Here is a 117890-nt window from a genome sequence, read left to right on the forward strand (position 1 = left end):
CGTTTTTTATGACATTTTGAGGCCGAAAAAATTTTTGACTTTTTTTGGCGGAAAAAAACGCCATACTATACTATGACGTTTTTTATGACATTTTGAGGTCGAAAAAAATTTTGACTTTTTTTGGCCGAAAAAAACGACATACTATACTATGACGTTTTTTATGACATTTTGAGGTCGAAAAATTTTTTGACTTTTTTTGCCTGAAAAAAAACGCCATACTATACTATGACGTTTTTTATGACATTTTGAGGTCGAAAAAAATTTTGACTTTTTTTGGCCGAAAAAAACGCCATACTATACTATGACGTTTTTTATGACATTTTGAGGTCAATTTTTTTTTTGACTTTTTTTGGCCGAAAAAAACGCCATACTATACTATGACGTTTTTTATGACATTTTGAGGTCAATTTTTTTTTTGACTTTTTTTGGCCGAAAAAAACGCCATACTATACTATGACGTTTTTTATGACATTTTGAGGTCAATTTTTTTTTTTGACTTTTTTTGGCCGAAAAAAACGCCATACTATACTATGACGTTTTTTATGACATTTTGAGGTCGAAAAAAATTTTGACTTTTTTTGGCCGAAAAAAACGCCATACTATACTATGACGTTTTTTATGACATTTTGAGGTCAATTTTTTTTTTGACTTTTTTTGGCCGAAAAAAACGGCATACTATACTATGACGTTTTTTATGACATTTTGAGGTCGAAAAAATTTTTGACTTTTTTTGGCCGAAAAAAACGCCATACTATACTATGACGTTTTTTATGACATTTTGAGGTCGAAAAAAATTTTGACTTTTTTTGGCCGAAAAAAACGGCATACTATACTATGACGTTTTTTATGACATTTTGAGGTCGAAAAAAATGTTGACTTTTTTTGGCCGAAAAAAACGCCATACTATACTATGACGTTTTTTATGACATTTTGAGGTCAAATTTTTTTTTGACTTGTTTTGGCCGAAAAAAAGGCCATACTATACTATGACGTTTTTTATGACATTTTGAGGTCAATTTTTTTTTTGACTTTTTTTGGCCGAAAAAAAAACGCCATACTATACTATGACGTTTTTTATGACATTTTGAGGTCAATTTTTTTTTTGACTTTTTTTGGCCGAAAAAAACGCCATACTATACTATGACGTTTTTTATGACATTTTGAGGCCGAAAAAATTTTTGACTTTTTTTGGCGGAAAAAAACGCCATACTATACTATGACGTTTTTTATGACATTTTGAGGTCGAAAAAAATTTTGACTTTTTTTGGCCGAAAAAAACGACATACTATACTATGACGTTTTTTATGACATTTTGAGGTCGAAAAATTTTTTGACTTTTTTTGCCTGAAAAAAACGCCATACTATACTATGACGTTTTTTATGACATTTTGAGGTCGAAAAAAATTTTGACTTTTTTTGGCCGAAAAAAACGCCATACTATACTATGACGTTTTTTATGACATTTTGAGGTCGAAAAAAATTTTGACTTTTTTTGGCCGAAAAAAACGCCATACTATACTATGACGTTTTTTATGACATTTTGAGGTCAATTTTTTTTTTGACTTTTTTTGGCCGAAAAAAACGCCATACTATACTATGACGTTTTTTATGACATTTTGAGGTCGAAAAAAATTTTGACTTTTTTTGGCCGAAAAAAACGCCATACTATACTATGACGTTTTTTATGACATTTTGAGGTCGAAAAAAATTTTGACTTTTTTTGGCCGAAAAAAACGCCATACTATACTATGACGTTTTTTATGACATTTTGAGGTCAAATTTTTTTTTGACTTTTTTTGGCCGAAAAAAACGCCATACTATACTATGACGTTTTTTATGACATTTTGAGGTCGAAAAATTTTTTTACTTTTTTTGCCTGAAAAAAACGCCATACTATACTATGACGTTTTTTATGACATTTTGAGGTCGAAAAAAATTTTGACTTTTTTTGGCCGAAAAAAACGCCATACTATACTATGACGTTTTTTATGACATTTTGAGGTCAATTTTTTTTTTGACGTTTTTTGGCCGAAAAAAACGCCATACTATACTATTACGTTTTTTATGACATTTTGAGGTCGAAAAAAATTTTGACTTTTTTTGGCCGAAAAAAACGCCATACTATACTATGACGTTTTTTATGACATTTTGAGGTCAATTTTTTTTTTGACTTTTTTTGGCGGAAAAAAACGCCATACTATACTATGACGTTTTTTATGACATTTTGAGGTCGAAAAAAATTTTGACTTTTTTTGGCGGAAAAAAAACGCCATACTATACTATGACGTTTTTTATGACATTTTGAGGTCGAAAAAAATTTTGACTTTTTTTGGCCGAAAAAAACGACATACTATACTATGACGTTTTTTATGACATTTTGAGGTCGAAAAATTTTTTGACTTTTTTTGCCTGAAAAAAACGCCATACTATACTATGACGTTTTTTATGACATTTTGAGGTCGAAAAAAATTTTGACTTTTTTTGGCCGAAAAAAACGCCATACTATACTATGACGTTTTTTATGACATTTTGAGGTCGAAAAAAATTTTGACTTTTTTTGGCCGAAAAAAACGCCATACTATACTATGACGTTTTTTATGACATTTTGAGGTCAATTTTTTTTTTGACTTTTTTTGGCCGAAAAAAACGCCATACTATACTATGACGTTTTTTATGACATTTTGAGGTCGAAAAAAATTTTGACTTTTTTTGGCCGAAAAAAACGCCATACTATACTATGACGTTTTTTATGACATTTTGAGGCCGAAAAAAATTTTGACTTTTTTTGGCCGAAAAAAACGCCATACTATACTATGACGTTTTTTATGACATTTTGAGGTCGAAAAAAATTTTGACTTTTTTTGGCCGAAAAAAACGCCATACTATACTATGACGTTTTTTATGACATTTTGAGGTCAATTTTTTTTTTGACGTTTTTTGGCCGAAAAAAACGCCATACTATACTATGACGTTTTTTATGACATTTTGAGGTCAATTTTTTTTTTGACTTTTTTTGGCCGAAAAAAACGCCATACTATACTATGACGTTTTTTATGACATTTTGAGGTCAATTTTTTTTTTTGACTTTTTTTGGCCGAAAAAAACGCCATACTATACTATTACGTTTTTTATGACATTTTGAGGTCGAAAAAAATTTTGACTTTTTTTGGCCGAAAAAAACGCCATACTATACTATGACGTTTTTTATGACATTTTGAGGTCAATTTTTTTTTTGACTTTTTTTGGCGGAAAAAAACGCCATACTATACTATGACGTTTTTTATGACATTTTGAGGTCGAAAAAAATTTTGACTTTTTTTGGCCGAAAAAAACGCCATACTATACTATGACGTTTTTTATGACATTTTGAGGTCGAAAAAAATTTTGACTTTTTTTGGCCGAAAAAAACGCCATACTATACTATGACGTTTTTTATGACATTTTGAGGTCAATTTTTTTTTTGACTTTTTTTGGCCGAAAAAAACGCCATACTATACTATGACGTTTTTTATGACATTTTGAGGTCGAAAAAAATTTTGACTTTTTTTGGCCGAAAAAAACGCCATACTATACTATGACGTTTTTTATGACATTTTGAGGTCAATTTTTTTTTTGACTTTTTTTGGCCGAAAAAAACGCCATACTATACTATGACGTTTTTTATGACATTTTGAGGTCAATTTTTTTTTTGACTTTTTTTGGCCGAAAAAAACGCCATATGACGTATGACGTTTTTTATGACATTTTGAGGTCAATTTTTTTTTTGACTTTTTTTGGCCGAAAAAAACGCCATACTATACTATTACGTTTTTTATGACATTTTGAGGTCAATTTTTTTTTTGACTTTTTTTGGCCGAAAAAAACGCCATACTATACTATGACGTTTTTTATGACATTTTGAGGTCAATTTTTTTTTTTGACTTTTTTTGGCCGAAAAAAACGCCATACTATACTATGACGTTTTTTATGACATTTTGAGGTCGAAAAAAATTTTGACTTTTTTTGGCCGAAAAAAAACGCCATACTATACTATGACGTTTTTTATGACATTTTGAGGTCAATTTTTTTTTGACTTTTTTTGGCCGAAAAAAACGCCATACTATACTATGACGTTTTTTATGACATTTTGAGGTCGAAAAAAATTTTGACTTTTTTTGGCCGAAAAAAACGCCATACTATACTATGACGTTTTTTATGACATTTTGAGGTCGAAAAAAATTTTGACTTTTTTTGGCCGAAAAAAACGGCATACTATACTATGACGTTTTTTATGACATTTTGAGGTCAATTTTTTTTTTGACTTTTTTTTGGCCGAAAAAAACGCCATACTATACTATGACGTTTTTTATGACATTTTGAGGTCAAAAAAAAATTTTGACTTTTTTTGGCCGAAAAAAACGCCATACTATACTATGACGTTTTTTATGACATTTTGAGGTCAATTTTTTTTTTGACTTTTTTTGGCCGAAAAAAACGCCATACTATACTATGACGTTTTTTATGACATTTTGAGGTCGAAAAAAATTTTGACTTTTTTTGGCGGAAAAAAACGCCATACTATACTATGACGTTTTTTATGACATTTTGAGGTCAATTTTTTTTTTGACTTTTTTTGGCGGAAAAAAACGCAATACTATACTATGACGTTTTTTATGACATTTTGAGGTCGAAAAAAATTTTGACTTTTTTTGGCCGAAAAAAACGCCATACTATACTATGACGTTTTTTATGACATTTTGAGGTCAATTTTTTTTTTGACTTTTTTTGGCCGAAAAAAACGCCATACTATACTATGACGTTTTTTATGACATTTTGAGGTCGAGAAAATTTTTGACTTTTTTTGCCTGAAAAAAACGCCATACTATACTATGACGTTTTTTATGACATTTTGAGGTCGAAAAAAATTTTGACTTTTTTTGGCCGAAAAAAACGCCATACTATACTATGACGTTTTTTATGACATTTTGAGGTCGAAAAAAATTTTGACTTTTTTTGGCCGAAAAAAACGCCATACTATACTATGACGTTTTTTATGACATTTTGAGGTCGAAAAAAATTTTGACTTTTTTTGGCCGAAAAAAACGCCATACTATACTATGACGTTTTTTATGACATTTTGAGGTCGAAAAAAATTTTGACTTTTTTTGGCCGAAAAAAACGGCATACTATACTATGACGTTTTTTATGACATTTTGAGGTCGAAAAAAATTTTGACTTTTTTTGGCCGAAAAAAACGCCATACTATACTATGACGTTTTTTATGACATTTTGAGGTCAATTTTTTTTTTGACTTTTTTTGGCCGAAAAAAACGCCATACTATACTATGACGTTTTTTATGACATTTTGAGGTCGAAAAAAATTTTGACTTTTTTTGGCCGAAAAAAACGCCATACTATACTACGACGTTTTTTATGACATTTTGAGGTCAATTTTTTTTTTTGACTTTTTTTGGCCGAAAAAAACGCCATACTATACTATGACGTTTTTTATGACATTTTGAGGTCGAAAAAAATTTTGACTTTTTTTGGCCGAAAAAAACGCCATACTATACTATGACGTTTTTTATGACATTTTGAGGTCAATTTTTTTTTTGACTTTTTTTGGCCGAAAAAAACGCCATACTATACTATGACGTTTTTTATGACATTTTGAGGTCAATTTTTTTTTTGACTGTTTTTGGCCGAAAAAAACGCCATACTATACTATGACGTTTTTTATGACATTTTGAGGTCGAAAAAAATTTTGACTTTTTTTGGCCGAAAAAAACGCCATACTATACTATGACGTTTTTTATGACATTTTGAGGTCAATTTTTTTTTTGACTTTTTTTGGCCGAAAAAAACGCCATACTATACTATGACGTTTTTTATGACATTTTGAGGTCGAAAAAAATTTTGACTTTTTTTGGCCGAAAAAAACGCCATACTATACTATGACGTTTTTTATGACATTTTGAGGTCAATTTTTTTTTTGACTTTTTTTGGCGGAAAAAAACACCATACTATACTATGACGTTTTTTATGACATTTTGAGGTCAATTTTTTTTTTGACTTTTTTTGGCGGAAAAAAACGCAATACTATACTATGACGTTTTTTATGACATTTTGAGGTCGAAAAAAATTTTGACTTTTTTTGGCCGAAAAAAACGCCATACTATACTATGACGTTTTTTATGACATTTTGAGGTCAATTTTTTTTTTGACTTTTTTTGGCCGAAAAAAACGCCATACTATACTATGACGTTTTTTATGACATTTTGAGGTCGAGAAAATTTTTGACTTTTTTTGCCTGAAAAAAACGCCATACTATACTATGACGTTTTTTATGACATTTTGAGGTCGAAAAAAATTTTGACTTTTTTTGGCCGAAAAAAACGCCATACTATACTATGACGTTTTTTATGACATTTTGAGGTCGAAAAAAATTTTGACTTTTTTTGGCCGAAAAAAACGCCATACTATACTATGACGTTTTTTATGACATTTTGAGGTCGAAAAAAATTTTGACTTTTTTTGGCCGAAAAAAACGCCATACTATACTATGACGTTTTTTATGACATTTTGAGGTCGAAAAAAATTTTGACTTTTTTTGGCCGAAAAAAACGCCATACTATACTATGACGTTTTTTATGACATTTTGAGGTCGAAAAAATTTTTGACTTTTTTTGGCCGAAAAAAAACGGCATACTATACTATGACGTTTTTTATGACATTTTGAGGTCGAAAAAAATGTTGACTTTTTTTGGCCGAAAAAAACGCCATACTATACTATGACGTTTTTTATGACATTTTGAGGTCAAATTTTTTTTTGACTTGTTTTGGCCGAAAAAAAGGCCATACTATACTATGACGTTTTTTATGACATTTTGAGGTCGAAAAAAATTTTGACTTTTTTTGGCCGAAAAAAACGCCATACTATACTATGACGTTTTTTATGACATTTTGAGGTCGAAAAAAATTTTGACTTTTTTTGGCCGAAAAAAACGCCATACTATACTATGACGTTTTTTATGACATTTTGAGGTCGAAAAAAATTTTGACTTTTTTTGGCCGAAAAAAACGCCATACTATACTATGACGTTTTTTATGACATTTTGAGGTCGAAAAAAATTTTGACTTTTTTTGGCCGAAAAAAACGCCATACTATACTATGACGTTTTTTATGACATTTTGAGGTCGATTTTTTTTTTGACTTTTTTTGGCCGAAAAAAAACGCCATACTATACTATGACGTTTTTTATGACATTTTGAGGTCAATTTTTTTTTTGACTTTTTTTGGCCGAAAAAAACGCCATACTATACTATGACGTTTTTTATGACATTTTGAGGCCGAAAAAATTTTTGACTTTTTTTGGCCGAAAAAAACGCCATACTATACTATGACGTTTTTTATGACATTTTGAGGTCGAAAAAAATTTTGACTTTTTTTGGCCGAAAAAAACGGCATACTATACTATGACGTTTTTTATGACATTTTGAGGTCAATTTTTTTTTTGACTTGTTTTGGCCGAAAAAAACGCCATACTATATTATGACGTTTTTTATGACATTTTGAGGTCCAAAAAAATTTTGACTTTTTTTGGCCGAAAAAAACGCCATACTATACTATGACGTTTTTTATGACATTTTGAGGTCAATTTTTTTTTTGACTTTTTTTGGCCGAAAAAAACGGCATACTATACTATGACGTTTTTTTATGACATTTTGAGGTCGAAAAAAATTTTGACTTTTTTTGGCCGAAAAAAACGCCATACTATACTATGACGTTTTTTTATGACATTTTGAGGTCGAAAAAATTTTTGACTTTTTTTGGCCGAAAAAAACGCCATACTATACTATGACGTTTTTTATGACATTTTGAGGTCGAAAAAAATTTTGACTTTTTTTGGCCGAAAAAAACGCCATACTATACTATGACGTTTTTTATGACATTTTGAGGTCAATTTTTTTTTGACTTTTTTTGGCCGAAAAAAACGCCATACTATACTATGACGTTTTTTATGACATTTTGAGGTCGAAAAAAATTTTGACTTTTTTTGGCCGAAAAAAACGCCATACTATACTATGACGTTTTTTATGACATTTTGAGGTCAATTTTTTTTTTGACTTTTTTTGGCCGAAAAAAACGCCATACTATACTATGACGTTTTTTATGACATTTTGAGGTCGAAAAAAATTTTGACTTTTTTTGGCCGAAAAAAACGCCATACTATACTATGACGTTTTTTATGACATTTTGAGGTCAATTTTTTTTTTGACTTTTTTTGGCCGAAAAAAACGCCATACTATACTATGACGTTTTTTATGACATTTTGAGGTCGAAAAATTTTTTGACTTTTTTTGGCCGAAAAAAACGCCATACTATACTATGACGTTTTTTATGACATTTTGAGGTCAATTTTTTTTTTGACTTTTTTTGGCCGAAAAAAACGCCATACTATACTATGACGTTTTTTATGACATTTTGAGGTCGAAAAAATTTTTGACTTTTTTTGGCCGAAAAAAACGCCATACTATACTATGACCTTTTTTATGACATTTTGAGGTCAATTTTTTTTTTTTACTTTTTTTGGCCGAAAAAAACGCCATACTATACTATGACGTTTTTTATGAAATTTTGAGGCCGAAAAAAATTTTGACTTTTTTTGGCCGAAAAAAACGCCATACTATACTATGACGTTTTTTATGACATTTTGAGGTCGAAAAAAATTTTGACTTTTTTTGGCCGAAAAAAACGGCATACTATACTATGACGTTTTTTATGACATTTTGAGGTCAATTTTTTTTTTACTTTTTTTGGCCGAAAAAAACGCCATACTATACTATGACGTTTTTTATGACATTTTGAGGTCGAAAAAATTTTTGACTTTTTTTGGCCGAAAAAAACGCCATACTATACTATGACGTTTTTTATGACATTTTGAGGTCGAAAAAAATTTTGACTTTTTTTGGCCGAAAAAAACGCCATACTATACTATGACGTTTTTTATGACATTTTGAGGTCGAAAAAATTTTTGACTTTTTTTGCCTGAAAAAAACGCCATACTATACTATGACGTTTTTTATGACATTTTGAGGTCAATTTTTTTTTTGACTTTTTTTGGCCGAAAAAAACGCCATACTATACTATGACGTTTTTTTATGACATTTTGAGGTCGAAAAATTTTTTGACTTTTTTTGGCCGAAAAAAACTCCATACTATACAATGACGTTTTTTATGACATTTTGAGGTCAATTTTTTTTTTTACTTTTTTTGGCCGAAAAAAACGCCATACTATACTATGACGTTTTTTAAGATATCTTGAGGTCAATTTTTTTTTTGACTTTTTTTGGCCGAAAAAAACGCCATACTATACTATGACGTTTTTTATGACATTTTGAGGTCGAAAAAATTTTTGACTTTTTTTGGCCGAAAAAAACTCCATACTATACAATGACGTTTTTTATGACATTTTGAGGTCAATTTTTTTTTTGACTTTTTTTGGCCGAAAAAAACGCCATACTATACTATGACGTTTTTTATGACATTTTGAGGTCGAAAAAATTTTTGACTTTTTTTGCCTGAAAAAAACGCCATACTATACTATGACGTTTTTTATGACATTTTGAGGTCAATTTTTTTTTTGACTTTTTTTGGCCGAAAAAAACGCCATACTATACTATGACGTTTTTTATGACATTTTGAGGTCGAAAAAATTTTTGACTTTTTTTGGCCGAAAAAAACGCCATACTACACTATGACGTTTTTTATGACATTTTGAGGTCGAAAAAAATTTTGACTTTTTTTGGCCGAAAAAAAACGCCATACTATACTATGACGTTTTTTATGACATTTATAGGTCGAAAAAAATTTTGACTTTTTTTGGCCGAAAAAAACGCCATACTATACTATGACGTTTTTAATGATATTTTTAGGTCAATTTTTTTTTGACTTTTTTTGGCGGAAAAAAACGCCATACTATACTATGACGTTTTTATGACATTTTGAGGTCAATTTTTTTTTTGACTTTTCTTGGCCGAAAAAAACGCCATACTATACTATGACGTTTTTTATGACATTTTGAGGTCAATTTTTTTTTTGACTTTTTTTGGCCGAAAAAAACGCCATACTATACTATGACGTTTTTTATGACATTTTGAGGTCAATTTTTTTTTTGACTTTTTTTGGCCGAAAAAAACGCCATACTATACTATGACGTTTTTTATGACTTTTTTTGGCCGAAAAAAAACGCCATACTATACTACGACGTTTTTTATGACATTTTGAGGTCGAAAAAAATTTTGACTTTTTTTGGCCGAAAAAAACGCCATACTATACTATGACGTTTTTTATGACATTTTGAGGTCGAAAAAAATTTTTGACTTTTTTTGGCCGAAAAAAACGCCATACTATACTATGACGTTTTTAATGATATTTTTAGGTCAATTTTTTTTTGACTTTTTTTGGCGGAAAAAAACGCCATACTATACTATGACGTTTTTTATGACATTTTGAGGTCAATTTTTTTTTTGACTTTTCTTGGCCGAAAAAAACGCCATACTATACTATGACGTTTTTTAAGATATTTTGAGGTCAATTTTTTTTTTGACTTTTTTTGGCCGAAAAAAACGCCATACTATACTATGACGTTTTTTATGACATTTTGAGGTCAATTTTTTTTTTGACTTTTTTTGGCCGAAAAAAACGCCATACTATACTATGACGTTTTTTATGACATTTTGAGGTCGAAAAAAATTTTTGACTTTTTTTGCCCGAAAAAAACAGCATACTATACTATTACCGTTTTTATGACATTTTGAGGCAGTTCTAAAGTATGAATTTTTTAAGAGGATTTTTTTGCATACATTCGTACATATACTTGCCTGTAGAAAAGATTTATTACAGCATTATGTAAAGTGATGATAGTGATAGTAATAATATTAACGCAAACATTGCTCTGGTATCGGAATAGCATCGGTATGGTCTGACTTTTCCTTCGACTTGGATTCTCGCCGCAACAAACCACAGCGCATCAAAGAGGAGAGAGATCGCCCGGTGGTTTTACCACTGAGAACAATGTTTGTGTTCGTGCAGAGGAGTGCACACAGTGTGTGTATCCTATATTTGGCCATAGTCCATTGTCACCTGTGTTTCAAGTAGTCAGCATTGTTAGAGAGCAGGAACGTTTTCATATTTTTGTACAATGTATTCTAAATATATTGCAATATACCGAGGGTATTTTGATACAAATCTGAAATAAATATCCACACTTGCTGTATTGCATGTTAATGCTCCTCAGTGTGTATTTATTTTAAGTCTGGCTTCACTGAAATAACTCAAGGTCAAACAGGTGAAACAGCCTCAGACAACACTGCATTTTTCATTAGAGATTAGAGGGAAACAGTTTGATGACAGATGAACTCACATTGTCAGAGTTTAACTAGTGGTGATCATGAAAGTGAACAAACAGGTAGGCATTTTTTATTTGCTTGTCCTTCACACTGACACTAGGGGGAGTTAATGAGTCCACAGCCACGATGACTGGGGTGTCACAAGCTTCCTACAGTGGCGTCTCACAGCTCCTCTGACTGTAGACGAGATTTAATACATTTAGCCAAAGCACATGTTGTGTCTTAACTTCTACCTTTATTTCTGCTGAGTGCCAAATTATATAGACTTGTTACTCATCAACTAATCTTGTTACTGTATATCTAAGCTATTTACACACAACATAGAAATGTGAATGCTTACACAAACACAGCTCGTCAAACAGACAGTAAAAACTCCACTCATGGTTCACTTACATTTTGTACATCTTCAGAAAAATAAGCATCTTTTTACATTCTGTTACATTTTATACAGACTGTGAGAAACAGTGACGAGTCTCTGAGGGAGAATCCTGGTCTCTGGCACTAAGTTACTCCACTTCAGCCACATGAGCCACCTCCACCTCCATGGTCTGAATCACCTCGGGTGCTTCCTCGAGTTTGGCCCCTGTGAGGGCCTGCTGGGCCAGGACGTAGTTCACGACCTGCATGATGCCCTGATCTGAGAGCGTGGACATGGAGCCGTCGCTCACGGCCTGAACAGCCTGCACGGCCTCCATGGCCTCCACTGTCTCCTCTGTGATCAGCACCGTCTCGATCTCCTCTGAGGGCGGCTGCTGGGCAGGGCGGAGCTCAGGAGGCAGGTCGGACGCCAGGATGCTGACGGCATGCTCCACCTGAGTGCCCTGGTTGTGGAACTGGAGGGTGTCTTTCTCCAGCATGATCTTGCCGGGCAGGTTGTCACTGTGGTACTTGGCCATGTGTTTACGTAGAGTGCGTGCATCAATGTGGGCCTCTTGGCACATGGGGCACACGTACGGCCGTTCTCCTGTGTGCGTGCGGACGTGACGCTTTAGAGAGCGAGCGTCGGCCCAGGCAACACCACAAGTCAGGCACTCAAACGGCTTCACTCCTAAAGAGACAGGGCGAATAAATAATCAGCTCTGAAACAGACCACAGAAATGATCCAACACACATTACACGAGGTCGGAGTCTCACCCTGGTGGTTGTTGATGTGACGTCTGTACTCTCGGAGCTGAGTGAACTTTCTTCCACACTGCTCACACTCCCTCTCCAGGTTCTGCTTCACTCTGCCCTTCTTCCCATGCGTGGCCTTTTTAACATGTCTCCTGAACAGGGCCTTCTCAAAGAACTCCTTCCCACACACATTACACCTAAGGAGACAAATAAATACGGATGGGGCCGATCCGATCCAGTATCGCGTTCCGATACCAACATAATTCACGGAACGGAAATTTCCAACCCAACCTGCGGAGATTTCCGATCCATGAACCATGTCTGTGCATTAATGTTGTCTGCTGAAATGACTCCACAGGTCCTGCCGGCTGCTCTGCTAACTGGCTGCAAAATGTGGAATGGATTTCCTGAACAGAGGCGTGTCTCAAAAGCTTTCATCACCATGTGGCCGTGGCGCCACCACTAAATTGACCCTTCACCAACACACAGGAAATGGATGCATTTGTGCCTGTATCACCCACATACTTCATCCAATGTTGAACAAACTTTACAGTCAGGATGACCTTCAAACTCTCAACTAATTTATATGCTCATTTGACGATACACTTTGTTTTAACATATCGGAAGTGAAAAAATGTGGATCCGTGCACCCCTACAAATAAACATGTTCAATATGCGGTAATGTTCTCTGCACCACGTTTACAAAAGCAGACTGTGAGCTTCGGTTTTGTCAGACTTACTTAAAGGGCTCAGCCACACTGTGGGACTTGACGTGGGAGTACCAGTCCTTCTTCCAGCTGTAGCACTTCCCACACACCTGGCACTGGAAGGGCTTCAGGCCCATGTGCTTATTCATGTGTTGCTGGAGATCTTTAGCTTCGTAGAACCTCTTATCACAGCTGCAGGAGGGACAGAGAGGAATGAGTAAAATATATTTAAACCTCATCTCAATTCAGGCGCCGGCGAATGGATGTGAAGACGAGGAGCTACTCACTGAGCACAAGGAAAAGGACGGACATCAGGTTTGGGCTGGTGCTTCTTCATGTGTTTGCTCAGAGCTGAGGCTCGATGGAAAGTTGCTCCACACGTGTTGCAGAGATACTTTGACTCACCTGTGGATGGATTTTATGGTAAACAGTGAAAACAGCTTCATATGTGGACCATTCACAGAGAGTTAAAGACTCATTTCACTTAACATTAGAAAAAGCATGACACAAAAAAAGAGCAAAGCACGAGATCAAGTAAACGTATGTTTAGTGATCTGAGTGAACCAACCCTTTACAGAAAACAGCCTCAGCATGTACGGACCTGTATGAAGGCTGGTGTGCTCCTCCATGCTCCTCTTGCTCACAAAAGACTTCTTACAGAACTCACACTGGAACTGTTTGGTCACGTCGTGCAGCGCTCGGTGCATCTTCAGACTGTGTTTGTGGGCGAACGTTTTGCCGCAGACCTTACAGGAATGAGGCCGCACGCCTGTGTGATTCAGCATGTGGATCCGCAGAGAGTACAGCTTTGGTAAGGTCTTCCCGCAGATATCGCACACAAATTCTCTTTTGGTGTGTGGCGATGATGTGTTGACATCCAAATTGCTGTCCACCTTCCCTTCAGTGCTCGGTTCCACCGAGGGTTTGGTGATGGGCGCTCGCTGGCTGCTCTGCTGCTTATGACGGGCCAGGTGGGCGCGGAGCGAGGCGGCGTACTGGAACTCCTTACTACACAGCTACAAGGACACAGAGACATCACAGTGAGAGTCTGCTGACGTTGCTAATTAAATGTGGCATGCTGCCCAACACCAGTACTTACGCTGCACTTGTATCCACGAGCTTTCTCGTGTTTTAACGTGTGCATGATGAGAGAGTAGCGTCTTTGGAAGGACATGCCGCACTCAGAGCAGGTGTGCTCTCCATCTACGGCGCTCTCTGCTGGGGGTTTATCCTGGCTGCTTCCAGTGTCCGGCTCTGCCACCTTCGTCACAGCTTCCTCTGCGCTGACCTCTCCTGCTGCCACATTCTCCACAGCGCTGACCTCTGGTTCTGCCCCGGATTCAGACACTGACACTCCTTCAGCTTGATTCTCCACTGGATGCTTCGGTGGTCTTCCCCTCTTCCCCGGCCTCTGACTCACCTAAAAAGACGTTTGTCTACATGAACAACTTTTCACTCTCAATAAAAAATGATGGAAAATTTTTCAATTACAACATAACAGCGTACCTTAGGGGTGGCCGCACGTGGTGGCGTTGAACTTTTCTTCCCCTCCTCTTCGTCCTCAAGCCCCATATGCAGACGAGCATAGCCCCCCTCAGCGATGGAGCGCTGCCGGAGCCGTCTTTTGTTGGGGTCATCTGAAGCATTCTCCTGCTTGTCTGCGTGGCCTTCATCAGCAGAAGGTTCCTCCTCCTCCAGTGGCATGAACTCCTCTACCTCCACCTCCTTCTTCACCTTAGCTGGACGCCCTCGTTTGCGTTTCTTGGGTGTAGGTGCAGATTCCACCCTCTCCTGAGGCGACGCCGCTGCTTCAGTGGCGGTTGCAGGTGCCAGTTCGACGACCTCTGGGGGGCTCACTTTGTCTGGGTCCACATTTATAACAAAGGCTCCCGCTTCAGCGACCTGTGGCTGCTCCATCGCCAGGCAGGCTGACACCACAGCCAAAGACTCGCTGGCTCCGGCCTGTCCGCTGTGGGTGACCACAGTCATCGTCTCCTCCTCCATTCCATCTGCAGTGCGTGAGATAAGAGTGACAGTCTCTCCTGGCTCGGCCTGTCCGCTGTGAGTGATCAGAGTCACGGTTTCATTCTGACCAGCCTCCCCACCGTGCACTTTGTCTCCCTCTACAGCTTCAGTAACAACTGTCACTGGCTGCTGGATGTAGGCCTCTTTGGAAGGTGCAACAAAAGCCAAAGGCTCGCCTGTTACATCAACACCGCTGTGGGTGACCAGCGTCTGGCCGTCGCCCTGTATGGTCACCATGTAAGCACCAGACTCATCCTTTAAGCTCTCCCGAGAAGCCGGTTGGCTCGACACCATAGTGTGCACGTCTCCTCTTTGATACACCGTCAGCTTCTGTTCCTCCACCTGCTTATGCACAGACTCACATATCTGCAACACCTCCGTCATCAGCAAATGGCGGGCGAGGTTGGCGATATCTGCCATGATGCAGAAATTAAACGTAAGCATGGACGTGTACGCAAAGTCCAGCAGCGGGAGGAAGCTGGCTTTGGTGAAACCTGGAGAGAGAAGACTGAAAGTTAAAACTGAGCCACTGTGCAGCGCATTGAGCAGAGAAATGAAGAAAGTGAAACTCACCAGAGAGGTCCACCACGGCCTCGTGAGTGGACACAGCCCCCTTCTCAAAAAAGAGCTCGTTGAAGTATTCGCTGCACGCCGCCAACACCGCTTTGTGTGCTCGGTACTCCTCTCCTTCAATCAGCAGCGTGATGTCACAGAACTGATTGCTGAGACGCTGCTGGTTGAGTTTGTCCAACATGGTTTGACTGTGTTTGGGCAGGAACTGATTCACCTCGCCCTTACTGTCCACCTGGAAACAACATGCACACACGAGACACAGTAACAAAGACGCCATTAATAAAAAAAAAAAATTTAACTGTAAGACAATTAATAATCACACTGAAACATTCAGTCAACAGTTCTGAGACTCACAAAGACAAGTTCATGCTTGACCATCGTCTTGGCCAACTTGGATCTCAGAAGAGAAGATGAGTCAGTGAAGAATAAACTATCATCTCCCTCTCCTTCTTCTTCTTCTTCCTCCTCTTCCTCATCATTCGCGTTGGCAGCCGCCCTGCGTCTCCCTGGCCGGTCAAACAGTCTGGGTCCAGAGCTGTCATCAGCACTCCGCTTGCTCTGGCACTGAGCACACTCTCTGATGTGGTCTTTCACGTGCTTCAGGATACCTGAGGACGTCACAACACGGACAAGTCACGCACCGAGGACAACCAGCTACGGCGTTTTCCTGATTTTAAAGACTTCTGTGGTGCTGCTGAACTGTATCACACTTTGTCCTCCATATTCTTTGTCCTCCATATTAAAACTAACCTATTTTAATTATGAAAAACATTTAGCAAATATTTTGCAATTAATTGCTTGGTCAGAACACAACAAAAAAACTGCCCATCAAAGCTGCCCAGAAATGATACACTGCTTGTTTAGCCTGATTAACAGCCCGAACTCCAAAGGTGTACACAACATGAAGACACTGACACCAATGAATCTGTTGTCTTAAACAGATAATTTAATGATCCCTGGCGTTCAAATGTAGAATATGTTCAGTCTGACTGGTGCATTCAAGTGTAACCATGCAGAGTTTCCATGTTATTTAAGTAGCAAAGTCTCATACGCACTTATCAATACAGCTGCGACTGCAAAGAACCAACTAACCACCAGATGGAGACAGATAGCTCCGTACACGGTGGAGGAAGGTGGCGTACGTGTGTTTTTGTTGCGGGTTCATCTTAACACCGGTTCTCTGACTGGTTTCATCGCCTCACGTTAAGTTCACCTAACCACAGAACCTGAGTCTCAGGGCCTCACCTCTCCACCAGTACTTCTGAGAGATGACGTCCCAGGTGAGCTGCTGGTTCAGGTGCTCCCCTCCCTCCATAACGTGCGCCTCGTTGATAAGTTCCTTCCTCCGGCTGTCCTGCAGCACCACCTCCAGCTCTGTGAAATCATTCTGGCCCTTCAGTCGACGCTGATAATACAGAGTCCCGTTTCTCACCACGTAGCAGGCGGCCGCTTTGCGGATTTTTCTCTTCGTATTACCAGGCGTCCCCGGCGCATATGGCTCCCGTTCATCGGTCAGATAGCGAATGATAGCCAAGTAGCTTTCCTCACACGACATGTCTCAGCTGAGCCGCGTTTTCTTCCACAGTTCTGGGTTTCTCTCGAAGAGGAGGGCCCTCTCCGGACATATAAACCGAGATATAAATTTTGTACGGCGTTCAGAGAGGGGATAGCGCGAATTAGAAACGCCACAACAACATTTCAAATTGTTTCCAAAGGTGGAACTGCAGTTCGCAACCGTCAGGGTAGACTTGCCCGAACAGACAAAATGGCTGCTGCACAACCGGATGTTGCGTAAGCAAGGGCGGATGTACAGCGTGACCGTTATCCACCGCGAGAGGGCGCAGTGTCCAAGCGTATAACTCCACAGCAGGGCAATAATTTTTTTCATTGCTTATTTTTTCGATGTCTTCTTTTATTTTCATTTATTAGTGAATTTAATTTAAGTTAATTTAATTTTCCTTATAACTTGCAGTCATGTTTGTCTGTTTTATTCTGACAAACTGAGGTAATGAAGTATGCTGTGTCTGGTTTTTTTTGTTTTTTTTTAAAACTATACAGTACAGTATATCCCAATGCTTCACTCTGTTACCAGTGTGTAGGATTCCTTTAACTCACCCTGGAGCTGTTGGTTTCAGAGTTTAATAGACCATGTGGCAGCCACATGTATGAGTTAAATAAATAAATGCTGCAAAGTCTAAAAGTTAGATCAACTTTGGAGGCATCTGCAGTGGTTAAGTAAAAGTGTATCTACTCTTCCAGTAACATCAAAGCTGTGTTATGTAGTTACTTTTCACTTACACTGAACTGTGCAGACATTTTACTCCAAAGCTGTCTCATTTCAGGCCTCTGAGTCATTTCAGTCCCAGCCTACAGCAGCTGTGGTTACTGTTCGCTTTTTCTTTCTCATGCTGTAACAGTGTACACATGCGCACATACTGACTGCGCACAGAACCATACGGTGCAAGTTATGATTCTGATGAGATTTAATTTGCCTTACCGTCCTACCAATAGAAAGAAAAGTGTTTTGCTTTGGGTGTCTCTATAGGCTGCTCACTAAATGTTAAATCAAAATTATTCACTCTGAATTCTCGCAGTCAACATGGAGGCAAGCAGAACAGGATAGCCATAATTTAGCTCCTGGGTAACCTTTGAGCCAGAGTCGTGTTCATCAGCAAAGTTTTAAGGCAGCAGTTTATATTTCTGACCTCCTCAGCCTGTAATCCACAACATGAGCCCTCAAATCCTTTGCTCAGACTCTCCTCTTTGTTGTCCAAGTTAAAAATCCAAGCATGAGGGAACATTTTCCATTGTTGCCCCCCAGCTGTGGAACAGTTTACCTTACACTGTCAGGTTTTCCCTCACTGTTAGCAGTCTAAATCCTGTCTCAAGACCTTTTTCTACACAAGATTTTCAGTCAACACAAAAATTTACTTTGAAAATGTGTACTATCGACAAAATAAGCTCTACTTCATGACCAGCACTCTAGTTTCTCTAGGTGAGTAAAGTGTGATTGTGTTATTTGTCGGTATGAAAGCAGGTTACTTGAAAAATACCCCTCAAACTGTATAGACAGATAAACCATATTAAATGCCTGTGGCTAATCTCATGGACCACATGCTCCAGAGCAACAGCTAAAATCAGCTTTTCAGCATAAACGTTTGGTATTCAGGACATCAGGCCTAGTTTTACATAATCTATTTGACATAAGTGCAGATATGCTAACTTTCTCAATGGTGGAGATAAGTCATGCATCTGTACACAACACATTCCACAGTAGCTTCAGTTACAGGGACAATCATCCTGAGGGTCACTTATCATCTCATGTCTTGAGATAAAAGTCTTTCCAGCAGGTCAGAGATTTGTAAGAAACTATTTAAAGTTTTCAGGAGCAAATCATAGTTGACTGTGTTCGAACCTACATCTGATGCAGTGATGATGATACTTGTCTTTACCGACACCTGAGGGGAAATTCACTTCTTGTTTTCACCCACAGCAAAGTCAGAGAGCAGGGACACGCAGAGAGCGATACCTCTGTAGCTGATGGGGATTTTCCACCACAAAGACATGAAACCAAGGTCTTTAAACTATGCTCCATCCATCACCTGTGTAGGCTGAGTATAGCAACAAAGCAGCTTGTCTTATATGTTAGACAAAATCTAGTCATTGTGACCAAGTTCCTCCCATCACCAGTGTCTTGTGTATTAGTCCCCCATAAAGCTGCAGCAGCTAATTCTATCCTGGGTCCCTGGGCTGTAACAAATGAGAGTTTTCATTATTGATTAATTTGTTGATTAATCACTTAATTGAAAAAAAAAATAACAACAAGACAGTCTACAGGCATGCTGGCAGCTCAATGAGGCTATTAGTCACGCACAGATGCCACAGATAAGCTGCTGTTTTTGCTGAAACTTAAAAGAATAATGTGTCTGTAGGAGGGGACTACAGAGTTTGTTCACATGTTGGCTTTTTGCAAGGAGGAGTTATTCATTTCACCATTTCACCACAGTGTCACATTTTCACACGATTACTCAGATCTGCAGGGGGAGAGCTGATACATCATTTCTTGCTCATCCATGTGTCACATACCAAACTTGCCATCAAATACTGGCCACTAATGTGTTTTACCACTGCAATTCCAGCTTTCAGAGTTACACTAACTGCACCAGTTAAAGCTCAAAATAATATATGAAACAACACATTTGTCACTGTTGGCTCCATTAAGAACTTCAGTCACTTTTGGAGAGGATGTGTTTATTTACTGTTGCCGGGGAATGAAAAAACCCTCTCAGAGCTCTGGAGTGTGTGGAAGTATCCACTCTCATGCGATCACTCCTCCGTCTACTGTCTGAGTATCTGACAAAGTTCCACCTGTTGTCATGTTTTGTCAGCCAAAGACTAGCTGCTCTTTTCAGCCACTTCAGAATCTGCCTCTGTGGCCTGAGCTAAACACTAACCACAAATATCTGACTCACTGAGCAAACCGATGGCACAACACAGCACTCAATCCTCCCAGAGTCGGCCTTTAACTCTGGCTTTACAGCTTTTCTTTCACCCTCACTTACCACAAAAGTGAGTTTCATATACTCTTATTTGTATATACAAACACAAAAACAACAACAAGAACAAAAAAGTGTTGGACTGTGACTATTTCTTTTATTCCTGTCTTGTTTAACTTCCCATACAGAGCTGATTTGATGTATTTGGTTCCTCCTCCTATGAGGCAGAGATTTAATATGTTTGTTCTCAGTTGCAGTTGGCAGACACCTCAACACATGTCACCGAGTGTTTATATGAACACTAGAAAAGAGGTTATTTGCATTCTGTCAGGGTGTTTCTGAGTCAGAGGACATTTGTTTTCTCTATTCATCCATCACTTTAAGTTTAAAAGCACATCATGAGTTTCTTGAAAGTTGGATGTACTCTGTGATTCGTTCACATTCAAACTCCCAATAAAGCTGCTTTTGTTTAGTCCCACTGTCACCCTGCAGCTTGAAAGCTGCTCTGCACGTGCTGTCACTTCCCCCTGCTGAGGTATTTGCCCCAGCGTTCATTTCCTCCTCTCTTGAGCTATTGTTTGGTTCTGTGCAGGTTTGTTGGTACAAAGACAAAAGAGTTCATGACTCAGAACAGTCGGGTTGGTGTTTGTCTCTCTCTCTCTCTCTCTCTCTCTCTCTCTCTCTCTCTCTCTCTCTCTCTCTCTCTCTCTCTCTCTCTCATATCGTCTCTAAGTGCCTTGGATTTCCCTCCTCCTTCATAACTCTGTCACACTTGACCTAGATCAGGTCTATGTTTAAGACTTTATTGTGATGAAGTGATTATCTGCTTTGGTGCTGTGTCCAGTTACTACATGACACCATGTTTATGTCAGAATAAAATGTTTCTGTTTCTCTAATCTCTCTATGTTCATTACATGTTCCTCTTAAATTGTCAGTGGCAACAAACAGCAGGGAATGACCTGACCTGTATTCTCCACAGATTTAGGTAACATATAAAAGTCCTTTCCTGTTCTATACTAATCTCTTATCTGCTTTTTATCTATGAGGTTTGTGTTCTACCATCTGTGTAAGGTTCTGACAGGCGTCGCTGATAGCTGGAACTGGCTCTCTGTCACTGTTTTGTCTGAAAGTGTCCCCTTGTCAAGATAGATGATTCACACGTGTTTGATTTCCCATCAAACTTATTTTCAACTCATCATTTTTTTTATCCTGTGTGTATTCGTGGTTACAGCTACCATCTAATCTGTAGATACCTTTATGGACTTCCTCTCTGTGCATTACCCACTTCGATACCCTCATCACTGACTTCATATTCCTTTTCTTTCATATTAAATGATAGAGATGAACCTTTTCCACAAAAGCATCCCATAATTGCAGTTTATATGCAATCTGACCACAGCTGCCCAGCCTGTTGGTCTCTTGGCACAAATGGAATAATTTTCACCACAGTGCCGTTCAATCTATTACTCAAGACAGCTAACACAACTGCAAATGTCGTGAAGTCTCCGTCGGTTGCCTGGCAACTGCTGAGAGCCAATAAACAGCGGGGTACGCCACATCCCCCAGTCGAAGGGCAAATTGTCACTATTTGCTTTTTTCACTAGCTGCTTTGCGCTAAGCTAAGCTAAGCTAACCGGCTGCTAAGTTTTACAGACAATAACATGAATGGTATCAATCTTCTCATCGAACTCTCTGCCAAAACATGAGTAAGCACATTTCCCAAGAAGTCCTCCCTATCTGCTTATGGACTGCCAAATAAACTCCTGCCCACCACATAAATACACAATGGAAGAGTGGGGGAAGCAATTTATAGCATATTATGGGTCTGAGGTTCACAGTAACTTTGTAATCTTGATTTGCTGCCGATTTGTAATCTACTGTCCTGTTACACTAATGGTTCTGAACTTGAGCTTAAAGGCAGCCAGAACGATCTTGTGTCTGACTGAGACTCTTGAGAAAGATAAAGGTGTCTATCTGTCTAAGGACAAACCCAGCTGGGGAACCAAGCAAAAGGAGACTGCCTTATCTTTCATTGTCTTGCTCTTTCCTTGCCCAAGGCCAAACATAGTGACAGAAAGCTTGCTATGGCTCTTCTTGCACTGGAGTACTTTTCCATTACACACTGCCTGAAGACAATCTTTGTGCCAGAGACAGGCAGCGAAGACACAGACACACCTGTAGACTTAAATTTGGCCCAATGATGTAAGTGAGAGAAGTTTTTGTATCATAATTCAATGTTTGCTCAAATCCTGTTTTAGTGCCGCTCAACACAGAGGGGTAAAGTCAAACATGGAGGAAGGACACTGGCAATCACCACAGTTCGTCAAGGAAACCGAGCTCTGCAGCGCAGAGGCCATGAATGGATGACCATGACGCAAGAGCTCACAGTCACAGCTCTGCCTCTGTCACCACCTTTGTTTATCCCTCAGAGCTTTGTTGTCTGGCTGGGTGAGAGTGGCTGACATTTTACAGGTCTTCACAGCAAACTGGCTGCAATACAGCCAGAGAGCGTGTTTCTTGACAAGACAGTTCAGTGCTATTTTACTCTCATATCTAAAAAAAAAAAGCCCTCGAAACAAGAATAATCGCTGTTGAGGTTTTGAACTTATGGGCTTTGAGACAAAGAACAAGAGGAAGCCAATAAGAGAATCACAGACTTTCAAACTAATTTTCAAGGCCTGGTTTCTCTCGGTGCATTTCTGTTTCTCTAGTTTGTAGCTAGTGACCAAACTGATGTGACAGCTGTGACAGTGAATAGATCTTAATTTAATTATATATGATTTTAGGCAGTACAGTGGAAATAGGGAAATAGGCTGTTGGTTTCATAATGATGTAATAGCATATGCTTTAAAGGAATACTTTGGTATTTTCACATTCAGCTTAGTTTAACATAAAGCAAGAGGAAACAGCCAGCACAGCTTTCCAAGGTGAGAAAATCTACCAAAAAGCACCTGTAAAGCTCGGTTATTCACACACTGTGTCTTGTTTGTTTAATCTGGCACAAACAATAATGTAACGATGATAACCTGGTTCTCATTTTGATTCACAGAGTCAACTCTATTAGTTTGGATTTACATACAGCTGATGGAAAAATATGAGAAAAATTATCACGTCAAGAATCTCAGCGTGTGTCCTGTGAGCATTGTTCTGTACCTTGTGATGTATTTTCTATATCCTGAGAAACTGCGGGAGTGTTTCTAAACTCCGGGTCACCGTTGGGTTCCACACAACTAAGACACAGGCACAAGGTCGATGGTGTGAGAAGAGCCTGTTTTGTGTAACACAATACTGTTAGAGTCCTGCTCTTCTCTCTGCCTGGGCCTCTGGCCAGCAGACAGATTAACACGCTGACAAGCCTCAGTACATCTTTTACACACACTGCCTTGACCTTTCACCTGCAGAGACATCCAGTAAAAATGAGAATAATGTCTGCCACCCTTTAAAAACAAAGGCTTTGTTCTCTGTGGCACAATTTGTTTCATTCTCAGGCCTCCAGGAAATGCAGCCACAAGCTCATCGCAGCTAATAAGAGAAACTAAACAGCTATTGGAAATATTGCGGTGTAACATTTCCAGTTAAGAGTCTGAGTGAGTGGAAACACCAGATGCTGCCTTACTGGTCGGGGATCCATTCAGCTCTCTCCATCACAGGACATTAAGCGTCTAATTTATTCTGTGCTGTTTCACTACCAAGAATTCACCAGTGAAGAATCCAACAGCAATAATGATGCTTTTGTCTGGAGGTGCACTGCAAGCACAGAAAGTGAGAAAGCCAAAGGGAAGGCTGGGAACCAGTAGGTCACTGAGCTCACCTTACACCTCTTGTTCCCACAATGCTTGGGCTGCCTTCCCAAATCACAAACTTTTTGCTCCATATACCCAGAGGGGAAAAAGTGAGTAAGCTGTTATTCTTAACTTTAAATCTCAACCAGCTTCTATTATCTGACACCATAATTTTGTGAACACAGGACGAACACGAGTTGACTGTGTAAACACAAGTGCGGAGCTCCCTCCCGAGTCCTCAATGCAAAGAATCTTTCCCAAGAGTCAGTGACTGGGGAAGCAGAGGATTCCCATCAGCCTTTTGTTCATGTTTATTCCTGCAGAATTATTGTTTACAGATTCATCTAAGAATCTGCTTTGCAGGAGCAATCATTCTGTTGTAGATTGCAGTATATAAACGGCAGTAAATTGTTCATAGAGTGACATTAAATGTGACTGAACCCTTGCCGTGCCCAACAGGCCACAGGTTTGCACATGCCCCTCTTTGTCTCCAACCCTCCCATGGACAAAAGCCTCTGTATTTGTTGATCTCACACCACCAAATAAGAGGTCTATACTGTACAGCCTGTACTACACATGTTACCACACGTCATATTAAGGTAGGGTGTGAGCTGTTTCATGAAGTGCTGAATGAAAGCCCACGTCCTGAGGCAGCCATTAAAGGGTCACGGTGTAACTTTTGATAGAAGGAATGATACAACCATTCTTTTACAAATGAAAAGTTGAATTAATGAGCATTAAAAAGAATTCTTGCTCAGTTCACTACACTCAGGGGTTTTACTGCTACAGCCTGACAGGGTCTGGTATGACCACTTACTGTGGCTAAAATGTTAAACTGACATTACTGAGTAAGTAAATAGACACACCGTACATCACCAGGTAACATGTTTGTCGTTTCTTTTTTGTGGTCTCATTCCACTCACTCTCTGTCCGGTCCCTTAATGATGATGTCTTTAAAGCAGCTGGCTCAGGAAAATCATGGGAAATGAAAGGAAACCCACTGTGGTATCATCCTGTGGCCGTTTTAAACTACACATTCATAGTTTTGCTTTAATGTGAACAAAAACAATTAAATCTTCAGAGAAACTCAAACCCAAGATCGACTGGTTAACCAAAAAATACAAAAAAAAAAGTAAAAAACAACATATGTTCTTACTTACCCACAGTGGTGTCTAGTCATGCAGACATGGTAGTTATGGTCCAAAGTTTTCGCTTTGAGTACATTCCACTGAAGAAATAGTCCCTGTTAAAATTCCTGAGAATGGGGTCTGAGGATTATTCAGAGTAACAAGGAAAATGTTTCTGGAAAGAAATGTTGCTGCTGAAGTTCTCAAATGTTTTTTTTTTTGTATTAGGATGGAGGCAGAAATCAAAGCAACAAATATTTTGAATGAATTTAGGCTTTAACTTTCTCACATACAGTTTGATGTACTCCACTGTGTACATACACCATGAATTCACATCACTATCGCGTATTTCTTCTTAGAAAAATGGTACTTATACATGTTCCAGTATATATTGGAACATACATAAGAAAGACTAAGTCAAACTGATTTCTGGTGGGCCTGCTCTGCTCTGCACCCCTTGTTGTCAGACATGAAAAGAGGCAGCTGTTTTTGTCCTCAAGTGAGAGCAGGCAGAGGCTCCCTAAAATAAACAGGCTATCTGTGCAGCCCCGGGGCTGGGTCAGGGTCACACTCCATGGTGCTCCCTCACTTGGGTTGTCCCTGCCTGCGTCCAAACACAGCCCCTCACTTCTTCACTGGCTGAAAACAAGTTGTTTCTCTTGAATTAAAACAGTATGTTAGGAAAACAATCAGTCACAAAGTCTGAAAAGTTACTGTACCTGGTTCGATGTCTCTGAAGGAGTCACAGTGTGATGGAAATAACTTCTAATTAGGTACTCTTCCTCTTCTGGGGGGTAAATAACTTTTGTGTAAACATTGCAGTGGGTGTAACTGTCTAGGATAATTAGAAAACCTTTACAGTGAACCTATACAGCTTAAGCTGTAGTGCTGGTTTTCCAGTCAGTGCAGAGTACTTATTAACAAAGTTTTTAGTATCCAAGACACTGTGAGTTGATCATAAAAACAAGTTGTGTGTTTTTTCTGGAACAGAACCCAGATATTTCATCCTGGTCCAAAAGAGGTGGAGTGACAACCATCCAACACTGCCACTGCACTGGGGTACGATAATAACTTGATTGACATTGTGATACCAGTGAAATCTCATATACGACTGCTAATGATGCTAATGCATTTATATCCACCAGTGTAAGATACTGTACTATAATAATTGTATTGTACAGAATGATAAGTATTGTTTTGACAGCCCTGGCAGTTCAGAAACAGTGTTTGATTATATTCTTGCTCAGCACTGAGCTCTGAGCACCAACCAAACTTGTTTGGGAGCTTTAAAATTAATTTTAGAGAGGATTTTCCAAAGGATTTTTGCAGTAGCCTCTCATTTGAGAAGCTGTTATTTGTCTCATTCTTAACTCTGGCTGCACAGAAGCCTCACTGGATCACAACTAATGAAGTCAGGCATTTACTGCACCAGCTGGCTTCAAGTTCTGAGTGGATGGAAGGACGTGCTCTGGGATTGGCTGTGAGTACAAAAACATCACACGCTCCCTTTTTTATTCAGTGATGATTTGTGTTTGATTTAAGAGGAATTATGATAAGTACAAGTGTTCTTGTGCTTAATTATTTTCAAGTTCTATAATTTTTTTGTCTCATTAGTTTTAGTGGGCTTTGTGAGGCGTATTCTCTCAACCAACATATACCAAATAACATTTTGCAACGTAGACATTGTTAGTAGAAACAGACATATTTTACATTCATTAGACACGTTTAAAGTTCATTTAACCCGTAATAAATCATGTCGATAAAAACCTTCCATTTTGTGCTGTTATATTTTATATTCTATTAGTTTATTTTGATTCAGTGATGTATTTTTATTAGCATGACTCTAGGGATGGTTGGTCAGACCACTTTGGTCCAGACTGAAATACCTCAACTATTTTAACATTCAAGGTGCCAAGAGGATGAATCCTAATGACATTTGTGATCCTCAGACTTTTCCTCTAGCACTACCACAAGGTTGATGTATGTGGTTTTGAGCTTCTGTGATTCCTTAACCTCTTAAACGAAGATTCTTAGGCTTGTTATTTTAGACGAGTTGCCTTCCAACATGCATCAAACATATTGGAAGACATGTTTGATGCATGTTGGACCAGTTTACAAAATTCTATATACGGTAAACTGCGCACCAACATCTGAAGTTTAGTCAAATGGTATCTGTCTGCAGGTTCTTAGCGAGCTGCCTGAAAGGTGATTTTCTTTTTTTTTTTTCCTGATGGGGATCTTTAAGGAATACATCACAATATCCTAACTCATAATCCATTACATGTCTACTGTGAATGTGGAGTAGATTCACAACAATGAAATGAGTATGCATTAGGATCTATTTAAATGTTGAGAGCTGAGGCGTAGTTCAGTGCATTCTGTTAAAAACAGGAGCAGGTTTTCATCAGAACTTAAATCCCTTTTTTCTATCGGGCTTTGTTGCCATAAATGTATACTTAGCTCTTGATTATACAGTGGCTAACTACAGATTCCAAAAGTGATTGCAGTAAGGAGACTTTAATAGCTTTGTGGCTCCTCCTATAAACTCTAATTACAGCCGGTGTGAATATTGTTTTGAAAGGATCATTTTTCATCCTGCTGTAATGAAAACGTGTTGGAGGGTAGAGAGGATAGAGTGGGACAATATATGCCCCTTCTTTTCCAGTTCAGGAAGGAGGCTTCCACCACAGGGACAGTGGATCTCTGCGGGCAGGAGGCCTCCACAGGCGTGTGGCTCGCCACTGGCCACTGGCTCAGGGGACAGCTGTGTCACGCGGCGGTGTTTGGCCCTGTGCCCTGAGACAGCAGTTGCCATAAACAAACAGTGCTGAAAGCTACTGGCCCAGTCCCCAGCTCTTTTCAAGATGGTGCATCGAGCCCGCTGACCTTCAACCAGTTCACTCCATTAAGTTTGAATAGATTTTAACAGCACTTTGGAGAGTTGAGCTGGTAAAGAAATGCTGCTTATCCTGTCCAAGATAAGTGGAATTAAAATGAGGACAAAGTGGCTGCTAGACACTTTAGTTTTCCATATTTTCTCTGTTACTGCTGACTTTGAATTCACATTCTGTTAGCTGTATAAAAGTGGAAAAAAACATGTTTCATGTTTGGATAGTTCACACAAACACTATGTTGCCGTTCATCAAGTTGGTTGATGAAGACAGAAAGTTGGAGAATATTTTTCTGCACATGCTCACAGCTAAACGAGGTAGTTTTATGTCAGTCAATGGCAAGAAAACAGTGTAAACAATGTTTTAAATATGTTTTACAAAACAATACCAATTCAAGGTCCACATACTTTTTCTGGAGCTTTCAACACATGGTCTTCATCACTTCAACACTTATTTGCTGTCTTACTGAGAGTTAGATGAGAAGTTTGAAACCACTTTTGTAGCTATTTGATGATTAGCTTAGCTTAACATAAAGCCTGATAGCAGTGGGAAACAGCTAGCCTGGCTCTGTCTTAAGGTTCTTACACTTCGGGCTATTTACAGACTAAACAAGCAAGATATAACTTGGAAGGTAAATGTTGTTACCTTTGATGTGAGCCAGTTTTTATAGTAAGCAGCATAAAAACTGCTAACCAGCCAAGGCTAAAGCCATGTCTGGTTAGCTTTAGCCTTACATTAGCCTTACATTTAACAGATATTAGAGTAAATCTTCTCTTCAAACTCTTGGCAAAAAAGTATTTTGCCTTAAATATTGACTGTAAATATTGACTAGTTACTCTAAACTGCTTTAGATACATTTGCTTACATATTTTCCTCCATGTTTCATATTTGGACACATATCACATCACAAAACTGATTAGCTGTTGATATGGTAATCCCTGATGTCGGGCCCTTCCAGCAGTATGTTGGCACACAAACACACTCTTTCCCCACAAGCTTGGTGTTATGGCAATATGAAGTGTTGGGTTCACTTCCAACCAAGCTCTCAGCCCAAAGGAGCTGTTGAAATCACATCATGTCTGAGTCCATCCTCTCTGTGCTCTTTATACTCTCATATCGCTTCATTATCCCACAACATTTTCCTTTGGCAGTTTTACTGTTTTATTTTCAGTTACTTAAATGCTGTTTCAATTAATTTGCTTATTTTGTTGAACTAACATATTATACCTTTACATTAAATAAATGATCTTACAAAGTAATCTAAAGAGCACAGCCACGAGTTTCAGTACAGTATATAGATGTAATTGCCAAACTGAACAAGAGAAGACACTTAAATAAAGGAGCAATGTAAAGTCAATTAAAAGCAGGTGGGACACATTTCATTGCATGCAAAGCTCACACTGGTAGTGATTCTCAAAGAGCCTCTCATTACTTCCAACACATACACAATTGTTCCAAGTGCTGCGTCCCAGACAATATCACAATTGGTCATGCCCTGCAGCTCACTGAAACTATGTGCATGAAAATGATGTGAACTTTTATTTTTGGCCATCAAAGTCACCTGACCCCAGCTGAGAGGTCGAGGAGCAGAGCCTGACGTAGTGTTTTCCACCATCAGCATGAACACAGCATCAAATAACTGAGCTTGTTTTATAAAAGCACTTTTGGGTGTTACCATAGGACTTCCTGGTCCTCCTGCAACTAAATGAAAACACCTGAGCTGTCTAATGTGTCTAAAGTTTGCTGCAGACCTCCTGTGTTCATATTTATCTTAACAGTTACCTTTACATGAGCAGTCATTGTGCATGCTAGACTAAGAAAATTGTGATTATACAGACATATGTCACATGCCTGTGGTCGATCCATTTATTACAAGTTAATACATGACTGAAAACATGAATCATATGAGTGCTGTATATTGTCAGTGTCGTGTTTAAATGTAAGAGTAAATATGTATTTTAGTTAGAACTGTTTATAGTTTGGTAACATGCTGCTTACAAATCTATAAATTCTCAAATTCACAGTCAAAGTCTGTCATTCTGCACAGGATGTACTTCCACTGCCGATCTCTGAAACAAAGTGAAAGACAAAGTCCTGTCAGTTCAGCTATCATAAATTACCAAATTTTATTGGTTCTTTGGGTTTTTTTTGTCTGGTCTGCCTATAAATTCTTTTCCCGTAGGCCTCACAACAGAGAGCTTTTCTTCCAACTTAGCAATGAGAGAATTTTAACATTTTTGGTTAGATTCTTGATCCAAACCACTGCCACATGGGATCAGGAGTTATTATGGAGAAAATGCAGATGCTTTGAACAAACCTTAGCACTCCACTGAAGGTGGTCTGGGCACCTCGGATGAAGTAGCCATAACTAGGAACCACCAGCTCTCCCTCTTCTCTGTAGTATTCAGGAATGTCAGTGGTCTTCCTGTGGAAAGCAACAAAGGTTTGAGAAAAACAGTGTTTTCTGAGTTGAAAAGAATAGTTTGACACTTTTTGAAAAGCACTTATTCACTTGTTGCACTTACTAAAAGTTAGATGAAATGATCAATACCACTCTTAGCACAAAAAATGAACACAGGGGAAACAGCTTTGTACAAAGGTAAAAAAGATAAAAATCCGCCTACCAGTACCCCCAAAGCTCACTAATGAAAATTTTATGTAAAATCTTTTTTTGTTTGTTTAATATGCACTGAAAGTCAAACATAAATTTTGCAGGTGGTTATGTGGGTGACTATTTCTCAGCCAGGAGCAGTGACTCCAACAGTCTCACGACTAAGAAAAAGTCTGGTACGTAACCTTTGTGAAATCAGGAGGTGGTCATTTTTACACCTCTGTGTACGGACAAAACAGGCGGATCCTGATAACTTCAGACAGAGCCAGACTAGCTGCTTCTGGTCTTTTTGATGAATGAAGCTCACTGTCTCCTGGCTCTTGCTTCATATTTCTTGAATAGATATGAGAGTGGTATTAATCTTTTCATCTAACAAGTAAGTGAATCTCTTGCTATATTAGACACTTTAACATGTTTATATTTCTGTACGTACATGCAGGAGTAGGGACAACGGCGTTTGTAATAGCAGCAGTAGAACTGCCATTCCCGGTCAAGAACAGATTCAAAGTACTTGCTTTGTACACCTGCTACCAGACCATTGCGGGTACAAGTTGAAGTCCTGAAAAGACACACAAGAGTCATGAAGTTAAAAAAAAAATCATAGTTAATTTATCACAGTGAAAAATATGTAAAAATGACAGCCCACATGCTTCCATCAATTCCAATGCTCTCATGTCTCTGTATTTAAATATAAAGTTTGAAGGATTTTGTTGAGAGGTCAAACACTGAAAAACCTGGGACTATATCATCTGAACTAAATACTGGTTGGTTGACAGTGCAGGTTGTTTATAGCCCATACACTTTGCTGTCTCCACAACACAATCAAGCAGCAGGAGCTGCAGCATGTGTAGACATCTGTCATGGCAACATGGGCACAGCCTTCAGCCTTTCAACCAATGGGGGCAGTTACCCCTGCAGGGTAATGTCCTAGCCAGTGTAATTCAAACAGACAGCAGGTGTGGCAGTGATAGAGAGTGTTCATGTTCGATGTTTGTCTTTGAATCAGTAAGCTGGGTGCAGTCGAGCTGAACGTAGAATAAATCTAAAGAGCACAAATGTGTTCTGCTTTCAAACTGGAAAAAAAGAAACCTGAAGCAGATATAGCTGAGTCAGCAATCTGTGTTAGTTGTATGATTCAAGCTGCTGTTTACAAAAAGAAGTTAGACTGCAATTTTCCCTCTAAGCAGGATGTCAAAAGGTTGATCCACATCCTTTAATTAGATCAACCTTTCAGTGCAGCTGATGGTTAGTCAAACACATTTAAGTGAGGATGTGGCGTTTGGGGTGGGGTAAAATTAGAAGATTACTTGACAACATGTAAAGGAAGAAAAAGCAGGGCAAGATTTTGTTTTTTTAATTCTTGCATCGTCTGTTTTAATGGTCTAGTTTTTTTCTGAATGGCACTGCAAAAGGTCGGGAAAATGCAGCATGTATGGAGCCTATAAAATGCAGCGTGACAACTCTGAAGGACCATTGACATAGTGCGTTGGCTGATTCTTGTCGAAATTCACTAGACGTAGACGTGTTCCAGGGAACTGTCTGTTGAAGACACATTTGGCTGTTCTGGCGTGAGACGGTGATTCATACAGACCCAGGAGGACCTGGCTTTGTTCCTCTGAATGAGAAAACAGTGGACAGAATTCAGTTTTTTTTTAATGAAAGTAACAGACGATACACATGTGGAAAGTCTGAGGTCTTTGTTTAAGTGTTCTTTATGTGTTGATCCCAACAGACCCCCTCCCCCCTTGAGAACCCTGATTAAACAGATGTGTGATTATTAGTATAGTATTGGTAACAATGAATCAGTGCATAAGAACAGTGTGCGTTGTCAGTTACTGTTCCAACCAACACTGGAAAGTACAGATTAAAGATAAAAAACACCTATAGCTCATTAATAAGTTATGCCCTCCATCACTGAGTTTGTGTACATAAGAACAGTGTGTGTATTGTCAGTTACTTTTCCAGCCAACATAGGGAAGTACAGATTAAAGGTAAAATACCTAGAACTCATTAATAAGTTATGCCCTCCATCACTGAGTTTGCGTGTGGAGTATGTCCACACGCAAACTCAGTGATGGAGGGCAAAATTAAAAACTAGCTAGTAAAATAAAACAAATAAGCCTCTCAGAATTAGCACTATTCATGAAGTTTAGTATGAGTGGGAAATATCCAGTCATACTAGCCTAGCTTACGGTTTGTTATTTGAGGTGTATTATGTTATTTTTGTGAAATGTAATTGAACATTTTCTCAGTTTACTCCACTATTAAACAGAATTTTATCACGGGGTGAATGTGTGGAGCGTTTTCCATGTTACCTCTGTCCTCACTGACAGAGGTGAGTGGGTCGTATGTGCAAGCTAACACTGGTTTTGTCAGTTAAGCTAACAAGGCCAGTAAGCTACACAGCAGTTACACAAGGCAGTTTCTGTGTGTGAATATTTAGTAACAATTAATCTGTGTGTGGTAATAACTTATGTGTAAATTTCCACTTTGTAAAAACCCTTTACACAATATACAGCTCATGTAGTGAAAGCAGCACGTTAGCAGAGCAACGGCAGCAACTTCCATCCCAGCTTCAGTTTTATTTTCTTCTGTGTCATGTGTGTAATTGCAGTGATAATGTGTTGGTCTTTGAGCGCAGCCAAAACATGGGTAATCTGGTCTTTAAATGACCAAAACCAACCTCTGGTTGCAGCTGCATTTGTCTTTATGTTCAAAATGTGGTCTGGAGGACTTCCGTCTCTGTGTATGTCAGCCAGTCACCTGCAGCATGGCTGGTTTTGTTCATACAGCAGCAACGCCACACAGGACTTGTATGGGCCTGTGCTGTCTGCCAATGGGCCTTTGAGAGCCAGTTGTTGGTCAAAGTATGTGCCAGAGTGAAGGGACATAACTTATCGATGAGCTATAGGTATTTTTGCCGCCTACGTGGCTTTCACATATACATTGTTGCCCATGAAGCTGGAATAAAATATACTTTACTTCTTCTCTTTACTTCACATCTTCAAAATGATTGTGACACTGTGATTTATTCTTGATAAGGAATAAAAAGAGGAATGTGTCTGAAAACAAAGTTATTTCAACTTTATGGGCAACAGTGTATTTGTCTGTAATAAATGTCCCTCTGAGATGTTTATCTGGGCCTAAATGCACTTCTTGCATATTTTAATATAAGAGAGGAACAAATCCCCCCAAAAATCACAGCTGCTGTGCAGAGTAAAAGAGAATCTGTGCAGAATAATGTTGCGTGATACTTTATGGTGTCGACCGTACACGTGTAGTCTGACTCAGATGTTCCTAAATGACTAATTTGCTGACCTCCTTTGAGATCATTTCTGAATTACTGTACTCGTATATCATTCAGTATCATGTATCCCTGTTGGCCACGTCAGTTAGCATAATGCTGTTTGTAGAAAGATTATAAACAGGAGAAAAACCTACAGCAACAGTTCATCAAAGTGAATTCTGTGCATCTCTGTGCGTCAGGCTAGACCTCCTGCTGAAATTAGGTTTGTTTGGATTAGAAAAATCTAATCAATTCAACTTACAGGTTGTTTAAACTTCTAGTATGTTCTAGTTTCTATAAACGCAGGCTACACACTCCCTGGTTTCACTCTAAACCCTGAACAGATGTGACTGTCTTTCAGCATGCCTCAGCTCACAGCTGCAAGTCAGAAAGAGTCAACAACAGGTGGTAACAAATGAGTAAGACACTGATATATGACATTGGACCCACCACTCCATCCCAGCACGACTGATGTCGTCCCACCAGCAGTCACTGGGCTCCCCAAGACCCTCAGGTGTGGGCTGGCACTCAAATGTCCACAAGCGGTCCGAGCCATCGTTCTGACTGTAGTAGCTCCTGATGGCCACAAGGACCTCTCCGTGGGGACACTGGAAATTGAAGCTCTGGCGGTAGCCGTTAACCCATGCCATGTCATGATGATCATGAGACTGAGCTGCCGCTGTGGCCAGCAATGACAGTACCAACACCACCAGAGCAGGATTCATGTTGAGGAAAATCAGTCCGTCTGCTTCGCTCCCTCACAGCTGTCTCAGTTTAAACTCCTCTGTGCCTTTTGCTGTCCAGATGTTTTGTATCCAGGAGTGATGTGTAATTTTCTGCTCATGGGACAAATCCAAAATCACTTGACATTTTAAGGTAGACTCTGAGACAGAGCATTAAAAAGTCTCACCGAAGAGAAGGGTGTACCTTAAAAGACAGGACTTACAGGCTACATGCAAATCAGATATTTATTTCATGCTTTATTCAGCTCTGGAGAATGGATTCATGTGTTAACCATCTGATTGCGCAGCTTGTTAACTTTGCAGAGTGATCATCTGTTTTTGTGGCTTTTTCAATATAAATGGTCGTTTTGGACCATAAAGTATTTTGTCCTGAATCATCACATTATATGGCCTTCAAGACGTTCACCAGACAGAAAAAAACTAAACAAAACAAAAAATATCTGTTTTTTAACATGTTAGAAAGAAATGCAAAGCAGTCTGATCTTAAATTTTCCTTAAATACAACACTGGGATGGACAACTGAACACTACAATACAAAAACAGTGCAGTTTCTTTTTATCTGACTCTTAATTTTCTCAGATGTAAACATAAAAAATCAGCTGGTAAACACTATTTATTCCTGTTTGTGCAACATTAGCCAAAAACTACAATGTTCAGCTGTTTTAAGAAAATACTGTTTTTTAAAGGCATTCTGTCTTCAGTAAAGGAACTGGTGTTCTGGGGGCTGACAGACAGGGTAGAGAAGTCAGAAGGAAGAAAAACATAAAATAACACCAGCCACATCCTCAGAAAGGTCCATCCATTACAAACCATAATTCACACAGCTTGCACGTAATGCATAGATACAGATCACAGATCACTAAGTGCTAACATTAGCCTGACTTTCAGTAGAGACTACACACAGATGGATCAGTGCAGAATCACTGATCCATTTTCTTCTCTGTATAACAGGATAACAGCTGTGTGGTTTTCCACAGCTTCTCCTGTCCCTGTGAAGCAGTGTACTTGTAAAAGCTGACTAGCAGACAAATTGGGCTCTGGCAGATGAGCTCATATTATTTATGGGGTGTGGTGTTAAAATAATTTGTGCAGGTGTTTCTTTTGGTCATTCTTACATATTTTATGCCGTAATAAAATATTCCATTTGACCACATTTTAGAAGGGCACAGTGGAACATATTAATAATGAAATTTATAATTTAATTTATAATTTGTTCATGAAGCGTGTGTCTCGGTGTCTCGGGTCACTACATTAGCAGTGGTAGTAACATGTTAGGTTCAGATATTTCCGTGGAAAGTGACCATGGCCAACACAGCTGCTGGCAACAGATTTCAAAACTGATGGCTTGATGTTTTTTTAATGTGAGGTGAAAAATGGTGCAGGTGGTCGGGCAGGTGGTGAAGTTTTTCAGAATAAAAGATAATGAAAAAGTTACACATATCTGTCATATGTTCTTATATACCATATATACCAAATATTATGAAGCAGAAAATGTACAAATTCTCTTTTGGGAGTAGTTAGATTCACAGAGATGGATTATAATCTTCTGATCTCTTAATGTAGTTAAACAATACAGACATATTAATTATATTATATATTGTGTTACACACCCTCCCCACATTTATATTATCCACCTTAATTGCATTAAAATGTTGTCTGGCCTTTAAGACGACCTTGTAGGTTCTTCTATGTGGCTTTGTTTAGTGAGGAGAAAAATCCATTTGATCACTGTGCGCCTGAGAATCTGATCCCATGCGAGAGATTATCCTCAAAGCATCTAAAAATAAATAACAGCACATGTTCAGAAATAGTGTGCGAGTCGCTGCATGAGGAGTTCCACAAAAGTCAAAATGGAGCAGAACTTAGAGGTATTTATAGACACTATTGTCTATTTAAAAATCTCTATTTAGAGCAGTGCTGTTGGCACTCAGAGAATGTAGGGCTTCATTCACAATACTTTTATCTGACTGTGACATACAAACTGCACTGTGCCAAAGATCACACAGTGGAGGCAGCCGGGCCTCTGACTGAAGCCTGGTTCACGGTATTTCTGTTCAAACCACGGCCTGAGCTGCTCATACATCATCTGCATTCAGATGTTGCTGATTTTGGAAAAAAAACATCCTTTGAATCGTGTATCAATGCGAATCCCACATAAACTGAAAAGTTAATTTACTTAATTTTAAAGTCCTCTTTTAAAGGCCACTACATGCTTCTGGCAAATGTTGCTGTGTGCTTTTATCCTGCCAGCTCCATTTTCTATAAAACCTGGTGAGGAAGAGAAACCACACCAGACTGTCAGAATGGCAAATGTTTTGCAAAAGTCATAAATGTTTTTCATACTTTGATGCAGCTACCTCCATAAAAGGGCAAGAGAGCAGCAAGCATCCCACTCACCAAAACTGAGTGAACATTCCTACATTATCACTTCATGGTAAAACTACTTGGTTAAGTTTAGGGGAGGATTGTGATCACGGTTTGAACTGGACTTCAGTTCACTGCCATACTAGCAGCTCTGTTAGGCTGCACCTAGGCACAGCAGTGTTTTGAGCTAAATGCTAATGTCAGCATGCTAACATACTCACGCTGGCAATATTTTAACATACTGATGTTTATCATGTTCACCGTTTTAATTTAGCATGTGCATGTTTTCCAGTAAGCAGAGAAGTCTGGCCAAATGTTTTTGATCCGATGATGGCACTCAATGAAAAATCAGGGGATCATCAAAGTGATTTCAATTCATTTCACTTCAAGCCATTAGGATTCATCCTCAGGGGAACATGAGTGTAAAATTTGAATGGCAATCTATCCAGTAGCTGTTTAGATATTTCACAGTGATAGAGTGAGATGCCCTGTGGCTGTGGTGTAGTGGTGGAAGTAGGATTAGTGTAGAAAGTAAAGCTGAAGTTACGTTTATGGAAAGTTCGGGCATCTCGAGTTAGTATGAAGTTATTATTAACACAACTTAACAGTGACAAGTTAAAGTCCCCTAACTATATTGACAGTCAAAAGCCCCTTATTATGGGATGTCTGACTGTCACATCGAAACCTCTGTATATGATAAGAAATAATAAAGACTTGATAGAAACATCCACATTATTACAGAGCAGCAAACACCAGCAGAGACACTGATGATAAGTCATCCCCTTCCTACAGAGCTTGTCAGAGCAGCCCTGGTCTCTCAGCACCACGACAGACTTTCATTGTCCCAGTGGCCAGAATGAGATCTGTATTCAAATCAGGCTGCATGAGCAGCTGCCAGGTAGACTGTGTCCCATTCAGAAATGTTTCAACAAAGATGACATGTTGAGACTGTCTGTACAGGAGCAGAACAACCCATCATCTTTCCCACTGTGTACAGGGTTCAACCAAATAAAAGGAATAAGTTGGAAAATGATACTGCTGCTCTCCCTGGCACTCATTCTCAGTTTGGTGCGCTTCATCATCGAGCATGAAACTGTTATCTCTCGTTAATATCGCCACATAGAGGGCATGGTTTAAAATGGAGTGAAACGTTTTCTGGTAACAAACAGAGAAATGTGAGACGGCTTGAGAGAGGGCAGAGCTTTGAAGAACCTGTCCCAGAACAAAGACATCAGTCCAACGCCTGCAAGACAAACCTAAAATATACTGTACATATTATTCCACATGTAACATGTTTGAATATGATCACACGTGATGATGGTATGCTTGTGGTGAGCAGTGGTGAGAAAGTGTCAACAGGAAGTCCTGGTCTTACACAGTACATAACACTCTATCAGGTTTACGTATGAAGGTCAGCGTCTACATAGCCTATAAAAATAGCTGTATGACTGTGGAAGCAATGTTTCAGAGTTTGAAATGTGGCCATAGAATTTATGACGTTTGCCCATTGGGAGCAAAGGTTTATTTTAAACATGACAGCCAATGCTGATTGTGCCCCAACCTTAACCAAGTAATTACTATTTTAAGCATGATAACAAACGCAGGAGTTACTTTAAACCAAACCACAAAGTTTCCACCGTTATGGAAGGCGTTGACAAATAAAGTTTTCCTGCTGGTAGGGGCATGAGATCAGAAAACACTGACGCGTTGTTCTGGAGTGCACTGACAAACAAAGTGTTTGTTGTTTAGTTTTAAGAACTCAGCTTGGGCTTTAATTCATAAAGGAAATTCTGTAATAGAAACTGCGGGTGTGGTTTTTGAAAGACATGGGCATTCACCAAGCAGGGAGCGGCCCATAAAAGATGTTATCAGGTGCCTTAGTAGCCTGGGGGACTTAAGGTGCCAACTATGAACCTCAACATCCCTGCTTTAGGTTCGGCGAGGGATCTTTCTTGCATGTTGTTCCCCTGCTCTCTTCGATCATTTACTGTCATCTCTCTACTACTGACTTCTGATTAAGACATAAAATACTCATGGTTGCATTACGGAAAATGTAGGATCAAGCATTTTTGGAGATTGAGCTGAACTGGAAACTGAAACATTTTTTTTAACTGTATCTCTTGCAAGGCACAGAAAAGTGCAATACTAAGTCAGTGGTGTAACTCTTTAAAGTTTAATCCAAACAAAAATCTGTTTTCAAGCCAGATGTCAGCAAAGAGTATTAATAAGCAAAGCATTAAACTTGACTGAGTTTAAAAACGTGTCCTGTGGTTCACTACCCACATTTAACACTGAAAATGTGCATTGAAACTTTATCATATTGAAAAAAGGCCTTGTAGTTTGGCTTCTTGCTGTCACTGTGGTGTGTTTTTGCTTCATAAGTTCTTTGTACAACTTGTAGCTCTGTGTACACTTTTCTAAGCCTGAAGAATCATCAACATAATTATCTTTGAAAATATGAATGAAAAACACCTTTTTTTTATCAAAACAAACCATCAAAACGAATTCAGCCTCAACATCTGAGGCTCTAATTATGAATGAATAGCGCGATACTCCACTTCTAAAAACACAACCATCTCTGGTATGCAGGGTTATGCAACTGCCACTGTGAGGATGTCAAAAGGTCCCTCAGCATGGTCCATTTTCCTATAAGACCTTCACTGATGAAATTAAGGGGCCAGCCAAAATGCCACCATAATAATGTCTACAAAACAAATCACTTTGCTTCAGGCTGTAACCTCATTAGAACAATGCGTCGTAGTTGCTTGGAGGATGTGTCTGAGCCATGACTGGTGAGGCAGGCAGGCAGAGATAAGCCTCACTGACAGTCGTGATAATGGGAGAGCAGGAATGATTGCCTGGAAAATAATCACACCCAAAGTATTTCAAGCGCATGATACCCTGTTCTCATTTATTTGGTTATATCGTTGCCTCAGCTTCCCCCGTAGGCTTCAAGGCTATCTGGGATATGATAATATGCAAGGGTCAAAATATTTGACTGATCATAAAACTGACCAAAGCAAGGCACACTTATATATTCCAGTTTCATTAAATGAACATAAATGTCGCACAAACACCACACACTGACCTTGTCTTGCTATCATTTTGTTACGTGTCTAACTGCACATATCTGAATTTCATATTTTGACGTTGTTAACAAATTGAGTGAATGAATTAGTTCTGCTTGGAAAACCAGTACAGTTCAATAGCTCTCACATCATATCTCATCTCCTCTGACGGATCCTGGAAAGTCGGGCTACCAGACCGAGAACAAACTCATTTCCAGTGGCTCAACGCTGCTGGAGTGATCTCAGTTATTATTATTATTACAGTCAAACTGAATTTGGATTTTCTTGACTTGTTGTATAAGGAAATCTAAACTATAATGATCCGACAGCCACTGTACACATTTTCCAGATTTCAACAATGGATATCTTTTGGGCATATTAGTGGAAACTGCAGCTTAGCTTTAAGTCTCTGGGTTCTTGTGTCCTATAAAAGTTGCAGGAGTGCTACTGACATAGCCCTGTAGGCTATATCCTGTGAATAATGATACATGACAAGATGTCATGTTGTTTAAGTGATGTCTGTCTCTTTGCAACTCAGCATTTGGGAGGACCAATCATTCTTTAAGTTGGCTTTTTGGCTGGACCGCAATAGCGGGCCAAGCCCAAAACACGAATGTGTGTCGCTGACTAAGTGATAAAGTTACGCCATTGGTCAGCTGGCCGAGAGTTTGTCAGAATGCAAATACGAGACAATGTTCACTCAGAAAGCTGAAGTTTGCAAGCTAGGCTAACTACCCCTCACTCAAACAGTGAAATTCCTTTCCAAAGTTAGCACTGACTCACACTCAAGGTTACCTTTAGTGTAGTTATTCATGCTCAAAGCTCTGTTTGTCCTACATTTTGGATGGAAGTGGGGGTTTAGCTATCATTAGTGCTAGCTAATGGGGGGGGGGGGGGGGGGGGGGGTAACATGGCTACAAATGTTAGCCCCCCCCCAGCTAGCTGACCTCCCACAGGCTTGGTCCCACACATATGGCAGCAATCAAGTTATGATACCGATATTATCAGTTGAAACACTAATTTTTACAAGTACAATTGAACCAAATAAGTGACCATCAGAGCAGACACCAAGATACTGGTTTCTTAGCAAAAATGAATTTTATTTTGACTCTGCTGAGATGTTTTTAATATGTTCTCTAAAATAAGAGATTTTTAATGAACATGTTTGTTGAGTATTCTGTTTCCTACATCTTACAATTAACTCTTATCTCTGTGTCATTTAATGGAATATCTCTACAAACAGGCATGGCATCTGTAATCCAATCTGCAGCAGAGAGCGGTGGGCTGGTAGTGATCATAACTCACACAGTGGAGTGGAAAATGTGAAAAGTGATACTGGCTCTGCTAATGCTGTATTGTTTTTCAGCTTCTGATATTATTCAAATGACTCTGAGGAAATCAGAGGACAGAAGCTATTTTACTAATCACTGTGTTTATTTTCTTCCTAAGGCTGAGCTCTGGTTTTGCAGCATATTTGAAATTCAAAGCAAAACTCTGTGATGTTAGCTTCAAAGGTGAACCATGCCCAAGGTCAATTTGCATGTTATCTACGTGCTGAAAACTCTTCATATGGGCTCCAGCATGCTGATGGTAGCTGGTAAAAACTGGTGAAACAAACTGATCCACCATCTTGCTTCACCATTAAAAGTGGAGCGTCTTTGCTACACAATTTTTTTAGAACTACCATGCAATGTATGCATCATCAAATCCAGCTGATTTCTAGTTCCATTACAAGACTTGGATTCATTCATGTGGGGTTTTTTTTTCTATTTCCACATTACACACCTTCTGCACATTAATATTTTCACAGGGTTTGGAGAACTGGGTCAGTCAGAACTGACAGAGACTGGGTTATGGTGCTGCATGTCAACACAGCTACTATACTCCACAGCTGAAGGTGATTCTTTACACAGCTACAAGATACAACATGTGCCCACATGCATAGTAAACAGTTAGCGATTAATCTTTGAATTAACTAATGTGAATTATTTGTGATTTTTCAAGAGATGACTATAAACACAATGAGGGAGTATTTGAATTATGCGCAAAGAGCATATAATCAGTTGGAAACATGATTGTAAAAGGTGGTAACGGTCAACATCTATGATTCTAAAAGGCTGTTGTCATCTTTTACAACTGCAATAGGACTGCTGCACTTGATCCATAACAAGCATTACAGAAAATAAGTATACTGGAGCTGTAGTGACGCAGAATTGTACCCTACTGCTAATACTTATGATAAAAAACAGACTGGAAAAAAGAGATTGTCTTTTGAGAGGATCAGCGCTTGCTGTGGTCACTGCATGGAAAATAATGTGACGTGCTACTTATTGATTTAGCCATGTAACTCAGACAACTGCTTCTCCATTTACCCTGCAGGGCACACTCTCCATCACCATACTCTACAGCCAACATCCCCTACTTCCTACTCTGCCTCTGTGTAATTGAATAGTGATTCCCAGAGTCCCAGTAACAAATCCTCAGGTCGAGACTGGTCAAATGACAAATGCTTTGTATAAAGCAGTCACACATTTTAAGATTTAACTGCCCTGTAAAATGCAGAATATCCCAGATCAAACTGTTCATGCTGTATCTCTGTGCCTTGTGTTTGATACCCAGTGACGGATTAGGTTGCACTGGGCTGTTAAATCCATTATGTGCAGTCCTGCCCCAGAGCCCTATAGATGAGAGAGTTAGGACAATGAGGGGTCAAAAACACTCATGGGTTCTCATAGATTCAAGCGGGTGACTCAGATCCCTTCTTTTCCATAGGGAGCAGCATGACTTACCAGCAAACAAGTACTTGTAACGACTTGTACAGCTTTGCAAACTAATTCTGTGTATTGTAAATCAAAGACTGATGTTTGAAATGTTAAATATTGATAGAATTGCATTATTAATTATTGAAGAAATTGATTTGAGTGAAACATTACTGTAGGATACTGTCTTCTGTGATTGCTGATATTACATCCTGTTGTAATCTGTCTGATTTTCAATTAATAATATTAACTCATCCTTTATTCCATTTAATTATATATATATATATATATATATATATATTTTTTTTTTTTTTTTTTTTTTTTTTTTTTTTTTTCACAGAAGCTGTCCCATGCCATCCATTTTACAGCTGGACAGGATATGGGCAGGCAAATTACCACAAAATATTATATCTAAAGGACATGATTCTTCAGTGTTTTGTGGATCACTTTGTGCACAGTGTGATTGCGTGGTAAGGCCTGCTTATTCACCTGTGACCCAGTGTAACAGGCAGGGCAGCGCACAGGGAGAGGGCTGCACCATAAATGTAAAGGTCAAGCCATGTGGCCTCAGAGGATCTCAGAGGATCCATGTGCTGTGCAAGCAAGCAAAGAAGGAACGAGTGTGTAGGCCCCACCTGGAATAATGATTGAAATTAGACATCACATCAACTTTTCCAAGCAGTTACACAACCACAAGCTATTTTATTTAAAGCCCTGTGACAAAAACACGTTTGTATGTGAATGCAGCACAGGAGAAGAACATAGTCAACCTAAATTAAGGGGTACAAAATGAGCAGTAAGTGTGTGAGCAAGAAGACAATAATTGCAAACCTGTGCCCAGTCTGAACACCAGAGGAACAGTGTGAAGTACAGTCAGTGAAGGGCAGAGACCCCTCACACTGACACCGGCTTCTCAAACTTTTCATGCTCGTCATCTTGTGCACCTGCCGTACATGCTTACTGCTCTTTGAACAGGAAAGCTATCATTTTCAGTCAGGTTTCTTTCAAAGTGTAATGAATATAATGAATAGCACTGCCACTGCTCAAATTGACTGATATTCCACCTTAAAGAAAATCATAGCTCAGTTCCTTCCAGTTTCCTTCCTTCAAACTAATGTAGCAAATGTAAGAAACTGCAGAGGGGGCAGAGTGGGAAAGAATAATGTAAATCTGTTTTGTAAGTGGATGACCGATTTAGGATTTCTTGACTTTGTAAATGTGAATTGAGGAAGTAGTAAATGGACACGGTGCAAGGTGTGTGATGTTTCACAGGGAAATCTGCAGACTAAGGCCTTAAAGGCCACTAAAGATCCAGGTATTTTCCTTGGGAGTTAACAAAGATCAAAACAAAGCTAAAAGAAGAGTGACTATTAGACCGACATTTATTGGGTGGCCAGAAAAAACAACTCCAAACGAACGTTAATGTTGCTCTTTGTCTGCTGGTGTAAGCTGGTACTGCTCGCTAACAAGTTTGTCATATCACCAGGTGATGATGTGCCAGAAAAGTGGGTTAACAACATATAACTGCCACATCCTCTGTTTCATTCCAGCCATGGAGCTTTGTGAAAAGTAACTCACATTTCTCTGCCCACATTTCCTGTCGCTTGTTACTATCTAATACAAGCAGAAATGATGAGATCATGTGGATGTCAAGCCACAAACTAGAGCAGGTCTCTGCAGGAAAACAGTCATTTCAATTACTTGAAGAGTTCGGTATTTAAAGTCCATTCACTGCCTCTCTTTCTCAGATGACCGTAAAAGATTGTTTTGAACTGAGGTGTTTGGCTCTCCGTTGGTATGTATCTACTGAACTGTCAAAGAGCCAGTCCAGGAGGCCACCGTCCCGCCAGCCTGCCGCATAGACACGCTATTGTTGATGAGCTCAAGTCCAGCTCACACGCTGCATACCAGATCCAATCCACAACCTATCTCAGAATGCTGCACCTCCTGGTAATCTTGGCAAACCCTTGATCTATGTAAACAGTGGGCTGCTATATTATCACTGCAGAATCAATAGTCTTACAAAGGAGTGTATTACATTGTTTACTTTTCCTGGTGTGAAAACAGAGCAGCACATAACACTGGCTGTTTTGCTCATACAAACGGAATTACTGGTTACTCAGATGAAGGGAACACGTTGTGGTTTACAGCACTTTGACTGGCATGCCACTTGAAAATGACAGGTATTTAGAGGCGTCTTCTTTTTTTTTTTTACAAAATAGACAGAAATCTGGTTTGTGTCAGTTTATTTAAACTTTCATTTAATGTCTTAATCTTCTCGCTTCCTAAGAAAATTTTTATGACACTTTCTGTCTTTTATTGCAAGCTCTCTTTAGCTGTTGTTGAAAGGGCTATGATAGTAAATTCTGTGGTGTCTGCTTCCCAGAGTCAACTTGGCAGTTTAACAGATTCATCGGTATTGTATCACCTTTTTGATGACTTTCTACTTCTGGAATTGATATTTTTGTAAGTGTTGTTTCTGTCTCACAGCGGCCATGGGTGATCATGAAGACAGCTGGTACTTTTATATACTTTAGCAAACAAAATACTGTGGCTGTTGTTTCTGTAACCTACAGGAGCATAAAGCATTTCCTGTGAGCCAGAGGGTTCATAGGTACCCATTACATTTATGTACAACAAGATATATTTTCAGTGCTTGATGTGTTTTAACAACTGGCACCAGAGTGTAACAAAGCATAAATACATTTCTGTGTAAATGTACAGACCAGTACTTTTAGGGCCTCTGTTTACAAGCTTGACTTCCTTCATAGGGAGGAAAGACAGAAGGCTTGACTAGAGATGCAGCGTGAGTACATTTGAAAACAGAGCAAAAGAAAAAAAAAAATCAACCATAATGTATATAAATGTGTTCTTTATAACTTATACCTGTAAGTTCAGGGATTAAAACTGTGAGCTGCCAAAGTACTAACACTTACTAAGCATTAATTTAACTTATCAACCATCAGTTTAATAAGAAGCACAGTTAGCATAGCTGCATATTTAATTCTTGATCTGTACTGCAATTGAAGCAACACTCCGGAAATCCTCCCTCTACTCCTCCAATATGGATAAAGTTACAGCATAGATTTGTTGTTTACTGTCTATTGTGCAGCGACTCATGTGTTTGTTCAGGACAATAAAAAAATCCAATAGCTATGACTGAAATTAATATTGTGCAGTAATATTTAATCTTATACAAGTATTTACTAATGAAAACAGCCAGCAGTGGTTAAGAACCACACAATAACACAGCCACCCTCTGATTCTCAGCACACACTGTCCTCATTTTATGACTCATGACCAAGTGACACTGAGTCTGAGCACTGGTGTGGACGCCAAAACATCAAATGTTGGATTCAGCTGATTTCGAACAACTAATAACAACACGTTCAATCTTTCCTAGTTTTCAGAACAAGAGGTGTTCAGGTTAAAAGGCAGGTTGTGTGCCACTCCACTCTCTTTGTCAGTTTCTTCAAATGGCCACCTCCCTTCCTGTTTAGCTTCTTTCCCACTAATCATCAGTTCTCTGTATGCCATGAATGTTTGTTTCATTAGTTCTCCTGAAAAGCTGGAATATGATACCAGGCTTTTCTCTGTGTGTACATACATACTCTCAAACATTTACTGGACAGTATTATCTGACCTCCTGATTTTATCCAAGATTAAATTACTCTTCTGTTAGCATTTAGCAACCATGGATCCCATTAGCCTTTGAGGCAGGATAAAAACTTTAGAAGTTTAATGCTAACAAAATAATTGTTGTTTTTTTTTTTTTAAATAGCCAGGTTCTTCTTTCTTTCACTGTAGACAGTATACTGTTGTCATAAATAATTATAATTAATCAGTAATGTGTAATATTTTAATGTTTATCTTTAAAACAAAAGTTCTAACTGCCAGCCCACAATACACATCCATCCTAACACTGTGACCCGCTCAGTCACAGTGTTTGAAATAAGCAGAATAAAGATTTGACTTAGTTTAGTCCTGCCGTTGTCACTTCACTGACAGCGCCGTTTTAACTTCACTTGCCACCATGTTAGAGTCTGGGGACACTTGAGGTATGTGGAGGACACGCTGGTTGCTATGGCACCGGCATCATTTAAAACCACCGTGTCAACTGTTGGACATTTCGTGTGAACCCTACAGTCTCTGTACGTTCATTAATTAGTCTGCTTGGCTCTATCAGCCTGTGACACACACACACACACACACACACACACACACACACACACACACACACACTTCCACCGCTCTCCTCCTCTTCTTCTCTTGCCTCTTACGCAAAAAGCAGTGGAAGATTGTGATTTGCTGGAGTCGCCCCCTCCTCCTCGGTGGGGGTAACTTATTACGGGAGTTTGCAGGCGGGGCCGGTTTCCAGGAGAGATAAATTGTGTGTGGTACAATTGGCGAAGTCGCGCACGAAACTGTCTCTTGTCGCTTCCTGTGAGGGACGGTCGACAGTCTGAGCTGAAAGTCCTCGAGCACAGCCGTTAAATCACATCCACCGACAGCAGAACGGGGGAATAAACACCGGGGAGTTAACATGTCTGGAAATAAAGACAGTGACGGCGGATGGAGGAAATTTCTGTGGAATTCAGAGAAGAGGGAGTTTCTAGGACGAACAGGGGGCAGTTGGTGTAAGTACTCGTTTCCCTTAATTTGACCTAAACTCATAAGCTAGCGACGGTTAAATGTGAAATAAAGGCAGATGTCGGAGGTCGTGTCTGACAGGGAGAGGGAAGTGTCGGTGTTCGGTGGGGATTTTTGGTCTGTGCTCTCCAGACTGCACAGACAGGCAGCACCTGTTAGAGCTCACTGGCTCTGACATGCTGTGTCGTGACTTCAGTTTTCAATGGAGGCTGTGGGCACAAGTTGGGCTGTTAAATCGGAATAAACTCCTTCATGAAACACGAAACCGTCCTGTCTCACAGTGTTAGCCTACTGGACACGCTACAGGTCGAGTGTAGTCAAAATCAAGACTAATTATATATGGTTAAAAAAAAAAATTACCACGCATTGTAAATTAATGGTTTGCTTCCTTTATACGTTTGCATTGACTGGTAAACGTTAGCTCACGTGATTTTGACACGATTCAAAATAGACAGTTGGTTTTCTGGTTAATACGCTGTAATAGAAAATGGTTACCCGAGGCGTAGCCCACATCGGGCCATTCATTAATAAGCGTCCTTTATGAAAAGGTCATGTTGAAGGACGGACTGTGGTGGGCCAGGACTTCTCCCCACGCCAAACGGTGAAAGTTGGGGGTTATACCGTGGAGTGCCCCACCGGACCACCTCTTTAAATTTAACCTTCCAGTGAGAGCAGAAGAGAAGCAGAGGACATTTTATTTTTTTTTCCAGTAATAAGATGAACAGCTAATCTCAGGCTCCTGTATACAGGCCCTGTTATTCTTCCACCCCCCTTTCACTCAAAGCAAAGATTAATGGATCCAGCTCTAATCGTTTTACCGCTGTTTTCAGTACTTTTAAGACGAGGGAATGCTCTCCTAATACGGTGATTTGGGATAGGATAACTACACACCATTATATAGGGCCCATTAAGCTCATTAAACCGTTTTATTAATTAAAAATGGCATTTTTTTTCCTCCTGTGTGAAACACACCCGGGCTCGGCCAGACACCTCTGATGGTAACATGGTGCTGAGGAGCCGATCACGACTCACATGTCTCAGAGGCCGCCCCTCTCCTTCTCCCAGCCACTTCTTTATTTATTTTCCTCAGAGGAAGGAGACGTTTGTCGGCACGTTTCTGGCAGTTTAAAGCTCTCATTCCTTAAAGATTATTGAAAGCTCCAAAGAACAGTTTATTTCCGAGAAAGGCTAATTCTCTGACCGAGAGAAAAAAAAAAAAAACACCCAACACATTCTGGTAATGCTGCTGTAGTATCGCTCTCGTAGCTGGTGTGTGGTGGTTTCATATCGAACTTACTGGGGCTAATTCAAGGTGAAATTATAAATAAGTACAGGTTAATACCGTAGTAATATTACCAGTCCTGTAGTTATACTGTTAGAGAGCATCTGTTACCGGTTTACTGTGGGTCTTAATCGTGAGGGACGGTGATGTCGCACTATTTAAAAGTGAGCGATGTTGCTCGAAAAGCAACAGGTATATCTGTGGCCTCGAGTTGCCGAAACCATCACGGTTTTGTCAAAACAGCATTATTGTATTATTATAAGCTTTCATTGATTAGGTTAGACGACGTCTGAGGTCAGCTGTTGCTGTTTCTGTTGTTTCCAGTACAGGAAATAAAGGAAACGAGCAGGGCCGGTGTCAGTCAGGGCGCTCATTTCTTCGCCGTGAGTGTTTTCATGCTTTCATTTCGACCCTTTAATCGACTGAATCTGTTGTAAAGTAATCAGCAGAGCTGGTAAAGCTTTGGAAAGGCTCCAGCCTGTTGAGTAAAAGTGTGGAGCCGTCAGTGTGGTGAGAATGTGGTGATGGTCCCCCTCACAAGGCGCTGCAGCAGTCTGGTGGGGGAGGTGCTCTCCATTCAAACTCAGCCTTTCACCACTGGCTGACCAGTTTCTGTGTTAATTACATTTGTGGGCAGCTGTGTTGATATCTGGCCTTTCTGGCTACAAAACGGTACTGTGTACCTATATCACCCATGTGTGGCGACACAAAATGGATCTCCTGTCCTTACAAATCTCAAGAAATTGGCTTTAAATGTAATCATGCTGCTTAGATGCCTACAGAGGCCCTGTTCTGATTTCAACCAGCCAAGAAATGTGGATAGTCACTGGGGCTGAAAAAAGGGAAACAGTTGCTTTAACTTCCAGTTGTCTGACACGCTTGTTAGTCCTATTTTCACCTACATCCATGAGAAAAAAAAAAAAAGAAGTCGTTTTGGAAATACTGATTATTTACACAACAGGTGCTGATCGCAACAGTTTTATTTCTCACATGGCCTATTCTTAACAAATCACCTGTAATTCTACACAACTCGTCAGCGTTGTGTCACTGCCAGACAAACCAGTCCAGGGTTTCCTTCTCAACATGCATCGCACAGAAATCCTGCCATGGCTGCAGACATGCTTATTAGAAAGTCGCTCATAACACATTTACTGTGGTAGCACGTGTTGTGGCGAGGGTATCTGTCTTTAACATTTCCTATGATGTTTTACTCAAGTTTTCAGAGAAGGTTAACATTTCCCTGCTTCTGCCGGGAGCTTTTGTAGTTGTGGTATGAGTCAAATTGCCTCGTGCACATTGTTCAGTATCTGAACATCAAATAATATGATGTAGCTCCTCATACCATGTGCTGGAAACACTGTTCACATGATCTAAGTGCAAAAACTGGCAGTCTCAGAGGAGCATGGATAGGGCAGGCCCAGCCAAATTAATCTGCTCTCTACAGTCTACAGTCCGTGGCAAGAGATAAGGCAGTGGAGCTGAAGCTGTGATCAACCTGCCAAACTGGTTTCACAGTGGCTGATTTGGAAATGTAACAGGCAGCGGAAAGACATTTGGAGGAGGTGCCACAACAACAGCAAACACATCAGGAATGGGAACAGTGACAGTGAACTAGCAGAGCGCTCTCTGTTGGTGCTCAGGAACCTGAAATTTGACACAGTATGATGCTAGAAGACGCCTGTTACTGTATGTGAGTGATGGAAATCTGTAATCAGTAATAAAGTAAGACTGTTTCTTACTGAAAGATTTCCAGGCCCAGTGCCCTGAACACTCACATTACTTTAACAGAAACACAAATATGCAGAATTGGATGCATCAATTCAAAATGTATGTTCTACATATGTTAATACTGTACTTTGAATATTCATATTAGTCAAAGAGGTACATGTAAAATTAGATAAACCTACTGCAGAAAGAGGAAAGTGAAGTTAACTGTGGGCTGATTTAAGTGATGCAGCAGGGCCAGACTGTGCACAGTACATCCTGGGTTTCATTGGAGCCTGAGTCGTATGCTGTTTCTGGTGATACTCTGATCACTGACATGATCTGAAATAGCACCACAGTATTACATCTCAGAGTAGTACTACAGATACAGTATTGTATAGCCGGAGGACAAGAACAATTGGGCTAATCTAAAGGTGATAAAAACTTGATTACTGGCATATAACACACTGAGAGTACACATCATGTGCTTTTAAGTATTTCTTCCTTACTGAAATTGACTGAAAGTAGGTGAATAAGAAATGCTGATCACACATTTCTCTCTACAGCAATGCTATGAACAAAGCCAGAGACAGAAAAAGTGAGGCTGCTTTGTTCGTTGAAGTGAGGGAAGTGTTTTTGTGCGTAACCTGTTGGATGTAGCGACGCAGCGGGGGAAGGGTCTGCTGTGACAGGAATGACTAGTGACTCATCCTGTTGTACTGGAACCACAGCCCTCCTGCTGTTGCATAATTGGGGTAAATTTTAAATTGGGTGAAAAAAACCTGTCATTGTTCTATAATGGTTTCGATGATGATAAAAGAAAAGGCTCACCCTGCGTGCTGGCAGTTTGTGGGGGATCTATTAAATGCAATTCTCAAGGTTTTGCTTTTCTGGAGGTTTTGTTCAAATTTTGCTCTTGATTTGCTCAAAGATTTAGAACAAGTTAAGTTGCTTTCTGGGAAAATAAACTCTTTACTCATTAAATCTCACACCATCTGGTATTTGCACTTCTTTTCGAATAAGAGGCTGATCTTATTCTATGTATAATCAAAAGATCTCACAAAAATAACTTTTTGTTCTTTTGTGCTCATTGTTCATATAAGCAAAACTTGTTTCTCTACTCTAGTAATGAAAAAAGTTCATAACTTTTAGTCCAAAACCCAAAGATACTCAGTTTACGAGTTAAAATCTCACTTTTGAGAAGCTAAAATCAGAAAATGTTGTCATTTTGCTTCATAAAGAATTCATTGATTATCAGAATCGATGTTGATAAATCTGTTTATCTACCTCTTTTTCTGTTCCAGTCATTTTACATTAATGGCATTTACTTTTCCCCCAACAGTTAAAATCTTCCTGTTCTATGTGATATTCTATGGATGCTTGGCTGGGATTTTCATCGGGACCATTCAGGCGTTGTTGCTTACGCTAAGTAACTACAAACCCACCTATCAGGACAGAGTCGCTCCCCCAGGTAAATATAACCTAAATCTTTTTTCTTTTCTTTTTTTAAAAATCTTTTGCCTTTTCAAGCGGTGGACTGCTGGATGTTTCATCAGCTCGAAAGTTAAAGCAAACAGATGTAGGATTGGACAGTGATCAGAAATGTTCTTGGCTGAGTCTCTGTGATGGTGTGGCTGCTTGTGGTTCATGTAGCTGAGAAAGACTGTTGATTTGTGCCTGTAAGCAGCTACTCTATCAGAAGTCTCTGTCTGACCTTAGATATGTTCAGCCATTTTGTCCTTCACTCCTCTCAGCCAGTCGATATTCCCCCCCCCAGGCTACAGGGGAACTGTTGAAGCTTACACTCTGTGTGACTAAAACAATTCATGTGTGCTAAGCTTACGCGTCACAGTCTACATGTTTACATATTCATGCGTGGCAGCCAGAGTTTGTAGTTTGTTCTTTGAAAAGAGAAAAAAGATTTTGGTTTATCACAGCTAAGAGGCCTCTAAGCTTGTTTTGCTGGAGAAAAATTCTAATCTGTAATCATGTGAGAACACAATTAAACACTGCTGCAATCACGTTACGAGCGTTTCGAAATTTCCTGCAAGCTTGGAAACAGTGCACATTTTTTTAAAGTGCCCACCCTTTTCTTGTTTGCACAGCACATGCTCGAGCTTTGGCGGTATTTTTAGCCACAAGTGTAAATGACTGGCTGCATGCACACGGGTTAGTTCGCCTGCTGTTTTGTCAGCCAGCCGTCCACAACTTTTGACAGTCAAAGAGTAGCCCGGCAAAGCAACAAAGCAAGTGTGGAGATCTTTGAGCTGAAGTGAGTTTCCAGTTGTGGCGTAATAAAAGAAACAGAGAGTAGTTCGTTTTTTTTTTTTTTTTTTTTTTTTAGAGCACAAGCCCGCCTCTCACTCTGGGGCTAAAAGTTTCCATTGTGAGAGACACACACGTGAGAGAGGATGGGTGGAGACAGGACTGGTGAACTTTCACAAGCCTCCACTGAAATTCTAATGACTAAATGTTAGTTCTCTCTCTCTGCTGCACACACAACACCAATTTCACTCATAACTACAGCAACAAATAAACGGATCGAACAGTGAAGCTGGAAAAAGCTTCATAAATGTCATGTTTCCTTTAACTCCTCTTACCCATCTCATCTCTCACTCCTCATGCCACGCCTCACTGAGGCCTAGTGCACAAGGTCTGTGGAAAATTACTGCTATAAAGAGCTGACAGAGACCATCTGAGGAAATCCCCAAGACCCTATAGTGTGTTGTCCTAAGATAATAGAGCAGGGGGCTCTCTCTGGGCCCTACAAAGAATAGCTCACACGTTATACAGTGTGGACTCTGCCAGGAAATTCACTTCTTTCATTTAACAAAAAAAAAACAAACAAAAAAACCCAAAAAACCAAAACAGCTTTATATTGTTTCTCAAGCTGCTGCATTGAATTCTCTTTTAATCCACACATTTTATCAAAACCACTTTCTTTTTTTCAGGTCTATCACACACCCCACGCTCAGACAAATCTGAAATTTCTTTCAATAAGTCTGACGAGGCTTCGTTTAAGAAGTACATCGACAGTGTCCATGAATTCCTTCAACTTTATGATGATGATCGTCAGATTGATCAGAACAAATATGAAAACTGTGGAGGCAAGTATAAGCCAATCATCAATCAGGGATTGTCATACTCTCTTGGCTGATCCCTGATGGGTATGTAACAATCGTCAATAAAGATTTGTTACTCATATGTATCTAGAGCGAATAACTAATAAATTTGATAAGTCATACTTACAAATATTCTACATTAATTTCATGTAAATACAAGTAAGAATGTGCCTTTCTTTCACCATGTGCAGACACTCCTCAGCCTTACAAGGACCGTGGGGATACTTCTGGAGGACAGAAGACTGCCTGCCGTTTCCTCAGGTCTTGGCTTGGCAGCTGCTCTGGGGTGAATGATCCCTCCTTTGGCTTTAAGGAGGGAAAGCCCTGCATTGTTGTCAAGCTCAACAGGATTGTCAACTTCAAACCAAGGGTAAGTTTATTGTGCTGTTCCAACAATATAGCTTATGTTATTATAGGTGCGTTCACACTGATAAAGAGGGGGGTACGGTTTGGAATTAAATGAATGAACATGTTTAAAGGCACAACAAAGTGAAACAGTAAAGTTTCAATGTGCAACAAAAATGATTTGGGTCTAACTTCCTAAGGAATGAATTTCTTTGAAATGCTGCTTCACTAGATCCCTATGAAAACCTCAGTATGAAGTATAAGAGATGGAAGATGCTTATTGTAATTTTAGAGCACATTGATTCTGAATATCATGTAGATATTGAATAGATGTCCACTGATTGTACACGTACAGGTGTGTGTCCAGGTGTTGGAGTACTACTGTTTATGTGAATAAAGTTATAAAGCCTGTTGTGGCTGCAGAGGGAGCTAAACTGTCTCGAGTCAGTGTCAGCTGGGTCTGAACACTACAAGTTTGAAAAGTAAAAAGAAAAAATATCTGCGAGTTAGAGAGAAGTGACCTTACAGGCCTCTGTAGCCCACGCCTCATCTCCGTCTGAGGCTGGTAGCACAGCTCCACACTAGCCGCTGCTAGCATAATAACATTCACATCGGCCTCCGACTTGTTATTCAGATTGAGATTTCACGACTTTGTGACTCCAAGGATACCTCAGACATGTCAACAAACTGTACCGAAAAAAAATACACCATTACCCTAACACACAATTCAGCCAACTTTATAGGAGCTGTTAGTATTTAAACCTGTTCAGGCTGTTTACCTGAGCACTGGGTCTAGCCTCGTTCGAATAATGCAGGAACACTCCCAAATCTGAGAGTCTGACACTGTTGTGGGAGTGCAGAGCTAAATCAGTGGGCTATTCTTTTTTTTTTTTTTTGAGGATTATTAACTAATTAATTATTAATTAGAATTTGCCAGTGCATGTTGTTTTAAACGTTTGGAAACTTGCTGCAAGGTGGCAACATACTTCAATATTGCTCTGAACAGACTCAAATCACACTAAGTTGCAAAATTTAAAACCACTTTAGCAGCAGCCTGGTTCTGCTATCAAACCTAACGTAATCACCTGCTCAGGACGTTGTTCATCAACGGCTCTCTCTCTTTTTTTAGGCTCCTCTTAATCAGTCACTCCCAGAAGCTCTGAAGGGCAAAGACGTGTCCAACCTGATCCCCATCCACTGCAAGAACAAGGTACGTTTGATAGGACAGCATCCTGCCATGATGTATTACTACATATACTCCGTAGAATATTTATCTATAGTATTAATGCTGTAAAAAGGTTTTTAAATCAAATTCTACCATCATCTGCACAGAGAGAGGAGGACGAGGGCAAGATTGGAGACATCAAGTACCATGGACTGGACAGAGGCTTTCCCCTGCAGTACTACCCATACTACGGCAAACTGCTGCAGCCCCAGTACCTGCAGCCTCTGGTGGCCATTCAGTTTACCAACATCACTCTGAATCAGGAGGTCCGCATCGAGTGCAGAGTGTTCGGAGAAAACATTGACTACAGCGAGAAAGACCGCTACCAAGGACGTTTCGATGTTAAGCTCACAATCAAGTCATGACCTCAGCCATGACGAGCACTCTCATTTTAAATACAAATAAAATGTAGAGAGAATTAAAGAGTTCAGATAAACACCACTAGTCTTTGAACATTCATAATATACAGGACCTACACTTAATCTGTGTGCTTTACACTAGCTTTTCTGTGTGTTTGTCGAGGGTTAGAATGTAAAATACAAGAGTAGCAATAGCAAATATTTATTCTACTGTAAATGAAAATATTCCTTGAGCCATGGGATGTGTTCATCTATTACTGTAAAACCGCAATTCCACTACTGACGTGTAGCGAGCTGTGTTTCTGTCCCCAAAGTGTTTCATCCTAATGTGGTTTCTATATATTTTTGGAGTGTCCAGTGCTGTAGTCTAGTCCTGTTGTAATCTCTTTTGTCTTATGTCAGCTTTAGTGGTCCAAGGTGTGTGTGTGTGTATGCGCTAGTGTCTGTTTGCAGGTGTGTTAGTTTATGTGTGTGTGTGGAGTGTGCGTTAATGTTCTCTGATTAACGGAATTACTAGCATGGTACTCTGAACCTTTAAGGCCCATGTGTGAGTAAATGACTGCGCTCCATGGAATCTGTTTTTTTTGTGTGTTTCTTTATCCAAGTTGTTGAAGTTCACTTTGGAAGGAAACATTTGTACACCTTTTCTTTGTTGTTCACCTTAGCTGTAGGATATAGTTTGATGACATTTCTGTTTGATACTCTTACATCTGTTCATTCTTAATTCATAGTGTAGAGCTTTGTGGGTCCAGCCTAGAAGACTGTCACCTCCATGAAAACAGTGGCAACTCAGTGCTTTGAAATCTGTTTTGCTGGAGACATCACACGACGTGATGCAACTTACTATTGAATGTTTTAGCCATTTTCATGGTGGAAGAATTTTATATTTATGCAGTTGTACATTTTTTTCAAAGTGTAATGTATGAATCCAAAACCAAAGTCGCTGGTCAAAGAGTTAGAAAATATCAGAGGCAATGCAGTATCCCGTGTAATACGATGTTTAGTTGGTGTGAAAATACTTAATTCAGTGTTGAAGATCAAAACACTTGTCAGGAGTCTGCTCTTGTCACTTTATTTAATCTGCATAAGGCTGAAACAATAAACAGAAAAATGAGACAACTGTGAAGTCTCTGAGTGTGGAGTGAGTTTTCATGAGTACATTCATCCCTCCAAAATCTTGAAGAAATACTGCACCTGGAAAAGGAACTGGAAATTAATCACAGCACCTACTGAATTAAAACGTAAGATCAAAGTGTGAGCCAGTCCTCCCCCTCTGATCTCAGAGGAGTAAACGCTCAGAGTTACTGCTCTGTTCGAGACCTTTCTTGGCCACTATGTCCCAGCCTTGGGAAAATGGCAGCTCAGTCAGTCACAGGCTGTTTAACAAGGAGGCATTTGTCAAGGCCATAGATCAGGAGTTTTCCTGAACAATGACGCCTGATGGGTCAGACCCACTCGCTGCTAAACAATGGTTTTGTTTCAAATTCCTCTGCCATTCTTGTTCTCCTCAAAACCAGTGTGATCTAAGGTTGCTCCAGCCCACAGAGCAGAGTCATGAGACTCGGCTTCACAGAGTCGAGGGGGTTTTGTTCTTTGGCTAAACGCAAGGTAGTTATTTATGCATGGGCTCAGAGACAATGAGGAAACGTATTTGTAGGATCAGAGGCACTACACAGATGAAATAATGTGGGTGTACTCCACAGTACATGGAGAGTAAAATGTGTGTGTGTCAGTGAGATGCCACCCACCTCCAGAACACCGTCCTCGGGGAGGTCTGTACAGTGGACTGCGTTTTTCACTTTGTCTTTGCCATAAAGAGCACGCAATGTGGTCGGACGAAGATGCCGTGCGATTTCCTGTTGAATGAAAACATCTGGTTCGTGAATCGTTCACTAATAAAACACTGAGAAAATCAAATCATCTTGTTAGCATTTGACTTTAAACAAAATGGAACTGGAGACAGTGAAACACATTTTCAGTTTATACAATCGGGAGTTTTGAAACAGAACATCCTGTACTGTTGCATGTTACCACGACAGTGTGATTACTCAGCAACTGAACATGTGATGCTGCAGAGGAAATGACAAAACACTGAAGCCTCCTGCCTACATCTCGCACAGTGTCAGTGTCTCGCTCTCATACTGCAACAGGTATTGATCCATCTCCTTCAGCTGTAGTTAGATTGGCTCATGATGTTTTAATTCATTTAACCATGTTTAATTACATATTCCAGAGCAGTGTCATTAGTATATTTAAAGATTTTCTGGAGTTGCAGCTCTTACAATTACACGTGCCACCATCTTCCATACATTTCCATATTATTCCAAAATGTTCAGTTCAATTCTAAAACAAACACAATTTCCACACCTTTTAAGATGTCGTCATCGCTACACACTCAAAAATATTCTACGGAGGCCTTTCAGTTTACAACTCGAGTTCTCCTTTCTATTGCTCACAAATGGTGAGCACTTCTTTTCCAGGCAGCAGCTTTATCTTGAGGACCTGTCTATTTCCATTCAACATCAGACACTCCCAAGGTCAAAGCCGGGCTCTCGTGTCCTCTGCTACTCTGTGCCTCCGGGAAATGCAACCCTCCCACAGGCTCCACCATCAGGGGACGGACAGTATGTGAATAATTAATTCACTCAGATGACTATTAGCTCTAAACGAATGCAAACTTTATGAAACACATCTTGTGTAATGTTTAACACATTGGGAAAAGCAGACCGTGATATTTTACACACACACATTCAAAAGGAAAAGCCTCGCACAGACAGATGATCTTTTTATGAGCACTAAGGCTGGCATCAAAGAAATAATACACTTAAAGCTGATGAAAACTAACCACTGTAACAGTCAAGTGTCCACTTTCTGTTTATCAGAGATTAAATAACACAGAAGATAAAAAATACACTTAACATCACCAATGGTTCATTTTGTCTTAGTTTTGTAAAGTGAAAATCTGGCTGTGGTTTGCGGCAGTGGAACATTTCCTATGACAAGTTCTTTATCCTCCGGTGGTTTATGAGCGCGCACACAAAAGGCAGGAATAAGTTTCACAGTCATAAATCTGCCTGGAATTCGCCTCAAAGCCAATTCATTGTCTTTTAAAACAAAAAGCTTGTGGAGAACAGTTCTCCCGGTGTAAATGACTGTACTTCACAACATGGAACTGACTATGAAAGAAAAAAAATGTTGCAAGGTTAAAGGATCCTGGGAAACGTAGATCACTGAGGAACTATGGGTAAATTGAGTGTGACGCATTTTGTCGTCACACATTTGCTTAGGATATGAAATTAGGAAAATTATTATGGAACATTTGATTATTATAGTTCCATGTACACACAAAGGCTGAGCTCAGGTTAATGATGTTTGTCCAATATGTACCACTGTGAAAATGGCTCCTCACCCACTGAGCCTCACTGACTAAGAAAGGCAAAAACCCTCAGATAAATTCCAGTAATGGCTGCTGCCGACTGGAGGCCAAATCTGGGAGACTTAATAGTGTATTTTCATATACACATATAGTTCACACCTCACAGAGCCGACAGCACAACTGTTTTCCAATTCAGTATCATTATCAGGGATGAGACATGAGGTGCAGAGGCCAAACAATGTGGAGCACCAAACATATGAACTGATTAACACTACACCAGGAGTCCACAAAAATCGGTTTTAGTACATTCACAATGAGTTATTATACGGTTTGTGCCTCAGGAGACGACACACAGCACCCTGTGCATAACTATCTGCAAAATGGATCCATGCCACATGTGACTAAAACCAAAATGACAAGGAGGAAATTAGGGGGAGATCTACCTAGGGATAAAAGAATTCTTTGCAAAGCACTGTTCTCTGTAATTGCATTAGTTACCCATGAGTGACCTGCTGTCAGAGTTTAATTTGATTCTACCGAGTCCCATAGTGCGCTAGACTGATGCTCACGTAACAACTGCTGGCCGTTGTGGACAGTCATGGCCGGGGCAGAGTGACCCAGTGGTTACATGAAAGTCCAGAAATCAAAAAGTCTCACGTCTGATCCTTCACGCGCCGCTGATTGTCCACTCCTGCTGAAGTGAGACGCGATACATGAGTCTGTCACTGAGCACGGCGGCAACTGTAGTTTGTTCTACAGACAAACACGCGCTCTGCAAAGCCACATTTCACTCCACTCACTACTTTATCAAATGAGCTGCTGCTGCTGGTCGAGGCACATACGCACATACATACGCACAGACAAGTAAAACTGCTGGGGACATTAAAAAACTACTTGTAACTTTCACAGTATGGACACTTGAAGGCTTTTGGGTGTAACTAACTCTCCCAAAATGAGTTTTCTCTCTATACAAACAAACAAAGACATTACAAGGATTTCTGCAAGTAATTTTTACAATTAAATAGCAGAATAAAACTGCCATCTACACTTCGGACAGAGTTCTTATCTATAAAAGTACAACTTTCAACCTGTTAGAATTTGGAGTGATAGCCTGTCATAAGACTGAAAGAATAGCCTGTTATAAAAAACATGTTTATCTTGAAAGTGTGCCTGTTGTACTGATGTTTCATAGAGAATTGTTATTGATAGCTCTTATCTTCTTTTTATTTGATCATAAAACACATACTGCAGCTTTGTTGGGATCTTATTCTTTGTGCTTTTATACTGTTTTATTCTTTTATTACTATGACTACAACTGCTGCTACTACCTGTTAGCACACTGTCTCTTTTATTTTTATTCTACATAATGACAAACCAAATAAAGAGAAAAGCAAGAGTGTGTTTATCTTACCCTCCTATAACAGGAAGTTTAGGCCTATTTGATCATCTCATACACTCATCATCTACTGTAAAACAAAGTGAAGCAACACAGCATGCTGTGACCACAGTGCACTCCTAATGAGTAACCGGTGACACTGATGTTTTCTTAACTGGCTGATTTAAAGGAGAAGTGTATACTCACAGACTCAGAGAAAATAAAACACTATGGAAGAGGGTAGAGAGCATAGGCTGGGTCAGGACTGGCTAACAGAGGACCGCTGTGTCTGTCCACTCTGATATCAGGACACATCACAAGACAGAGCACAATCTCATGACTGAGTACAATGCAAGGCAGCTAAGGGTGTGGAGGTGTGAATGCATAAGGATCCTTAAATAAATGGAGCGTAGGTAAAGACCTTATATATCTTGTCTCATATATTTTGATGTTTCTGCTTCGTCCTGTAGAATAAACAACACAATTGAAATAGTCTACCATCAACTCTGCCATGATGAAGTGTGTCTGAGGTCCATTAATCCAGCCATCCAGCTGTACAGTCATGTGTTTATTCACACAAGACCTGTGTTGTTTATAGATTAGTCCTCAGCCAACTGGAATTAATCAATAGCCTATTCTTATCACAAACAACTAACCTTTAACTATTAATAGTCATTGTGACCTCTTCATACAGTCTGGGGTTACTGTGACAGTCCGGTCCAATCTGTCGGCCTGATAATGACATCTGGAATGTCTTTACTCACTGCATCTGAAGAGGACACGCACTGCACTTTGGTACTTGCCAGAGCAAAGTTACATGACATGACCGCATCAGCTCAGGTCTAACACGCTGATCTAGTCCACAACTTTTCTTCTTCTCTGAGATCTCACAGCTGCTGTGACTTTCCACTTATCTCATGTATCAAATGGCCGAGCTCCACTGAAGAGTAGGAGTGCTAATGTTTAGGTTATTTGTCAGATAATACTGAGGTGAGTCTGAGGTCGTGGAGTGATGAAACTGCTTGACCTCCCAGTTAGTCGGTAAAGTCTGAAGCAATCAAAGAGGTGACAGAGGGTGGAGAGAGAAGGCTGAAAACAAATTACAGCAACTGAAGGAGAGAACTAATGTTCAAACATAAAAAATAGTAATTTACAGCAATAATAATAACAATGATCTAAAAAAAACTGCCCCAGTGGGACTTGGATATAATTTGTGGCTGCTTCATTTTGATTTTTTAAAATTTTCTACAAACAAATGTGTGCAGTCAGAGACATTTGAAAGATGCAATGATTAGAAAAAAACTACATACACACAAGGGGCTTTACATTAAGAGTTAACCAGCAAGAAACAAAACCAGAGCCAGGTCTGGGGAGGGTTAACTAATAAAATAACAGAGGGCGGTAGCAAAAGCTTAATTATTTTGGCATCAATGAGCAGTGGTGTAGTGTCATGTGACCTGGAAATCATTAGCTAATTAACAAAGCCTCTTCCTGCTCTGTGGCTGCAATGTCAGAAATATTTTGACTGTGGCCTGGAGGACTGACGGTTAAGCACAGAAATGTACAACAAACAATGTACGTAAATAAAATAAAAAGCCAAAATCAGGAACAGAGGAAAAGCTGAGTCACAGACAAAGGCTGAACTTGCAGAGGAATTGTGCAGGTGTGTGTAGTCTCTCGTTTTTATGGTAACCACACAGTGATTGGAGGAAAAGCCTCTTATCATTAGATTTCCCATCACGCACTAGCACAGCCCTGCAGCACTGGTTCCACAATACTCAGGAACATGCACACACGTGTTCACACGCACTCTCACGAACACACAAATACACAGGCAAATTTATTTCATGAGTCAACTCTTTTATCTAATCACACAAGCTACAAAATCTTTACAACGTCCATTAAACAAGGGCTAAAAAAAAACCTTTCTGGAGTTTATGCTGTCTGATCCAGGATTCATGTTACTTTTCATGTCATCCGTTTTGAACAAATCAGAGCTTGAGATCAAATGTCAAATTAAAAATAGGGAGCTCCTCATCCACCTATGGGTCTGGCCGGGTTTAATGACTCCTCAGCAGATGTATCCCAGACCACACAGTGCAAACTGAACTCTGAAGGAGAAGGAGAGCCACAAGGCCGGCTGCATGGGCTCCATTCATATTCACCAATTTAAAAAACTGATCTCTGAAAACCTTCAAACAGCACAAAAAAAGAAAGCTGCTGTTGCTTTTATGCTGCTTCATGAACAGCAGCTCTGTTACAGGCTATTACATGTAGATGTGACTGAATGTATGTTATGTATGAAAGTGGCATTTATTGTGAACATGTTCTCTGATCTTTGACAACAAGGGCATGTGAAAAACTCAGTTCACAGGGGTGATGGATGGATAATCATTGGCAGAATATATATATTGATCTTCACCACATTTAACTCATCTTTTGACATTTTATTTGACAGACAGGCTTGTGGTATAGAATATAATGAGTAAATAGGAGACAGTTTGACTCACTGGATCAGCAGGTCCACAGAATTCCCTGAATGTCTGCGGTGTGTCGGTGCCATGGATCTCCAGGACCATGCAAGGTCCAGAACACAGCTCGGTGACCATACTCTGCAGAGAGTGAGTGGAAACACAGTCAAAGGCAAAACTGTGCTAATGAATTTGACTTTTTTTGTTGACTATTCTAGATCCTGACAAAAGATGAGGAAATGTTTGTATTTTTATTATTATCAAAAGTGGCAATGTTCACAATTATGATGCGGGTACTTGGTATGATGGCACAACAAGGTAGTGTTTATACTTACAGGATACTCTGCTACAACACCTTTGTAAACTTCATAGAATTCTTCTGCATTTGCCCGGTCCACATTGAACTGTGAAAAGGAAAAGAAATGTGAAAAAAAACAACAGGCGGCGCAATGAAGGAACTTTTCTTAATCAAATGAAAATACTTCATTTAGCGCATGTGCTTTTTACTTCCCATAAAAGAAACTTTCCATTTCTAACGAATGTATTAAGGATTGGGATGTGAGATCATATCCCCAGAACAAAGGCACGGCATAAATTAGAGCACTTATGTTCCCATTAATGCACAACATGCCCTGCATGTGGTCACGGGGATAAAACCCTGACTGATTGATTTTTGTCCTACGGCCCAGAATGCACATCACATCTGATGTGGCAAAATGAATGGACTGTGAGAGGTCACTGTTTCCAGCAGTGACGCTGACTTCAATTATGAGGTCAGGCTGGATCAGAGTAAATCAATACGGTGCACATACTGGTTACGTGAGTATAGCTGGGATATATGGGCATATGAGCAAACTAATTCACTTTAAAAGTGATTTACATGACCACAGTGAAATGATATTGAGCTCAGCAAATGTATGACAGACTCTACAAGACCAAAGCACAAGGACATGAGAATTAATCGTTAAACTTTTACCATCTGAAGAGCTGAGATTTCAAATCCAGCTGCAGATATGGAGTTCAGGATCTTCCCGGTCAGGCCTGTGGACACATCGAAGCTGTTAGTATCTATAAGCTTTTATGAGCCTTTTCTGTCTGTTTACACAGACTGAAGTAAGGTGTTTAGTGCTACAATAAAATCTTGTCAGCATGATCCTAAACAAACAATCTCTGGCGCAGCAGTATCAAATGGCTTAAGTTATTATTATTGAATGTGCTATTTTGTATTAAAGAAAATGATAATGTTCAGGCATAAATGTTATCTAATGCTGCAGCGACCTCAGATTATAGTGTCTCCTTTGGACAAAGCACAGTGAGATTGTCTTACAGATGTCCTGTCTATTAGAGGAGAGGAGACCTTATTTCTGTCCAGACAGTCAACACTTTACAGGTACTTGTTGTACCTCTTGTCACTGTGGCCGTGCATTAATGTAAAATTGGTACGGCCGCAGGGTCAAAGGTACCACGGTGACAGAGAAGGTCAGACTGCTGCAGACACATGATTTAAAGAGGGCTCCAGTCTCACAACCTCCGTCAGACATCCTGATGAAAAGTAGCCTGTGTGCTTGTCAGGCAGGACACTAGGTGTTCTAGATTTTCCATTTATTCTAAAAGCTGAAACTGTTGATGAATTCCTCTTATTTTGGCTCGTTCAGTCACAGTCTGGTCGTGTGTGTATTAGGTAAGTAACCACCTCCTGAGTCCTCTGTGCCCTCCCCAGCCAGCAGCCTGCCGTGGATAGGCACACACTCAACGCGGCTCCCAAAAGCAGCTGGTGCTGTTGCTAGGAGATCCTATTCTGGGTGCCTGGCAACAGAAGCTTCTCTATTCCAGTCATGTCTGATTGCATTTTCAGTCACAACTTCCTTTGTCACCCTGTACACGTAGCTGCAGCGTCTATTAGTCTCTTAAGGGGGAAATCAGAGCAAAGCTTTTTCACTCTGTTTGTCTTTGAACTGACTTAGATCCCCAGTTTGGGCTCAGCCTGCCAAACCCCTCAGACTAAGTCACTATTTTTAGATCAGATCACAGGTGTCAGTTCACATCTGAAGGTAAACACTGCGTGGTCACACTGAAAATACTGTAATCCAAGAAATTTATGACCTTTCAATGTGAATCATAATTAAATTATTACTTATGAGCTTAGCTTTTGCTTTTTGCTTTTACACCTGTAGACTTTGTGAAAGACTATTCTGACAGAAATCAATTAGAAATGAACTGAGTCTGGCAGACAGAAGCCAGACCAGTCAACAGATAATGGGGAGTCCTTCTGGTGATGACAGTACTTACTGCCTCTCTAAACTAAACTGTTTTTGTTTGTTTGTTTTTTTGTTTGCTGGGTGGTTCAAGGACTTTTACAACATTTTTAGATAAGCCATGATCTCTTAACAATATGCACATCAGGAGACATTATGGCAATCCGGTAAGTGTGTGTTAAGTTGGTGTTATAAGCATGTCTTAGTAACCACAGCACAGCCTATTTGAAATGGTGCAATGAAAATTAAGTTGGCAGATCACAACAGGAATTTGTAAGGACAACGTAAGAGAGACAAATAAGAGAGAGAGCTTTTGACATACTCGATAAAGTGACATAAATCTTAATTAGACGACTATCACTGCATACTGTTAGCAATAAATGTGAATTATTATCAGTAACCTCTAGTATTAATTAATTAAAACATGCATATAAATGTGTACCTTATGATTTGGAGAAATTTAATCTTACATCTGATTTTGAGTTCAACCGTTGCTCAACTATGTCCTGCAGCAGAACAAAGCATGCCCATACTTGTGCAGGTTTTCTTTAACAGGTCTTCTCTCGTACACCTTTCTCACAGGAGACATTTTAACCTGCCGTTGCAGGAAAAGCACAGGTGTAACTGTAGTAATAACATTAATTATGGCACCGTTCCATTTAGGTGTGGCAGAAAGTCACGCCAGTGAGCAGCATGCACAGTGTCAAGGCCTGGCACACTCTAAATATCATGCAGACACGCTGAGGATTAACGATTAAAATGATAAAAACTGGACATCATTAAGTGCTCTAAACACATAACATTTCAAGCTAGGACAAGCATCTCCTAATCAAAATGGTTGGTCTTATATGTCCTGAAGCAGTTTTTGTGTGCACACTGCAGCTCTGTTCCAGAGAATTTCACATTTCACAGGTCAGAGCTCTAGAGGCATGCTCCATGAACAGGGACCAGGGCGGGGATTTGGAAAAACCCACAGCCAAATTTGACCATGTCGTGCTTTTGTGTGGCAGAAAGACAACAATAGCAATAGGTGGAAGGGCTTTTACAGGTCAGTGGAATTCTGCAACTGCAACTGGATAAACCACATTTTAAATAACAGAGTTTTATATGTCTATCATAAAAGTGGTAGACATATGAATAAATAAAGTTGACATGTAGTATTATGGGTAATAAACATAATCTTTAGCTGCAGATACTGTCAGTAGATATGTCCTCCTTACCTTCTGATATGACATGAGGTTTGATGATGCAGCATGTGCAGTCTGTATAGGTAGCGGTATTAGAGGGACCATGGCCAATTGTGGATGGGAAAAAAAATTCAAGCTCCTGGTAAAAGAAAGAAACACACTCTCCAATATAGGCAACAATATCTGGCATTGTGGAGCATGGGCTACATGGTCATGTGTGAATATGGACAGGGCTTAACATCCTTACTCTTGCTGCTGCGGCAAGTGAGTCAGAGCCATGTCCAACATTTTTGATGCCATCTGTTCCAAACTGGGCACGGACACTCTGCGGTGCCTCCCTCCGAGCCACAGCAGAGTCTGCAGGTCCCAGGAGCCTCCTCCAGATAGACACGGCCTCATCACCCATCAGCTCCATGGCAACCACAGGCCCCGAGGACACAAACTGCACCAGGTTACTGCAAAATGGAGCATTCATTTAAATGGAATAGCTACCCACAGTAGGTCAGCTGCATTAAATGAGTCCAGATGTCACTACAATGTCATCAGGAGCATTGTCACATGTTCTGTTAATGACAGTGGCTGGCTACTGCAAACCTTCCATTGCTGTCCATACCTGCTCAGAACTGGAAAATCATTTACAAAGGGACTCACTTGAAGAAAGGCTTCGACTGATGTTCCACATAAAAGTCTGTTGCTTGGCTCCTGTAAAGTAAGAAAACCATAAACCATGGAGTTAATAAGTGACCAAATGATCTTATTTATTCAATGCAAACTCTGTGCACCAATCTAATGACGATGACATTTACAAAGGCCACTAACATTTCTGTCACCTCAGAACACAACAGTTCTGAGGTGACAGTGCTGCAATAACATTTTTCCACCACCACTGAGGACTTTGAGGTCATGTCCTCTAGAGTCATGGGGTAAATTGTTGGATTTTAGAAATCTGGGGGGAGTTCACATGTTATAGATAAAAATGTACACATGTAGGATAATTCTGGTGATTTTCCAACAGAGTTTTATTCCGAGCAGTGAGGAGAGGGCTTTATAAACATCTTTGTGTTGGTAAAAAATTACAACTGAACAGTTACCTGGATAAATGAAAAAGAAAAAGAAAGATTTTTGAAACTTTGGTTTTGATTTCTGGTCAACATTTGAGTGTGATGAGTGTGCCTTGGCAGGACTTGTGACTTATTTCAAAAACCCTGGCTATGGCCCTGAATTCAAATCTTTTAAAATACCACAATGTAAACTAAGAGCTTTTGTTTATAGTAAACAAAAGCTCTTAGTTTCTAAGTACTATCTGCAATACACATATAGAGATCAAAAGTAAGCCTTGTTTGATAATATGATTACACCATGAATGAGCACCTGATAAAACAGTTAGCAGTTGATTAAAAGCCAACCTCGTCTGCCCCTTGGAATGCCATATGTTCCTAATGGAAAGCGGAGCCGTCCATCTGTTTATGCAAAGGAACTGGCACCACACAGCTTGTGTCTGCTTCTTTAACAAGAGTTTGTCTCATACATTACCAGAGTATGACTTGTAGTATTATTAGACAGTCACCAGTGAGGCTTTGACTTACCATGTAAGATTTGTCATTTTGGCTTTGGTCACAATCAAGTTGGAGGAGTATATCAATTCAAGGACATCTCCAATCTTGGTAAATACATCTGGCTTTATCAAAGCGAGAGTTCTAGAGAAACAGAGAAAAGAAGAAAGAGAAAAGGAGAAGAAATGCATGAGGATGTGAATGGATCATATCTGATGTTACAGACAAAAGAAGACAACTTACCAAGACCAGACACCAAGACAGAAACACTTCTACATTACAGTAATGTAAATGGACTCAGAATTTATGTTTTTACATGTAGAGTTCAGTACTGTAACTCAATTTGTAATGAGTCAAAGACAAATTGTAGCACAAAGGAAGACGAAAGCTGACAAGTGCTTGGTTAGTCTGGTAGCCTTGGGTTTATTGTTTTATAACTTAATACTGTATATTGTCCAAGCAGTGTTTGAGGTTGTGATGAAACGAACAAACAAAAAAAAGTTGCTTTGGTATTGTCGTCAAAAGTGAAGTATTGCATTGGCACCAGTTTTGAAAATTTTTGAAGGATACCCAGGCAAAAAATAATTTTTACAAAATTAGTCAAACACATACAACTGAAATCATATTGTTTGCTTTGCAGCTGATCACAACAGAAATCTATTTTATATGCTGCTTCATAAGCATGCATCACTAACAATACTCTATCTAAAGGGCATTCCATCAAAATATGACAGTAAATGTAGATAACAAATGTAGATAAATGTAGATAAACAGCAGTTTAACAAAACATGTTACTACAAATCAAGAAATACAATCAGTTTCCGTCACAATGTTTACCATAATGAGGACTGAGTACTGAGTGGCATAGAATACTGTCTGTGAAAAATAATGTTCAAATAAAGATTATGAGCCACACATGAATGGTTTCATTACAAAGTGCTGCAAACCTGTGAGGTATGTAACTGGTAAGGATAATGCGGACTTATCGCACAACCAATCATACCTTTCTTTTTTGCTGCCAAGTTTGTTTGCTGTGTACTGATCCCCATATTCAATCAGATTCAGCTGCCGTGAGAACACATTCACTCGATTCCCAACAAACAGGTCCTCTTGATGGATGTCGTCATATTTGGTCCTTCTCAAAAATATTCGCTGGTTCTTTACATCAAACTGCAAATAAGAACAAACATGTTGAAAGTTTTTCTAAAATAAATCTGATATTGGCATAAATTTTTTTTAAATTACAATACTCGAGTGCTTATAAATGTAATAAGTGTGTAAAAACTCAGCAATAAAAATGGCATGTTCTAAAATCTAAATTATATCCACATTCTCACAGTATCAAGCACAACTATCTGACATAAAAATACATTTACATCTTCCACTACCAGTCGATTTATTACTGACTGCATTAGTAAATGTCTACCATTTCCACAGAGCCATCTTTGGGGTAGTAGAACAGTTGGTAGCGCCGCAGGAGAGCTGCAGTTGGGTCATACCACTCAGCAAGAAAGGCGTAGCGATCCTCCTGATAAAGACAAAGACCAGATCTAATCAGAGTAATGTGGAGGCACAAAGGAACTCATACTGATATCATAATGTCAACTGAAAAGATGAGGCTCTGATTCTGTAAAGACCAAGAATTAAGATGTTTATGTGAAGTTTATTTGTAGAGGCCTCAGTCACAGAAACACACCCAGAAAGTTTCACCATAACCCTCTAATGAGAACCGGGAAAACACTGATTAGTATGGTACAAATTTGATATTATTTATCTTTTCTACCAAAAACAATCAAGAATCCAAAAGACAATGGACACTAATAAATACAAATGATTGCTTCAAATCAATTTGTCAGTTTAGCTTAAACATGGTAAAGTTTACTGAGGTGGCATCTCATTTGTTAGCACTATCACCTCACAGAAACAGAAGCCTGTGTTTGGCCTCCAGCACCTTCTGTGCACAGTCACCATGGGAGCTCTAGTTTCCTCCCACAGCCCTGTCTTTATGCAAATCACGTGAAGACTTTATCTTGACCCCCGAACACAGATTCACAACACACTGGAGACATTTTTACACGTTTTATCCTGTTTAGCTTACCCACTACCACAGTACAGTCAAAGTTCATAAAAACTGAGACCAGCTCCCCAAATCCAGTGTCTTGCTGGAGTGCACGAACAGGTGCTTACTGTCACTGTACCGCCTCTTTCACTACAGCAGTCAGCTGTTCTTTACTGAACTAATGTTAGAGTAACTCTAACTGCTGACCAGTAAGCTAGCGCGCTGAGACAGTTTGGTCCCCTTTACAGTGAAAACCAAAATGTTCACCCAACTACGATTAACCTAATACACAAAACATGGACATTCTAACTGAATTAAAAACTCGTTATCATATGTTTTGTGGTGGTAACTAACATAGTAGCACTAAATTACCGTTAGTCGGAGCTAGCTACACGTAAACGTGCGTTTACTGTGTGTGTGTACCGGTTAACATCAGGTCGTTTGTTGTTATTTACCACCATTTGTTGCTGTTGTAGAGCTTCATACAAATAACACGATACTTCGTTAGCTTACTCTAAAACGCTGACATTGATAAAACGCCTAGCTATCGTATATCCTAAAGTTGTTAGCAAGCTAACTAGTTAGCGTAATAGCGTAACTGCTGTTATCCTGCGGTTGCTATGCTAACGTTAGCAAACAAATGTCCGTTAGGTCCGTTCAAGCGTCCCAAAGTTTGTACTGGTATCGTACAGCGTATCCAACTATAACAACTGAACTGGACATATGTTACTCACCATTTTTGTAACCTAACAGCATCTGCATGACCCACTACTGTTGTCGGCTTGGAAACATTAACTTCCCGGGGTTTTGCTTTGTATCTATAGCAACTGTAGCCAAGGTGCGTTCACGAAGCGTCGTAACAGTAGACCTATTGAAGTCGTGGAAGGACAACTCAACTAATGATAGTTTTACTGTTCACGAGCCACAGTTGTTACTGTACAGAGCCACAAAAGTAGTATATACGCGAATTATAGCATTCATAGATGTTAGGTGTAGTTAATTAAATTTACAAAAGTGATTATAAATGGGCTAGACGCGTGCGAAAACTGTCACATCTGAAAAAAAAAACCTGACTGGACGGAGCTGTAGGCCTGTTCAAGCGGCGATTCTACATTTCAGTGACAAAAGTCACAAGAATTAAATTATTCATGAGCTGGGCTATATTATGGTACAACACTGCACATCTTCTGGTTCTGACTCATATCAGTTATTGTCAAATGCGCCATCTAGTGGCTGCATAGTGGAATAGTAGATGTCGGACTCACCTCATTTATAAAAAATTCGAGCGGCTGTAAACGCAACCTTCGAACCTTTTCTGTTACCCGGAACAACAACAACAGTCTGAAAAGTAACCTGGAGTATGTACTTTGCTTGTACTTTATTATACTTCATGTCGTAGGCGTTTTAAGCAGTCTGAGCTCATAGTTATATCCTGTGGACTGTGTGTGAACAAAAGTCTTGGGCAGAACGTCAGTGCCTCTCAAATAAAGCTTCTCTCCATGGGTTCTCGTCTAAGACCTTACATGACTGATTATGGACCTTTGATTCTCGACGGTGGCCTAGCAACCGAGCTGGAAGCGCAAGGAACTAATTTACAGGTGAACAAAACCTAAAAAAAAAAAATATATATATAGTCATCTGCACCATTAACATGGCTCTCTGTTCTACCAGTAAGCATTATTTACACAGCAAAGGCTGCACTTACACAGCTTCATGTTTATAACGAGCTGTTTTTTTCGCATCATGTCAATTAAATAAATGTTGAGGAGACAAAGTATAAAACAATATAAATTAAAACACTCAGGTACAATTCTGAGCTGTTTGTTCTTTACTTAACTACAGTAGTTTAGTACATGTACTTCACTCTCCGCCTCTGGGAAAGGGAAAGAGCTTCATGCTGTTGCTGTTGGTGCAGTTTGAATGCACTAGGTGGAGACACTGGTCCTGTGTCCACAGTCTATCTGGGTTGAAATGCCTCATTCACCACTCTTACCTTTTGCTGAATGACCTGTAGCAAATATACCTTTACGCTTGTGATCTTAATGCAAAGGTTTGTATTTTTATATCAGTCAAACCATTCACATTTTAAAAGGTAGACTGAAATGTATGGGCCTGTGTGTCACACATGTAGGGAGATCCGTTGTGGAGCGCCAGGCTTTTGCAAACTAATCCTCAGGCCATAAGAGATGCTCATTACAGGTAGGTCCTTGTATAATATCGATTCTTGATGTGAATAAATGATCATCAGCTGTACAAACCTTTTTTTGTTTCTTTTTGACCACAGGTTCCTCCTCAGTGGTGCTGATGTGATCACCACAGCTACATACCAGGCAAGCATTGAAGGATTCATCGCTCATCTGGATGTGAGCTCTGAATGTGCCAGAGAGCTGCTGATGTCTGGAGTTCAACTGGCCAAAGAGTCAGTAAACAGATTTGTCTCTGACAGCCGTCCAACAGGTACAGATCTATACACTCTTTGATATTTTCTAAGCTGAGTGGACACAGTGTCTCTGCAGACTGTGGTGCTGTTTCAGTGTTTTGTTTTGTTATTTTACCTCTTAAGAGCAGAGACGTCCTCTGGTGGCAGGCTCTGTTGGACCATACGGGGCTTTTCTGCACAACGGCTCAGAGTACACTGGGGCCTATGCAGAGGAGATGAGTGTTGAGGTGAGCGGCTCTCAGCACGCTTATACTGGTTACATTAAAGACATTATGCATACTGTGTGAAGGTGACAGATAGAGAATGAAAATATCACTACTCATCTGACCGTCGGCCTGTTTTTGACTTCTTGATTATCAGGGTCTCGTATCTTTTTTCTTACTTTTCCAAGGAGCTTAAAGTTTGGCATCGGCAGCAGGTTGATTGCTTAGCAGCAGCAGGAGCTGATCTCGTCGCTTTTGAGACCATTCCAAGTCTCAAAGAGGCGGAGGCTCTGGTGGAACTGCTGAGAGAGTTCCCAAACTCTAAAGCCTGGCTCTCCTTCTCCTGTAAGGTAACCATTAAACATGAGGACTACAATTAGTGTCAATAAACCATTAATGCATGAAAACGACTCACGTTTTGCACATAAAATCTGTCAGGATGGGAGGTGTATATCAGACGGCAGCCTGTTCACAGATGCAGTGCAGATTGCTAACAGATCCATGCAGCTGGTCGCTGTAGGGGTGAACTGCTGTCCTCCAGCCCTGGTGGAACCGCTGCTGGACTCTGCCAGGTCCCTGCTGAGCCCAGACTTGAGCTGGGTGGTGTACCCTAACAGTGGAGAGGAGTGGGACACCGAGCAGGGGTGAGTCTGTAGTCAAGGAGTTTTATTAATAAAGTCACAGCTTTAATAGCGACTGTGTTTTTACCAACAGATGTCAAACTCTAAATACTGTACATCTTTTACTCACTTATTCTAAATTACCATGCAGAGGACGGCCAAAAACGCCCTAATGTACTTCACAACAGCCATCTCGTGTTTAGATGTGTTTTGTAAATCATTGTAAATCATTTAAAATTTCTGTTGTTGGTTGAAAACAGATCCTGAACTTTGTATTTTGTTCACTCTGGTGCTGATGGTCAGATACCACAGAAAATAACACAGCACACTGGAACAGGATAGTGTAGAAACTCATTCTATTTTCTCACAGCAGAGTTAAACTTCTGTCTGTTTACATCTCATTTGAACTCATTTTAGCTCAGCTATGCACTTTACTGCTTCATTAAGTAGGAAAAACTGATTAAACATGAAATTAAATATTAGAAAAGACTCACTATCAGAGGTGAAAATTAAGGGATCAGGAGACATCCTTACATTTGACCGAGCCCTGTGACTTTCTAATGAGAAATGCTAATAACATTCAAACGCTTCAGTCCATAGTGTAAATAAATGACAGGACTGCCGCTTTCAGATCACAGCACCTGCTCAAAATCTAAATTTACGTTACAATCCATGAGGACATAACAGTAGCAAGCAAAAACACTGAGGGAAAAATGAGCTTGACACATTAACAGTACATTTTCTAAATGTGAAAGAAGCAGGGCTAAACAATCCTCTAGAGTTAATGTCTGTTTTCAAAAACTGTGATAATTTGTTGGAACATTGGAACATTTCCTTCTAAAATAACATTTGTTTGCCACATAAATAAACAATAATTCGTATTGCACAGCATTTTTTAAAAGGCAAACCTCAAGATCAGTAATTCAGTTATGCCTTTTCCAGTACGGTCAGAGACACACAGCTGACTGGTGGTGTTTTTGTATTAAGGTGGCTGACATCAGGGAAGACATCAGCATCCATACCTGAACTCTGTCATACGTGGATGAAGCAAGGCGCTGCTTTGATCGGTAAGATGAACTGTTTTTCTTCCTCTGGCTCCAGTTCTTTGTCCTGTTTTTTTCTCCAGTATTTTATCTGATGGGTCTTTGTTCGTTAGGAGGCTGCTGCCGTATCGGTCCTGCTCACATTACAGAGTTACGACAACAGTTAAAAGGACGTTGCTCTCCTGCCTCTGCAGTGTGACTGGACTGAAAGTGTAATGGTGATTGTTCTCAGGAAAGACTTCGTCTTCCAGGAGTTTATAAAAATCTTAATTTATTGTAAAATAAATAAACCACTACATCAAATCCACACGAGTATACAATGATATCTGTGATATCCCCACAAATGTGCAAACAAAAGTGTAAGAACAAACTATGCCTGTACATCGACATGAAAATAAACCATGCAGTCTTCACTTCCTGTGGTTCACATTTTGTTTTCGGGTGAATGAGGGATTCCACTATCACTCCTGTACAGCTCCTGTCTTTTAAATCTGGGATCATCTACACAACAGTCTCACTGTAGGTTTCACAAAGCACAACAGAATGTCAGCTGCTTTCACGACACTTTGACTGGACGGCGTTTCTAACCACTGAACATCAGGCGCAAAACAAGCCCACTGACTGTACCTGTACAATGAAGTGTGGAGGCGGAGCGTCTTCGAACAGAATTTACAGCAAATGTGTCACTGTCGTGTTTCCTAGACGACACTACTTCAATATAACTTACACTCTTACAGTATCAGGGCCGTGAGTAAAACATGATGTGATCTAAACATAAATAAATTCAGAGAAATGTGTTATTAGTATGAAATAAAAATAATCATGTAGTGTGACTGTATCATGTGCGAACACCTTATTAAATACATGGGTGGACAAAATAAAAGAAACACTGGACAGTGCGGTGGCCCTTTAAGGCCCATGTTGCCGTTCAGCTTTTAAAGTGTCGCTTCACTCAACTTCATTTTTGAAGCTATAGCTTGATGTCTTGTTGAGAAAACGTCCTGTAAAGACGCTGTCCCTCTTCATCAGTGAAGTATTCCTCTGTTTGTAATATCGTCACGACTTTTAAGACTTAAATGTTTGAAACTGATGCTCAAGCAACCCAGGGAGTGACCGACTGTCCTCCGTGTGCCTGCCAGATGTCGTATGATGCTGTAATGGTCAGATCACTAATAAAGCTGTCACTCACTGCTGAATAATAATCCATTTGATATGGCTCACTTGTGTAGCTGCCTGTGGAACTCTGATTTGTAGTAGTTGCTGGTGCATCAGCCGCAGTCATTGCTAAATGACGTAAATGTGGCAAAAGAAAATGTTTCAGAAACCATGAGGACAAAGAGGAACAGCAGACAGACCCTCGCCAAAACTATCTTCAAGAGAATAACTGATTGAAAGCACTGCAAACTACGTTACAGCCTCAAAATGACAGTTGAGTTGAATCTAAATCCGACATATCCGCTGATATTAAAGGAGAAGTCTGGTGATTTTCTGTATTTTTCCTGCTATTAACAAACCCCATGAAAAGACTACGACCAACAATGAATGTATCCTAACAAGTATTGCATGTGTATCTAGAGCCTGATACATCTTATCCCTCTGTGCCACAGAGCTGTATTACTGTCCAAATATATTAAAAATGCATCACGTTCCTTCATTATAATGAAGATGTACACTATAGTTTATACACATACACACACACACACACACACACACACACACACACACACACACACACACACACACACACACACACACACACCACAACAGAAAGTACAGACAGGCTAACACATTGTTTGTTTTGATCTTTGGTGACGGTAAAATACAGAACAACACCAGACTTATTTACATGTATCTTAAGGCTACAGTACTGTGTTATAATGTCTGTTATTTTGTCCTCCCCCTGTGTGTCCCAATGAACCTTTTCAGTCTGTGATGTCCTCTTCGAGATCGCTGTCAGGGGAGCTCTTCTGTCTGTACTCTGTAGTGTTGGACAGCCGTTTCCAGGTGGCGTCTTTCTGACTTCCCATACTGTGTGAGCGTCCCAGGTGGGCCAGGCGCTTGGACGACGTCCTCTCCTCCGTTTCCTCGGAGGCACGTCCGTGGGCCCGCTCTGTGCTGGAGTGGTGGAAGTCGTGGCGCAGGTTCTCCAAATTCAGAGCCCAGGGGCCGAGCTTCTGCCAGTTCACCCTCTGGAAGGCCATGATGCAGTGCAGGTTGCCACCGACCTGTGAGCCAGGCCATATCTTTTAGTATCATCCCATGACGTGTTTACGTAAAGAGAAACATTTGTGTTGAGATGTGCGAAGAGGAACCTTTTTGGTTTTGCGGCGTTGAATCCCCCTCTCTGTGTGACGAATGTCCAGGTATTCTGGATTTTGAGTGTTGAGGTCGGTCACAATGTCCAGCCATCTGAAAAAAAGAGGTTTCACGTTATTCAACTCAACAACAGTGCTGATAAAACCTGTCAGAGCCTGAACAGAAGCAGAGCTCACCTTTTACAGTGGATAGCTGGGTGTTTCCTACTGGGTTCCCCTATTAGGATCCAGTGTTCCATTTCATTTGTGGGTAGAGGGCCCCTTCACCCAGCACAGAACAACAACCATCAGTTTACAAACTCTTCAGAACTGAAATCATTGGTTCATTAATCAATTAGTTGATCAACAGAAAAATTTTTAGCGACTATTTTGGTAATTGATGAATTGCTTTTAATACATTTTAAATACAGAGAAAAATGGAAAACACTCTCTCACTCCAACACAGCCTGTGCCCCCTGGACTAACACAAATATTCTAACACAAATTCACACAAATATTCAGCTGTTTCATCTATAATGAAAACGATCGACTTAAACTGCAGTGATGTGGCCTACCTGTAAGCCTTGGCTGCTTTGAGTGGTGTGGCTTCAAAGCCCACTGGGCAGAAGTAGTGGTTCTGGCAGTGGTAAATGTAGGCCATAGACTCATCCTTTAGCCCTTGTGTCAGTTTCATCAATGCTCCTTCAGCTGAGAAGATCAGCGTGGTTATCACCTTTGTTTCAGCTCTTCATTAGCAGGCATGCAGCTGAGTCTGGCAGCTGAGGGACTCACCTGTTTCTCCAGCTGTCTTGTGTTTTCCATGTGGTTTGTACAGAATGTAGGAGCAACCTCGCACTCGGAAATGATCATTGATTTGTCTGAACCACCTATAAGAAAAACGCAATGATGAAGGAGCTGCATACATAAAGTGGTTATTTAAACAGGCTGAAGGAGCAGTGTGTGTACCGCATTAGAGTAGCGTTTCCAGTGAAAGGGCCGAACTTGATTTCTTCAAACGGCGGCTGAAACCCCAGAATATGCAGAGCCTCCTCCTGAGAGATGGGTGGGAGACTAGCAACACAAAGAAATATACACTTATCAGGAAGTGATTGCAATTTTAGTGGAATGGAAAATATCCCATGTGGTACCAGTTCTGAAAGTACTTCAGGATGCTGCCTTCAGGATGTCAAACCGACTTGAACTGATTGATCTGAATTGAGTGTCCATCTTACTGTCTCATGAGCTGTACTTTTACATGAAGCCTGACAGAATACAGAATGTGCTGCTCACCTTCCTGCACCCAGAGTGCTGTATAAGAAGTTCCAGCAGGACACCAAAGAAGAGATTCCACATGAAGTCTTGTACTGAGGCCGACTGATGCAATACCTGAGGGACAAATCATCCATGTAATATACAAAGCTGCCAAATAAATTATCATATCACATTCATTCTGTGATGCAGTATTGTCATTTCCAGTATTTTATACCAGGTGTAAACAAACAGTTTTTACTATTTCTGTCCTGATGAAGACCCAGTGAGGTTTAACCAGTACCCCTGACCAAACAAAGGTTTTAATATAACTCCACCTCCGTTTAAAATAACCGCAACATTATTTTTACTGTATTTTCATTTACGCCTTAAGGTTTTCCTCCAACCACTGCAGGTGTAACACAGTGAGCACTGGAAATAACAGCACTGCTCCAAACAGATGCAAAGCTCACTTCACTGCTGAGGCACTAAATGTAACATTACCATCTTCTGAGGTCGAACACTTTTCTCTGTTTGATCTCCTCCAGCGAGGCATGAGGAGGGACATCTTGCAGATTTCGGCTGGGCCTGTCCGATGGCTTCATCTTCTTGGTGCTGCATTTCTTCACATTGCCTGAAATACAGTGTTAGTCATTATAAGATACACCAGGATTGAAACTGTCCAGCAAGTAAAGAACAGATGAATGATCAAATCTTTTCATCATATTTAAAGCAGGAATGGAAGCTTTGATTGAACACAACTCAACAGTCTGTTTAACTTCCTGACAAAGTGTATAAATTCATATTACATATGTCAATAATGATATTTTTCTTACTTGTTTTTATTTTTCTAGTAAGCACAGCATCAAAGTCTGCTGTATCAATCTCCCATGCCAAAATAGGCTTAGTGTTGCCAGAGGACATTTCCTCCATGTCACAATCCCCGTCTGATCCCACATGGGCCCCTCCAGTTTGACCAGCGCTGAAGTCAGCTGAGGGTTTGGGCTTCACCAGCGGGGGCCCATCATCCTGCTTGTTCTGGACCACATCCCTGGCTGTGTTTGGGGGACAGTACACCGAAGCAGCCTGGTTGAGAAGAGCATAGTCAGAGCAGACTGTGTAGAACTTCTCTCGGGAGTGTGTGACCGGGCAGGTCCACGGCAGGTGGAGCTCGGCGCTTGAAGCCCTCCTCAGTCTGGCAGCGTCCCGCGTGAGGGAGCTGATCAGACCGTGTTCCTCCTCCCCATCAGTGGTCCTTTGCAGCCCTGATGGTTCTGCAGGCCCAGACAGGTTCGCTGCCTGACCTTCTGATGTATTAGGCATTGAACAGCCACTTATGTGTGATGGGTGAGAGAACTAGCGGAAGCTGATAGTAGTGTCGAAGTGATGGCTGTCTCCTCTGGGGATGAAAGGACAGGCATTTTTAGAAACAGAGATATACAAGGGAAAATGCAGGGGAGGCGCAGTGAGTCCCAACACAGTGGCTTCATCTGAACACATAAACAATCTTTGTACAAGGGTTTTCAAAGTCACAACCCTGAATGTCATTGTTTTAACTTACAGCGACATTAAGACGCATCATACAACATTACCTTTAACCTACAAAAAGCTACCCACTATAAAAACAGCCGGCAGTGGCTCTTATTATCGAACATTAACTAACGTTTCACCTGTGATGCCGCTGAGGTACAGACGAACACACAGCTACATCGGGGCTGTGTTGTAGTTAGCCGATGTAAACACGCCCCGCTGTCAGGTTAATTTTCCATCATACTGTGGGAGGTGTCTTACAACAAAACAGGGCTGGGAGCTAGCAAAACGTCAAACTAACCACACATCGCTAAACCTTGATACACATTAGCCGTAAACATGTCAAAAATTAACCATAATATTTCCGAGACGTTGTCCTCCTGACCCGTATCCTCTTCCTGTGCAGGTTTAACGGACTGTACCATTCTGTGCAGAAAGCGGGGTGTCCAAAAATTAATAATAACTAAAACTGGATAATTACATAATAACACTCAAGTGAACAATAATCGCCAATACAGACCGTATTTCTCTTGTTCAAACATTTATTTTCTTGCATCCTGTTAAATGTACTAATGTTAAATGCATGTCAATTTCTTAGCTTCTTCGCGCCCACGTAGCCGTCTTGAACTGCTCCTACAAGTCAAACCGATCACAGGAGGGTCTGCTCTACCGCCTTAAACTTTACTTCACAGACTGAAGGTAAGGCATAGACTGGATAAGACATGGACGTAGCACCTGTGACGTCACCCACTGGTTTCGGGGAGTCAGTTTTGTGACCAAATCATGGGCATTTGAGCTGCGCCATCTTGGATTTTAGTGGGCGTGTACTTTCCATATTTGGCGGAGAGGCGGTTACTCTACGGGTCAGCCGGGGTCAGCCGGCCGAGAACACGCCCACTTAGCTCGGAGCAATATTTAATATCTACCGGCTTTTACCGCTATTTTCACCCACTATCCACTTACAGTTACAGCAGCACACAAACAACAGCAGCCGCTTACTGACGGAGCTGCTCTGTCCATGCAATGTCGGACTTTTTAAACAGAAAAATGAGACGAAGTAAAATTGTAGCCTAGTATTCCCGCAATAAACGGACTCTGAGAGCACGGAACACACCGCAACAGCGTTCCTAACATTAGCTGCTCTGGTCCTCTATCTGTATCAGCAGCGACCATAAATCTGCAATTACGTCATAAGCCAGCGGCAAAATATGTTAATACATGCTAATTAGTGCAAACATCCAGGTAAAATAGTGAGAAATTTACTTACGGAAAAAAACTGCTGGAGGTAGCTGGAGGCCTCTGGATGTAGCTGCCTAGCCCAGCCGATGCTTTAGCAAAGAGCTAACTGCCAGTGCCAGTCTATGGAGCTGTCACTCAACCTAACCACGCCCTAATTTATGTAAGCCTAAAGAACACTAACCCCCCCCCCCCCCACACACACACACACACACACTATCAATAGAGACCAAAAACGAAAAATGTATCAGGCTGTAAATATGTTTTTTTAGGCTGTAAAGTTGGCTATTTTAACATGGGGGTCAATGGAGAATTGCTCACTTCTGGAGCCAGCCCCCAGCGGCAGCCGAGGAACTGCAGCTTTTTGAACGCGGAAGTGATCCTCACTGCTGAAACCTTCAACTCCCGCCTTGAGGTAAGGATTTTCACTTTAAACCTTTGAAAGCTCAAACAGTAACTGCACCATGTGCTGACGACCTAAAATAAAGATACTAAACGACTGACACAGACTTTGTTAAAGTAACGTTTGTGAATATTGTGTAACTTTTTCGTTGAGTACGCTGACTACACATTAAAAAGTACCGAAGATGCTGTCATCGGCTTCCGGAAGCGAAATGCTTTGTCAAACGCGCCAAACTCCATTTATAGTTCTTGATTTTAAGTGTGCTCGCTGAATAACGGAGATGAAGGCTGGTTGTTGGTTGGTTGTATACTAGATGAGCAAGAATTTCTGAGTATGTACATACTCAACTGAATCAGGGGGTCGGAGATTTTCCACATCATCGAAAACATCGCAGCAGATTTACTGACAGGCGTTACTAAGATAAACCGACCACACACAATCTCCATGGTCTGACAGGACCTGGACGCGCAGCACTGGAGGGATCCGTGCTGGGCTAAAGTCCGGCAGAGTTAGACCTGCTCACTCATCCATCCTGTTGGCCAGTCTATGCTCACTGGACTATAATTTGGACTTATTTATTATTTTTATTTGCTGTTTATTTAAAAAATCTTTGAACTGCGGAGGGAGCAAATTGAGAAAATTGAGAGAAATTGAGTGGTTCTTCCTGCCCATCAACCGAACAGCACTTGAAAGACTTGGATTAAATTATTTTGACAGTGATTTTGGAACTTTGAATTTTACAGAAGACCATGGCAAAGAAGCTGGTGATCATCGACACAGACTGCGGCATAGACGACGCGCAGGCGATCATGATGGCCCTGGCAGCACCTAACGTCCAGATCCTGGGAATTACCTGCGTGTTCGGGAACACCTTAGTGGACAACGTGTGTCAGAACGTTTTGAGGGTTCTCTCGATCTGTGAGCGCGCGGGGGTACGTTTACTGAAGCCAGATTCAAATGACCATTTAAACAATCACACACCTGAACCCACTGTCTCAGGTGTCCAACACCTGACGTGAAGTCCGTCTAAATGGATAGAAGAAAATCACACACACGGAGGGTAATTAAAGTGTGTGACAGACCATTTCTATATGCAACATGGACGACATTATATATTGTACTGATAATATATATATCAGAACTCTGAAGAGTCTATCTACCAAAAATTTAATTTAACCATTTAAATTGAACAAATTATGTTCTGGATCTTTGATGACTTCATGTTCACTTCAGTGCATCCAGGAAGTTCAGAGCTGTGATTGTTTAGCAGGTTGTTAACTTATTGACATAAAATTAAAAAATGCATTTATTAACTTGTAGAAAGTAAATTTATAACCTGGGTTGATTAAAGAAATGTAATAAGGAAACATGAACAGTAGGGTTTTCCACTAGAGCCTGTCGAATAATTATACTTTCCTGTCAACAAAACCCGCTGAAAACTGAACTGAGGTCTGAGTTTTTTTCTTCAGATTCCAGTGTTTCGAGGTTCTGCTCGTCCTCTGCTTGGAGACAGTAGTTTCCAGCTAGAGGACCACTTTGGAAGTGATGGACTTGGAAATGTGATTGAAGACAAAGATCCACACTGGGAGGAGAAAATCCAGAGAGAGCATGCAGTCAATGCCATGATTAGACTAGCGTCTGAGAACCAGAAGCAGGTGAGGACCCCCTCTGTGGTCTGTCTGTAATCTGTGGTTGCCGTCTGCTGTTGTTATGCTACTAAACCGTGCTTCCCACAGGTCTCTTTGGTGGCCCTCGGCCCGCTCACTAATCTGGCGCTGGCTGTCAGACTGGATCCAGGTTTTCCCCAAAAGCTCAAAGATCTGTACATTATGGGTGGCAACATGGAAGGTAGTACCACGACATGATCACAGTGTTTGTATTTGAGACATGTAGGTTTGTGTAACTTGTTTTTGTCTTTGTAGGAATAGGGAATGTGACACCATGTGCAGAGTTCAACTTTGCAATGGATCCAGAGTCTGCCTATGTCGTTCTTGAAGAATTTCTCTGCCCTACGTACGTCGCGACGTGGGAGTACGCGTGCAGAAATGCACTGACATGGGTAAGATGTGTACAACCACTTAAGCCTGCACAACGACTGCATCACTTTATACTGATTTCATTTCACTTGTACAGGAGTTCTTTGACGAACTGATCAATCAGGATTCACCTGCTGCACGCCTTATGAAGATGATAGTGTCTAAATGCTGGGCCTACTCCAAAGAAGCTATGATGGCTAGGAGAGACGTGTACTTTGGACCTGGCTTTGTGTCTTATGATGCCTATGCAGTGGCAGCCTGCATTGACAGCAGTGTGGTAACAGAGAGCATTGAGTGTCCTGTTCGTGTGGAGCTGAAGGGCTCCATCTCTCGTGGCATGATGGTGCTGGATCGCACAAATAAGCTGAAGAAGAGCCATAATGTTTTTGTTCTGTCAAAATGTGATGTTGCCAAGTTTGGTCGGTTACTAATGGAGTCTGTTAGACAACCACGTAGTAAGTAAACTTTAGTGCCTCGATGGAAAATGAGTTTAAATATGTAATTGTAAATGTAATTAAGATGTATTACTCATACAGATGTGAAATAAAATAAATAAGACGTGAGGCACTTAGATGCTTTCACACAGTGCACTGAAGCTTTTTCACCAATCTGTAAATGACAGATGAAACTCAGGAAAAATGAAGAGCTAATTTAATTCCCTGAATCAGAATGTTTTCAGTGTTTCACCTGAAAGGGACTCGTGTAGGACGAGTGCTGGACGCTCTGCCTGTTTTCAAGAAGGAACGTCTGCTCTAACAACTTGGCCAACAGAGATTAAGGTCCATTAGAGAACCATTTCATTGCAAGTAAAACTCTGAAGATTTAAGAGGCTTAAATTAAAACATTTCAAAGAAATTAAGTTTTCCATCTGTGTTTACAGTGACAATTAAATGATGATGATGATGTTTCAGGAAGAAGTGGAAGGAGATTTAAAAAACAACCAATCACAGCTTAACAGGCGAGATCATGGACAGAGCTGATGACTGAAATATTTTTACTAACTAGAGCAAATTCTTTAAGTTTTGCATAAATTAAAAATGCTCTGTCAGCTTCAGAAGACCAGAGGAACAGGAATTTGTGGCTAAAGAAAAAATCCATTGTATGTTTAAATGAAATAAAATAAAAGATTAAAACAAAAACAAGATGTTTTGCTGAAATCTTTTATTTAAATTTGCTGACACAAAGTGATGTATACCATACAAACCTCAAACTTAAGTATCCTTTGATTATTTGACCAATTTACTCTCACAGAAGGCTTTGATAGTTTCAGTTTAAAATGGGGAACATGAACATTCATGAAGCTTTGTGTGCTGTTGGTGTTCTGAAGAATCACGTCAGCTTATGAACCATCTCTGCCGCCAAATAAAAGCCCAGTGCAGCGACTTAAATTCAAACGTATCCAAATTTGACTTTTCAAACCAAATTCTACAAGAAACCAATGAGACGCAAAACGATTTTGAAAACATGACATGGCTTAGATGTGTGTCAACATTAATACTGACCTTCAGATTCTGCGCCATGACTCAGTCTTAAAGGAGGAATGCAGCGTTACCAGCCTTTATATCAGCAAAATGTCCGCACTGGCATTAGCATACCATGCTATCAACATTTTTACTTTAGGGGCTCCTGTTAAAACAAATCCAAATAAAAGTTAGCACTTCCGCCCCCATGAATAAAAAGCAGCAGAGAACTAAATTGCAGGGTTGGTAACCTACAGCACTGGGCTACCATTCTTTTAGGCACCATTGCTTTCTGATGGGATTCTCTGATTTAAAAAAAAAAAAAAAAAAAATTCACTTAGCGTACAGAGCCCATCAAATACATGATATGCTTCTGTTAAGTGCCATCATGTGCTGTTTAATTGCCGTTGTCAGAGGAGCTAGGCCAGGGTTCTGAGCTACGCCTGCTCAGGGTGGGGCGCCACATGCTCCATGGGTTGTAGGTCCGACTCATCTCGGTAGAAGCTGGTGGCGACGGGGCGGAACTGTGGACCAAGTCAGTCAGAGTCGTTGTGTTGGCAGATGGAGCAAAAGAGGGTAAGGCTGATTCTGCGCTTGTAGACCAAATGGAGCTGCCGAAGGGTGTGGCTGTAGACCAGGGATTACGGGTGTTTCCCAGGAGTGACTACGAAAAAAACAAAAAGGGGGAGTTTGACAATAATATCATGAACAGGAAGTGGATCTACAAGCTACATCAGCACCAAATAAGGGATCTTACTGCAGTTGGGGCAGTGGGTGAGCTGGAGCTGCTGGGCCAGGAGTGCAGGGAGTCACTGCTTGCTATGTCCCAGATGGAGGAGGAGGGTACAGGGCTGTACTCAGGCCAGCTCTGCTGAGGCTCAGACGATTTTGGCAGATTCATTCCACTGAAAACTAAAAACAACACATACAAACACACTTCAGTCTGAATGCAGCCAGTCAACCGTACACGGTTACACCAGTTACTCTACATTCTTCTGTTTGTTTGTGACCTGTGAGCCACACAGGTTACCTCCTGTCAGGTTGAAGGAATTGTTGGGCCCAAAAGCAGAGAACGAGTTGGCAGAGTGGTAGTTTGGACTGCTGGCTGTGTCAATGGGACTCCACAATCCAGAGCTACGGGAGAAAAACATATATCTTCAGCTGGGATTGTACGACGTCATGTCTGGATGTGCGTTTTGTCTTTTGCTCATGTTACCTGTCAGAGCTGTCACTTTCCACTGATGTCATGTGTGCCAGACTCTTTCCTTGGCTGTCAGTTTTACCTGGGCCAGAGCCGCCTGATGAGACGAGTAAAACATTAGCCTCGTCTCGTACATGAACCCTCGTAAGGACAATGTAGACACTTTGATCACATGTTTATTGTTACACATTTACCTGGGCTTTTGTCATAACCAGCAGCGACAGCAGCAAACGTGGGGTTCCCATTCTTGCCTGGGAGTGGAGTGGCTGCAGACAGTTTATTTCCGGGGGCCTTCTTCTGGAATCCCTCACTGCAAACATGTCACAAAACAGATAAGTTGTTCAAAATATTATGCTTTCTTAAAATAATAAATCATATTTCATTTCAAGGAGTTACCATGTTCTCTACCAGGGAAAATCAACACACAACAACTTAAAAAACAACAGATGGTTTGTCCCAGAGGTCCCTGTTGAAAACTGCACTCGCTGACAGGCTCTCTGTGCAGGGACGTACGTTTGAGGACAAAATACTAACATTTCTAATGCATATTGTTTGTTAGTACTGAGACCTAGACAAGACACTATGTTGTCCACTAGGTTGACTTCATCACAGCTTTTTGGTAAGTGGACATAAGAAAAAAAAATCTTATTTTATTAGTGACATTAAGTTGTGCATTTGACAAGTGGAGACCTGTTACTGTTGAGTACACTGCTGTAGGTGCCTCGGGACGGTAAGGTGGGGGACGTCGGAGGAGGGGAGCAGGTCCCAGCTGTGGCCGATCTCTTCAGAAAGGCGTCTGCGTTTATTGTCTGGAGGGAGATCTGCTGAAGACTGTCTGCTTCTGCTGGATGAGAACAGGACGGCGCTCAGTGAGTATGTGAAATAAGAGCGAGTAGGACAGGTGCTGGACATGACGGGATGGTTTCAGGTCTCGACTTACGGATGCTGTTTTTCGAAAGAGGCACATCCCACTCTGGAGAAGCAAACTCCTTCTCGCCTTCAGAGCTGCTGCTGTGGCCCGGTTCAGCACTGGACAACAGTTTAGCCAGGAGAGAGGGACGCCCGTCCTCCAGCTTCCCATCTACTGCAGAAACAAACGTGTCACAAAACACACTGAATATTGAAGCAAAGGGAAGAGTGAAGGTTTAAGTAAAACAAAACTCACATCTCTGTTTCTGCAGGGGTTTGGTCTTTGGGAGGTTGGTGAGCGGGTGGAGAGCTTTGGATGCGAAGGTCTTACGCTGTTTGTTCTCCAGTGGTGTTACATATGGCAGCTCCAGAGAACTGGGAAGACAGACACGTGTAAAGAACAGCACAGTAAAGGACAGGACAAAAAAGTGATAGGTGTCACTTTTAATTAAAAGCTAACCTGGATTTCTCTGCTTGGGTCTCTTTCTTTGTGGTTGGTTGTTTCTTGGTTTTGGGCTTGATTAAGAAATTTGAAGTTTCTTCTTTCACTTTTCCAGTGGGCACTGTCCTTCCTTTCTTTTTCACTGGTTCCTGGAAGAAATGAAGGGAAACATTCTAATACAAGGCATATTTTTGATGCAACGTTGTGAGCTGAACTACAACATTGTCATTTACCTCTCTGATGTTTGTCTCCACATCTGGATTGGAGGTCTCTGTGGTGGTGGAGGAGCTGTCGTCGTTGTCAGCCAGGTTATCTTTAAGCTCGTCTCCCTGAGTCTTTCCTGTGGATTTTTTCTCTTTCTCTTCCTTCTTCCTCTGGGCTTTTGTTTTACCCCTCTGCTTCCCTTTGGATTCCAACACTGTAAACAATATGAACACACACACATTCAAACCTGTGAATGATTACAGAGACCTGCTGGCCTTCTCCTCTGTGCTGGTAAAATAAATGTGTGCACCTTTGTTTTGTATGGACTGAGAGCTCTGCTCCTGCAGAGTCTCGGCACTGAGTGACTCTGGACGATCGAGGTCGTTGTCCATGGCTCCTATCAGGTTGGCGTATTCTGCATCCTCAGGGCAGAGGCCTCTGTGAGGCAGCGACGACCCGGCTAAAGTTTGACTCTGGAGGTCCAGTTGTTTGGTGCCCCGAGCCTTGCGGTTGGTCAGCTGGCAGGCAGCAGGAGGACCTTCTTGGCCTGAGGTTGTACTTCCTTTGGTCAGCTGGGAGGAAGTAGCTTGCATAGGTGGGCGGCTGAAGCCGATTCTGGACCTCTTATCTTGGCTGTCTGAGTCTGATAGCGTGCGGCTGTTGCCCGGTCGGCCTCCAACCCGAGCTGCTCCATTGCTGGATGCATATAATCCTCTGGAGCTCTGGGGTGAGTCGCTGTAATCGTTCAACCTGAATAACGACAGAAAAGTCTGTTAAGTTCCACTGTACATGCTGCAGATGCACCAACTTTATTTAAACCCCTTCAGTACTCTAATACATGGTATTCACTGCTTTTTGTCATCAATTTCCTCTTAACTGGTAAAAAGGCAGTAAAAGGCCGACACTCTGAGCTGACTTCACAGAAGGAGTGCCAACAACAGCTGACTGATCGAATGCCTTGTGTGGATTACACTGTCTCATGTCCTGTTAAAAGTTGGGCTTTAAACAGAGGACTAAGCTTGAACTAAGCTTGTGGCTTCTGTCTTTGTATTCATAATCCAGAATAAAAATACTAGAGCTGCATCAATACGGTGATTCACTGGTTCAGTCAGTCAATAGAAAAACGATCAGCTACTTTGATCACTGATAGACCGAGGATTAAGTGCCAAACATCTGATGTTTCCAGCTTCTTCAGGGTTTGCTGCTTTCTCTGGTCTTACATTATAAATGAATGAAACATCTTTGGGTTTTCGACTGTTACTCAGACAAAAAACACCTTTGGGAACATCACCTTGGGCTCTGAGAGCTCATCACGGACATTCTTTGTAGTTTTGTGTTTTATAGACCAAACGATTCATTAATTAATAAAGACGAGCAAAAATTTAAAGATTGTTTGTTTCAGCTCTAAAGACAACAAATGAACTTTATCATTTCATTGTGAAACTGCTGAAATACTCTCTATTAAACCAGAACACAAACGGATTGTGTCTGTGAAAAACTGGCACGATGAAGTGCTGCTGTTATCAGTCTGTAAGGAGAAGCTGCACTTCATGGCTGAAATAACTGAGCTGCCTTCACAGCCTGAGATTAAACATGCAAAGCAGTGAACAGCCAGTGATAAGGACCAACTGCTGGTTACAGTTCCAGACATGGCAAAAACTGTGGGCAGTGGTTAGCCACAGACACTTCACCATAGTGGACTATCTTCTCTGTGTGTCAGACCGCTGACCACTACACAAGTTGTTTTTAAAGTCGGTCATTTTATGCATTAGATTAAAAATATATCATTGTGAGCAGTAATGATATTCTATGTCTTGATAAGCATGTTGATAGATCAGCGTTTACCCAGGATGCCCCTCTCTCTTTTCCACGTCACACTTACTTTGAATCACTGTGAATCTGAACAATGTCCCTGAGATTAAAAGGTCTCCCGGTCTCCAAGGTGGAGTTGGATTCCACAGACACTCGTCTCTTGAAAGGCTCCCAGATGCTCTGAGCCTCCAGGTAGGCTGTGGCAATCACCAACAGAAACATGGAACTGCAGACACACACACACACACACACACACACACACACACACACACACACACACACACACAAAACAAATGCCAACACTCAGTTAGGCTGAAATAAAGTTTCACAAAATCTAACAGGACTGTGTCGTAGTGCTTTTAGTGCTGTCCTAATGTCGCAGTGCTGTGCAGAGCAACGCTCACCTCATAATGAGAGACACTATGATGTAGAGCTCCAGCTCCCAGGTCGGTCTGGGCAGGGTTTCTGCACACGCAGCTAACATGTGGTAGGGCAGGGACGCGTTCAGGACAAACACGAACTCAGAGCCTCCACATGTCACCAATTTCAGCTCCCGGATCACTCGAGATGAAGTGAAGTCGGGTGTAAACCTGCGAGGAAAAGAGGGAAATCTTTGTTTAAACGTGTTCTAAACTCAGTAATCACCAGCTGAAATCCACCTGTGGTCTATTAATGTGGCAACAAAGCACACCTGAATACCACCAGAGACCAGAGGAAGACCTGGGAGGAACAGTTAGCCCCAGAAATATTTGGACAGTGACACAAGTTTTGTTATTCTAGCTGTTCACAATAACATATTCATGATACAGTTATATAATCGATATGGGCTTAAAGTGCAGACTCTCAGCTGTAATTTGAGAGTATTCACATCCAAATTGGAGGAAGGGTTTAGGAATTACAGCTCTTTAATATGTAGTCTTTAATATGTCTCAACCCGATCGAGCAGTCAAGGCCTGCGTCTGGTGATGTCCATGGGCTCCAGGCTTCAGGCACTCATTGCCTGCAAAGGATTCTCAATAAAGTATTAAAAATGGACATTTTACTTATGGTAATGTTAATTTGTCAAATTAAACCTGAAAGTCTGCACTTCAGTTGCATCTTAGTTGTTTCATTTGAAATCCAATGTGGTGGCATGCAGAGCCCAAATCATGAAGACTGTGTCACTGTCCAAATATTTCTGGGTCTAACTGTACCTTAGTGATTCAGAAATCTGTGTCACCCGTCTGCATCAGGACATGGTTGTCTTCTAAAATGACCATAAAGGACTAGCTCAGGGTGTAATCTGACTTTCTGTGCGTGTATTTGAAGGTTTCAAACGTACTTTACCTCGACAAAACCCGTGAACGTCCTTTACCGACTGACTAACAAGCCACGGTTAAAATGGAAATGTCTGAGGTGAGCTGTGCAGCAAACCTGTCTGAGAAAGCTGCACCGCTCTCATTTCTCAGACCATGCACAGTGTTTGACCTTTGTGTGAGTAGAGTCACAAACGGAGGCAGTTTACCTATAAAAGGAAGGATGTTCACTCTGATAAGCACAAACACAGTGTACTGTTAGACTGTACACTGTAAAACGTGTGTATTTTCTAACCAGTCGAGCAGCAGATGCAAAGTAGGTTTAAGTCGAAGCAGGTGCGTTATTTGATTTGCTGTAAGCTGGAATATATTTAATAACAGGCAGAAATCAAAGCAGGAAGTTTGTGACAGTGACAGCAGTGAAAAGCACAGGTGCCACTGATAACATTAGTAATGGCCACATTCCATTTTGCTGCGTCAGTACCAGACTAACTGGCATGCTTTAATGTCTGGGACACTTAAATAGAACAAAGCCATCAAAAGCACTTGTTGTTATTGGCTCCAATTGTGCTTTTCCTGCTATGATGAGTCAAAATGTCTCTGCTCTGAGAAAAAACTCTACGGCGCCATGAAGCCAAACGGAAAAGGTGAGAGTGGCGTTTGCTCTTAAAAGTTAACAAACATGAAGAGCTTCATGTGAACAAGCTTGATTTTTTATTATCATTCAGCCCATTGCTGCCTTTGTTTGCTGTTATCAGTGATCGTTGATCACTGATATCTGGCGCTGAGCCGCTGTCAGACCAAACTCCATCTGGCAAAATTTACTTGAGTGGTGTGATCAAAAGTAGGCGGGACAGGAAATTGAAGGCTGTAAACATAAACTGTGAGCAACAGCAGCCCACAGAGTTGTAAACCATACAACATTTTATTTTACTCATGTTATTACACTTACTACATCTAAACAGCACCCAGCCTCCTCTGCTCACTGCAGTTATAAAACAGGGATGTAGACCAATATTATTTCCTGAATAAGGGGTCAGTCCCGCCCCCTCTCTCTGATTGGCCGGACACTGAACACCCTCAAAACTTTGCATGTTAAAGTTCAATCAGACTGAACTCAGCTAAGTGAAGGAGGCGGGTCCATACGCCATAAGAAGGGAGTGTGTTAGTCATAAGCCACATCTATGACCCCAGCTTAAATTAGCCGTCACCTCCCAAAGTAACTGGATTACTTTTGGTCGTATGCAAATACTGCTCATTGTCAGTGTAGATAAAGCTTTGCTATCTAACTGTGAACTGCTTCATAACCAGTCAAACAGTCCACTGTGGACAACTCTCGTTCAAAGTGCTTGTATGATAAATCTGCAGCTTGTCACTGCTTGCTGCTGCAAAATACGTGGGTAAGCTGCCAACATTTTACAGCAGGTTAGATAATCCATAAACTATCAGTGCATTTGGCGTGGCTTTATTTTGACACTGGCCAGTGTACAAATGAAATGCCTTTTGCATCCACACCTATTTTCAGTTATACTGGCTGTTTAAACCTCTGTTCCGTTGGGAGCAGACTTTATCACGGCAGACATTTTTAAATATTGGTGATTTAAAAGGTAAAACACAGGTCGGCGTCCTGGTAAGCCACGCCAGAGTGATAGCATTCACAACGCCGGGACCCTGAAAATGAAGCAGCTAAATGGAAGTCAGCCATAATTAGATTATTTACACCTGTGCTTGTCTGTTATGTACTAATAAGAATGATGAAGGTGTAAACTGTCCTGTCCAAACAGGTGAATGTTAACAGACTGTTCACACCCACACCACTCTGAGAAGAACCAGCCAAAATATGTGAAAACACCTGTGGGAGTGTACAATGGGTGTGTCTTTTAGTTCCATTGAACTTTTTTTTTTTAATTTCTCTGTTTTTTTTGTATTTTACAGTAGTTTACCAGCTTAACATTAATATCACAGCAAAGCAAAACTGAGCTTCAATCTAGTGGCATATTTAATATTTGTGGCAAACATCTGAGTATTATTATTTTTTTTTTAACTTGCAAAGGGATAACAAGCGTATAACAAATGTATGTGTGTCCATCCATGTTACAGGGGGAGCTGAACTTTAAGAGGTGATGGAAAACGAGACCTGAGGGGAGCAAACAGAGGCTGAGAGGCAGAGAGACAGAGAGCCAATTCATCCTCTTACTGAAGGCTTACACAGAGACGCTGAGGACAAGTATTAATAGAGCTTGTGGGAGATAGGGAGAGAAGGCACGCACACACACACGCACACACACACACACACACACACACACACACACACACACACACACGCACCACAGTTTGTTCACTTACAGTATGATGAGGTCTTTTGAAGCATTTGGCTTAAGTGCAAATTCTTGACAGTTGAGAACTTTGAATCCATATCCTTCACAGGGTTGTCCGTTGATTTCTGCTGATCTGATGGTGATCGGGAGCAAACCTGTATTCTCCACTCTGAAGGTTCTTTTGAGAGTGAAGTTTGGCTCTTTGACCTTTGCCTCTGAAATAAATGAAGAGATAATAATTAATGGAATAATAGTTGCGAACGAGAGAACAAGTTGTACTAAGATGTAAAATGTAAAGGGATATAATCACAATATAGTCAGTTAAATCACGTTAATACACAGGACGACCAACACTGTGAGTCAAAAAGTAAATGAGTCTGTTCCAGACTTTTAACAGCAGCAATTATCCTTTAAATTTAGCATCAGTGAGGTTTATTTGTGTGTATGTTGTTGCGCGTGTCATTATAACTTTCTACAAAGGCCTATGTGGATTTAGACTGAGCTTTTAGTGTACCTTTATTTTGAAGGGAAGACGATGACACTTTGTATTTCCTAATTTTGTTTTGGATGAAATATTTTTATGCGAGTAAATATGCACTAATGCAGGGAAACTTTCTATAAGAGGAAATGATCTGTGTTTTAGCAGGAAGTAAAACCAGGAAACAGTGTTTGAACACTGTAGTATCTGTTAAAATTATCAAAAAAACTTTTATCTGATTGGCAAAAAGTAATAATAAACATAATATACTGAGAATGTACTGATGTTCTTGTAATCATACTGTATCTACAGCCAATACATTTTGGTGCTCGTAGACTTTGTCTCAAATGAAACAGACTCCATGTTCACAGTGATCTGGGCCTCAGCAACACAAACTCACTCTCTGTGCAGTCTTTCAGAAGGGCCTCAGTCATCTTAAACCTCAGAGAGCTGCCTTGTCCCGGAGGCTTCCCTGCAACTCTCAGGCTCTCCGTCGTACCCCGCCCGTGAAGCACGATTGTGTCAATCACAGTCAGATTATTCCTAAACGGTTTCCCAGTGAAGCACAGATTTTAGAAGACACACATATTTACTAAAGGGACCGTTTGGTTTGTCGCATTGAGAACAGACTTTACCTGACTATGAGGAGGGAGGAGACGCTGTGGTTGCTGATGGGAGTGAACCTCACGCTAAATGACTTAACTTCGCCGGGCAGCAGGAGGAGGTTGTACACAAAGGGTCTGGTTGAGCCCTCTACAAACCCAGCACTGGTCTTCATTAATGATGTCTGCCAAACAAACAGACGGCCTGTTAGAGTCAAACAGCTTCCACATGCTGCCTCAGCTATGGATTCTCTAAATTCCTTAACAATGAAGTCAGCTGTCACTCACTTGATTTCTGTGAACCTGGAACTCTAAGGTGTTTGTGTCAATGTTGATGTTGGACAAATTTCCTAATGGAAACCTGGGAAATAAGGTTTGAGAAGATTACTGTCAGAGTAAGACAAAGAGATAAAAAACAACAATCTGCATAGTTTTCTGGAGTTTTTTCACCTGTCAGCCAGTTTTCCAGAAAACACTGAGGGGTTGGGTAACAGGGCCAAAGGGAGAACTTGGACGTAGACGGGGACATCAGCGGGATTCTGCAGAATCACCTCCCCATCCTGCAGAGAAACAAAAAGATTTCCCACCGCAATTTTAAAAACAGAAGTTTAACAAGACCATGACAAATTCCTGTGTGTGTTTTCGGACATGGAGTAACAAGAGGTGGCTTGTTTCTACTCACAGAGGAGCTGTTTGTGTTGGTCAGAGGGAACGTAATTCGTTGTGAAGAGTTGACCAGTGAGGGCCAGGTCAAGTGTGCTGTTATTTTAGCTTGCACGTTTTTCTGGAGGTCTGTGTTGACTTCAAAGACGGCTTCAATCCTTTTGGTAAGAAAAGAATCACCTTGTGGCATTCTTTAAATAGTTCACAAATGTGGACCCAGTAACTGAACGGTAAAATCTGATAACCGAAGCCCCAATGTGCTTACTTGTGTCCTACACGCTCTTTCAGCTCCTTCCATCGTCTGAGAAGTTTCTGATGAAGATCCACATCAGCATCCCAGATATCCTCCTGTAACGCCAGCCCATGAGGCTTGGACTCAGCTGTAGAGGAAAAAAACATATTACCAATTTTATTTGGACTTATTAGTACTTCTCTGTGGCACAACGGAATCAAACCTGAACACAGACATGAGGCACATATTAATATTATTCATTATGACTCAAATGTGCTTAAGGTATCGTTATCTCTGATGTCCATTACAAATAAAAGTCCAGAAATCCTCTAGAAAAAAAGAGATTCCTTATAAGTGCAGAACTTGCCTGAGAATCAACATATTTTTTCTTCAGCATGAATGTAAACCAGTGATACAAATAACGGGTAAGTAAAAAAAAACAGAACAGAACCATTGATCATATTATCAAAAGCATTTTTGTCTTCCTTCAATTTCACACAATTTTCTTCCTGCAGAAAAAACTCAGAGGTCCCCTATGAAAAACACGAATAGAAAGATAAACCACGTGCCCCGGGCGGGATTAAAAATCACTGACAACGGCAGGTGATGTTAAAAATCACTGCACCTCGCCTGGAGAAATAAAAGCAGTCTGAATGGGGATTTCATTTGTGACATTTTAACATTACACACATTCAAAAACAACTTACTTTTAAGCACGAATGGCAGGCCCACATAACAGTGATCACCACACTGTAAGCTCGCGTCAAAATAAATATTTGCCACCTGAAAAACACGGAGAAATTAAAGTTAAGTTTATGTCTCTAAGAGCAAATACGGCTCACTGAGGTGATTCTCTACCTTTGATTTACGTCTGGGCTCCAGCTCGTCTTTGTTGTTGCGGAGCCGCTTGTAATAAAAACGTATATCTTCTGTCAGGGAGCGGATCTGCTGCAGCCTCACTTTCTGTGTGAAAGAGCTCTGTATGCTGAAGCTCTGATGAACAACTTTCCCCTAAAGAAAAAAAAAAACATATAGACATGTCGAGAGCTGTAACACCTTGGGCTTTTAACAGGAAGGAGTGCTCACACTTCATTTCATCTCCTGCCTGTTACCAGGGCAGGAACGGTTTGAAATCTTCTCACTTATGAAAACATCTTAATGTTACTTACAGGAAATGAAGGTGGTAAAATGATGTGTTTGGGAGAGCTGTTTAACGTGCCCACTGCGATGAGAGCTTTCACCGGGATGGTTAGTATCTAAGGAAAAAGAAGAAATCATGTCAGCATTACACTGAATGCTGGTTGTGTATTCCTTTAAAAGAACATCATTACAACCACAAACAGCTGGTGTCCTACCTCATAGTCTGTGGTTATGTGTATGGCTCCATCGTACACGCCCTCCAGTGCCTTAGCCACCAGCGTCACTCTGAAAGCTGCGTAGTAGCCAGATGCTAATATCACCTTTGCAAAGAGAAAACAGTTGAGAATAGTCAGTTTTCATCTTAAGCAGCTCATGGTGCTCAGGATGGAGATTCTCTACATCAGGAAGCTGCTGTTCATCATCAGTTTTGTTCTGTCAGCAATCTGAATGTGAGAATCGGAGTTTTGAAATCCTGTGGTTTTAAGATTTCATATCGGAAAAAACAAAACAAAACTGACATGCAGTAAAAAAAAAAACTTACCCTTAACACACTTTAAAGAAGTAAAATCAAAATTACATTTAGATTTTTTTTTTTAAGTAGACCATTCAGTTTTTTGTGTCTGATAGAAGATATCCAGCCATAAACAACAGTTCAGCAACATGTTTGAAATGAAATGAAATATTCTTAAAGAATTAATCTGAACTGACAAAACAGTTCATAAGCTTTTACTAACCACTAACTGTCAGCACTGTACCAGGCACATTCACATCTTCTCTGATAAGATCATCAATTATGAGGTTTCAAAATTTCGGCTTGCACAGCATTTCAGGATTTTTTTTTCTAGCTCAGCAAAATGAAGAAGAGGAACTAGAGAGAGATTTTAGGTTTAACAATTAAATTAAAAACAAACTTACACAAAGTGTTAACTTGTCCAATAATTTTGACACGTCATGTGCATTCTGCTGGTGACACTACTCCCTACTGACTCACATAGCTTCTCCAGTGACAGACTTCTACCATATTCAGTGTCATCATGATCACAGAATAAAGCCAAAAGCAGCTCTGGAGTGACACTGTGCAGGTCTTACTGTTTTATGATGGGAGGCTGAAGTGTTCTGCAGTTCTCTCAGGCGACTCAGGGTCACTGTTGTGTTTCCTTTCTCTGTCTTCAGCAGCTCCATGGAAAGACTGTCGCCTGTGACCAGCCAGGACTTGATCTCCAACTGGAGGACAGAAAGGAGAGTGGAAAGACAAGCACAAAACACTGTATAATACTCTTTGCACGGGGATATTTTGTCCGTTTGAACAATGTATGACTACGCACAAAGAACACGGCATCAAATGCCATTGTGGAAATGAATATATTAGTATAAAGGATGTTGCAACATGTTCCAGAAGTCAGCATACTGCCGAACTGTGGCCCATGCCAAGGAAGTTTCTCCCTTCTTCCACGACAAAACATCTGGAAAACCAGACAATCGTTTCATAATCGGCTCCTTAATCTTCTTACCTCTATAGGATTACTGTTGACCACAACAAAAGTGATGCTACTGGTGTCCGTTGCACTGCGGACACCGAAGTCCAGGACGTTCTCCTTCAGACTGGGAGGCAGGACCAGGGGCTGTACACGAACAAACACCACATTATTTCACACACATCGTCACCAAGAACTATGTTATTGAATCTGTTCTAAAAAGGCAAAACACAGGCTACACACTTCAAAACTGACTTAAGACCTGAATCTGACTTCTTGACCGTTAACACTTTATAGGAAACTACTGTGCCATAAAAATGTATAATTTCTGTAAAACCTGCTTTTTAAATTCATAGTAACTTCACACAGAGCAAAGAACTGAGCTAAAATACAGTAAATACATTCTGTTTCTGTAGTCACTGCACTGCTGCCCAGGCTGCATTAACTACACTGTGGATATACGTCATGTACCTCCAAGAAGCCTGTGTAGGCCCGGACAGGCAGGTGAAACTTTGATGCGTTTGTGATGAGTAGGATGTTGCTGTCTATGTGAATGGATGGTCGAACTGGCCGGAAGAGGAGGGAGAAGATGTACCGTGACTCATGTGGGGGGATGAGGATAGGTGCGCTGAAGTTCTGCACCTAAAACAGGAAAAAGAAAAAGTGATGTCATTTTCCTTTAAGTGTGTATCTATAACTTTACATTCAGAACGACCTCTGTTCACCCTGTCCGGTGGCACTCACATTAAACATGGTTTTGGCCTCTTCGGGCAGGGACACGTTGTGTATTCGGATTGCAAAGTTAAAGGCATTTGTGAGGAAGATGGGTCTGTCCACTGGGTCTACAGGACTGTCCCTGATGTGGAACAGTGTAGCTGTGTGGTCAAAGCCCAGGTAGCTGCAAGAGGAAATGACATACCAGCATAAATACACACACACACACATATATATATATGAAGCCGCCTCTCTCCACATATAATCACAAAATAACTCACCCTTCTAAAACTTCTGCCTGGTATGGGATTTCAAGCTTGGAGTAGCTCTTTTCTTTTGCTTTAACAGTTATTTTACCAGAGAACTGATACGGTCGTCTCGCTTTTGAGGCTGCAATGAAAAAAAAAACCAATATCGAGAGAGCGGATAAGTGCGATGTGAAAGGATGCCAGGCCCTGCAAGAGGAAGTTGTGCAACACTAAAACAGAAAGTGTAAGAAACTGCCAGAGTGAGGACAGGACATAAAACTATTAGGACAAAAGACCAGTCTATTACCAATGACCAGCCATGTACATTACTGGTCACACACACACACACTGGGGATGTGTATACTATATATGAATAAACCTAAAACTGAGTTTCTATGTTTCTGCTGACCTCATGTTCAGAGGTTCTTTGTAAAGTGCACATCCTTCAGATGTTTTCATTCATGTGGGTGTACATCATATTCCACAGTGAGAAGGGGGCGGTAATGGAACGAGCGTATGCTAGCACCATAGCACCAGTGGGACTTTTTTTTTCTATTTTCAACCTTCACTGTGAAAACCTAACAATAGTTTGCAAATGAAATTTCCACTAACATTAATTATAATATGCTGGGTGCCAAAACTTGTTGTTGTTTAAAAGTTTATATAAGAAAACAAATAAGATGTGCATTTCAAAAGAGCAAGTGTCCATTATTACAACATAAAAAAAAAAAAACAACAACAACAACAAACTTACCATCAAAACTAATACTTGCAACTTTGGTATATCTGCTCTCTCCAGCTTTTAGCGTGACTGCTTTGAAATCTACTGTGACCGCTTCATTGGATGGTGTTGTGCGCACACTCTATAAAACATAAATAAAAGAGCAGGTTACATAAGAGGTCAGATACCAGTTCACATATATGTATGTATGTATGTATATATACTGAGGATACCTACTGTAATTGGAACATCTTTTGTTCCTGAATTTAAAAGGTGTAGATTCAGCAGTTTTGGACGATCTGTTACACAAAGCAGTCGACAAACAGAGTGAAACAGTAATGAGCAAAGGACCAGGAAAACACGACATGATTAAAAACTGCAAGATGTCGCTTTGTATGTCGGTAGAACTTTGTACCTTGTGAACGCAGTGTACCAAAGTCAAGCATCTCTGTGGAGGAGTATATACCAGGAGCTGCAGAGCGTGAAAAAAGAAAGTATAAAGGCTGAAAACACATTTGTACATATAACTTGTCACTGAGAGTCACAGACAATGTCCTGTAGGTAATAAAACTTCACAAAGATTTGTGAAACACACCTGATGTGACCTCCACTTCTACAGGCAGGATGATGAACTGGTCCTCGTTGGGGGCATTGGTTTTGATTCTGATGAAAGCCGTGTGGTTGTCTACATCTCTCGACGAGAAACTGGCTCTCATCACCCCCTTTGTCTCAAACGGAGGAATCTCCTGGAGGGAGAAGGTCGGCATGTGTGACTAGGACTCAACTCTGACTGCCATCATCATTCATCGTCAAATCAAATTAAGACTCGATGCAAACACCAGAAGCTGCGACATGAAACTAACCCATAGTTTCCCAGTGCCTCCTTGTTGACCTGTGGGAAGCTCCAGATGCAGATCCCCACCACTGGAGTACATCTCGACAACCTGGATGCAGGACAGGGAAAAGCAACACGATGAATCAATCCACCAGCATATGAAAATAAATCAAACTCATCGCAGAGTCTCATTCTCTAAATCACCTGCAGTGGTTCACTGTACGGGTTGTGGATGTTTATTAGAGGTGAGAAGCTGCTGTTTACTGGGACGCGAGCCCCAATGAAGGGCCGCAGTCGGTAGGGGTTTGGGATGCCAACCCCAAAAACCTTCAAGACAGAGAAGGAAAGAAAAAGAAATGTCAGGGACACTTCTCCTGAAAGTAAAAAGTTTACAGTAAGTACAGTGTATTCAAGTCTGTACCTGGTATGTAAACACTCCATGATGTGATGTATTAATAAATAAAGTGTTTTCTACATTCCCAACTACTCGAGCGAGAAACACCACATCGAATGATGTGTTCCCTCCTGGTGGAATTATCTGTTGAAAGAACAGATGACAGTAAACACACAGTGTGTAAAACCTTTTCACAGCTGCAGAAGACGACGGCCTCGGAGTTACTCACAGTACTGACCCCAGAACGGCTCGGCTAATATCCGCAAAGATATTAACACTCATGTCCACAACGCCTGATCTTAAAGGTCCACTGCTACAAAAACATTACAGCTACACTCTAACTTTAGCGTTTCAGTGCCGTTAGTTCAGTGGTTTTTGCTGCATATTCCCCTGATTTCCTTCCTGCCAGTTTATAGTAACATGAACAATCTACCAAAACAGCCGGATAAATACCTTGTTGGTTTATACAGACTAAAACAACCATCAGTCCTCTGTCACATCTAAAGGCTGAAGACTGATGTAACAGCACAGAACAGATCTTCTGCCATTTCTGCTGCTGCAGAAAGTTCAAAGGCTCTAAAATATGCAGATAATGGAAGGAGTGAACGGCCGGTGGAATTTAGAAAACATCCCTCAGCAGACAAAGGTTTGATGGTGGTGAAAAAAAACAGAATAAAGTTTAAGAAAAAGGTAAAGTATGATGGGAAACACGCTCTAAACTCTGCATAATTCATTTATTACAGGAAGGTTTTTCAGTCAGGAACCTTCTTCAAGCAAGAAACAACAAACAAGATGCGTCATTTTTGTACTTCACACCAAGGATGTAGGTTTGGTCTCAGAGATGTGTGTGTGTTAGCTGCCTTGATTCCTTGCTTGGAAGGTAATCCTGTATTTCACTCTTTATTACAAAGAGCTTTACTGTCTGTTCTTTACATCTGATGTTCTCTAATGTTCAATTCAAGTAACTGAAAATACTGATTAAATTATATTTTTTAAATCCAAAAAACCCACAGATACTCTACAAATTTAGAAGTAAAAAAAAAAAACACTCACTCCATCCTTTCCCACTGCTCCTTAAGCTTATTGCTGTGATTGCAGGGTAATAACTGAAGGCAAACTGGATAAGCAACATTTCAGCTTTATCAAACAGCAAAAGCTACATCGTGTATATGAACCACTGAATAATATGTGCTGGATTTGGCTGCAAACCACCTGTAACACTGTTCTGAAAGTTGCAAAAATAAATAGAAATCTGGTGGGAGCTATAGGGACATAAAATTATATTTTAAAAAACTCTCCAATGTCATCAATAAAAAATCTCTACAAAAGAATTTCCCTGGAGATGTGAGATTTGTCTGCCCTAACGTACAAAGCCTTTATACAAACACATCCCATGACAGAAGAATAGAGGCCTTCGGTTGTTTTCTTCAAAACTGCGCTGACTTCCTTCTCACTGAATTTCTTTGTGAACTAGACTCTTATGTCCTACAGTTGAATTTATTTTTACATTCACCACTGAAAACCACATTAATGACCAGGACTTTTCTTCTGAACTGAATTTTGGCTTCAGTCTTGACAAAGAGAAACTTCTGTTTATGTCAATGAAAAAAAGAACTGAAAACATTTCTTTAGAGCCACGTCTGATTTAAGATTTTCCCTTAGATATGATTTATGCTCTCTTAATGTGTGGATCAGTCTACATTTTGTTATGTTGCGGACTTATGCTAAAATCCTTTAAATTCATTTTCCCTCATCAGTCTACACTCAGTCACCCATAATGACAAAGCAAAAATTATATATTTATAATATTTAAAAGGAAAAACTGTATGTAAGTATTCAGATCCTTCACTCCGTACTTAGCTGAAGCTCCTCTAGCAGCAATAACAGCTCCTTCCTCATCACTCTGCACACCTGGATTTCAGGATTTTCTATTCTTCTCTGCTGATCCTCTCAGGCTCTGCCAGGCTGGACGGGGACTGTTGGTGGACAGACGCTTTCTGGTCTCTCCACAGATGTTTGACTGGGTCAGGACTCTGGCTGGGCCACTGAAGGATATTCACAGAGTTGACCCTAAGCCACTCCTGTGTGGTCTTGGCTGTGGTCTGAGGGCTATGGTCCTGTTTGAAGGTGAACCTTCAGCCCAGTCTGAGGTCCTGACTGCTCTGGACCAGGTTCTCATTAAGTATATCTCGGTACTTAGCTCCATTCAGTTTTCCCTCAACCCTGACCAGTCTCCCTGTCCCTGTCGCTCACAGAAATCTTTTTTCAGGAGTGCGTCTTTCCAAATCATGTCCAGTCAATTGACTTTTCCACAGGTGGACTCCAATCAAGGTATAAACATCTCAAAGATGATGAAGAGAAACAGGTGGCCCCTGAGATCACAGCATGCTTATCCCAGTGTGATATTTCAATTTTTCCTTTTTAAAATATTTATGAACATTTCTAAAATTCTGTTTTTGCTTTGTCTTTACAGGGTGTTGAGCGTAGACTGACGAGGGAAAAATGAATTTAAAGAATGAGGCTGCAGCATAATAAAAAGTGAATATTCTCTGAATGTACAGTATAATGGAACAGCATCACATTACTGTAAACAACCGTTCTATGTGCTACAGACCTTCACCTCAGGCAGGTTGCTGTTACATGCTGCACGGCACAGAACGGGTGTATCTTTCTAGTAGAGTTATTTTGGACCGCTCCTCTTGGGACACTGCATCCTGTGTGCTTACAATCTTTTTAGTGCTTTTCTTTATTAAATACCACTAACAGGATGTGTTATGTTTACACTGTGTACACCACAGGCTCTGCATCACTTGATATTAGTGCTGTTTACTTTTCCTAGTCTTATTTACTGTGGGATCGTGTTTTGGACTGTCTCTTTATACCCTGCAACTCATCTATGTCTCTAAACAGTTGAAGACATCAGTCCCCAGGGTACTCTGGCGTGGTCACATGTTCCAGTGGCACATGTGATTTGCATCACGACTTCCCACGTTATTATAAGTGTCTGAATGCTGCTGTTTACTTGTTTGCTGTTGATGCTTGAAGAAGGTCACTGACTACAAAAAAAAAAAATAAAAAAAAAAAAGGAAAGCAAATGGCACCTGAGAGACAGGATGCAACTTGTGTGTTGATCAGTGAGTCGTTTAAAATAACTATGCCAAGTTACCTCACTGATTAATTCACGTTTAGAAATGCCTAACGAAGTGTGTTGATTAAATAACACTGTGTGATAAAAATACAGCCAAGTGGCTTAAAAGCAAGGGGGCGAAAAAGTGTCTTTTATAACAAGATAATTCGAATTTTCCAAAAGACAAAGATCAGGCTTGTTGTGACGATGTGGCTTCAAATTACAAAATAAATTAAAGGGATTTTAAGCACTTACCCTATTCTGGAAAAAGGATGCGTGAAAATGTGCTGTTGTTGCTGATATTGATATCAAACTAATTTCTTCTGAGCTAGGATTATGTAAATAAACTTTCTCCATTTTTGGCATTCCAACAGGCCTGTAAAGGAAGAGAAAAAACATTCGTGAGAGCAAGTAAACAACAATATATTTAGATACACTAGAAACTAATTTGTAGAAGAACTTTGGATATAAGATATGAGCAGAAACTCTAATAAAGTTGTCACAATAATGTGAACATTGACAGATTTTAACAGTGGATGAATGACTTGGAAACTTAAAGAGCAGTTGACAAATAGACCAATAATGTCAAAGATTTTTAAAGACAGTAAAAGAGAAGAATAAAGAAAGGAAACATGGAGACAGTTTGGAGTGTCATCAAAGTTCCTTTACTGAACTTTTCAGAGTAAAATGTCAAACATAACCTCCCTGTGGAGCCACTCAACAAGGTGACTCACGATGGACTCGATACCATCTTCACATTGTTCATTTGATTTAAAGGACCACGCCAGTGGTTTTGCATAAACCATTAACTGCATATACTGTACTTTGCATTGCTGCCAATCAACATCCAAAGCGTAGCTTACATCTTTGATTTCCTACGTGTGGTTTCTTTCATTTCAATGTGGTATGAAAATCAAACTGTATCTTGAGACTTGAAACTTGCCAAGTTTTTATGACTCTCCCTGCCTCAAATGCACAATCATGCATGATGAGGTAAATCTGGCTACAAGATAAAAGCCAATAAATTTCCACTGTTACAGATTCCTCCGCAGTTAATTGTGCAAACCTGAAAAATTACCTGTATGTATGTGTGGTTCCCCCAGCACATCATCATCTTAATGTTACTCAGTGCATCTAAAGTTGAGCTCCTATATATAGGCTGAAACACTGTGGCTGCTAATTCAAATCATGCCGTCATGTTTATTAGAGACAGGGTAAGAATTTCTCAAGGTTTCATTTTCATGCCCTCAAAACATTCACAGCTGATAAGTGGAGTGTTTACTGTTGTAGTAAGATGGGTGGGGGTGGGGGTGGGGGCGGGGGCGGGGGCAGGCTGAGGTCCTGGGGTCCAAGCGTCTCTGAGTGCTACTGAACCATTTGTACTCTGTACCCTGTTAGTGTACTATAGGCTACACTTGAAGCGGGGTCACACTACATGGGCGTGCGCCTACTGTCAAAGTGGAATGTGATCTAATAAGCTGGGCCAAGGTGAAGCTAGGTGCTGCGGCTGGAGTTAAAATAAAATATGTGGTTTTGTTAAGTGCATTCCACAGATGGCTAAAATGCTTCCTCAGCAAACCATTTATTGAGGAAAGGCTGATGTTGTAAACTCTGCACAAGGCATGGAAAGTGTTGTTTAATAATATGTTATGCTTTTGATTATATTTCAGAAAAATAATATTTCCAGCAAATGAGTTTTAACGATAATATGTGTCTTCATCTCAAAAGAAAAAAAAAAAAGACCCACACAGTGAGAAATGTGATGAAAACATGGATGACAGTAACAAAACAGTCAAATCATGTAAGAATATATAAGACACTCACTGCTCGTGAAAGTCCAACATTGGAGGTTCGAATCGTATAGGTCTGCAGTTCCCACGGTGCGGGGACGTGCTGTGAGAGACAGGAACACGTGACAGCAGCAACAGCAAGCTAGGAAAAATAGTATCCATGTTTGTGTGCATTTCAAACAACCGAGAGGCTAAACGCACACGCGCACAGACACCACAGTCTGTGTCCAGGCCTTTTTAACAATGCATTAGGCCGGCTGTGGGACCACTCCCATCTGCAGTGCATTATTTCCATATGTAAAATCTCCATGAAAATCCATACAAGGAAAAGAACAAAGAAAAAAAAAAAAAAAAAAAAAGACGTATCTGGTCTTGTCACCTTCAGAGAGTGGTGTTCTCTCACATGAAGGTAATGACTTCTGAGGCTCAGCTGCACCCGCCTGGTTGTGGAACACAGGCATAACTCACCAAACCTGCTCAACAACAGGTGTATCTCAACAATAGACAAGGCCGCCCCCAAAGGAGAAGCAACTCTTTTTCAGTGCAAGAGAACTGTGTAATGAGAGCCTTTATGAAAATCTCATGAACAGAGAAGTTCATCAGTGATGCAGGTGTGGTGCATAACTGAGCACCTAGGTCACTTAATGGCTGAAATGCAAACACCTAAATATCACATGCTCTTTTTACACAGAATAAATATACAGAACCGTTCATGAAAAACATGTTACACACAACATGTGTGTAATATGTTATATATGTTTTATTCTCCTGTTTTGTTTTTGCACCAGAACTGATGCAGTGGTACCTAACACCATCCCCTCATACTTCACTCAAATGTAATTACGCTAACACCACCCCGGAGACAGACAATTTACCAGAGATCAATTTCACCTATTTACTACCAAGCCTACGTGTACAGGGGCAGACAATAGCCGAGCTCGCTAGAGACGGGATGGATTTCCATCCTCTGAGGCGCACAGCGATCCACACAGATTCCATGACCATGCAGTGTTCCTCCGGGATAATCTGTCACCCACAGCCTGTCCTCACTTCTCTCATTAATATAACAACTACTGACAAAATTCTTGTGGGATTTAGGATTAATATGGATCCTGGCTGTGAATTCTATGCAGCCTTTCGCTCACTGCTTCAGAGCTAATGTGTTGAATGTCAGTGTGTAATTGGAGTAGCCGGGGAGATCATGGGGAGGGCTGTGCCTCTTGGCCTCAACATCTGAATATGTCCAGTGTCAGGCTAACCTTAAGTTGAGAGTACATAAAAAAAGAGAGGAGAAGATAATAATTAACAACAGAGAGGTTCCTGAACACCACACACACCATGTGGAAAAAGGGGAAGTTCAATATTTAAAAAGCCTGAAACAACACAGTCAAACAGCAAAATGCCTCCCCCCACCAACATGAGGGAGTGGTCGTGCTATGTCTGAGCAAGATAACCCTTCTATGGATTCGAACATACTGTACAAACAGTAAAGGCTGCACGCTCAGACAAAACACACGTGAAAAGGGGACAGATGTTATGTGGAGCCTATGATACAAAAACATGATGTTTAAAATCAACTTTTCTGTTTTTAAAAATAGTTTTTACTGGTTCAAGCACTTCTACCCACTGGACACAGCCCATTCAGCCAGTCACACGCTTAAAATGCAAATAATAGTAGTATCAAGGCATGTAGAGGACTCACTATACAGCTCTTAGACAGTCATTATAGGTCTCACAGTGCTAGGATTTAAGAGTCTGATGTTCACCTGAGATGCACACAAGAAAGCGGTAACTTCCCCAAAGCACTCTCCTGTCAGCCATGTTTGTGTCTGCACTTAAGCTAAGGTGAGGCAGTACTCCAAAAAAAAAAAAAAAACCCCAACCATCTGCCTGTGTGCTCCTCGCAGCCTCGTTGGTCTGAGTACAAACTCCCAAACCCACGTTAGCCTGCCCTGTTTGACTCAGCTCCAAGTAGCTGTGGCAGCACAGAGGCGGGTCTGGCCCCAACAACAGGTGACACAGACTGAGCCATTTCCCTGATCACCGATGTCACAGACAGCATGTTTCAGAGAGCTGAGGAGGATGGATGCATATGGACGTGGCCTCAGGGAAAAAAACAAAAGCATGCCTTCTTTCTCCACAGGACGAAGTGTGTTAGTTAGAATGGCTTCAAGCTGCGGTCGTGCCTTGTCGTGTGGGCTCTGGCAGCCTGTGATTACGATGCTCAGGCTTTTTATTTTTGGGTGTTAACTGATACTCTGTAACCAGCCAGATGTAATAAAATTCCTGCCCATGTTTGTTAGCCTTCACAAAACAAGCTTTTTTTGTATGTGCTTGTTCTCATGATCATGGCAACCGATAGCACATCTGCCAGTTTGGTACTGAACAATTTCAGCAGCACTTTTGCTGTTTGCTTTGAAGCTGGGACAATAATGAAGTGAGCTACTGCCGTTTTGCCCTGTCAGCTCGGTTCAACAACTCCCCAGGCTATACTTAAACTTTCCAATGTATATTTACATTACAGCAACACTTCACAATAGAATGCTATCCAGGTATACATATGCAACGACAACAACAACAGCACCTTCATACCAGACTACACTCTCACTAATATAGTGGCATTTAAACATATGAACATCTATCTTGCTGCAAAAGAGGAGAGGATATTACTAAAGAGAAAAATATAAACTTACCTTTGTTGATGATATAAACTAAAATCAATGTCAGATTCTGCCTGTAAAAAAAAAAAGGAAGGGAGTCAAACTGCAATTTGTAAAATAAGTAATGACCCTATTTCATCATTTATTGCTCTGCAAATGATGTAAAACTTAGTCACCGTGGTGAGAAGTCGTACAAATTTTAATGAAAACAGTAATGACTTACCTGTAAAAGGCTTCCTTCGCCAAAATGTAGAACTTCTAGAATTGTGTCTGACTGAATGAATGCTGTAAAAATAACAGGAAGACCTTGTCAGTTTTATATCAACCACTATCATCATCGAAAAAGGAGAACAATCTGTATCTGATTTCAGTCGTGAAGATTTTACAGAACAAGCTCATTAAGCCTAAAAGGTTAAACGAGTAAATAAAACGACACAAAATGCAAAGTGTTTTGCATGGCAAAACACCTTTCAAAACCCCGGAAAAGGCAGACGACGGTTTTAGATGACACAATGTCAGAATTCAGGCTGGCTTGTAGCAACCAATAATACTCATTTCAGAAAAAAGTGTGGTGAAATCATGGGAAAAACTACAGCCAGGAATATTTTTTTAAAAAAAAGCTCTCTGCTCGTAACTCCTCCTCCCAAATCTCCAAAGCAAAAGTCATCTGTTAGCAGTCATCACATATTCCTGAGCTACAAAGTAATATAATGGTAAAGATAACTCACTATTTGAACTTTACACTCTTGTACATTCAGAGCAGACTAGAGACAAGAGAAAGCTGCTCCACTTGGTGTGGACGTTCAGTGTCTAACCCTCGGCAGACTAAGAACAAACATTGCATCTACCACTGTGAACACATAACATACACATCTATTTCTGGATGTCACAAGGTGTCAGTCCACCAGATCCTTTTGTGTAAAAGGTTCATAGCTGGAAAAGGAGGAACCCACCCTAATATTCTTGAGCTGTGTGATTACAAAGGCAATAAAGTGTTTGTAATCACACTATTATCAACAGGATTTCAATAGATTTCTCCTATTGACTGTCACATGACTCACTCTGAGTATGAATCTACAAGCATGAAGAGTCTAAAACTGAACTCACTCCACAGAATTTAGAACACTTTCACTCTACTGATAAGCTTTTCATCTGACACCACCGACATCCCACTGCTTGTGTTGCAAGATCAGCTTTTCCAGATCATGTTCACAGCACACTTTTTTTGTTTTAGATTAAAATGCATGAACAGTTCCAGGTGATCCAATCCCTTGATGCAACAAGTCACAGTTTTATTTCCTTTTTAAGTTTCACTTCTCTCATTATACAAATACTAACCTAGCATCCCCAAACCTGATTGATCTGGTTTCCAGGCTATGAAAGTACACACAGCAAACGTTCGACCTATTCTGCCATGGATGAGCATCTGCTCAGTTCTTTGTGCATTTGCAGAGTTCAAGTCACCTTTGAGTCACCAACTTTTCCTGCTGCACTGTGGTGAAAAATACCAGACAAAACAGGACTAGATGTAGAGAAAGCCAGACAGGACTAGACTGCTGAAGGCAAGTCTACACTAAGTGAAACATAGTTTTTCCCATCACTATTCAGTATATGACTTAATATTTGTTCAATACTCCCATTTAAAAAAATAAAAATCAGCAGAGACAGCAATAAGGGAGACATGAAAACCAAAAGTGAGGCAGTCATGCTACTTGCCAATTCATCAGACTCCTGCACAGATAAAATAAACTGCAATTCACTAAAACCACAAGTTCTGTAAAATTCTGTAAAACCACTACTCACAAATATTACCAAATTCAAAATGCCTTTAACAAATACAGTCTTTGGTTCTCAGTCTGTCTTTAAAACGCATTAACGCTGGGCCTGTTGGCCACGGGCAACTGTGGTTTTTCTGCAGTTGCCAAGCTGAAAGTAAGCATGAGGTTTTATCATCTCTCTACATTAAACCACGTATCATAGCTCCTGGCATGGGCCCCTGTAAATCTGTTCACACAGCCTGACTAGTGAAACCTGTCTATCAGTGATCTAGTTAGCTCTGACTCTACGACCTGCAGCGTAGAAGCTGGTGGAAGCATGGCAAAGTGTCTGCACTGCGTTTGCCAAACAACCCCTGTAACGGACTGTGTTGCAAGTGTCAAGAACCAATATAAACGATTTCTAAGCACCAGACATGTTTCAAAGTTGGCACAGCTTATCTTGGACGTGGACCGCAGCTGTCCACTCACGACCGGTGGACTTATCACCGTGACCTGACAGCTGGACACTTCAGTCCGCTGTCATTTAGCCCTGGACTAATCAGTGCCAAGCTGGAGCCAAGCAAGGGTCAAATCAAAACGCTCAGCCACGTTTACAGATAACTGACCGATTCAAACATTTCCTTCACTGAGCCCAGTATGAGGAAGTACTGTTGGGTAGCCTGCCTGCGACTGAGTTCAGTAATGTTGCCAGTCTGACATCTCTTCATTCCAATGCATTAAGATCACAGTAGCTGATGTAAGCTAACATTTGTGCTAGCCTGGATGCTAATGAGCTTCTCTCCGCGTCTCTGCCTTATACTTTTTTTTCTCCGTTTGCCTGGTTGACTGTTAGCCCAACTTAGCCTTATAAGGAAGGGATGACAACATGACAACAAACTACAAACGAAGCTAGCGTTTACTGAAACGTTAAAGGCCACATACAGCTAACAATAGCACTTTCATTGAGAACTATGCTTAGCAATTCACATGTTAGCCCACTCCAGTCTTTAATGAAAACTGCATTAAAGGCAAAGACACATGAGAACAATTTAGCAGTGCTGGGGCGGTGTTAATGTTAGCGAGGTAGCGGGCTAGCTGTGATAAAGTTGGCCGATAGAGGTAACCCCAACCGACACTTGGTAGAAATGCCTACGGAAGTTAGCGCTAGCTAACGCGGACGTCGCCAGCTAAGTTACAAACCTTGTTTATTCGCCCGCGTCGTATGAATAAAAGCAATAAATAACATCCTCAATAATCCGATACATGGTGCTCTTGTTCGTGTGTGCGAGTGGCGACAACTCTCGGCTCTTTCTTGACTCGCCATGCTGCAAATCTGTCCGTTACGATAACAACCGAGCGAGTGCGCGGACATGCCCGTGTAAACCTCTGCTGACTCTGTCAATCATAGCCGTTAAAAAAAACTGGAACTCCGCGGAGCAACGGCAGCTAACTACTGATCAGGAGGCTGGCCTGCTTCTTCTTCTTCTTCTTCTCTTCCTCTTCCGCTCCGACTGTGACGCGGCGCAGCGGTGTGTGCTGCTGCCTGCAGCAGCGGAGTGACCGGGGAAGGGGAGGGAAGGAGCGGGGGGAGGTGGTCCTCACCGGGCTGCTGACTCTGCTGACCGGGCTCACAGCTGGTCAGCACGGCTAAAGATGAACGATTCGCCCGTTCGTCCTTTTCAAAACAGTTCTCCAGTTTCATATTGGATTTCATTACAAAGTCTCTGAAAGAAGTCTCTCCATACGCCCCACTGCCCCGGTGTGTCCGACAGTCCCGCTACTGACAAAAGTTGTATTATTAAGGTTATTAAAAAAAAAAACTTATGAGTAAAAAATATAACCAAATACATATATAATGTCGTTACACAGTTAAAAATGAAACCTTCCTCAGACCTTCAATAACTTGAAATAAAAGAGAAGAGCTTTTAAAGTTATTTCTTCGCCAGCAATCAGGTGATAAATAAACTAAAGCTTGCCTTCATTTAATTTTATTTTATCGTTTTATATACTTTTTTTTTTTTACAAGCCAGTTAACAATATTATTATTCTGTGATGAATTCTGTGATGCTCCATATACCAGACCTTTCTGGTTGTAATTAGCAACTCAACAATTCCAAAATAACTTATATAGATAAAATAATGACTTTGATTAATCGGGTCTTGTTTGCTGCTAAAATATTATCTTTTTAAAGTTGAACACATTTTAGGACATCGACAAGAATCTTCCATCCGTTGTGAACGGTAACTGCTGTGAGTACATTTAAGAGAAAGACATACTATTCAAGAGAAATGACACAGCATGTAGTTGCTGTGGGGAAAATGAAAGCTACAGTAATGGTTAAAGGTTGACAATGATAAAAACCAGATGGCTGCTGACAAGTGAAGGTTAGAGACAAAACTGAGGATAAACCAAGATAACAGGAGATCAGGGAGCCTATAGAACATGATAAGCCGTGCTGCTGTTCTTCTGGATATTTGAAGCTGTCTCTTAAAGCTGCTTCTCTGGTATGGTTTGCTCACTTGTTCCCTTCTGTTTCTGTTTGGCCATGTTGTCTACAGTTTGCCCTTGGGCCAGAAAGTTGCCTGATGCAGTGAGGTGAACTTTCTGTTTTGTGCTGAAAATAAGTCAGGTGTTCCTGAGAGGTACCAAGGAATATTTATTTTTTGCTATCCACTCTCAGCAGGCCACAGCAATGACAACCAGACATCTTCAGTGTGCTTTTACCAGGGCAGAGGAGGATCAGCAGTGATTTTGCTCTAATTTTAAGTCTTGGTACTGTTACTGCCCCAGCTGATTTTTATTTGCATGTAAGGCACAGTATTTAAAAGCATGTTGTTTTGAAAATGAAAGCCTTTTACAACATCAGCTAATAACAACGGGACTATCCCTGCAGTAGCATACGATGGATACGATGGTCTTTAATCACCAAAAAATGTCAAATAACAGATAGTATAATTGGGTTTCAGACCAAAGCTAGTTAAAATATAAAAAAGTAAGCCATGAAAAAAGTGTTGTTGGTGTCTTAATCACATTACTATTTATCCAAAATAGAAATATGAGTCTCTTAAAAGGATCAGCCCAGCTATTAGTCATCAGTAGAGAAAGTAGTTGGCATCTACTTCAAATAATGAGGAAACAATACCGATGTGGCCGTAGTGGTAAGTCCCTGATACATATCTAACTAAATTTAATCTCAAGTGAGTTTTAGGAATTAAATGATGCAATGGTTTGTCATTTTTACATGACAACAATTTGTTAAACATTTTCCAGGCACAAGGCAGTTACAGAGGATTACTATGGCTGTTTATGGTTGTACACATGCATGGATTACCTACTGGGCAAAGCAGGCAACAGTAGGCAGTGTATTGGCAACAAAAATAGTTGCCAATACATTTTCTTTCAATCAACTGAATGTTATAGCTCTACAGTACTGGCTAGTTTCTGGCTGCCTGCATACAATGTATAATTACGGGTAAAAGAGACTCAACAAATTTTTGACCCGTGGCCCCTTGCAAGAGGTGTCAGGGGTTAGGAGTGTTTACTTGTTTGTTGCCAGAGCCTGTGGCAGGTGACCTGGTGGATGAAGCACCATGAAGCTGGAGAACAGGAGTTCTTTGCCACAGGGCTGTAACCCCTAGAGAAGTAGTCAAAGCCACTAACTTTGTTCAAGTTAGAATTCAAGGCAGCACATGCCTTTTTACTGCATTTACAGGAATGTTCACTTTCAAGTTTCAGTGAAGGAAACATCCATCCAGCAAAAATGTCCTAGAGCAAGACACGTGTTCGTTTTGGAGCTGATTTATTACTACTGCCTGCCTCCTCTGAGACAAGCATGGCTTTTCTCACAAACACAATGAGCAGTTGGAGTTGTTTGGACGTTTAACCAGCATCAGTATGAAGACAGTTCGGAGAAGCGTGCTAACATCCGAAATGATATTTGCTGCTGTCTGAACGTTTGAGTGAGGGACAAACTCACAAAACTAGCTGCAGCTGATCGTCTGTTTTTGATGCCGTAAGCTCGGCAGTTATGACAGTAACTAAAGAACACACTAACATACCAATGCATGCACACGGGTGTTGTTCTAGGTTATTCATGAAAATTCATGAATTTCCCTATTGCGGGACTAATAAAGGTGTCTTAAGAAATCTTAATGAGTTCTGAATTACTTTAACTGGTAGAGAGAAGCTGATATGAGACCTCCTGCCAAGCACAATCAACACGTCAAACCAGATTTATCAAAGTGGTGCCAAATGTAATGAGCAGAAATAATGCAGCAGTCTTTGCACTGTAATTACAGGAACTACAAACTACCAAGCTCCTCCATAATGTGGTTAAATGTGGATGTTATATAATTATTTCATTTGTTTGATGTGGCCCATGAGGGCTATTAAATTACACACTGGCAAGAAAGCAGACAATCACGTTGATCTTTGAATAAATATTACAAAAATCATTCTTAAGTGGCTGATCTGACATTAGACATTTTGTCACACAAGCGTCACTAATAATATTAACAACTCCATTACATAGCTGTGTCAGTTCCGGACTCATGCTGTTTTGCATGATTGTCAGCAGCACACTGATATGAAACGGAGCTGATCGTTTCTGTTAATGATTACACCTGTGATTCTCTACTGACCATCACAGAGAGACACCTCATGGGACACACTGGTAAACCGCAGAGTGTCATTTCTTAAGCTTCCTGCAGAGGGCAGGGGTGAGAGCTGCTCACACAGTAGGTCTTTACTTAGACCATTTCTTTCATCACTTCCATCAGAAAACATTTAGAAAAGCCATCCATGAAAATAATATAAAGTATAAGTTGTGGGAGCTGTTGTGTTGTGAAAAGGTCCAAAAAGACAACAATGACACAATCAGTCCCCTGAAGACTTCTCATTCATTTTTGTGTCATGGTTTGAGAATTTTGTTGTATGTATCTGTTCGGTACATGTAGGCCAAAGCCGATATTTTAAAGTCAAGACACATTTGAGTGTCCCAATAAATGTGAGACAGTGACAAAGTGACAAAGTGAGACAATCTCACTGTCCCAATAAACCATGACAGAGAGACAGTACATACAATACCAGGACCCTGAGACTGAAGCAGCTGAATGGAACTCAACCATCATTCATTTTCTTATTGAAACTTGTGAGTAGGAAAACTCTTTTTCTACTGTCACATCTTAAAATGTCTTCTGTTAAAATATTTTTAAAAAAATCATTATAATAAAAAGGCCCAGGAGAGAAAAGCACAATCTCTTTGTAAATATGCTGTGACCTTAATTATTGTGAGCTCACTCCTACATTCTCTGACTCAACCCTCATCCTCACATTAATGAAGCTCTCTGTCCATCTCTCTGAAACCTGAATGGATTTTGAGCCAATCAGGTGATTGCACATCATTAAAGTCATGTCATTCAAAAGTGATTGTAAAGGAGAAGAGTGAATTATAAAGGTAAGCACACACAAACACTTAAGCTGTGAACTGATTGCAAGTGGGAACAGCATAAGTGTAGCTGATTACAGCACAGCTGAAATGACTGCACTGTTAGAGGACCAGCCAAACAAACAACAACAACAGCAACAGCAACAACAACAACAACAACAACAAATCAGCAGAACACCTCACACACGTAGTGAACATAGACTACAGTTTGAGATTTTCCTCGTGTCTGGCATGTTGTGTTTGTCTAGTAGAGGTCCACTAAATTGTCCTTGAGGTTGTTATGGCAACCATGTATAAGTGTTTGGCGTAGGATAAATCGTCCTCTCCGTTTGGAATAAAACAATGACAAAGGTACAGCTAATCACCCCCAGCATGATGGGTACTGATGAACAGGGTACAGCTCATCAGCACAAGAGGCCTCACAGCACTGCCACGGCCACTTAGACTGACACTGGCTGCCAAGACACATCTGAGGACCTGCTTATTATGGAGCTTGTGCTTTTACCTCATGCTACAGACGTGTATGGCATGTTTTCTTAATTGTGATTTTTCTGCTTTAGGTTATTAAGTACAATCAGCTCTAAAATCACAAGGAAAGACACAAGAAAATCACCAAGAAAAAACGTCTGCACCAACAAAGCAACACTCCCATCCTCTCCGCAGCTCCCAGCACATTTCAAGGACCCGCCAATCTGCACAGCAACAGAGGAGAGTGATGTGTTTGCTCTCCACATGATCAGACGCACATCAGATAGAGACACGTACAAAGACATGTCAAGTTAACGTGAATGGTTAATATTTCATGTAGTTGCATCGTCAGGTCAAAACTTTTAATTTGTCCAATACTTTGATTTTTCTCATCAGCCTCAGGGTTCAGTGCTAATTAGCAAATGTTAGCATGCTAACTGGATGTACCTCTTTCAACCTCTCAAATAACTGAACACTTTAAACAATGAAGTGCAAGTTAAATGGCAGTTCTCTTTGATTAGCAGGTTAAGTCTGGTGCGTGTCTGGAAAATAAGCCCCTACACACAAACCCAACCCAGCTTCTCTCCTGCTGTCCGCTGTTATTGTTCTCTAGCTCACTGATTAAGACCATATTTTGGCCTCATGCCTGGTGGACAGCTTTGGCTTGCTGTCTAATGGTGATCAGCTGTGGTCATACTTGATCTACAATGAATATAAAGAACACACTGGGCAGACTGACCAGTGTGAAGTGCTTCACTGATTCCCTGTATTTGTTTTGCTTAAATCTCTGTCCATCTAATATGGACAAATGACAGAAGTATTTAAGTCCACACTATTCAAACATATCACAACATGCTGAATGTCTCACATCTTCTGGGCCTGTTCTCCTCTTCATTTCACTGTGCTGCCAGCTGCCGATCAGGCCTAATTAGATACTCATCACATCAGTTTGGATTCGACTCGTTGCTGAATGGCTGAGTGTGAGAAATGAAGAGGATGTGCAGTCTGATTGACTTGGAAATGCACAGAGAAAGCCAGCAAGCAGGAGACAACGTTGCACTGTGTCATGGTGCACTCTGGGAAAAGCAATAATTACCATGTGCCTTCTGGCAGAGATGTAAAGAGGCTTTCAATAGATCTCCATGCACCTGGAGACAGTCCTAAACCTAATGAGGTTTGGAGAAGGGGAGAGTGACTGGTCAGCCGCTGCGTGGTTTTCTACCACAACAGCATTCAATAAAACAAAGCCTTCTGAAGAAGAATGACCAGCTGAGGTTTCTCATGACTTCAGGCCTAAAAGGCCTGCGTGTTCAGTCTGTGACAAGTTCGAGACATGTTACTCTTTAGGTGAATTCAGGATTATAGTTTGATCAGACAGTATTTGGATACACATAAAAAATGTTATTTCTGCCTGTTAGTGTCCATAGACTCTGCACACAGTATAAGCACCTTTTCTGTATATCCACTGCTCTGTTTCTATTAATGGATTGCCCTAAACCTACTCTGAGTGAGGAAAATCCTAAAGTCTATTATACTGCTAATTCCCTGCAGCCAGAGATGACCACAAACGCACAAAAAGAAAAACAAACACTGTCAGCTTTTACAGCTGCACTGTTCTCATATTAATTACAGGAGTGATTTTTGGACCATATTTTTAAACTATGTCAGTTTATATTAAAAACCATCTACCAAAACAACGACCATGGATCACTCTGAGCAGCTGATGTTGGACTGTTCCTGAATTTATAGAAATATTCACACAAAAGGAAAAAGTGCACAAAAGTGACATAAAATTAACTTTAAATGAAGAGGCATTAGGTGGCTGAAATAGGTACTGAAGTCTAAGCCTGGATTAGTGGTGCAGCTCTCTATATTGCCAAGGGATTTCTCTTTTAACCTTATGCCTTGGGGTGGGGCGGGGGGTGGGGGGGGGAGTGTGGGGGCTGATGCTGTGGCAGTGAGCTGGTATGGTGAGAGCAGAAACACTGTGATGAAGGACCTCAGCCTAATGATGCCTCTCTCAGTCTGCCCTAATCACTTTAATTATTGCTCATCAAGTGATTTGCTTCCAATTCATTTTGCTCTTCACACTGTCAATTCAAAAGCCACATTATGTGCACACACATCATTTTACGAGGCCTGTTTCCCCAACTCCGATGCTGACAGAGAACAAGCTGCATCTTGTCAAAGCAGTATAGCGAGTTAAATTGCATACTTATGAAAATGAAGATGATCCGGGTACACCTGCACAATAGAACTGTTTCCTGTTTTTCTATGCAAAACACCAGGAAATGAAGGAAGTGAGTCCTTCACTGATACAATCCAACACAACACATCTGCCACACATTTTACATTCAGGAAGATTATAGTGTTCAGTTTTTGGCGACACTGTCAGAGGTGTTAATTCAACTGCATGTTCATGACTGAAATCACACTTGTTGTCCAGGTCTACATTATACTGAAATGTTCTTTTGGCAGCACATTTGTACTGGAGCCACTGGAGTGTATTTTAAAAAATGAAGTGTAATTCCATCACAAAGAAGCTG

The 117890-nt window shown here is 40.5% G+C and overlaps 8 protein-coding genes across 14 annotated transcripts; 3 read left to right on the forward strand and 5 right to left on the reverse strand.

The window, feature by feature from the left end:
* Nucleotides 1-11127: 11127 nt before the first annotated feature.
* Nucleotides 11128-17556, reverse strand: zbtb11 (zinc finger and BTB domain containing 11). The gene is made up of 10 exons (XM_041040799.1): nt 17055-17556; nt 16164-16417; nt 15810-16041; nt 14718-15730; nt 14311-14631; nt 13813-14227; nt 13499-13616; nt 13245-13403; nt 12526-12701; nt 11128-12439 (listed from the first exon to the last, which is right to left on the reverse strand). Exons 1-10 carry the CDS (start codon nt 17362-17364, stop codon nt 11898-11900), a joined length of 3540 nt encoding a protein of 1179 aa, XP_040896733.1. The 5' UTR covers nt 17365-17556; the 3' UTR covers nt 11128-11897.
* Nucleotides 17557-29248: 11692 nt separating this feature from the next.
* Nucleotides 29249-34799, reverse strand: dpt (dermatopontin). Its single transcript, XM_041039502.1, has 4 exons — nt 34453-34799; nt 31150-31275; nt 30423-30530; nt 29249-30174 (listed from the first exon to the last, which is right to left on the reverse strand). The coding sequence occupies exons 1-4, from the start codon at nt 34725-34727 to the stop codon at nt 30108-30110; spliced, it is 576 nt and encodes a 191-aa protein (XP_040895436.1). The 5' UTR covers nt 34728-34799; the 3' UTR covers nt 29249-30107.
* Nucleotides 34800-47318: 12519 nt separating this feature from the next.
* On the forward strand, nt 47319-56739 carry atp1b1a (ATPase Na+/K+ transporting subunit beta 1a). The gene is made up of 6 exons (XM_041041164.1): nt 47319-47573; nt 51915-52043; nt 53524-53679; nt 53886-54064; nt 55169-55249; nt 55372-56739. The coding sequence occupies exons 1-6, from the start codon at nt 47480-47482 to the stop codon at nt 55627-55629; spliced, it is 897 nt and encodes a 298-aa protein (XP_040897098.1). The 5' UTR covers nt 47319-47479; the 3' UTR covers nt 55630-56739.
* nme7 (NME/NM23 family member 7) lies at nt 56680-70767 on the reverse strand. Its single transcript, XM_041041162.1, has 12 exons — nt 70634-70767; nt 69267-69368; nt 68844-69010; nt 67874-67984; nt 66939-66989; nt 66535-66742; nt 66321-66426; nt 63822-63886; nt 63181-63249; nt 62885-62986; nt 57372-57479; nt 56680-56817 (listed from the first exon to the last, which is right to left on the reverse strand). Exons 1-12 carry the CDS (start codon nt 70634-70636, stop codon nt 56785-56787), a joined length of 1125 nt encoding a protein of 374 aa, XP_040897096.1. The 5' UTR covers nt 70637-70767; the 3' UTR covers nt 56680-56784.
* A 462-nt stretch (nt 70768-71229) lies between these two features.
* On the forward strand, nt 71230-74455 carry zgc:172121 (uncharacterized protein LOC337599 homolog). Its single transcript, XM_041041163.1, has 8 exons — nt 71230-71497; nt 72031-72098; nt 72184-72356; nt 72463-72566; nt 72731-72892; nt 72981-73186; nt 74150-74229; nt 74319-74455. The coding sequence occupies exons 1-8, from the start codon at nt 71399-71401 to the stop codon at nt 74402-74404; spliced, it is 978 nt and encodes a 325-aa protein (XP_040897097.1). The 5' UTR covers nt 71230-71398; the 3' UTR covers nt 74405-74455.
* A 617-nt stretch (nt 74456-75072) lies between these two features.
* LOC121183864 (basic immunoglobulin-like variable motif-containing protein) lies at nt 75073-79988 on the reverse strand. 5 transcript variants are annotated; one of them, XM_041041160.1, is made up of 10 exons: nt 79848-79988; nt 78584-79146; nt 78252-78381; nt 77790-77885; nt 77466-77570; nt 77292-77386; nt 77075-77207; nt 76698-76781; nt 76518-76614; nt 75073-76430 (listed from the first exon to the last, which is right to left on the reverse strand). In XM_041041160.1, exons 2-10 carry the CDS (start codon nt 79068-79070, stop codon nt 76128-76130), a joined length of 1530 nt encoding a protein of 509 aa, XP_040897094.1. In that variant the 5' UTR covers nt 79071-79146; nt 79848-79988; the 3' UTR covers nt 75073-76127. The 5 variants fall into 5 exon arrangements, with proteins under 5 accessions (XP_040897094.1, XP_040897092.1, XP_040897091.1 ...); XM_041041158.1 differs by having other exon boundaries at nt 79798-79988; XM_041041157.1 differs by lacking the exon at nt 79848-79988 and adding an exon at nt 79632-79780.
* An 837-nt stretch (nt 79989-80825) lies between these two features.
* Nucleotides 80826-84091, forward strand: si:ch211-201h21.5 (uncharacterized protein LOC555526 homolog). The gene is made up of 6 exons (XM_041039696.1): nt 80826-80928; nt 81660-81848; nt 82386-82571; nt 82653-82764; nt 82839-82975; nt 83050-84091. The coding sequence occupies exons 2-6, from the start codon at nt 81666-81668 to the stop codon at nt 83413-83415; spliced, it is 984 nt and encodes a 327-aa protein (XP_040895630.1). The 5' UTR covers nt 80826-80928; nt 81660-81665; the 3' UTR covers nt 83416-84091.
* Nucleotides 84092-84097: 6 nt separating this feature from the next.
* Nucleotides 84098-110917, reverse strand: tmem131 (transmembrane protein 131). 3 transcript variants are annotated; one of them, XM_041039694.1, is made up of 41 exons: nt 110630-110917; nt 107896-107957; nt 107706-107746; nt 105047-105115; nt 103478-103598; nt 100123-100239; nt 99906-100028; nt 99730-99810; nt 99462-99612; nt 99282-99338; nt 99104-99165; nt 98900-99008; nt 98179-98287; nt 97928-98081; nt 97655-97825; nt 97220-97330; nt 96798-96932; nt 95924-96028; nt 95738-95824; nt 95427-95579; nt 95276-95351; nt 94602-94716; nt 94356-94494; nt 94124-94233; nt 93962-94034; nt 93707-93858; nt 93472-93614; nt 92622-92808; nt 89385-89570; nt 89051-89206; nt 87479-87918; nt 87198-87382; nt 86983-87113; nt 86779-86897; nt 86554-86694; nt 86304-86457; nt 85808-85923; nt 85629-85710; nt 85443-85546; nt 85170-85324; nt 84098-85076 (listed from the first exon to the last, which is right to left on the reverse strand). In XM_041039694.1, the coding sequence occupies exons 1-41, from the start codon at nt 110799-110801 to the stop codon at nt 84810-84812; spliced, it is 5421 nt and encodes a 1806-aa protein (XP_040895628.1). In that variant the 5' UTR covers nt 110802-110917; the 3' UTR covers nt 84098-84809. The 3 variants fall into 3 exon arrangements, with proteins under 3 accessions (XP_040895628.1, XP_040895627.1, XP_040895626.1); XM_041039693.1 differs by having other exon boundaries at nt 86304-86454; nt 86554-86697; XM_041039692.1 differs by having other exon boundaries at nt 84099-85076; nt 86554-86697.
* Nucleotides 110918-117890: the final 6973 nt, after the last annotated feature.

The sequence above is a fragment of the Toxotes jaculatrix genome, chromosome 6, assembly GCF_017976425.1.
Source record: "Toxotes jaculatrix isolate fToxJac2 chromosome 6, fToxJac2.pri, whole genome shotgun sequence".
In the NCBI taxonomy this organism is placed as follows: Eukaryota; Metazoa; Chordata; class Actinopteri; family Toxotidae; genus Toxotes; species Toxotes jaculatrix.

Bases quoted from the DNA above. Each gene is read 5' to 3' on its own strand.
- zbtb11 (XM_041040799.1), bottom strand. From the start codon at position 17,364: ATGTCGTGTGAGGAAAGCTACTTGGCTATCATTCGCTATCTGACCGAT. The intron at 15,731-15,809 runs GTGAGTTTCACT...TTCTCTCTCCAG, and splicing joins GGCCGTGGTGGACCTCTCTG to GTTTCACCAAAGCCAGCTTC. The intron at 14,632-14,717 runs GTACGCTGTTAT...ACGTCTTTTTAG, and splicing joins CACGTGCGGCCACCCCTAAG to GTGAGTCAGAGGCCGGGGAA.
- dpt (XM_041039502.1), bottom strand. From the start codon at position 34,727: ATGAATCCTGCTCTGGTGGTGTTGGTACTGTCATTGCTGGCCACAGCG. The intron at 31,276-34,452 runs GTGGGTCCAATG...GTGTCTTTTCAG, and splicing joins AGTCGTGCTGGGATGGAGTG to GACTTCAACTTGTACCCGCA. The intron at 30,175-30,422 runs GTTTGTTCAAAG...ACTTTGTTTCAG, and splicing joins ACCTTCAGTGGAGTGCTAAG to AGATCGGCAGTGGAAGTACA.
- atp1b1a (XM_041041164.1), top strand. From the start codon at position 47,480: ATGTCTGGAAATAAAGACAGTGACGGCGGATGGAGGAAATTTCTGTGG. The intron at 52,044-53,523 runs GTAAATATAACC...TCTTTTTTTCAG, and splicing joins GGACAGAGTCGCTCCCCCAG to GTCTATCACACACCCCACGC. The intron at 54,065-55,168 runs GTAAGTTTATTG...CTCTTTTTTTAG, and splicing joins TTGTCAACTTCAAACCAAGG to GCTCCTCTTAATCAGTCACT.
- nme7 (XM_041041162.1), bottom strand. The intron at 69,011-69,266 runs GTAGACATTTAC...TCTTATTTGCAG, and splicing joins AAGATGGCTCTGTGGAAATG to TTTGATGTAAAGAACCAGCG. The intron at 66,427-66,534 runs GTAAGGATGTTA...TTCTTTTACCAG, and splicing joins CACTTGCCGCAGCAGCAAGA to GAGCTTGAATTTTTTTTCCC.
- zgc:172121 (XM_041041163.1), top strand. From the start codon at position 71,399: ATGGGTTCTCGTCTAAGACCTTACATGACTGATTATGGACCTTTGATT. The intron at 72,357-72,462 runs GTACAGATCTAT...TTACCTCTTAAG, and splicing joins CTCTGACAGCCGTCCAACAG to AGCAGAGACGTCCTCTGGTG. The intron at 73,187-74,149 runs GTGAGTCTGTAG...TTTTGTATTAAG, and splicing joins GAGTGGGACACCGAGCAGGG to GTGGCTGACATCAGGGAAGA.
- LOC121183864 (XM_041041160.1), bottom strand. From the start codon at position 79,070: ATGCCTAATACATCAGAAGGTCAGGCAGCGAACCTGTCTGGGCCTGCA. The intron at 78,382-78,583 runs GTAAGAAAAATA...ACTGTATTTCAG, and splicing joins TACTAGAAAAATAAAAACAA to GCAATGTGAAGAAATGCAGC. The intron at 76,782-77,074 runs GTAGGCCACATC...TGCTGGGTGAAG, and splicing joins AAAGCAGCCAAGGCTTACAG to GGGCCCTCTACCCACAAATG.
- si:ch211-201h21.5 (XM_041039696.1), top strand. From the start codon at position 81,666: ATGGCAAAGAAGCTGGTGATCATCGACACAGACTGCGGCATAGACGAC. The intron at 81,849-82,385 runs GTACGTTTACTG...TTTTTTCTTCAG, and splicing joins CGATCTGTGAGCGCGCGGGG to ATTCCAGTGTTTCGAGGTTC. The intron at 82,765-82,838 runs GTAGTACCACGA...TTGTCTTTGTAG, and splicing joins TATGGGTGGCAACATGGAAG to GAATAGGGAATGTGACACCA.
- tmem131 (XM_041039692.1), bottom strand. From the start codon at position 110,801: ATGTCCGCGCACTCGCTCGGTTGTTATCGTAACGGACAGATTTGCAGC. The intron at 107,747-107,895 runs GTAAGTCATTAC...TTTTTTTTACAG, and splicing joins GCGAAGGAAGCCTTTTACAG to GCAGAATCTGACATTGATTT. The intron at 85,711-85,807 runs GTAAATGTGTAA...TCGTCTCATCAG, and splicing joins TGGTTATGACAAAAGCCCAG to GCGGCTCTGGCCCAGGTAAA.